The 122501-nt window shown below is 36.2% G+C and overlaps 2 protein-coding genes and 1 long non-coding RNA gene across 12 annotated transcripts; 2 read left to right on the forward strand and 1 right to left on the reverse strand.

Moving 5' to 3' along the window:
- The first annotated feature begins 33388 nt into the window (after window positions 1-33388).
- On the forward strand, window positions 33389-80024 carry LOC106070202 (putative ferric-chelate reductase 1 homolog). 5 transcript variants are annotated; one of them, XM_056008246.1, is made up of 15 exons: window positions 33389-33528; window positions 57128-57248; window positions 59955-60095; window positions 60933-61081; window positions 62816-62910; window positions 64259-64355; window positions 67133-67348; window positions 69990-70085; window positions 70201-70384; window positions 70833-70949; window positions 72040-72155; window positions 73781-73870; window positions 74035-74191; window positions 76160-76294; window positions 76883-80024. In XM_056008246.1, exons 2-15 carry the CDS (start codon window positions 57188-57190, stop codon window positions 77032-77034), a joined length of 1806 nt encoding a protein of 601 aa, XP_055864221.1. In that variant the 5' UTR covers window positions 33389-33528; window positions 57128-57187; the 3' UTR covers window positions 77035-80024. The 5 variants fall into 5 exon arrangements, with proteins under 5 accessions (XP_055864221.1, XP_055864250.1, XP_055864228.1 ...); XM_056008253.1 differs by lacking the exon at window positions 33389-33528 and adding an exon at window positions 33535-33629; XM_013230047.2 differs by lacking the exon at window positions 33389-33528 and adding an exon at window positions 53065-53198.
- A 4440-nt stretch (window positions 80025-84464) lies between these two features.
- LOC106070201 (ferric-chelate reductase 1-like) lies at window positions 84465-121422 on the forward strand. 6 transcript variants are annotated; one of them, XM_056008296.1, is made up of 15 exons: window positions 84465-84933; window positions 102122-102239; window positions 102813-102953; window positions 104502-104638; window positions 105215-105309; window positions 105579-105675; window positions 106663-106881; window positions 111575-111670; window positions 111936-112119; window positions 112658-112774; window positions 114824-114939; window positions 115041-115130; window positions 115869-116025; window positions 116128-116262; window positions 118622-121422. In XM_056008296.1, the coding sequence occupies exons 2-15, from the start codon at window positions 102185-102187 to the stop codon at window positions 118771-118773; spliced, it is 1791 nt and encodes a 596-aa protein (XP_055864271.1). In that variant the 5' UTR covers window positions 84465-84933; window positions 102122-102184; the 3' UTR covers window positions 118774-121422. The 6 variants fall into 6 exon arrangements, with proteins under 6 accessions (XP_055864271.1, XP_055864269.1, XP_055864281.1 ...); XM_056008294.1 differs by lacking the exon at window positions 84465-84933 and adding an exon at window positions 87149-87356; XM_056008306.1 differs by lacking the exon at window positions 84465-84933 and adding an exon at window positions 87605-87863.
- LOC129922397 (uncharacterized) lies at window positions 88698-96870 on the reverse strand. The gene is made up of 2 exons (XR_008774416.1): window positions 94539-96870; window positions 88698-89210 (listed from the first exon to the last, which is right to left on the reverse strand). It is a non-coding gene; the product is annotated as an uncharacterized LOC129922397 (long non-coding RNA).
- Window positions 121423-122501: the final 1079 nt, after the last annotated feature.

Raw genomic sequence — 122501 nt, forward strand, 5'->3', positions numbered from 1 at the left:
CATTACATTTAAAGTATTCATTCATATTAGTCGACCGGCGGCGTAGCATACGCCGCTATTTTGCAGGGCCGGCCTTAGGCGTCTGCAACCTATTCGACCGCAGTGGGCCCCTCACTTTCATAGTACCCGCACTTTCATATCGCCCGCTCTAATTCAAGGTGTAGAAATTATTAAATTAAAGCATTTTATAACTCAAAGAGATTTCCCGCTCCCTCCTGTCGATTTACTAGGAACACTTTCATAGGACCCGCACTTTCATAGAACCCGCGCTTTCATAAGACCCGCACTTTCACAGGACCCGCGCTAATTCAAGCTGCATAAATTAATTAATTAAACCATTTTATAACTCAAAACAGATTTCTCGCACCCTCTGGCGATTTACCAAGAGCTTCTGGAAATCTCCCGAAATCGCAAAATATACGAAAAAGTTCTTAAAAATACGGAAATATATAGGGCCCACACGAAAATTGTCATTTTGGGTGTCCTTCAATATGGAAAACGCCAATCTTACGCGCGACATTATGCATCAGCCGTAATTGTGTAATCTGGTGAAAGAAGCTTCTCGCGCCTCAAACTAATTACTTGAGGTCAACAATTCTCAAAGATAGATTGAAACATTTGTTAATTCTTGCTATTGAGCAGGATCTATGTAGGAAACAGAATTATTATTATATAATGTATGACTTCGCTTGTAAAGTATTTCTGTACGTAGTAAAGAATGAATAAAATGCATAGACGAATTTATTTTCTAATACAAACTCTTAAATTTCACGTATTATCCGCTTCCCTTTCCCAAACTTGGCCCCGCGAAATCCGTTTCGCATAGGATCCTACAATGGTTATATATATAAATAAATAAATAAATAAATATATATATATATATATATATATATATATATATATATATATATATATATATATATATATATATAAGGATTAAAGCCACATTTTTTGTGCATTTTGTCTGTCAGTCTGTCAAGTTAATATCCAAAAAAAAACAAAAAAACAGACGGACATTATGCAAAAAACTAATAACGGCTTTTCCCCTTATGGGGGGCCGCTAAAAATGAAGCAGTGAATGAAACTATTTTGTCAGTCTGCATTTAAAGAGGGTAAAGAGAAGCTATGGGAGTCAATATCTGCACTTGAAAGTAACAGCAGGCCTTTTAAAAAATGTTATTAACCATTTTTTGCCAAACGCTTCTATTATAATATCAATATTATGAATGGGGTTAAGATTTTTTTATAAGTCGCGTGGTGGTGTTTAATTTCTGTTTATAGTGGGAATCTGATTAGCGATTTAGGTGAATATTTAGTGGTTTTAATCAATTCATTTGCGTCAAAAAATAGTTTATTAACTGCAGGAACATCGAGCGCAACCTTTTATAGCTTAAACCTCTTAGATGAAGCCGAAACGTATAATAGATTCTAGTCTCTAGACCACTGGCGGATCCAGAACTTTGGAGTGGGGGGGGGCGATTTTTTTCCAAACTCTAACCTTAACGCCCAGTAAACTCTAACCCTATGCATAAACGTGCGTACAGCATATATATATATATATATATTCGATATATGAGAATAAAATAAAACTGTTTCTCAATCTTCGGCGAAAAAAAACAGCAAAAAAAAACAGTCATGTTGAGGCCTTTCTCTTGCAAGCTTGGGGGTCTGTGAGAGCGCTGTAAGCTTCCTCTGTGGGGTTCGGGGCTTCTTCCCGACACCCAAAAGCGTTTTCTTGCATTTTTCACTGCAGAAACGCATTCTCCTGACATCTACAGCTCATTATCTATCAGTGGGGTTCGGGGCAAAGCCCCGACGCCAAAAGCGTTTTCTCGCACTTTTCACTGCAGAAACGCATTCTCCTGACATCTACAGCTCATTATCTATCAGTGGGGTTCGGGGCAAAGCCCCGACGCCTAAAGCGTTTTCTTGCACTTTTCACGGCTGAAACGCATTCTCCTGACATCTACAGCTCATTACTTATTAGTGGGGTTCGCCAAAAGCGTTTTCTGGCATTCTTCACTGCAGTAACGCATTCTCCTGACCTACAGCTCATTATTCATTCTATTATAAAGGACCTTTTGAATAATGTGGAAAAATATTCTAATATGAATTTGTAGTCCCTTAATACATTGCAAATACAACCGATTTGTTCTTTGAAAAGATAAGATACCCCACATATTTAGAATAAAGCTTTAGGATCGCCGCCGAAAAAAAGAAATTCGATTAATAATATTCAATAAAATTTAAGCATAAATTGTGAGTTATAGTCCTAAATTTATTTAACTAGAAAAATATGAGATAGGGTAAAGGTTGGAAAAAGTCGACTAGGAAAACATTATCTTGCTTTTGAACTCATCTCAACCGTGACTGTTATATTGAAAAATTTCGTTTGAATTATAACTTTTCCAAAGCAAAGTCTTTCTTAAAATAGTTATGATAAATTCATATGAAATTACACAAACTCTGTCTGGAAAGGGGAAGGGCGGTAAAATGAAAACGATTAATCCTCGCTCCTTTTTTATAATTTCTGCTAATGATTGCATTTTGCATTAAAGAATAGGGGTTGGGCGACTCGATATAAGAATTTTCTTTATAGCATATATAAATTATATTAGTGACAGATTTTTTAAATTTTGTAATTTCTTACTATAATACAAAAAGAAAAAGTGTTGGTTTGTCCGATGGGGGGAAGGTGATTGATTGCATGTATCGCACTTCCACCTGTTTATATTATATAGATGTGCGACTAATTTTGTTCACATACTATGATTTCTCCATAAAAGTAGGACCGCCCCCCCCCACACACAAAGGGGTTAGATGGGAAGGGCAGTAGGGGTATTCGCTCCTCCCCTTCCAATCGGTCAACAGGTGAACGACATAATATAAAGACCTGTTAAAATACCAATAACAAGTTTTAATCATATAGATATTTAATTGATTCTGTTAGTAAGCTGTGATTTCTACAAATAATTAGGACCGCCCCCCACACTCGAAAGTTTATGGTGATGGGGGGCGGATTGATGCCATCGCCCCCTCCCGACCCTACCAAATCGGCCAAAATACTAGAGGGGGGGCGAAATAATCTAAAAATAGGTTGAAATATAAATAATAAGTATATATCATTAACATAAGTAACAAATTCGTATACAAATTGTGTGAATTCTATACTAAAATTCGTCCGCCCCCCCCCTTCGGGAGGGGGGGGGGTCGGCCGAGTGGGGGGGGGGCGATCGCCCCTACCGCCTCACCCCCTGGATCCGCCAGTGCTCTAGACTTATTATTGAGATCAAGATCTAGATTGACAGTTAAGCCTATATAGATCTAAAAGCATTAGGATAACCAGCTCTAGAAAAAATAATAGATTCTAGTCTCTAGACTTATTATTGAGATCTAGGTCTAAATTGACTGTTAAGCCTATATTGATCTAAAAGCATTAGGATAACCAGCTCAAGAAAAAAAAAAACACATCTTAATCCACATTGCACCCTCCCTGACCAAAAAGTAAATAGAGCGTGTCCGATTGATTTTAACAACCTGGTCACGTAGACATGGGTACATGTAAGCCTAGTGTACTGTACGTGTGTAGTCGATGATATTACAGGCTAGAATACCCTGCGTTTTTTTTTTTTTTTTGTCATTGCGCGTTATGCAATAGTCTGACAAGAAAATAACACACTGGCATGCCTGGTTAGTCAAGCATGTACGTAGATCTATCTTTACACTAAAATAGTTCCACACCCTCCCTACCCAAAAAGTAAATAGACTGTGGGTCCGATTGATTTTAACAACCTTGTCAGATAGACCTACACATGTAGGCCTATAGTGTACTTTAGTGTGCAGTCCATAATGACAAGACCACCCCCGCGTTTTTTTTTCCTTGTGTGTTTAACGTTAATGTGTTAGTTTAAACCGCTTCCCCCTTCCCCAGTAGGCAATCGCCCCTCCCCTAACCCCACAAGAAGAGTGGGACAACATAATATACACATTGATTATAATATAAATAATAAGTATATATTATTAAGAAAAGTAAATAATGTTGTCCACAAATTGTGTGATTATTCTATAAACATTCGCCCTGTCGATTATGGGGGATGATCGCCCCATACCCCTTTCCCTGAATCTGTCCGTGATGACAGTGAGCCTATACGTTCACAGACCTAAAAGCTATTGTGGCGCTTTGTCTTTGGAAGGGGTCCAGGGGGGGGTGTTTTAATATTTCAAAAGAAGTCCTCTAGTTGTTTAGTGTTAGACATATAGCTCATTACTTTTTAGACAGATGGGCATATTTCTGAATGGATCAACTGAAATTCTGTAAAAAAGTTGCTTTAACATAATGGGCGAGTAAATTACACTAACAAGCGTGTACCAACATGTGCGTTGACTTAAAACGTTTACATCCGTTACTAAGCTCAAGTACCAGGACATCAGTACACCATCATCACTGAAGTGTCAACCCGGTACCTACTTCAAAAATATTAGTAGTATGTAGTCCGTTGTTTATACGGATGTTATTTGAAATGTTACTTTGTTTCGCTATAACTGAAGCTTAAGATTCAAGATTTACTGTATTGGCTTTTTATTATTAGGCTTTCTATTAGCAGCGTAGCAAGGTACCTGTGGTCCTGGATATGATGGTGGCAACCTATGCGACCGCAGTGGAACACTTTTTTATAGGACCCGCGCTAATTCTAGGTGTATAAATGATTTATAAAACCATTTAATAACTTATAACAGATTTCCCGCGGCCTCCTGTCGATTTACTAGCAGCTCCTGGAAAACTCATGAAATTGCAAAATATACGAAAAAGTCCTGGGAATATCCGGAAATTATTAAAATCTTTTAAAAACTCATACAAATCTCCTGAAATATATAGACAAAATTGTCATTTGGGGTGTCATTCAATATGGAAAACGCCAATCCTACGCGCGATAAAAAAAAATCGCATTATGCTATTCCCGTAATTGTGGAATCTAGTGAAAGAAGCTTCTCGCACCTCAAACTAATGAAGAACTACTTGGGTCAAAAGTTCTCTTAGATTGAAACATTTGGTAATTGAGCGTGATCTATGTAGGAAACAGAATTCTTATGATATACTGTATGACTTCGCTACACGCAAGGCTCGTATAGTAATTCTGTGCGTAGTAAAGAATGAATAAAATGCAAAGACGAATAAATTTTCTAATACAAACTCTTAAATTTCACTTATTATCCGTATCCCTACCCAAACTGGGCCCCGCGAACTCCGTTTCGCATTGGGCCGCATAATGGTTAAGTTAGGCCCTGCTTTTTAGTGACGGGTAAATACAGGGTAGATTACTTGTTCTCTTTCCCTGACTTCCTGGTCACAATGGTTAGTCCGGCACTGCTATTCAGTGACGGGTGAATACTACTTGTTCTCCCCCCCTCTTTTTTTTTTTCGCCTTTAAAATTACGTGGGGTAATTCTAGTCCGTACAACTTGCAGAAATAAAAGAGTGATCTTTCCATTATTTGGAGTCCAAACTCTTGAACCATGAAGAGAATTATATATAGAGATGATGGGCTTAAAACCATTATCACTTCCGCGTTAACAGCCTTGCGGAACCATATATCAATACATTTACAAAAGAGACATTCAATTAAAGAATAAATTTCGAAACTCTAAATTAAGTAAATAGAAACTATTAATAACTGGTATAAGATTTATACATTCAAATTCTTAAACCATAGCGTCATCCCTAGAAATAGTTCAAAGGAAAGTCTATGTTCTATCATTTTTTTTAAAAAAATCAAAAGACAACAAACATAAAAAAGAAGGGAAAAAAAAAAGCCCAGCCCAGCACGTGTGCTACAGAAAAAACAACAACAACAGTTCAAAGAACTGGCTTTAATAGAAGAGATTGACGCCACGCTCTAATACTTTAGGCCGACCATAGACTTATATATACTATATCTAGACTGGACATTGAGATTTTTTAACGCTACAAAAAAATGTTCAAAAAAAGTTTTTTTAAAGTTGGATCAAGGCGTTGTTTTGTAAAGTAGATCAAAGAAGTGAAAGTTTTGTTTTTCAACCCTAACCTATGTAACATATAATTTAATTTTTAGATCTAGATATAGTATTTGAACATCAAAAAATACGAGTACTTTCGTCTCATAATTATTATTTTGCAATTTTGAGATACATAATCTAGAAAGATCTAGGTAATCAATCTATTTAAATGTACATAAGATGATTGAAATCAACATGAATTATTTCCATCTAGGATTTTTTAAACATTATCTCAAAGGAAACAAACAGGAAATGGCTGTTTCATATATTTGCGTGAATATCCGAGAAATGATTTTACATTATTTCTAAACTTTGAAAACTAAAGACCATTACTTTTCTAAGACAGAAAAGATTGATTGGGGCGACTCCCCTTAGAGCCTGAAAACAGAGTTTACGTACATAAAAATCTATATATTGTTATGGTTCTTCCGCGGTGTCGAGTCAAATCAATGAAATAAACAGGAGGTAACCTTCAACTAAATCAGGAACACTGGCAAAATGCCAAAACAATCAATATAATTAGTCGACGCTAGTATTAAACAATAATCAATAATAAACACTTTTAGTATTTGTTTCGGAAATAGGGGTAAAGTTTTACTTAGCGACAAGTGACTTGACAGATAGTTAAAAAAGAAGAACGCTCTAAGTTACGCTACAAACAAGACGCTTTGTGTAGAATGGTAGTAACATAGACATAAATAAATATAGACTGGCCGATAATAGAGTTTTATGAAACTAAAATTTGTGACTTGCATTTCTGTGTACTTTATTTATGTCTAGGAGTTTTGTTTAATCTCTAAGACTGAAGATATGCAATTTTTCAATTTTTCAGAATTCGGAAATCCGAATACAATAGATATACATGTTTTCAAGTTACATGAAGTTATTTCCTTTTTCCAGTCTATATTTATCTATGTCTATGGGTAATAATAACAAGTAATCGATATACGGCTTTACTGAAAGACATTTGACGGATCCCTTCTTGAGTATTAAAGCGAAAGAGCCATAACAATATGTATAGGTCTGTGAATCGATCAATCGCGGATAAGAATTTATTTCCGGTTTCCAGTCTAGATATAATATATAAGTCTATGAGGCCGACTTTTTTTTTTTTGGGCTGAAATAAAACAACTATTGTTGAAATACAAAAGAAAAGAAAATAAATCTAAACTACTTTTAAAGCCAAGGAATACATTACTTTGGCAATTAGTGAATATATCAAACTCGTTCAAACTCGTACAAATAACATAATAAAAAGTTTAAAAAAAAATCAATTCCTCCTTTTTAAATATGGTAATGGTCTATTATCTTTCTTTCTATTTACATATGTAATGCTTCATTACTTCAACGGCCAAGAGTCTTAACAGTACACTGGTTTTTCTATTAGCAAAAGACGATGTGTACACATTTTTCACGTACGTCTATTTATAATATATCTTACATTTTCTTATATATTATGTATTCAACTCTTTACTGAATACAAACAAGAAAAACAAAAATTCTTTTTTTTTAAATAAAGCTTACAGTCATGTAATAGATCTAGACCAACAATAACACATCTGTGCGACTACAAATATTTTTAACAATTGTTTTTGTTTAATTTCATGAATTTAGCTTTCTCAATACGCTATGATCCTTATCATTTTTCTGGACCAGTTGGAAAGGGGTGGGAGAGAAAGAATGGGGTATCTGGGTGATCTCTTTTTAAATGCATTTATTTAAAAAAACTTGTACTTCAATTCAAACTCGAGGGATAAAGCCTCATCAGCCTCCTCACGTCAATACACTAAACACTGTATCAGGGAAGTGCCTTTTAAAACTTAAAGGTTTTATAGTTATCTACTGTTATCAAACGTTTCTCTCTACAAAATATAAAGGGGGCTAATTCAACTTATACCACCTTATCAGTTACGTACAATTTCTTTTCCTTGTTTGAGAGACCAAACAAAAAAATTAATTACCAATTGTTAATTACCTAATTGGTCAGTTCTTTTAATTGAATCTTGTTTTGTAGAAGAAATAATTGTGCTAAATTTCAGTTTGATCTAAGATTGGGTTTGGGAGAAATAATGTGCACAAACTTTTGACCAGGAAAGAAATTGTACTTGATTGAAGTGGTGGTATAAGCTAAATTAATCCTCTTTATAGGTCGTCGTCTACGTCTTAGTAAACACAATATGAAAAATAGGACTATTGAAACAATATATAACTATACAATCTTCCATGTTCCTAAGCTCTCCACTAGCAGATTGGGTTACCGTATTGGCTTGAGAAGCCTGAGAAGGCTTGAGCCATCAGTTCGAATGCAGGTCTCCCAAGTCATTGGTTTTCTTGGCTGTCATTCCATGCTCTAATAGCACTAGGGAAGAAGGAGCATTTGTACAAATTAGTCCTAGCATATGGAACGAGGAATCTTTGTGTATTTCTGAGTATTTTATAAGCTTTGTTTTTGTATTTGAAGACTCTGGTTCAGTGTTTTATGTATATTTGCTACTTTACTCTTTTTAAGTCTTCTCTCCCTAAGGCTTTTTTAATTTAGTGATTTAACTAAAACTAATTGATACAACTATGCTTAATATAAAATTTTAAACATTTTCTTGTTTGGTGTTTACATACAAAAGTACAAATGATTTGCTCAAATGTTGGGTATTAGTTTACCACGTTGAGATCTTTACATTGACAGTCAAGAACATCTTTTTTTTTTTTTTGCAAATGTAGAATCACGTGACATAATCTTTTGACAATATATCAGGATATGTATGAAATAAGCAGGATACCTCAGCAGTACACATGATATAACACTATTGTATACATTCATGTCTTATACATAGCTGTGAAAAATTAATAGCACGTATGGTCTAAACAAATTTGAATACTAGTATGAAAAAAATCTTTATTATAGGGTTGAGAACATAGACATAGATGGTTGAGAATAATAGTATGAACGGTAAAAACATTAAGAATTCATTTTTTAAAAAGATAGTATCTCCATAATACAATTTATACACCGATTGTCTTTCTCTTAATAACTGATGAATGTTAGATTTAAAAAGAAAGAATCCTGGTTAAGCGAATGTATAGAACTACTATACTATTTATTATTCAAATGAAAAGCCTTTAGATCTAGACTTAATAGACGATGTGAAATTCAATTTTCCAGAACATTACTTTATTAAACTCTTGAATCAATAAAGCCTTTCATTCGGAAATTCCCGAAAGAGATAGTTCTTTCAAGAACGCGATAATCCTTTAAAAACCGATGTTTGATCTAGATCTAGATCTAGTTTTCTAGCCAAATTTAGGCCTACAATTTTTTATTTTTTACTTTGAAAAATTATAATTGTTAATCTAGAGTTTTCCCCGTGTGGCCAACGAGTTAGTAATCCTATTATCAGAGATAGACATCAACTGTTAAAGTTATAGGAAAAGGCCAGGTTCCAGTCTTCACCCTCCTTCCCCCATGAAGTTCTGAATGAGTAGAGGTATTGTAAAAAGTATATTGTATATAAGGTTGAAGATTATATTGACAAGAAAGAGCATGCCTCTTAAAGGGTGGGATAACAGTATGAACGTGCATGTCTCCAAGAGTACTTTATAAGCAGGTCTGAATGAAAAGACCTGCACCATGAACACTGCAGTGCATCAGAGACAAATACTTTCGGTATGTCAAATGACAAGGACGCGAACAGGATTTAAACAAAATGTATTTAATTATTTTAGTAAAGAACTACTTAAACTGTCACTTAAGTCAAGTGCTTTCAGTCCAAATAGTAAAAAGACTTCACATCTGACTATCTGAGTAAACATGTTTATAAGAGTGAAAACACATTTCAATAGTCAAAGAGACTAAGGGTACAGAAAGGTGATGGCAATCATAAGGGAAAATATAGTAATCATTAGACGTTGACCCGGATATCTCTTTTCTTAAACAGCAAATTACATACCTATAAAAGTTTACGTCATTTGACTTATATATCCTTCTGGTAATCATTTTCGTGATGTTTCAAATATAACATTTAAATGTTAAAAAGGTTATTGATTTTTTTCTGGCTGATACAAGCAACCTCTTCTTCACTCGAATTGCATTATGATAGAAAAGTATCTTAGTTGAGTTTGTCCCAGAAAAAAGAACTGGACATCCTTGACCCATTTTCTCTTGTAGTTATTTATTAATAGTTAATATGATTATTTTTACAAAGCTTATATCAATTCACTCTCTCTGTCTGGTAAAAAGTTTGTACACTTTTTTCTCCCTTATCCAATCTCGGATCAAGATCAAGCTGAAATTGGGAATAATTATTTCTTTTACCTGACAACACAAGGACCAATAAAATGTGTACTTATATTGTATAATGTATTATTATTATTTTTTTTTGGTATTGAACAAGTTAAAATTGTACCGATGTAATGGTATAAGTTGAATGAATGCCCTTCAAAGGTTTCCTTAGGTAGTCGCTTCAAAGTTTAAAGCTAATAATAGAAACTATAAAACCTTCTATTTTCATAAGCGATTCGCTGGCACAGTGGTTATTGTGTTGGCTTGAGAAGGCTTTTGAGTTCGAATTCAGGTCTTTCAAATTGAGTGTGTAGCTGACTGTTCTGAGACGGAGTCGTTACCGTTACGAAGTTCAGTACCAAAAAGAGTTCAGAGAGCGAATAGTACTGCATTTAGGGAAGTCGTTCTATGTGAGAGGAAGACTTCACTCGTGTAGAGAGGAAGACTTTACTCGTGTAGAGAGGAAGACTTCACTGGTGTAGAGAGGAAGACTTCACTCGTGTAGAGAGGAAGACTTCACCGGTTTAGTTGCTGAATAGCATTGTGTGACAACCTTTCTTGAGACAACCCGTGCTAGCTGTAATGGAAGCGGTTTAAGTAAACACAAGTGACAAGAATTGCTAACCAGCAGAGGAATTTAAAAGAAGACGCGCCCTGGACCTGACGACTGTTGTATGTGTGTGTGTGTGTGTGTGTGTGTGACCATCTCGTTTTCATATATATTCCATTGGTTAAATAAACATCCTCATATACCTTGACTCACTTTCGTTGAGTTGCTTGTCTAGTTAAATTTACAACTTTTAAGACATCCGTTTTTTAAATAGTTTTTGGAATTTTTTTATTTTTTTTTAAACTCTGCTATCTTGTGGACTATGGCATGTAGAGAAGAAGGTTACATATTCACTTAGCATTTCCATGTTACAAAACAAATGGTTTAGTGGAGTCTTTGAACACATGATGTTTAATAAATCTCTTCCTGCTCAGAGTTAGTTTAATAATTTGCTTTGTTATTGTCATTATTGTTATTATTATCGTTCTATCTCTCTCTTAATATATAGCCCTATATATATTATGTGTATATATATTATAATATATATATTATTATAAATACACTATTATTATATGGTTGTAATTTTGCATATTGATAGGGTTAATAATCTGCACTCTCACTCTAATAATTTACTAAAATCCTTCTGCTTGCTATAGTTATATGTAAATTTTACTTTTTTGTTACATCGATATGTTACATCCATATAAATACTGTCTAAAAGAATCTTAAAAGTATCGATACCATTAAACAACAATATTTCATAGATTGTCGCTTTGAACGTTTGTAAGAGACGCACTCCAAAGTACTCCTATGATTCGGTGATAATTCGGTCCTAATTGTCACAACCTCTAGATATATGAACTCACGGATTCAAACTCCCATATCTGTCACGTATGTGTTTTTACAAGTATGATCGGTTCCTCATTGCACCACTTACAAATCGCTTATACCCATTACCGCTCCATGAACGTTTTCCGCGCGAATAACACAAAGCTGCGAAACATGTTTAGGAAACTTACTGGCATTTCACAGTACTATTCAGTTACAAATTACTCTCCCATTAAACTCGGCCTCTTTAACCCTTCTGATAATCTATGTTATACTTGTAATACAGGTTCCCAACATTTCTCATTGATGATACGCAGCCTGCTTCGGCCATGGGCCATCAAGATTTAACAAGGCCAACAAAAGATCGTCGAGTCTAATGGAACCAAGTCTCTGCGGCTTCATAACGCAGTGTGAGTTGTCTAGGGAGGGCCATGTCACGTGCCGGATAATGCCCGGATTCCATAGTTCAATGTAACATTTAATTTACTCTATCCATTATTCTAGCCATTCCTAACATTTTTAAGCTATCGAACACAACAAATACTTGTATCTTTTATTTGTATCATAACATACTATATATTTTGTTTGGGTATTGTAAACCAACGCTAGTTTTCAGTTTTATACTCATAAGGTAATTACTTTTATAAGCTTTAAAATAAAGTCAATCTACAATAAAGACAAGTGTTTCTTTACAGCCAACATACTTGGTCTCGGATCTATCTAAATATTTAGACGCCTTATCTCTTATTTGCAGTTCCACAATTCAAGTCAATAATATCTTGACTATGTTATGAAATTGCAGTTCCGTCTGTTTAGGCAATATACAACCCTAAAAGAAAGCACACAAAATACACATTAAACAAGGTTGCAAAGACAGTTTATGTGGAAAAACAAACTCAAAATCGGCCCCCGAAGTGGTCCGCCCAGGCAGGTAAAAAGACAGGTTTCAATATTTCCAGAAAGAATATCAGAAACTGTGAACTACAAACCATCAACAACTACAACCCTATCTCCATCGATACAAAAAGAATAGACGAACGCGTATCGAAAGTTTTGAGGATACTGTTGTATTGTTAGTTCGACCATTGGGGATTTATTACTGTTATTATATCACATTGTTAATATTCATAAGCATTCAATGAATTGATAGCTATGAAGATCAAGTTAAATGTGAACCTGGCCTAACTGATGTTACTGAATGATTATGTAATAGATATTGTTTTGTAAAAGGCCAATCTCTCATGTAAACCCAAACAGAACTTTTTTTTCCCGTTTAATAAGATGAATGGAATTTTGTCGGCTGCGCTGCGTTTCACATGTTTGAAATGAAACACTGCTTATTAAATGTTAAATTATATTCGACTTACATGCATACTAAATAGATTTTTTCTCTTTTAAAACAAAAGCAAACATTATGTTCAAATGTCATAGCTAATATGGCAGAAAATACTTAATTTAGTAATATAATTTAAAATATGCACTTCAGTAGGTTCTTAGGGGCAGTGGCGTAGCAAGGTACCCGTGGGTCCGGGTTCAAGAATTTCTTGGTGGGCCCAGCTTCACAAAGGAAAGACATTTGTGGTAGTGTGTGAGAAACAATTGAGTCATCTGAAAGTAGTGGTACACTTACCAAAAGACATTCCAGTGCAAGTAGTGTACCTTTTAATAAGTAACAATGTTATATCGTTGGATTCAGTCAGGACAACAAGAAATAGTGTCTTCAAAGTCAATGTTTGTACAACTTCTTAACAGAAGTAAACGACTTAAAGTTGTTTGATATTTAGCGGTCCCCGATAGGGGAGAAGACGCTATTAGTTATGTGTGGAATGTCTGTCCGTCCGTCCCGTTTAGATCTCGTAAACTAGAAGAAATAGTGAAAATCCGATATCATAATATTTTAGACAATTCAAAGTTCTGATGCAACGGCTACTTTTGTTCTTTTCTGAAAGCGAAAAATGTAGTTTTTAAAATCACTTTTTCATAAAAATACACCACTTTTATAACTATTTACTATTAATAATAACAAACACAGGAGGCTCTTTAGTAGGGGTGAAGACTACTTCCCATATTTGAAATACTTTTACGCAAATAGTTTTAGATTTTTGTCAATTTTTTTTCTTTACATTTGTATTGCTAGGTTAAGTAAGTTCTGTCATACTAACTACTACATTTACATAAAAAAATTATTACTTTTTTTTTTAATTAAAAAAAATCTATTTAGTATAGTATGCATATAAGTTGAACATAATTTAAAACAACAATTAATAAGTAGGTTTTCATATTATCGCGTGAACTGCAGGGTAATCTCATATCTATAGAACACTTAACTAAAGTTTTGTTTTTTTTTTTACAAAAATTGTTTTTCTTGATGCTTTGAATAAGAGATTGACCCTTTACAAAACAATTAGATCAATTAGATATTCATTCTAAGACATCAGTTAAGCCAGGGTCACATCTAACTTCAGATTCACTTTCACCTATCCTTAGTTCTGCTGGACCATTGGGGCACCACACAAGATCTGTCAACCTTCTTTCTACATTCTTCTCTGACATTTGTCTTTGATAGAATTTCATTCTGATGTTCTTTCTGAAAATATTGAAACCTGCCTTTTTACCTGTCTGGGTGGATAACTTCGAGGGCCGATTTTGAGTTTGTGTTTCCACACAAACTGTCTTTGTAACCTTGTTAATTTTTCCTTAAGTGTCATCCTCAAGCTCTCATGTGCGCCCCAACTGGTCACGAATCATGGGTCCAAGCGCAATGAACCCTTTCGCACCATTGTTGCTACGCCACAGGCTGTGTGCCCCTAATGGTCATGGGCCCGGGTTCATTGAACCCCATCGCGCCATGGATGCTACGCCACTGCTTAGGGGGTCTTGAAATTAATCCTCAGAATTGGACAGTGAAGCAGAAAGTTATTTCATCTCAAGTGTTGAAACGACCAGGTAGGGCTCCTCTCTTTGAAAGTATTACATATCACAACCAGCATAACACATCCTGGTGTTACTTATAAGGATAGCATAGAAAATGTAATTACTTTGTGTTTCTGGAGTACAGTTTCTTTAAATTGTAAATCAAAACTTGGAATGCACATACAATGAAAACTTAATAAAACAAACCATTGCTTGTTTCATGATTCTCAAATGTTCATTTGTATTGGTTTTATTGAACAGTTGGGAAAGGAAGAATTAGACTTATCTCGGCCACTGGGCACAAAGTCAGGTCACTTCTGTTGGATTTTAACTTCAAGGGATATTATTATTTATTATTATTATTATTATTGGACAACTGCTTAGCTAATTTGCTACAATTCTTTAAAAACAACACAAAAAAATCTATGAAAATTGATATTGCCATATTCATATTCATTATCCTTTTTCAAAGAAAACAAACCAATGAAGAACACTGTGGACGTTTCAGTTGAAGAACAAATGTTTATCAACCTATTCAACCATACACAAACCCCTCTATCCTCAATTTTCCGTCACTTTCTAGTTTCTAACTAAACCTAAATAAGTAAAATATAAAACAAACAAACAAAAAAATAAGACAAATCTTGTATTGAGTCAAGGGAGAGCATCCATTATCTTAGTATTGGAAGGCTACCTCCATTTAGCTTAGTGCTTCTATTTAAAACAAAATTAATTTATTACGACTAATTGATGAATTAATTGGTTATATTTTGTATTGTCTATGAAAAACTTTTATATCTCCGATGTATCTGGCACTCCGGGCGCATGGACTAGAATACATGGCCGAAGGCCGAGCACACAGGGAATCCCCGCCATTTTCCTATGTTTGACCAAGCTAACCGTGCTGGACTCGCCATTAGTGTAACGGTCCCTTGAGGAACGCTCAGGGACAGGGACTTGGAAGCTCTCTTTTAACTCCGCACTGTGCAATGGGAAAGCTCTCGCATTCCCTTAGACACTCCCACGGCCAAAGGAGTTTTGTTTTGCTATTCATTTAACGTTTTAGCCTTATCACTTCATCAAGTGATCATTTCCGCGTTGAAGCAGAATAGCGTACCAGTGCGTGAGAGCTCCTGTTCATAGTATGGTACAGAAAATAAGGAGTCACTTCTCAAGGCTTCTCTCCCCTTTGAGAACCGCTGTAGTTTAAGTTATGGCTTTCAAAATTTAAGTTTCTGTAGCCCGCAATCGAAACAAACTGTGAGAATTGTATCAATACGTTTGATAAGCCGCAATCGGTAAAGTAACGAGACCTTTTTTTTTTGAGAAATACCAAAATATTTTAAACAGTTGCAGTAGCAAGACATGTATAACATTATAACATGTTTAACATTAGATAATAAGAACATTATAACATGCATGCTCTATTGGCTACATGTGAATTGTACAATAGTAAGTGTTATATCTGGAGGTGCGGTGGCTGAGCGGTAAAGCGCTAGACTTCCAAACCGAGCTACCGGGTTCGAATCCTGGTGAAGACTGGTATCTTTGGGCGCCTCTGAGTCCACCCAGCTCAAATAGGTACCTGACATCAGTTGGGGAAAAGTAAAGGCGGTTGGTCCTTTGTGCTGGCTACATGACACCCTCGTTAACCGTAGGCCACTGAAACAGATGACCTTTACATTATCTGCCCTTTAGGCCACAAGGCCTGAAAGGGAAACTTATGTGTTTTCTTCACTTGGCTAGTTTTCCCAAGATCTGGGTATTATTTAGTAGGAGTTAAGTAGACCAAAAGTTGTTTAAAATTTCCGATATGTATTTCTAGAAATTCATTTTCTTTTTCTGTACTAAGCTATACACATTTTATAGTTATGTGTACATTACATATACCTAGTGTGGTAGTGTGAATTACATTGACATTTAGATTAGATAAGATAATCTTTATTGGTGCAATCAAATGGAAATTCAGTTTGACTACAAATTGACCACCTCAGCTACTGGTGTCTGGTATGAGCTGGAGAGGATAGACCACAATTCAAACAATAATTAATTCAATATTACGGTTAATTTACTTTTCCAAACGTGTTCCATTGAATATTACTCCTGCGTTAAGTGTCTTGATTTGATAACGATATTCTTAATAATTTGAGATCGTCAAGTACCTCCTCGTTATTACTGTTTTTTGTTTTTTTACTTACGATGCATACTTAGCTAGCGTGTATCAGACCGGGACGACTTTTTACACACCAGGCACCCATAGGCTTACTATCGTGCCCTTTTATTGCAATTACAGAAACCAGGATAAAATCAGTAGACCTAATAATTCAGGAAGATGTTTCTTACACACTTTGCAAAATAAAATAAAAGATTTGCGTGTGTGTGTGTGTGTATTTTTGCCTTGTATTAAAACCTTTAGAAAGAAAGGTAATTTCATTGTTTAATTCTATTGACTTATTATATAACGGAAAACTTACAGAAAAGTTTTAAATCGTATGAAAATATTGATCCAAAGCGACGCAATTAAATCTAGAAAACAAAGACAAAAAATGTGTTGGAGAGTTAAGAAACACCTCTGTAACCAGTGTACGGGTCTAATTACAAGCCTGATGACCAGTTGTTGGTCTGACATTCATGAACACATACATTCACGCACTATACTAGCCAGATTGCACTCTACCCTAGGACGACGGGAAATGGGAGAGGGCAGGGTTTGAACCCGGGACCATCGATAAATCCAAACGACAATCCAGCGCGCAAACCGCACGACCAGGCAGCTATCCATGTTTTGTATTGATTCATATCTAGTCTACGCCAATGAATAATTGTGCAAAGTTTCAGTTTGATCTGAGAATGGGGGTTGGATAAATAACGTGTACACACTTTTTATCAGACAGACAGACAGAGCGAGTTGATATAATCTTTGTAATAAAAAGATTAAAAAGAAGTTCTACAAAGCCCCTAACATTTTTCTCCCTCTGAATCTTTAAATGCCAAAATGTTGTCTGAAATTGGCAAATTCCTTGTTTTGCGTTGAAATGTTTGTTTACTTTGTAGTAGACTAAAAAAGTAATGCAAAAAGTATTTTTATGTTATGCTAAGAAGGCTTCGGTTAGTTTCCCTGCAGTAGATTTTTTAGTAAAATATCTATTTTCGTCAATACACAATATGAGACTAGTTACAACATTATTTAAACTGAGCATTTGAACATTTAAACTGGCAGCGTTAGAACTTCGAGATAGAAAGATAGATAGATAGATAGATATATAGATAGATGGATAGATTTAGATGCTAGTATTCTGTACAAACAATTAAAAAGAGCAATGCTGTGTACAAATAGAAACATAAAGGAAATTTATGACGCCCTAGATTTGTTATTTTATAATTCACCCCTACATTGTTTTAAAGCCGTTTTTAACATCATATTAAAAAAAAAACTTTTTCACCTTTTTTTTTTCTTAGTCGATAAAGAGTTCAAGACATGTTGACTTGTCCTGTAAGCAAACATGAACTAATTTTCTTCCTGTTTTTGTATTTTTTTTCTTTAATCATGTTAATATCTTTACGAAAAAGTAAAAAAAACCCCAAAAACTTTTGAGTTTGAGAGTAAAAAAACTGACAAACATCCTGCAAACATTATTTAAATCACTGGACACATGTAGCTGTCGTTAAGGTGTGTGTATGTGTGTGTGCTATATGTTCAGTGCCATATTTACACTTGAATTGGCCCTAAGCTATTTGAGATCATATTTGAGATATGGAGCCCATTTGGAGCTCTTTATGTCATGGCTAAATATTTATTGGGGGCTCTAAGCTAGAGCTTGTGCTGCTGCCTATTGGTCAATTCGGACTCGTAAAGATCATTTTAGTAGTAGGATGACTGGAGTGTTTGTACACATGTATGTAACATGTTGTACACGTTTCGGATGTTCCTTCAAAGTTAAAGATAATATACTTCCTGGTCCAAACCTCCCGCAGGACGAAGGGGGATGGCAGCGGGCAGGGTATAAAGCCGGGACCACCGAGACGACCGAACCACAGTCAAACGCGCATACCGCACGACCAGCAACTGAGTTTAAGTCTGTCACTGTGACGACAGGTATACATTATCTCACACTCTTAAGTCTCACCCCCGAAAACCCCCCAAAAGTATGTTTGCACGCCCCTTCTCTTCCTTTATCTGGTTAAAGGATGTGCAAGGCGTGGTAGGCGCTGGATGTATGAAGTCTGTAGTTCTAGGAGTTTGAGAACCTAACACCTCTTTGTCACCTCAAGAAAGTTAGGACTGCCGTATGATTGCATATTTCGTTTGCATGATTGTAATATTTTATTATGTGCAACACTGTACAAAAAGCAAACATAATAATAATAATAATTCCTCAATGAAAACTGATAAAGGGACTACAATGAATTTTGTTTCTCTTTAACGAAACTCGAACTGGCAACGCCAGAGAACGAATACTTGTTATTTTCTAAAATATAATAATAATAATAATAATAATAATAATAATAATAATAATTACAAATTCGGTGTCATCAAATGGACAGACATCGACCTACATGACATTGACAGACTCGCGAGGAAATTATTAACCAAATTTCGATGTTTACACCTCAAGTCATCCACCCTAAATCTATACCTGCCCATGAAGGATGGAGGCCGTGGATTGCAGAACATCTTCAAACTGTGTAAGACGCAAGTTTCAAAACTACGATCAAAACTGCACGCCACCAGCAAAAAACTAGCTTACTTCCTACGCAAATATGACTATGATGCGACCCCTCTGAACCTAAACAATGTTGATGTTAATGTCGGTTTGGACGACGTAGGGCATGAGATTCGCCAATGGGAAGGAAAAACACTCCACGGAAAATTCCCAGCTTTATTAGATGGGGACAACACTGGCAAGGTGCTTCCTTAGCATGGCTAAAAGCAGGTCATCTCTACCCTGAAACTGAAGGCAATACAGGACAGAGTAATCAGGACAAAAAATTACGAGAAACATATCCTGAAACTCAATGTTGTCGACAAATGCCGAAAATGTGAAAATGTGGGTGAATCAATTAAACACATAATGGCAGGATGTTCAGCCCTATCAGAATCAGCCCTACCTAGGTCGCCATAACCAAGTTGCAAAGCTAATACACCAGCACATGGCTTTGACACACAATTTGATCGGTAAGGATACTCCTCCATATTACAAATACTCACCACAAGAGGTTCTCGAGTCTACTGATCATCTACTGTACTGGGATAGGCCTATTTTGACCGACAGAACGGTAGATTTTAATCGCCCTGATCTGCTGCTCATCAATAAAAAAAGAAAAAGCCGCTACCATTATTGACATCACCGTACCACTATCTGTGACGAGATGTTTAATTAGTTAATATTTTGCGCGTTTATTTAAGTCTAGGGGTAATTATATTATTTTATCCCGCTCACATATACGATTTTGTACAGGCACACCGCAACTAACAGTAAGAACAGACCAATATTATAAGTTTATAAAGAAATATAATTTAATAAATGAAAGTTTACAAAAGATAAATGATCAAATAAAATTATAATCAAGAAACTAAAAGAAGGTGCTAATATCTAACATAACTATTCATCATGGATTGCTAATTGGTTAGTGATTGGAAGAGAAGGATGTTCCTATGTCTGGCTACTTATATTCTTAGCTGCTAGCACGTGGGTCGTCTTCTGGCGGTCGAAGGACTGACACTCAGAAGGATGAATCATCCGTCTCTGTCTTAGGACGTCGGCTCGGGAAGTTCTCTATGCTGTAGGTAAGCTGGCTCTAGGGTGAGGCCGCTGCCTGTTTATCAGTAGAGAGGGTTGGTGCTGCAGACTAAGTTGTAGTGGAGTGATCTCTCAGCTGTGGTCTCTAGCTCGTAGAGAGCCGTGCTAACTCAACACCAGTTTATCTTCTGTAGCGAAGGTTGCTCTAATCAGTCGGCATTAGGCACTAGCTATTGGGCAGTGGACAGTTTGGGCCGGGTACTGGGCAGATGATACTGGGCAGTATAAGGCACTGTGGACACTGGGCAATATGATAAGGTCAAGGACTGTAGGCAATGCCTTCTTGCTAACAGGTATATTATTGGGGGGGGGTGGTATCTGGTGTGGTCTGCTCCGGTTACAGCTTTCTATGGAGATCTGGTAGTTATAGCAGTCGGATGTAGCAATCGTGTGTAGCAATCGGGGGTAGCAATCAGGGGTATCAATCAGGCTGGGGATAAGACAGACAATTAGGAACCTCCTAAAGGCATTGAGTAGGGATTCCCATATGCCTTGCAATCAATCAGATGTAGGCATTGGTATCAATCCCAATAAGGCATTTAAGACAATTAAGTATAAAATCTTAAAGCATGCGTATAACTCAATAACAAAAGATACGAGTAAGATAACCACAGTAAATGTTTTATCATACAATGTAGGATGATACTAGTCAAGATTCATCCATTAAATTTGATTACAACGATAAGTAATCAGTTATAGTAAAATGGGGAATGAGCATAGTATACTAAACTATAAGATGAAAATAAAATATTAGGGATATGGCTACAGTAATAAGGATTTGATATAGTTAATCAAAATTACATTCATCCCAGGAACTATAAGTTCACAAGGGTGTGAGACATAATAATATGTATGAGGGATATGTAACAGAAATGTGAAATGATTAATTTCATATGGGCTCTGTAAGTTTAGAGCACTGTGATCTAAGTTCTTAGACAGTACTTAGATTCACGAAAGGTTATTGTTTACATCAATCACTAAAATACAGGAATGGATGAAACATAACAAATCAAATATAATAACTATGGTTTCAAATGTAGGCAACCATAGCGGCATTAGTAATACTACATGAAGATATAGCAACAACATAAAATAGTGCAATGTACATACATAATAAAGTCATAATGTAATGACGGGGAACGTGTTTGTGTACTAATGTGTACTCACACATTCCTATAAGATAAAATAAGTATAGTAAAATGTTTACTCTCACCCGTTTGTCCCTAATGAAACCTCACTAATAAACTTCCTAACAGAGGAGACTGTATGAATCCTAGCGGGCCTAACTTTAAATGCTTTGGTCTCTCTCTATATATAGTTGGGGCATTTCATTTAACGGGTGAGGAAGATATCTAGCTGATTTTCTCACATGTATCGATGTACCGGAGATGTCAGGCGTCAGGTCAGATTTATGGTCAATATTCGTTGCCTACCATGAGAGTAAAGTCTTAAGCGAATATGTATCTGTCCAGCCCGAGTGCAATGCTATTCTTAGGGCGGTGTGTATCCGGGGGGGGGGGGGAGGGAGGGAGAAATAGGTGTGAAAAGTTATTAAGCCGCAGCGTGTAGCGCTGGTGCAGCGACTATTGTGTGCTGGTCACCTGTCCAGCAGTCAATAATTAAAAGCTAGCCCTAGAAAGGCTAGTTAATGTTTTAGGTCGAGATTCGTCCCGTGAGAAACAGTGCGAGGGGAGATAAATCCTAAAAGAAATTAGTTGTGGGTGGACAAGAAAATAATTGTTTTAAGTTAAAATAAAAGTTTCCCACGATTTGCTGGGAAAAACTCAAATGAAATTTTGCATGCAAGTTTCGTATCGTCACACTATCTCATAATTAAAAAAAAAACTGAGCTGGAAAAGAACGAAAATATGGGAACCTAGGCTTGGAGATTAAGCGTTTATGGAAATTATCTAAAACAACAATATACCGCACTATTATATCAACCGAGGGGATTATAACAACTGACCTCACAGATACCTTCAAGGCCCTTGGCTTTCCTAGGAACATTTTCGTCGCCTGTCAGAGGGCGGTACTGCTGCAGACCTGCCACATCACCAGAAAATTCCTCCGTGAAAACTGATAAAGGGACTACGATGAATTTTGTTTCTTTTTAACGAAACTCGACCCTGGCAGCGCCACAGAATGTCGCGTTCTGCATAAGGGCTATCGGAACAAGGATTTGAAAGAGAGAGAGAACTGGCTGGTGGGCGGCATTAGGGGACAAAGCGACCTTAAAACTCACTGCCCGCTTCCTTTCACGTGCTCTAAGGGAGTATGGTTCGTTACTAATGAAGTTTCTGATTCGGTGAGGGACCAGTCGTTATAGAAGGTCATGCAACGTCATTACCTGCCAGCAATTTAGACCAATAGCTCGTTGCCACGTCATTACCTGCCAGCAATTTAGACCAATAGCTCGTTGCCACGTCATTACCTGCCGGCAATTTAGACCAATAGCTCGTTGCCACGTCAGAGGTCTGTACTTTAGTATTAATATTATTATTACTTAATTCATTCAGCCATGAAGTAGCCTTAGTCAAGAGAAAGAAAAAGAAAGCTGCCCTATTAGCTAGCCCTAAAACAGATGCTCAAATATGCACGAACTGTGTCACTTTGCTGTTCCAGAATTGGCTTAATTAGCCACTCCAGAAGAAACTAACCAGTGACTCATCTGGGGCATCCATTGTCTTCCGAGACTTGATTCCTTTGCGTTGATATATGTATTTACTCTCTCTCTCCCTTTGTCTTTTTTTTTTCTCTCTCTCTTATTCTCTCGCTCTCTCTCTCTCATACCCGTTTTTTCACTCTTTCTATTTATCTCTATTCCTCGTTCATTCTCTCTCTTTTTCTCTCTTTCTCTATAAGTGTTATGGTGTGTGTGTGTATGTTGATGGTGAGACGAAGTTAGCGATTGGTTGGTGGCTATGCAGTGTGAATGATGCAAGATGAGCGTCATCGTTGTAGGCTGTCTTGGGTAGGCGAGACGACTCCAGAATGCCAGAGTGAAAAGACGTGCTTTGTAGTGAGTTCGATTTTTATTTAAAATACCATTTTATATTATTACTAAAGTCTACCACATTTATTTCATTTCATCTCAAGTAAAATATTTATGTATTGTGAAAAAAGTTCTATTAAGTATCGAAGAAGCTACTCAAATTATTTCAAGTTTTTACAAGTTAAATCTAATACGCCTACAGCGGTTTAGTTGTCTACCAACAGTTTAGTGCCACAAGTCAACGACCGTCAACACCAATAAGTACTAATCATGTAGCACCCTCCTCATCTAAAAAAAAAAGCTTAGGTCAGAGGTTAAAACGGAACATGCAAAATATAATACTTTAAAAAAGGAAAGATTTTTAAGGGAAAGATCTGCACATTTACAGCAGTTTATCTCAAAACTGTAAGATTTATTTTCCTTTTCTAAATGAAATAAAAATTAATTATTTACAACCAAATAATTTATTAACCGATTAATTTTTGATTGATTCGAATTTTATTATAGACAATGAATAATTGTGCAAAGTGTCCACTTGATCAGAGAATTGGAGACGCATATGGATATTGGTATATTTTACCTAGACATAATAATTTATATATTTAACAAATTGTTTTTGTTTAACTTTATCAATCTCAATGCGCTATGATCCTATCACGTGTCTGGACCAGTTGGGAAAGGGAGAGGGACGAAGGAGGTATCTTGGTGAATGTTTACATGATTGTTTTTTTAAAGGCATAAAAAATGTTCACTAGTGGCTCAAGAGTTCTCAAGGGGACTAATTCAACTTATAACACCACGCGTCAAGTACGATTTCTTTCCTCTGTTCGATATACCAAACAAAATAATTAATTACAAATAGTTCATAAACTAATTGGTTAATTTTTTAAATTGATTCTTGTGTTGTACGGTTAAAGAAATAATTGTGAAATTTTCAGTTTAATCCTAGATAAGGTCTGGGAGAAATACCATGTACAAACTTTTTAGTATTCCTACAGACAGGGTGAGTTGAGCTTGTACAAGAAGACATTTAATGCTACTTAAACTTGGTCGATATGCCGGAGAGCTAAAAAAAAACTACACTAAATGTCAGGTCAACATCAAACAACACACACCCACACACATGTAGCATGTACCAAAGACCCACCCACATCAATGTAACTAAACACACATGCACTTGAACGCCATTGACACCCAAGACCTAAGTTTTGTAAACATTTCTCATTTGTGTAGGTGTGTGTGTCTATCATTGAACAAGAGAGTATGTTAGAACATGTCTGTGTGTGTGTGTGTACATGCCTAAAGCAGATTGATTTCTCTTAGCTCTAGCAATGTAAACTAGTGCACAAAGAGAATAGGTTTGTTTTAATGACGTGTTAGTTCCTTCTAAATTTGTAATGTAATGGTTGTAAACTTTTCTTTAGATAACGTTTTCCTGACTACGGAGCTCACAGGACGCCCAAAGGTGAGCTTTCCATGCGGACCCTAAGTCTCCCTGTCTTGTCGAATTGGGAAGAAAATAAACGAATAATTTCTACACGGAGTGACACAGAGAAGAAAAAAAAACGTGAAAAAAAACCCTACCTATAGAGTTTGGGTGGACACGCCTACCTCTCCAGATCATCGAACAAATCTATGTTTTAACATATGATGTCTAGCTAAGTATAGGCTTATGACAAGATATGCAACTTCCCTCTAGTCTAAGATCCACAGCCATACTTTATAAACAAAGATTACGGTAATAACTTTTAAAGTACGACTTCCATGTAGGTCTATCAGTTGGCCAATTATTAGTCTTAGCTTTTAAAAGTTTAAGTGCACATTAGAGTTAAAAACGTCTATTTAGGAGTGACTTGCGAAGAACCAAGTACCCTATACCTTAAGAACCAAATACACTATACCTTAAGAACCAAATACACTATACCATAAGAACCAAGTACCCTATACCTTAAGAACCAAATACACTATACCTTAAGAACCAAATACACTATACCTTAAGAACCAAGTACCCTATACCTTAAGAACCAAGTACCCTATACATTAAGAACCAAATACCCTATACCTTAAGAACCAAGTACCCTAAACCTTAAGAACCAAGTACACTATACCTTAAGAACCAAATACAGTATACCTTTAGAACCTAATACGCGATACCTTAAGAACCAAGTACCCTATACTTTAAGAACCAAGTACCCTATACATTAAGAACCAAATACCCTATACCTTAAGAACTAAGTACCCTAAACCTTAAGAACCAAGTACACTATACCTTAAGAACCAAGTACACTATACCTTAAGAACCAAATACACTATACCTTAAGAACCAAGTACCCTATACATTAAGAACCAAGTACCCTATACCTTAAGAACCAAGTACCCTAAACCTTAAGAACCAAGTACACTATACCTTAAGAACCAAGTACCCTATACCTTAAGAACCAAATACACTATACCATAAGAACCAAATACACTATACCTTAAGAACCAAGTACTTTATACCTTAAGAACCAAGTACCCTATACATTAAGAACCAAATACCCTATACCTTAAGAACCAAGTACCCTAAACCTTAAGAACCAAGTACACTATACCTTAAGAACCAAGTACACTATACCTTAAGAACCAAATACACTATACCTTAAGAACCAAGTACCCTATACATTAAGAACCAAGTACCCTATACCTTAAGAACCAAGTACCCTAAACCTTAAGAACCAAGTACACTATACCTTAAGAACCAAGTACACTATACCTTAAGAACCAAATACACTATACCTTAAGAACCAAGTACCATATACCTTAAGAACCAAATAAACTATACCTTAAGAACCAAGTACCATATACCTTAATAACCAAGTACCTATACCTTAAGAACCAAATACACTATACCTTAACAAACAAATACACAATACCTTAAGAACCAAGTACCCTATGACTTTAGAACCAAACACCCTATACCTTAAGAACCAAATACACTATACCTTAAAAACCAAGTACCTATACCTTAAGAACCAAATACCCTATACCTTAAGAACCAAATACCCTATACCTTAAGAACCAAGTACCTATACCTTAAGAACCAAATACCCTATACCTTATGAACCAAATACGCGATACCTTTAGAACCAAATACAGTATACCTTTAGAACCAAGTACCCTATACCTTAAGAACCAAATACAGTATACCTTTAGAACCAAGTACCCTATACCTTAAGAACCAAATACAGTATACTTTTAGAACCAAGTACCCTATACCTTAAGAACCAAATACACTATACCTTTAGAACCAAGTACCCTATACCTTAAGAACCAAATACAGTATACCTTTTGAACCAAGTACCCTATACCTTAAGAACCAAATACAGTATACCTTTAGAACCAAATACGCGATACCTTTAGAACCAAATACAGTATACCTTTAGAACCAAGTACCCTATACCTTAAGAACCAAATACAGTATACCTTTAGAACCTAATACGCGATACCTTTAGAACCAAATACAGTATACCTTTAGAACCAAGTACCCTATACCTTAAGAACCAAATACACTATACCTTTAGAACCAAGTACCCTATACCTTAAGAACCAAATACACTATACCTTTAGAACCAAGTACCCTATACCTTAAGAACCAAATACACTATACCTTTAGAACCAAGTACCCTATACCTTAAGAACCAAATACACTATACCTTTAGAACCAAGTACCCTATACCTTAAGAACCAAATACAGTATATCTTATGAACCAAGTACCATATACCTTAAGAACCAAATACAGTATACCTTTAGAACCAAGTACCCTATACCTTAAGAACCAAATACAATATACCTTTAGAACCAAGTACCATATACCTTAAGAACCAAATACAGTCTACCTTATGAAACAAGTACCCTAAACCTTAAGAACCAAATACAGTATACCTTATGAACCAAGTACCTATACCTTATGAACCAAGTACCCCATACCTTTGAACCAAGTACCCTAACCCTTTTGAACAAAGTGCCCCATATCTTAAGAACCAACTACCCTATACATTAAGAACCAAGTACCATATACCTTTAGAACCAAGTACACTATACATTAAGAACCAAGTACTCCATACCTTAAGAACCAAGTACCCTATACATTAAGAACCAAGTACCCCATACCTTAGAATCAAGTACTCGATACCTAAAGAACCAAGCACCATATACATTACAAACTAAGAACTCCATACCTTTAGAACCAAGTACCCTAAACCTTAAGAATCAAGTACAGGGGCGGACTGGCTATATGGGCAAACGGGCAAATGCCCGGTGGGCCGGTACCAAATGGGCCGGTCTGGTAGCGACCAAAGGATAAAAAAATTAATGTGTTTTTTTTTTACTTTCTTATTTCAATTAATTTTGTTTGAAATTAAACAAGAATATAGTTTTAAGAATTACACTATACACTGTACGTATTATCATTTGTAAAACGTTAGACCGTATCTTCTGCTATGGATGAGCGGCATGGCCTTCAACACTACTTTGATGTCTTCAAGACTGTGTTTGGCCTGTTCATTTTGCTGGTCGGCATGGGCCTTTGATGGCACTCCTATTTTCGTTTTGCTCCTTCCCTCACCCGTTTTTTGATGGTTCCATGAAAGTTAACGAAAAAGAGGGATGGGAGAGGATAAGTTAGAAAACATTGATATGCGGCAAAAGGGGAGACAATTAGCTCTTACAAAACACATACACACAGCCGCGAAATTGCAAACCACCCAACTTATTCATTGCTCAATATGGGTATAAAGTTCTACTTTCTGCGATTTGAAAAGAAAAAGTAAGTTTCTTGTAGTTATAGATCTAAAAATACTACACTTACAAAAAAAAAGTATTTAATTAAAACATAAATCTAGATCTAAATCAATTTTATACCGTTGTGATTAACGGGAAAACTTATGCTTAGTATGAAGTCATTGATGATGAAAATTATTACAATAATTACAATAATTTATATAGCGCTGTCACATCCGATATTTAGAATCATTTATATTTTAAATAATATATTCATATACAAATCTCGTTTTTGAGAATGTACTACGACGAAGCAAGAGCTTTTCACATTTAGAAGTACCTCTTTAACCGTTCTGCTTTCTCTTATCTTTTAAAGGAATATAGGCCTATATAGTTCGTCCATCGTAGTTCGATTATGACCACTTTGTCATCCAGGGGGCTGAGGGCTTTGCACTGGGGTTTTATGTCTCCTCGTGTGGCTGGTGAGACCTATGTGAGCCCAGAATGTTCGGCCGCACACTAGGCAGGTTATTCCAAATGGAGCTAGTGTCATTGGCCTTGTTATCTTCTTTGGCGTTTTTTCTTCTGCCAGCTTTGTTCTCTTTTTCTCAGCAACCTGTGCGCCGGTTTTCACAGCTCGACGTCATGATGCTCTGTCATGTGCCTCTGTCTCCCAGGTGGTTGGGTCTATGCTGAACGCCTTCAGAGAAGCTTTGAGGGTGTCCCTGAAGCGTTTTCTTTGACCACCTTAAGAGCGCTTTCCTTCGCTTAGTTGGCCATACAAGAGTCGTTTAGGGATGCGGTGGTCTTCTATTCTGCACATGTGTCCTGCCCATCGCAGCTGGGACTGCATCAGGATTGTGTGGATGCTTTGCAGACTCGCTCTTTGAAGGACTTCAGTATCTGGTATTTTGTTTTGCCATTTGACATTCAGTATTTTTCACAGACATGTCATGTGGAAGTGATTCAGTTTCTTTGCATGTTAATTGTACACTATCCATGTTTCTGAGGCATAGAGCAATGTAGAGAAGGATGACGGCTCGATAGACCCCTAGTTTTGTATTTGTGGTGATACCACTTTAAAGGAATGGGTTGTCAGGCAGGAAAACCAATGATTTAGCATATTTTAAGTCACAGATCAACATGCATGACTAGATTGACACGTGAAATGCGTAGAACCTAATTATTTTATTTTTTTGAAGAAACGTCTGTAATCTATAAGTACTACCAACAAGTTTGAAACTCATTAAGGCTGCTATTGTAGTGTTTATAGTTTTCAGACTACATACATGTAGATATAAAAATAGAATACATTATGTAAGCCTACGAAAGCATACATGCAGTTTTCGATGCGTTATCAAACTTTATATATTTTGAATAGAATTAGACTTACACCTATGATAAAACACATGGGCGTAGCCGAGAGGGGAGGAATTCAAGCCATCACTGGCCTCAGATCTCATTGTCTGAAAGGGAAACTTTACTTATTTCCCCAGTGCAGCCAACTTAAGCAAACTACAGTCACCAAATTTCATGAGCGTAGCCAAAAGTGGTTTTGTGGTTCCCCCCCCCCCCCTTTCCAATACAAAAGTAAAGCATTTTACCATTTTCTACCAGTCGATGGACTCCAGTGAATAGAAGATTTAGTTTTTGATTTTTTTAGCGGAAGAGTAGCAGGCTAATTGCACTGTAGATACCTCAAATATGCATTTTTTAAAGCTTAAAATAACGAAAATAATGCTTGGATCCAGGTGGGGGAGCGCTAGACCCCTAGATGTCCCTTGGCGGTGTGTACTACCTTTCACTAATTATAGGAAGAGAGTATTCTAGAGAAGAAAAAAACGTTTAAAAGAATAAAAGATAAGAATGTATGAAGATTAATTACATACACACACACTAATATATATATATATAAATTGCGGAGGGGGTTTACCCCCCCCCCCCCCCCGAAAATATATGACATGCCTTTTGTGGGCCGGTTTATATGGTAGTGCCCGGGCCGATTTTGATACCCAGTCCGCCCCTGATCAAGTACCCTATACCTTAAGAACCAAATACACTATACCTTTAGAACCAAGTACCCTATAACTTTAGAATTTCATTTTTAAGTATCCTATAGCTTAAGAACCAAGTTCAAGTTCACTGATATTAAAAAAAAAACAGCACGCACACAGATTCGAAAAGTTAAAACAGAAAGTATTGAATTAGCACGCTCATGTCACAGGCCATAATACACCCACTCACTGATCGTAATGAACGGCTATGTTTGAACAAGGCCATTAGTAATATCAGTTTCCATGTTCACAGCCTCCTAACTACATTTGCATCCATCAACACGTTTTATAGGGGCCTTATATATATATATATATATAGTGTGTGTGTGTGTGTGTGTGTGTGAGAGAGAGAGAGAGAGAACTATTGACAGAAAGAAACTATCTACACTGAAACCAATACGATGTTTCAATTCATGAACATCTTCCCATAATTTGATTGTGTAAAATACCTCTATTGAATAAATAGTCTAGGCCCTTGCCATTTCCATATATATGTCCATCACTGGAGTATACAAAATTGTTTTTGTTTTAGATTCCTTTGCAAGTCTCAAATGTTTGTAATGAAGATTTTCCCATCAGAGCCCAACTGGAAGTAGGCTGGGTCACGTAGCGCACAATCAGGAGTAAACGAATACGTTTTTCTTTGGTTGGGTCTGCAATCTTTTTTTTTATTTTATTTATCCGATGATGTGTACAACCAGCAACTCTAAAAAATTGTAGAATGGGATAAAGGAATTAAGTTTCTTACTATCGATATATATAGTTTATGTTGGACTAATTTTTTACTTTTTTTAAAAAAGGGAATTAACACAAGATATTTATTTACAAATATATGCCGATGATTCAGTCCCTTGAAATGATTGTAAGTCTTTTCAATTTAATATTGCTTTCTTTTTCCATTTTAAAGATTATGGAAATACTAATAAGCTGTTTAAAATTCAACTTAATCATTATATGTTATAATGTTTTAAATTAGTTGTCGTAACACTCTACACAATCATAATTTGCAAAAAAATATTAAAATATTATTATTTTCTTTCAAATAGCACTTAGTGGGGCACTGGGGCATCCATTACAATATTCGTTTTTACAAAGCTTATATCAACTCACTCTGACTGTCTGTTGGGTCAAAAGTTTGTACACGTTATTTCTCCGACACCCAATCTTGGATCAATGTGATATTTTGCCCAACATAGGAATCAATAAAAAATTTTAACCAATTAGTTTTTATTGAAAATTAATTATTTTGTTCGGTATCTCAAACAAGGGAAAGAAATTGTTCTTGACTGAAGCGATGGTATAAGCTGAAGTAGTCCCCTTTAAAGTAAGTTTAAAAAAACAAAAACAAAACTATACTTAGCTATACAATCTTCGATAGTCATAATTTCGACACTAGCAGAGTGGCTAATAAGTCATGAGTTCGATTTTTTTTTTTTTGTAAATGCTTTTAAAAACAAATTGCAGTAAAATTCACCCAGATCTCCCTTTCTGTCTTCCCCTCTACCCCATTTTCCCAACTAGTCCAGATAAGCAAAAATAGAGATCATAGCGTAGTGAGAATGAAACAGCGCTAAACAAAAAACAGTCGGTCAAAATATTTACTATTGCACAGATTTATCATTATTAGTCTAGCTCTGTTACAAATTGAATGACATGACTGATTCAAACAAATTGAATGACATGACTGATTCAAACAAATTGAATGATATAACTGATTCAAACAAATTGAATGACATGACTGATACAAACTAATTGTATGACATGACTGATACAAACTAATTGAATGACATGACTGATACAAACTAATTGAATGACATGACTGATTCAAACAAATTGAATGACATGACTGATGCAAACTAATTAAATAATATGACTGATTCAAACTAATTGATACAAGTAAACCTAGTTACGTTTTTTTAAAATGTATATTTTTAATGACTAGATCTTATCCACATCCTCTGTTCCTTGGCTTTTGTCGTAAGGGGGCGCTGTGTCTATTATATTCGTGTCTTTCCCATTAACTAGTTTCAAATAAGAAATATATGAGACGAAAGTGTTGCGAGTCCAGTAGAAAGATAAAAATACAATAGAAAGAATGAGTCCAATAGAAAGATAAGAATACAATAGAAAGAATGAGTCCAATAGAAAGATAAGAATACAATAGAAAGAATGAGTCCAGTGGAAAGATAAGAATACAATAGAAAGAATGAGTCCAGTGGAAAGATAAGAATACAATAGAAAGAATGAGTCCAGTGGAAAGATAAGAATACAATAGAAAGAATGAGTCCAGTGGAAAGATAAGAATACAATAGAAAGAATGAGTCCAGTAGAAAGATAAGAATACAATAGAAAGAATGAGTCCAGTAGAAAGATAAAAATACAATAGAAAGAATGAGTCCAGTAGAAAGATAAGAATACAATAGAAAGAATGAGTCCAGTGGAAAGATAAGAATACAATAGAAAGAATGAGTCCAGTAGAAAGATAAGAATACAATAGAAAGAATGAGTCCAGTGGAAAGATAAGAATACAATAGAAAGAATGAGGCCAGTAGAAAGATAAGAATACAATAGAAAGAATGAGTCCAGTGGAAAGATAAGAATACAATAGAAAGAATGAGTCCAGTGGAAAGATAAGAATACAATAGAAAGAATGAGGCCAGTGGAAAGATAAGAATACAATAGAAAGAATGAGGCCAGTAGAAAGATAAGAATACAATAGAAAGAATGAGGCCAGTAGAAAGATAAGAATACAATAGAAAGAATGAGTCCAGTGGAAAAATAGAGTGCAATGGAAAGATTGATTACAGTGGAAAGAGTGATTTCAGTGGAAAGAGTGAGTTTTGAGATTCACTTTTTTTAGGGCAACCCTCATCTAACGATAAATAAAAAAAAAGCTGTATAAACGTCACAATGTACCTCGAGCTGTATAGACGTCACAATGTACTTCGTCCATAAACAATGTAAGGATTTCCCACACTGTAACCTTTAACCCCGTGATATTTTTCTACTCTATTCTTCAACTTACCTATTCTCTGCTCACTGCCGCCTGGAGCCTAAAGTAGAAAAAGTAAGACCAGCAGTAGAAAAGAAATTAAACAAACCTTTCCCCTCCCCTAGTTTGAGTGAGTCCAGTCCTGCGAGACAAATCGCAGAGACGTCAGGCTATATATAAAGTGTTGGAAGCGAGTCTGGGAATCTAAGAGTAGCCTCCCACTCGTCTTATAGACAAGACATTCTTTTTTTTTAGTGTGTGTGTGTGTGTGTGTGGAACTTCTGGTCCTCGTTACATTTCCTAAAGTTATAATAGATGCCGGTGTCGAGGGTAAGTTGTTCTAGTCATTGGTTATTTTACTAAACGTTTGGTAGAAGTTGTTGATGTGTTTTGTTTTAAATTGGATACTTCATCGTTTGAAATGAATGAAGGTGAGTCGTTCAATTGTAAGTGTACTCACAATAAAATGCTCCTTTCGTTATGGTCTAGCATTCCGGATTTTGTTGCTTAGATATAATTATTTAAACTTAGTTTATCAGATTTAAAACACACACACACACATATATATATATAGATCAAGTCTCCAGACCGTGGGAACAAACTCCCTGGCTGTTTAATAGGATAGCTCTATGATATTTGTTTATGTACAAAGAAACGGTTAAGAAACAGTGTTCTTCATTTTATATAGTTCTTTCTCTTTACATATAAAGGTTTTGGGTTAGGCTTTGGTGAATTTAATGTAAGGTTGGAAAAAAAAATTCGCCTCTCCCATTAAACAAGTCTGGATCCGCCCTTAGATCTAGTTAATTCAGATAAATTTGCTTCTTTCTTCCCTTTTGATTTTTTAAAGCTAAAAACATAGTTTACTTGGTGATATAATTATGCGTAAACAAATCTTCAAACAATCGATAGACCTATTTGCAATTAGACTTGAAAGGCCCAAAGCTATTTGAGATATGGGACCTTTTGGAGGCCTTTCACATGTCCAGATATTATATCTCAATACTAAATATCTTTTGGGGGGCCCTAAGCTATAGGATTTGTTACCTATAGGTAAATCCGGCCATGGCTATTACTGAACGCTGTTTCACGTCTGTGTACTTTATAAGACATCAACGATGTAAGTTTATATAGAGTAGTCTATAAATATACATTTAACTCTTTCGCTCCTAATTAGCGATATCATCGTTGATTGTACCTCAATAAATTAAATTAATGTTTGGTTTTATTTGTGTTATATAAAAGAACATGCATTCTCCTATAATTCTATACCTTAAGTAACGTGTTCTGATTAGAAACAAAAATGTTATTGAAGTTTAATCATAACAGGTTAGAATGTACATATCTGAAAAATGAACAACTCTGTCAAAACGTGGAAAAGTTATTACGGAGATAAAGAGTTAAATTGAACTATCTAGAGCAGGGGTGGGCAAATTACGACCCGCGGGCCACATGCGATCCGCCAGAGTGTTTTATGCGGCCCGCCGACACCTACAGAAATTAGGTGTGCCCACAGTATATACATATAAAAATGCAAATATATTAAAAATAAAATCTATATTAATTATTGAAACTGTCTCATAAAAAGTTTCAAACAAACGAGGATTTTTCTTATTGGCTATACATCAGTACACTCAATTCAAAACACAATCTCTGATCAGTATTTATTCAATGCTATGAAGAACTGTGTTAAATGTTGAGTAGGCTTGGAACAAGATGGCAAGTGTAACAACTGACCTTTAATTTTTTTTAGTTTTTTTTTAATATCCCAACCATAAACTCTAAACAGGAAAGTTTGCACAAAGCTGCACAAAATCTCATATATAATATGTAGGATATATTATTGATCTAATTAGAGCTAGCATATATTTCTGTTTTAGGGACAAATAATCCAATGTATCCGCTATCTTGTTAATGAGAACAATATAAAATCTCAAGGAAGAAATTTTTATGTTACTCGAAGGACATGGAGTGTTACTTTGTTACCAATATTTCTAATGAAGAGTGGAAGACAGATTTCATGTGTTTCGCAATAGCTGTTGCAATGAATATCTTGCATATGGAATGCAAATGTATGTTAAATCTTTTCAAACAAGGCTTTCCCATTCCTACAAGCAAGCAAAAGAAAAAAGGTTTTGCCATATTCCTTTACTGAAAGGTGAAACTATTTCTAGTGAAATGATTAAAAATACAACACTTATTTAGATTCCTTAATTGTGCAATTTCTAAAGCAAATTTTAAGAAGTCAAGAACCAGTTTTCAATGCCATCAGCTCACCATTCAGCGCAGAAGCTGATTCAGCTTCAGAGGACATAACTCCAAGCAAAGAGAAGTTCCAGTCAGTACTTCCACGGGTGCCAGAAGCTGTATTTCCACACTTTAAAAAAAATGTGCTGCTGTTCACACTATTTGGGTACACATACATCTGTTCTTCTTCTTCTTCTCATTTTACATGTTGGAGGGTTCAGATCAGTAATCCTATATCTGAGATGAACCTCGCAGTGGTCTCCAGATCAGGCAGTTCTCCGAATAGCTTTGGTTCTATAGGAGGACTTTGGGGCCAGAGTCTTGTTCGGGTCTCTTGATTTAGTATGCACCATTGAAGGACATGGTCAGCATTCTCTGGTGATGCTTCTCAAGGGCAGGTTTCGCTCGTCCCGACATTTAACTTCCAGAACATATATTGTATCATTCAGTAAACAAGCATTTTTTTGTGTGTGTGGAAACTAAACAAGTATAATTACTGGTATTATACTGGTCGATTTTGATTGACTGTAATTTAATAGCATTCAAAAGGGTAACAACTAGTACGATAGTTCCACAGTTACGAACATTATGTACGAATGTAAAAAGTAAAATACTGCACATTAAGTACAACTGTATATTTGTGGAATGTAAAAAGACAACAGACATTTAAAACACTTGTAAAATTATTGCTAAGAAACGTGAATATAATACAATTTAAATATGAATTAAAAGGCATTCTACACAGTTAGCTAGAGTATCTTTTTAAGTTGTATATACATATGCTGCCCGCCATTTCCAAAATTATCAAAATGCGGCCCTCGATACTAAAAGGTTGCCCACCCCTGATCTAGAGGCCTTATCATATTAAATTTTCCGTGGTGGCCGAGGGGTAAAACGCTTGACTTCCGAAGCAAAGTGTCCCGGGTTCAAATCTCAGTGAAGATTGCAATTTTTATGATTTCGGGATTCTAATGAGTACCTGACATTAGTTGGGGAAAGTAAGATGGTTGCTAGTTGTGCTGGCTACATGACATCCTCGTTAACCTTCGGTCATAGAAATAGATGACCTTGACATCATCTACCCGATAGATCACAAGGGGTACGTTTCATGTAGCGAAGTAAGCATTCCCATAACCCTGACTACAATAACATTAGACGGCAACAATAGTCTTCATTGAAGAGCGTCCTATCGCACGTCTTGCTGTCTTCAGTACACAGTTGTCATTTAGTATCGCCTTCATCAAACGGTGAAAGAAGTTTTGATGACCTTGAAATTCTGTTATCAAAGTTTCATATCGATTTTAGTTTCAGAAAATAGAAAGGTTTCGTCAATTTTTTTCATCTCGCCAGTGCATTGGTTCCTTAGTTCACAAACGTGATAGGCTTTTCAATTGTAGTTTTAGTGCTAAAAAACAACAGAGAGATATAAACAGTTAAAAAACAGACTCTATATTTTTAAGATTTATTGTCTGAATACCTAATAATATACAATTAGAATACCTAAAAGTAAATTGTCTGAATACTCAAAAGAATAATGTTTGAATACCTAAAAGCATATTTTCTGAATAACTGAAGTGTATTGTTTGAATATCATAACGCATGGTGTCTGAACACTTTAAAATGCTGTATTAATGCCTTACTTGCTAGTGTTGCTTGAATACCTAAGAATATTTTCTGAATACCTTAAAAATGTCTGAATACCTAAGAATATTTTCTGAATACCTTAAAAATGTCTGAATACCTAAGAATATTTTCTGAATACCTTAAAAATGTCTGAATACCTAAGAATATTTTCTGCATATCTTAAAAATGTCTGAATACCTAAGAATATTTTCTGAATACCTTAAAAATGTCTGAATACCTAAGAATATTTTCTGAATACCTTAAAAATGTCTGAATACCTAAGAATATTTTCTGAATACCTTAAAAATGTCTGAATACCTAAGAATATTTTCTGAATACCTTAAAAATGTCGTCTGAATACCTAAGAATATTTTCTGCATATCTTAAAAATGTTGTCTGACTATCTAATGTATATTGTCTGAATACCTTTGGGTATGCTGTCTGAGAATCTTATTTTACTTAATGCACATTATAAAATATTTTAAGAAATTATGACGTTAATACTTTATAATTCGCCATAATATTCAGATCCGAGCTCTCTCAATCCTCATGGATAATACATGTGTGTTTTGAGTGTGTGAGTGTGTGTGGGTGCTTATAGTTGTGTATGTGTGTTTGTCGCGAGAGTGGGAGTGTGTACATCCTGTCCTGTACGTTGGAGCTCACGTTCCACGCTCACTTCCGTGTCACAAGTTTCCTTCTGGAATGAGCAGAATTCGGTTGATGCAGAATTTTGTTTTCACCCCAGCCCTGGGTCACATGACCTATGCAAAGATAGTGCTCCTGACAGACATGAGAGTTGTGTTTGTTCTTTCATCACTGACTATCTTGCCACACTTAACATAAACCTAACATAAACTGAACATTACCCACTGAGAAAAACTCAAATGTGTGCTCCTTTTTGTTTTGTTGCTGTTCAACGGGCACGTGTGCTTCAGATAAACAAAACGTTGTCGGTGAGGGGGTGGGTGGGGGTGGGTGGAGCTGGTTCTCGCAGTTGATAACATCAGTGAAATAATTTCTGTCGGGGGAAACAACTGTCTTACACCCAACAACAGACTAACTTTGGCTTTAGAATGAAGTACAAGAAAAAAGATATCGCGATTGTTAAGACTATTAAAGTAATCGAGTATTAAAAGTAATCGACTGAATGTTTTCTGATGCAGAGGTTCTCAAACTATTTTCTATATAGTCAAAACTTTCCCACGGACCCCTAGGTGAAAAAAAAGCTACATAAATGCATAGTATATTGTTATAAATGTATTATAAGAATATCGTTACGTAAGGCTATTACACTTTCAATAAAAATTATAACATTTGTTTAAAATAAAATTGGATGAGTATAGGCTGATGATATTTTATGAGTGTATTTATGTTCGCTTCAATGTTTGTAAGTAGCAGCTGCAAATTTAAACGAGCACTAATTTCTAGTCGGTTCTTTGATTTGTGATGCGGCTCATCAAGACAATGAATCCACATTGTACCAAATAAGAAAAAAGGAAAGCAGCCAAGAACTTCTGTATGATGACCCATAATGCAGACTATAAAACTGAAATATGTTTTTGAGACCAGAAATTTGTGGTCTCCTTGTTCAGACATTGGATTAAGTTTCTCGTTTGTGGATATTTTAAATAGCTTCTTCTGTATCAATATGGATTTACACAGTGCTTTTTTTTAGCGGCCCCCGAAAGGGGAAAAGACGCTATTAGTTTTGTGCGAAATGTCTGTCCGTCTGTCCGTCTGCCCGTCTGTCCGTCTGTCCGTCCGTCCCGTTTAGATCTCGTAAACTAGAAGAGATATTGAAAATCCGACTTCACAATATTTTAAAACATTCAAAGTTCTGATGCAACGGCTACTTTTTTTTTCCTGAAAGCGAAAATTCTAATTTTTAAAATCAATTATGCAAGCAGTTTTTTTATAAGAAAAAGCTAATTAGTATGCATTATATGTTAGACCTAATTTAAGACGAATAGTAATCTTATAAACATCATTTTCGTGAACATTTGTTTTTAATGTATAACGGAATTTTTTTTTTTTTAGGATTCGAATATGAGACTGAGCCTTTTCAAAACAATTAACTTATTTAGTTCGAACCGAGGGTCCCGGGTTCGAATCCTGGTGAAGACTGGGATTTTCAACTTCTGAGTCTACCCAGCTCTAATGGCTACCTGACATTAGTTGGGGAAAAGCAAAGACGGTTGGTCGTTGTGCTGGCTACATGACACCCTCGTTAACCGTAGGCCACAAAAACAGATGAACTTTACATCATCTGCCCTATAGACCACAAACTAGTTAGGCCAGGTTCACATCTAACTTTACATTCACTTTCACGTATCCTTTGATCTGCAGCATCATTGGGGCACTACACAAGATCTGTTAACCTTCTTTCTCCATTCTTATCTCTCATTTGTCTTTGATATAATTTCATTCGGATGTTCTTCTGAAAATATTGAAGCCTACCTGGGTGGACCACTGGTCGTGAGGTTTGCGCGCTGGACTGTCGTTTGGATTTATCGACGATCGAAGGTTCAAACCCTGCCTGCTACCATCCCCCGTCGTCCTGCGGGAGGTTTGGACTAGGAAGTAAACTATCTTCAACTCTGAAGGATTATCCGAATTATGTAAAACATTTTACTTCGGGGGCCGATTTTGAGTTTGTGTTTCCACACAAACTGTCTTTTGTAACCTTGTTGTAAATAAATTGGTGCCGGTACTCAGTGATGGATTGACTAACTTTTAACTACAAATAAATTAATAATAAACGTTAAATTACAAGAAAAGTATTACTTTTTTTCCCCACATTGAAAAAAGGTGTCGGTACGCGTACTGGTGCTTACCGTCAAAAAAAAAAAATCACTGGATTTACATATGATTATGATCTGAGTTTGTTCGCGAACTAAAAGATTCAATATCCAGTCGGAAATTTCCAAGTGAAGAATGTCTTTAAATCTTTGGTTTAGGTCGTCATAGAATAGTACGTAACAGACATATTCAACTGTAGTGAAAGGCGTGTTGATTATTATTAAAATTATCCGATTGGATAAGCTGGCCTTTGGCGAAGAAATTATTTTTAATTAATGTATATAATTGTAATCTTTCTGCGGATTCCTGTGTTTGACTTGAGGATTTCGTTTGAGAACAACTGTTCTGATGCAATGTCATGAAAGTATGTGTTGTTCAAAGATAACCTTTTAGACGTCTGCAATTCTTTATCAAATGTTTGAATTAAAGCATTTGCTGAGAATTATATCTTTTTAGCAAAACAATACGCTACTGATATAAATAATACATATCTGGAAGAATGGAAGACCGCCTCATCCCTAAACGACTCCTGTATGGCCAATTAAGGGAAGGAAAGCGCTCGCAAGGCTTACAGAGAAAACGCTTCAGGGACACCCTTAAAGCTTCTCTAAAGGCGTTCAGAATAGACCCAGCCACCTGGGAGACAGAGGCACATGACAGAGCATCGTGGCGTCGCGCTGTGAAAACTGGCGCACAGGTTGCAACGGACAAGAGAACAGTGCTAGCAGAGAAGATAACAAGGCCAATGACACTAGCTCCAGCTGGAATAACCTGCCCGGTGTGCAGCCGAACATTCCGGGCTCACATAGGTCTCACCAGCCACATGAGGAGGCAGAAACCCCAGTTCAAAGCCCTCAGCCCCCTGAATGACAAAAGTGGTCATCATCGAACCACGATAGACGAACTATACATATCTGGTAGCTAATCTACTTACAAAGTAGACTCTGTAATTAAGTATGCTTTCTGGCCTTACCGAATAATTGTACATAGATTGTATCAGCTCTGTCTGTCTGGTACAAATGTTTGTACACACTTTATTTCTCCCACACCCTTGCTCAGATCATCTTGAAACTTTACACAATTATTTGTTGTTTCTAAAAAAAACATGAATCAATCAAAACATTAACCAAATTCGTTAATTAATTATCGGTAATGAATTGAGAGATGTGGCTGTATAAGTGGAGTTATTCCCCCTTTAACGTTTTGCACCTGTCACGTTTTGTCTCCTACTTCCCATTCTCGGATCAAGTACAAATGTTTCCTAATTATTCATAATTGATAACAACATAGGAACCAATTAAAAAATTAACCAATTAAGGCAGCGGTTCTCAACCTTTTATGCTCGGCGACCCCTTTTTACAATCTCCCACTCTGCCGCGGCCCCCCCCCCCCGCACACACACCTATAGAAGAATGGACAAAAACAATCCATTTTTTCGATGGTCTTTGGCGACCCCTGGCAAATCATCAATCGACCCCCAAGGGGGTCGCGACCCACAGGTTGAGAACCCCTGAATTAAGGGGTAATTAATTAATTTTGTTCTATACAGAAAAAGGGAGCTCATTCCTGCAGTATTGATATATATTGCAGTGATTTTGGGTTTCTTTCTCTAGCATAAGCTCCGGTCTTGGAGTTATGGAGTATTGTATATGAATTAATTAATTAATTTTGTTCTATACAGAAAAAGGGAGCTCATTCCTGCAGTATTGATATATATTGCAGTGATTTTGGGTTTCTTTCTCTAGCATAAGCTCCGGTCTTGGAGTTATGGAGTATTGTATATGAATTCAACAGTTAGGGAGTATTGTATATGAATCCAACAGTTATGGAGTATTGTATATGACTCCGGTAGTTATGGAGTATTGTATATGACTCCGGTAGTTATGGAGTATTGTATATGACTCCGGTAGTTATGGAGTATTGTATATGACTCCGGTAGTTATGGAGTATTGTATATGACTCCGGTAGTTATGGAGTATTGTATATGACTCCGGTAGTTATGGAGTATTGTATATGACTCCGGTAGTTATGGAGTATTGTATATGACTCCGGTAGTTATGGAGTATTGTATATGACTCCGGGAGTTATGGAGTATTGTATATGACTCCGGGAGTTATGGAGTATGGTATATGACTCCGGGAGTTATGGAGTATTGTATATGACTCCGGGAGTTATAGAGTATTGTATATGACTCCGGGAGTTAAGGAGTATTGTATATGACTCCGGGAGTTATGGAGTATTGTATATGACTCCGGGAGTTATGCAGTATTGTATATGATTCCGGGAGTTATGGAGTATGACTCAACTATGAGTCACGTATCTGTCTCTTGGCCTTATGAAGTATTGTTTAATGTTGTGTAACTTATTAAGTATTTCGGTGACTCTATATCATTTTGTCAATGACTCTCTGACTGCCTATATCATTTTGTCAATAGCTCTCTGACTGCCCATATCATTTTGTCAATGACTCTCTGACTGCCCATATCATTTTGTCAATGACTTTCTGACTGCCCATATCATTTTGTCAATGACTCTTTGACTACCTATATCATTTTGTCATGACTCTCTGACTGCCCATATCATTTTGTCAATGACTTTTACACTGCCTATATTATTTCGTCAATGACTCTTTGACTATCTATATCATTTCGTCAATGGCTCTTTGACTGTCTATATCATTTTGTCAATGACTCTTTGACTGCCTATATTATTTCGTCAATGACTCTTTGACTGCCTATATCATTTTGTCAATGACTCTCTGACTGCCGATATCATTTTGTCAATGACTCTTTGACTATCTATATCATTTTGTCAATGGCTCTTTGACTATCTATATCATTTCGTCAATGGCTCTTTGACTATCTATATCATTTTGTCAATGATTCTTTGAATGCCTATATAATTTCGTCAATGACTTATTGACTGCCTATATCATTTTGTCAATGACTCTCTGTCTGCCTATATCATTTTGTCAATGACTCTTTGACTATCTATATCATTTCGTCAATGACTCTTTGACTGCCTATATCATTTTGTCAATGACTCTTTGACTATCTATATCATTTCGTCAATGGATCTTTGACTGTCTATATCATTTTGTCAATGGCTCTTTGACTGTCTATATCATTTTGTCAATGACTCTTTGACTGCCTATATTATTTCGTCAATGACTCTTTGACTGCCTATATCATTTTGTCAATGACTCTCTGACTGCCGATATCATTTCGTCAATGACTCTTTGACTATCTATATCATTTTGTCAATGGCTCTTTGACTATCTATATCATTTCGTCAATGGCTCTTTGACTATCTATATCATTTTGTCAATGACTCTTTGACTGTCTATATCATTTTGTCAATGACTCTTTGACTGTCTATATCATTTTGTCAATGACTCTTTGGCTGTCTATATCATTTTGTCAATGACTCTTTGGCTGTCTATATCATTTCGTCAATGGCTCTTTGACTGTCTATATCATTTTGTCAATGACTCTTTGACTATCTATATCATTTCGTCAATGGCTCTTTGACTGTCTATATCATTTTGTCAATGACTCTTTGACTGTCTGTATCATTTTGTCAATGACTCTCTGACTGCCGATATCATTTTGTCAATGACTCTTTGACTATCTATATCATTTCGTCAATGGCTCTTTGACTGTCTATATCATTTTGTCAATGACTCTTTGACTGCCTATATTATTTCGTCAATGACTCTTTGACTGCCTATATCATTTTGTCAATGACTCTCTGACTGCCGATATCATTTTGTCAATGACTCTTTGACTACCTATATCATTTTGTCATGACTCTCTGACTGCCCATATCATTTTGTCAATGACTTTTTCACTGCCTATATTATTTCGTCAATGACTCTTTGACTATCTATATCATTTCGTCAATGGCTCTTTGACTGTCTATATCATTTTGTCAATGACTCTTTGACTGCCTATATTATTTCGTCAATGACTCTTTGACTGCCTATATCATTTTGTCAATGACTCTCTGACTGCCGATATCATTTTGTCAATGACTCTTTGACTATCTATATCATTTTGTCAATGGCTCTTTGACTATCTATATCATTTCGTCAATGGCTCTTTGACTATCTATATAATTTTGTCAATGACTCTTTGACTGTCTATATCATTTTGTCAATGACTCTTTGACTGTCTATATCAGTGATGCCCAACCTTATACGGTCTGCGGGCCATTTTAATTTCCGACAATCGTGTCGCGGGCCACATTAATGAAAAGATGAAAAAAAAAATAGAGAATAAACTATTTTAAATATTTTATTACAAACTCGTAGCTCTAGTCGGTAACGTGGCTTGGAAAAAATTGTCTGCATTGCTCAAAATTTCGCAAGCAGGGGCGTCTGACTTAGTAAGTCAGTAAAAAAAAAACATTTCGAAATCTGCTTCTCTGTTGGAACATGCGTTGTATCATTCAGTTTTGGAGATTTGAACCCATATCTTCTAAGATCTGTCCACTTTTTCTTCAATTTTCTACACTCAGAGTTTACTCGCACTGATACCAAAAGAACATAAACCAAAAGAATGCAGAAATGATGCCCTGTGCTACACACCAAAGATGTCAAGGACATGGCCAGCTCTTGAAAGCAGTGGCATAGTCCAAAAAAAAAAAATATCTGTAAACTTTTTTCGCCAAAAATACACGTTCTGTAAAATATTAATAATATGAATATTATACATTAGATCACAATGAAATCCATTCATCTCTAACGTAGGGAAAATACATTTTTCAACCCTTTTTTTTCCAATTTTTTCCGATGTTCGGCGGGCCGGATGAAACCACGTCGCGGGCCGGATATGGCCCACGGGCCGTAGTTTGGGCATCACTGGTCTATATCATTTCGTCAATGGCTCTTTGACTGTCTATATCATTTTGTCAATGACTCTTTGACTGTCTATATCATTTCGTCAATGGCTCTTTGACTGTCTATATCATTTTGTCAATGACTCTTTGACTATCTATATCATTTCGTCAATGGCTCTTTGACTGTCTATATCATTTTGTCAATGACTCTTTGACTGTCTATATCATTTTGTCAATGGCTCTTTGACTATCTATATCATTTCGTCAATGGCTCTTTGACTATCTATATCATTTTGTCAATGACTCTTTGACTGTCTATATCATTTTGTCAATGACGCTTTGGCTGTCTATATCATTTTGTCAATGACTCTCTGATGTACTTAAATTCTTGTCTTACTTAAACATTCATTTATAATTCAAGAAATCGGCGACATTTTGTAACTGCTCCATTTATTTCAGACGCTCCAAACGGAAGGTGAAAGTAATTACTTCCCCTGGTAGTGATCGGTTAGCCTCCCCTCGTTGGCCTCTTCCAAATCAATAAGTTTGTGAACTAGTCTTACGTTGGGACTACTCCTGTACAGGACTCGCTTGAAGCCTGCTCTAAGAGTACTTCAGTAGCCACTTGACTTGTCAGATGATGCCAGAAAGATGGGTAGAAGAAAAAAGAAGTCTCCGTGCAAAGACGAACTTCAGGTTGACTTGTACTGTAAAATAATACACTTAGCAACTCAATAAGAGATGTTTGATAATAGACTCGAGAACACAACAATTGATATATAATAATACACTATAGATTATAACAGGTGATGTATGATAATATGCTTAATAACTCAATAAGTGTATATATAATAATACAGTTAATCAATAAATGGTGTGTGATAATACATCTTACAACTCAAGTAGTGATGCATGATTATAAACTTAACAACTCTAGAAGTGATTTATGATAATGCGCTTTACAGCTCAATAAGATAATATACCTATCGTCATCAGAGACTGAACAATTGATAAAATAAAAGCATAATATTAGAACAGTTGTGAAGAGAAATTGGTGAATACAATGTGAATTAATGACCAGGGAAAAAACCAGACCTAACAGCATCACAGACACCAGGTTAACTTCATACACGACCATCCAGATCTTACGATTTCTGGTTGGCAGTGTCAATTGTTTCTGCTTTCATCGCTCAATGGTCACGTGGTCAATGCTCCACTAATCGTAGACCTGGATGTTTATGTGAGAAGTTGTCCTAATTGCCATGTTGCTAGGCTGTATTTACCGAACAGGAGGTGCGTGCTTCTTGCTGTACTCCTGGAGGGTCTTTGTGGTGTTCTATTTTCTTGACAATTTTCTTTCGAGACCTAACCGGCCTAACGGGTCAGACAGTGCAAAGAGTGCAGCTTCCCAGTGTCTCACCATCAAACAAACAAAATATAATAAAAGATAAACAAGGTTACAAAGACAGTTTGTGTGGAAACACAAACTTAAAATCGGCCCCCGAAGTGGTCCACCCAGGCAGGCTTCAATATTTTCAGAAAGAACATCCTAATGAAATTATATCAAAGACAAATGAGAGATATGGATGGAGAAAGAAGGTTGACAGATCTTGTGTAGTGCCCCAATGATGCTGCAGATCAAAGGATAGGTGCAAGTGAATGCAAAGTTAGATGTGAACCTGGCCTAATTGGTTCCCGCTTTAGACCTTGTGGTCTATAGGGCAGATGATGTAAAGTTCATCTGTTTTTGTGGCCTACGGTTAACGAGGATGTCATGTAGCCAGCACAACGACCAACCGTCTTTACTTTTCCCCAACTAATGTCAGGTACCCATTAGAAATGGGTAGACTCAGAGGCGCCCAAGGATTCCGAAGTTGAAAATCCCAGTCTTCGAACCCGCGACCCTCGGTTCGGAAGCTAAGCGCATTACCGAGCCTCTCCTGCTCTTAATGTAATTGTTTTGAAAAGCTTAATCTCATATTCGAATGCATCCTCCATTTAAAAAATATTCAAGAAAATGGAGATTATAAGATTACTTTCGTTCTAAATTAGGTCTATTTTAAAATGCATACTAATTAGCTTTTTCTCTTTAAAAAACTACTTGCATAACTGATTTTAAAAATTAGATTTTTCGCTTTCAGGAAAAAAAAAGTAGCCGTTGCATCAGAACTTTGAATGGTCTAAAATATTGTGATGTCGGATTTTCAATATCTTTTCTAGTTTACGAGATCTAAACTGGACAGACGGACAGAAATTTCGCACAAAACTATTAGCGTCTTTTCCCCTTTCGGGGGCCGCTAAAAATATGAATACTAAATGTTTAAACCAGAAAACATAACAAAAATACACATTTTAAAAGACAATACATTCACTTTAGAACTTGGAATGTAGAAAAATATTAGGCTTAACAAGGTATCGAACTCGTCAGCCTCTTGTACGAGCCATTCTACCCACTAGTCCTGCCAACTATACTTAAGAAAACTTTTCTATTGGTACCTTTAATTGAACGCATTGGATTTAGATCTCTTTAACTAATCTAGATATATAATCTAGACGTACTCTAAATAGATTTATGTAAAAATATAAGCAAAACTTAGATAAAAAATCATTAAATTTTAATCGCCATTAAATTGAATAAACTACTCAGTTATTGGTATAATATCACTGACCACGCCATGTTTGTTATACTATAATGTATAGCCAAATTTAAATATTTTGTATATACTTTAAAAAATTATAACTGTCGAACTAGAGTTTCCCCAAGTGGCCAACAGCTGAATTTATAGGAAAATCGTTAGAGACGTTTTTGAGACCAGCGTCCATGCAGGTTCCAGGTTCCATGAATACAAATACTGTAATGTGCCATTTTCCAAGCATTCATCAATTGCATTGACATTCAAGCCTTTAGAAGAGGGTAGGATCCCCACAAACATGTCTCTATAAGGCCCTTCACGTTCTTGAATCGCTTCTCTATGTGACTTGCTTAGTCTAGCATGAAGTTATTTCATAACTAAGCTTTATTCTGTCATAAATGTGGCGCTCCCTTACTGGCCCCTTACGTGCTATTTCTTTTTGTTATATACTTCATCATTTAGATCTCAAATATAATCTTAGTGCTTACTAATGGTGTCTACACCGACCACCAAGTCTTAGATCATTAACCAGGATTACATGTAAAAAAAACATAAATTACTTCTTTTTTAAGACTGAAATTAATAAAATAATAAACCTAGATTTAGTTTAGTTCTTCTGAAAACTGAGACTACCAAAATATATAAGAGTGTTCAGTTCAGATCTTCTGAAAACTGAGACTACCAAAATATATAAGAGTGTCCAGTTCAGATCTTCTGAAAACTGAGACTACCAAAATATATAAGAGTGTTCAGTTCAGATCTTCTTAAAACTGAGACTACCAAAATATATAAGAGTGTCCAGTTCAGATCTTCTGAAAACTGAGACTACCAAAATATATAAGAGTGTCCAGTTCAGATCTTCTGAAAACTGAGACTACCAAAATATATAAGAGTGTCCAGTTCAGATCTTCTTAAAACTGAGACTACCAAAATATATAAGAGTGTCCAGTTCAGATCTTCTGAAAACTGAGACTACCAAAATATATAAGAGTGTCCAGTTCAGATCTTCTGAAAACTGAGACTACCAAAATATATAAGAGTGTCCAGTTCAGATCTTCTGAAAACTGAGACTACCAAAATATATAAGAGTGTCCAGTTCAGATCTTCTTAAAACTGAGACTACCAAAATATATAAGAGTGTCCAGTTCAGATCTTCTGAAAACTGAGACTACCAAAATATATAAGAGTGTCCAGTTCAGATCTTCTTAAAACTGAGACTACCAAAATATATAAGAGTGTCCAGTTCAGATCTTCTTAAAACTGAGACTACCAAAATATATAAGGGTGTCCAGTTCAGATCTTCTGAAAACTGAGACTACCAAAATATATAAGAGTGTCCAGTTCAGATCTTCTTAAAACTGAGACTACCAAAATATATAAGTGTCCAGTTCAGATCTTCTTAAAACTGAGACTACCAAAATATATAAGGGTGTCCAGTTCAGATCTTCTTAAAACTGAGACTACCAAAATATATGAGTGTCCAGTTCAGATCTTCTTAAAACTGAGACTACCAAAATATATAAGAGTGTCCAGTTCAGATCTTCTTAAAACTGAGACTACCAAAATATATAAGAGTGTCCAGTTCAGATCTTCTTAAAACTGAGACTACCAAAATATATAAGAGTGTCCAGTTCAGATCTTCTGAAAACTGAGACTACCAAAATATATAAGAGTGTCCAGTTCAGATCTTCTTAAAACTGAGACTACCAAAATATATAAGTGTCCAGTTCAGATCTTCTTAAAACTGAGACTACCAAAATATATAAGGGTGTCCAGTTCAGATCTTCTTAAAACTGAGACTACCAAAATATATAAGAGTGTCCAGTTCAGATCTTCTTAAAACTGAGACTACCAAAATATATAAGAGTGTCCAGTTCAGATCTTCTTAAAACTGAGACTACCAAAATATATAAGAGTGTCCAGTTCAGTTCTTCTGAAAACTGATTACCAAAAAATACAAGTGCTACATTTGGACATACACTAATGATGTGCTGATAACAGACTCCACAGGGGACAGCAGGATGCCGGCGGTGGAATCAACGCGCTGGCCTTGCTGTGATCTCAGATTGGGCTTACAGATCGATATCTCTCCAATGTGCTCTGTCTGTACAATTTTTATGTCCAGGCGTGAGATTTATATCTTATCTTTGTTACGTTATAAAGTGGGAGATCGTCTGCTGATGAAATAGATCCTTGATAAGTAGTTTGAGATAGAGACCTGTATTGAGCTTGTAGTGGGTCAATGCGCTAATTTCAGATTCAGTGATCAGTCTCATCGATACACGATTTATGTAGCGCAGTATTTTATGGGATATTGAGAGATAAAATTCGCATAAATCATCTTATACAGTAAGCAGATACCCGTGCTACGCTACGGTTGAAAAAACTCCTGAATATAGAGAATGGACAATCACTACTTAGGCCCATCAGTTATTGTTTTTTCTTCCTCTGCCTGCATTATAACGCCCCCCCCCCCAATTAGTTTTCAGTGAAACGCCTCTCCCACAACATCTCACTTTGTGGCCCTTAGATATTCAGTGGAACAATCAGCATGAGATGTTTTAGGAAGCATTATAAATAAGTTATCTTGTTTTGGTCCAGGTTCAAATTAGCACAACAAATTCTTATTATAAGGTAAACTATCTCTATGTGACATTCAAAAGCAAACCAGAAAACATTTGTTTCTTAACAAAACCTTACGTGCATCAGGATTGAACTGGCTGAAAGTTATTTATAGCCCTAAAGATTTCCAGACACCGTTTGTTATTTTGCGTAAGTTTATGGATGACTGCACACACGTGTAACCCTATAGGAGGAAATACCTTTTTTTTGTAGATGGAAACATTCTTGTAATTAGGAAACTCTTTCTACAAAGAAAATGGTTACTTACTACTTAAGAGTAACTTTAGTTGTTTTATGCTAACTGAAGATTTTACTTTTACTTTTTTTATATCTATACATTTATTGACTACTTTTCCCAACCTATTTCATGCTTCAATAGATCTCTAAAACAAGAAAAATATAAAAAATATCCCCTTCTTTCTTCCCCGTTCCTCTTCCAACTTGTCCAGATAAGTGATTGATAAGATCAGAGCGTAGTTGAGAAAGCTAAAAGCATGAAATAGTGATAAACAGAAACAATTGGTAAAAATATTTCTAATTGCACAGATTTGTTATTGATAATTTAGATCTATTATAAATTGAATTATATGAATGATCCAATTGATACAACTACGCTTAATATAAGCTTTAATTATTTTTTTTTCCTGACTGATTCAGGACACTCATTCCACTAGGGAAGAAGAGTATTTCTGCAACTATGTCCTAGCATATTGAATAACAAATGTGCTTTCATCTTTCTGAGTTTTTCAAAGTACTTTTTTGTATTTGTAAATTATGGTTCAGTGTTTTGTGTAGAATTTCTTCTTTACTTTTTAGTCTTCTCTCCCTGAAGTGTCTCTAAATTTAGTGATTTTAATTATGTTGTTACTTTAATTTGAATCTAATATTCATTTGTTATAAATGTCTTGGCTTTATTTTACGTTTGATCTAGTTTTTGTTTTTGTTTTCTTAAGTTGATGTGTTCCAAACGGAGGACGTATATGCTACTACTAGCCTTGACCAATTAGTTTGACACGTAGACATATTGAGTTGTTAGTTGTTTAGTGTATACTTTTTATATTGCTACTTTACTTTTGAGTATTCTGTCTTTACGTGTTTCAAAATTTAGGAATTTTAGAATTTAGAAAATCATTGGCAAAAAACAAACCCCATTTGGGCAGCTGTTTGAGACAAATTTCCATAAAAAAAGCAAAAAAGATTCTAGAAATAAGAAATCACCCTTTGGGTCAGGATTTAGTGATTTTATCATCACAAAAAAGATACAAGACACCGCAAAGACAAACAGTCACAAACACTCTTTTGTTCCCCTGGCAATCAAATAATTAAATAGAAACAATTTGATATGAACTTTTTTCGTATGTAAATTATGTGTGAGTCAGGTAGGAATGTACTTATGTTTTCATAGTTACTATGTTTTGTTTGGTGTAATGCACAAATTGAAAGACAAATTTCCTCATGGACAATAAAGATTATTATTATTATTATTATTATTATTATTAATGTTGATCTCTAGTGTCTCTCCAATAAATGTCATGTACAACAAAATTAGTCATGGAATAAAACACAAAATTACTTTTCGTCACATATTTTATTAGCAAACATTACTTGTTACTTCTCTCTCTTTTAGGAAAACCTAAAGATCAATTTTAGGCCGACAGTTACCTGCAGTAGTCTGTAGCTATCAGGATGGCATCCTTTTTTTGTTTTCCTCTCTCACTCCCTTTGGCGAACTCCTGCTCCCCCCCCCCACCCCACCTCTTCATTTGAGTTGTGTGGCTTCACGTGATTTGGTGTGTGTGTGTTTGTTTGGGGTATAGACAGTCTCAAGTTCATGATTAAAACCCGTTTTTTATTTAATATTGTTCATCAACAACCCTCCATTAGCAGACGATTGTTTGACCTCTCAAACGAATTTGTTATATATCGATTAGGTGTCTACTATCTTGAATAATAAATTGTTAGATTAATATCAAATTATTCACGGATTATTTTGACTGCATCTCTTGCCCTATCATTTGGTGTCGCTGCGTAACAAATCCTTCCAATTTATGGCGTGTAGAGTTGGCACCTGATTATGCATGTCATTGTCTCAGTTGATTTCAAGTTCAATTTCTAGGTCATCTCTGTTTTAAAATGAGGCTCCGACCAGTGATGTCATTATCATAGTCGGAGCTTGCCAGGGGTATTATTATTAGGCCATCATTCATAATGTGCTTCACTATGACATTGTTTTTTTTTTTTAAGAAAAGTAAATATGTCTAGAGAATTTATTTATATTGTAACCAGCTCTCTCTTTATAGAAATTATTACCAGTGTATCCCCTGATAGTAGGCCCAGACGGAGTTATAGCTTGTTCGAGAGTATTGAGAAATTTGGAAACAATTGTACAAATATATAAACACAGACTTTTATTATTGTCATATTTGTGTATACTTCAATAATAAGTCTAGTACGTTTGACACGTTCAGTGTTCTGATTTGAGTTCTCGTAATGATCAGTGAAAGTAAGTTAAAGAGACTGAAAGGACACAATTTAACCTGAAAGCAAGAAACTATAATCATAATCTATTTTTCTTTCTTATTCTTTCTTTCTTTCTGTCTTTCTTTCTTTCTGTCTTTTTTCGTTCTGTCTTTTTTCTTTCTGTCTCTATCTCTGTCCCTCTCTCTCTTTCTGTCTCTCTTTTTCTTACTCTCTCTTGTTTTTATTAAAAGATTATGCTAGTGAAAACCTTTTTACATCTGACTTAGATTAGAGAATAGTCTTCTTCCAATGGACTCCATATACTCTGAAGAAATCAGGGTTGATTGCTCCTTACGTAATCCTAAGCATAGTTTGGGTGTGGGAGCATGAGAATTGCTTTGAGGTGTGACGTTGTCTTCAACAGCAAACAATGGTTGTGTCCAGTTACCAAGACGGCGTAGGGAAACTGTTAGGGCAGGAGACCCGGAAGCTGTTAGGGAATGAGCTCAGGAAGCAGTTTGTCATTTCTTACCACTCTCTGGCCGGGGCTGTTGGTGGGGAACCTTGGGATTCATTTCGACATTGTTTCGGGTTATCATGACCTAGGGAGAAAAAAAACAGAAAGAAGGGATCCACCATTGTGAAGTTTCCCATGACATGAAATTCTAGTTCTATGTTTTGCAAGCCCGACCAGCAATTAACACATTTGATGCTGATGCCAGGCCGCATAAGTTTCCTTCATTTGCGCTTTCCTTTTTAATACTTAGAGTGAAGGTAATATTTTAAATGGCTTTAGTTCAAAACGGATTTACAATCAGTCTGCCGAACATAGGTTTACAGTAGCCTTGCAAAATGTGAGCATTTAATTTAGGAAACATTTCGATGATATAATAGTATCAGTTTTTGTAGAAATTTGAATATGTACAGTAAAACTGTCAATAAACTGGACTGTCCTTTATCGAAATGTTTGTTTCAAACTTTTTACTTTATACTCCTGTAGGTCGGATCATTTCTTTTGTTTAAACTTCAATTCAATGTTTCTTTTTAACATTTTAAAATATTTAAAACATATTCTCTGTCTATAGCTTCTATCTGTCACTCATTCCGTCAAACGCACACATACACACATACAGACTAGGAACTAGGAGAGTGTATATTATTTAAAGTCGTATTGACAAATTGTTACTTGGTGAATTTCCTTAATTCTTAATATATGAAACACTTGCAATGGGCGATGATTTATGGAAGTTTGACGTGACTGATAGACACACTCGACGTGAATGTACTCTGACTGACAGGTTACACTCGACGTGAATGTAATATGACTGACAGGTCACACCCTACGTGAATGTACTCTGACTGACAGGTCACACTCTAGGTGAATGTACTTGACTGACAGGTTACACTCTACGTGAATGTACTCTGAAATGTGACACTGTATGTGAATGTACTCTGACATGTGACACTGTATGTGAATGTACTCTGACTGACAGGTTACACTCGACGTGAATGTACTCTGACTGACAGGTTACACTCGACGTGAATGTAATATGACTGACAGGTCACACCCTACGTGAATGTACTCTGACTGACAGGTCACACTCTAGGTGAATGTACTTGACTGACAGGTTACACTCTACGTGAATGTACTCTGAAATGTGACACTGTATGTGAATGTACTCTGACATGTGACACTGTATGTGAATGTACTCTGACTGACAGGTTACACTCGACGTGAATGTACTCTGACTGACAGGTTACACTCGACGTGAATGTACTCTGACTGACAGGTTACACTCTACGTGAATGTACTTGACTGACAGGTCACGCTCTACGTGAATGTACTTGACTGACAGGTCACGCTCTACGTGAATGTACTCTGACATGTGACACTGTATGTGAATGCACTCTGACATGTGACACTGTACGTGAATGTACTCTGACATGTGACACTGTATGTGAATGTACTCTGACATGTGACACTGTATGTGAATGCACTCTGACATGTGACACTGTACGTGAATGTACTCTGACATGTAACACTGTATGTGAATGCACTCTGACATGTGACACTGTACGTGAATGTACTCTGACATGTGACACTGTATGTGAATGCACTCTGACATGTGACACTGTATGTGAATGTACTCTGACATGTGACACTGTACGTAATTACATTACATTTGCTTTCAGTTTCTCTACACTGAAACTGTTTCGCCTTATTAAATAAGTTTATGAGGCTGTCAGCATTTCTCGTCCCCAGAACTAATCAATAGCAAGACTTGGGATAAAATAGATTTTTTTTTCTGACAATAAACTAGACATTTTCCCCCCTTCCCCAGACAGCTGACTAAAATACTTCAAATCTAGAACTGTAGTAGAAAGTAGAAATGAAACAATAGTTCTTACCAAATTCGATCTAGATGCGGAAGTCATAGAAGTGTTGGACCTTTAGATACATCATACTAAGACTATTTACTGAGTTAGGAGATATAAAGTAAAAAAAAAAGATTTAGGTTGATAATAAAAAAATGCATTTGAAACTTCTCCAATGTTTATCAACTCAATTAAACAGGTTTATTAAGCTAATTCTAATAGTTGAATAGAATATGTAATACAAAAAGTCAACACCAAGGGGTGAATTTAGCCCACTTGAAAGGTAAATAGCTTATCTGGACCTATCAACATAAAGTATAAGGTTATAGGTTTTAAAGTGATTTCAGACACTACAACAACAATTAGTCCAGTGTTTCAAACACAATCATAAAACGTATGACCCTAACTTTGGAATTCACCCCAGGGACGAGTTACCCGAGTTAAGACTAGCGCTTTATAGTGTCTGCTTCATTAGTAGGCTATATTAGGTGAGACCGTATCCCACCGTAGCATTGAGCAAAGTAAACATCTAGATAATTAAAAATTATTGGACATTAACATTAATGTGCCCCCCCCCCACACCCAAAAACCAATAAGAGCACAAACTAATTCGTATTTTCTGTACACTTCATGACACATCCCACGATACCATCCAGAACTATCCAAGATAGACGTACAAGTAAATGTAGAGGAGAAGATGGTATTGTGAGATGGTATTGTGAGATGGTATTGTGAGATAGCCCTTAGTAAAGTGTATTCACATTTCTCAATTTCCACACTTTATTTTCTGCTGAGCGAATGTAAAATTCCAATCAATAAGATAAGGAGCTGAGTATGGCCAAGGGGCTGGTAAGGTTGCTGTGACAACAATTTGATCTTATTTCAAATTTAAACAAAGTTCTACAGTATGTTTTTTTTTATATTACTAGACAGTTGAATTATTTTGTGTTGTCTGCCGACCCCTGATAAGAAACCAGTACTAAACCAGACTAAATAAAAATATATCTCTTGAAATGAATAATTTTAAAAATAATTAAAATGCACAAATATGTATTCAAGGCATGAAACGTTCAATGCAAAGACTTGAAACTGCTTACGAAGCTAAGAAGAAGTCAATTATTGAAAAACTGTTTGTAGGGAAGTACGTCAGTTCAGTTTTTTTTTTTAAAGCAAGATACTTGAAGGCGGCCCTGATAGCACTAATTCAATTAGAGATTTTACACTAAATTTAATCACAGCAATCTGTTCGTTGTTTAGACTTTCATTTTAAAGATCCCGCTAATGTTTTTAAGCAATAAAATACGGTGATAGAACAAAAGAAGGAAAACGCGATATAAGGAAATATGGTGACGATATAATGGACGTTTAAGTAGAACGTAATAAAATACTTAAAAAAAAAAAAGCAAAGAGTATACAAAGTGTAGTTGTAACAATTAGTTTATATCAGTCATGTTACTAAGTTTTTAATAGATCTAGACTCTAAACTCTAAACTCAAGACCAATAATAATAAATCTGTGCGATTACAAATATTTTTACCAAATGTTTTTTGTTTAGCTCTATTTCATGCTTTTAGCTTTCTCAACACGCTATGATACTTATCAGTTGTCTGGACCTGTTGGGAAAATGTGTCGAGGGTGGTGGGGGGGGGGGGACAAAGGAATACCTGGGTGATGGGGGGGGGTGAGTAACAAAGGAATACCTGGGTGATGGGGGGGTGAGTAACAAAGGAATACCTGGGTGATGGGGGGGGGGGACAAAGGAATACCTGGGTGATGAGGGGGTGAGTACCAAAGGAATAGCTGGGTGATGTTACCGCAATCGCTTTTTTAAAAGCATTTATAAAAAAGGGGGAACGACCTGAATTCTTATGTTGTCAGGTAAAAGAATTAATTGTGCAAAATATTTCATCTTCATCAACGCATAATTTCCCCCCCTCAGAAATGGATACAACAGAATAACACAAACAACTAAAATAAACATTTGGCAACAGGTAGAGGAAGCGCACTACAGTAGAAAGCTTACGTTTAGAGACTAAAACGCCAGCACGAAAACCTTCTCCCAGGACCCCCCCCCCCCCTCCCCTCACATGCCCACTAAGGAAATTAGACCATAGCGGACTGAGCATGCTTCAGAATGAAAGAAACGCTAAACAAATGCAATTAAAAAAACAAAGACTGCAATTGAAGCACAGAATTATTGCCCGATGAGTCGCTTTTTGTAAAAAGAAAAAAAAAGATTAAAGAGTCTTAGATGACCTAGATTTAGATCTACGTCTTGTTGTGAAATGACAAAAAAAAAGAAACCTGATTTCCATTTGTATTTTTAGGAGCTGGTGGATGAAGTTTTAAAGTTGGTTTAAACAGCTTGAGATCTCAGTGAGTAAACAATGTGGCCCCGCAGAGTGCTCACTATAGCATGGATTATGCTAAACACCGCCTGCATTAATGGTGAGTCATTTATAAAACCTCTGGATATGTGTCCATACAATTCTTTGGATGTCACTACGTTCGTTGGTCTAAATGTATGCCTAAGCTTACCCCTTTATATGTGTTTCTGTATAAATATATATTTATTTTCTATTTATAATAGACTATATAAGACAACTGTTCTGTCTGTCGGTGTGTTGTAGATCTATCGATGGTTTGTAGCTTCAAACATCTAATACAAGTAAACTGATGTATGCTTTTTAAAGTCATAATAAAATAAACTTGAGCACTTCAAATACACTTTTTTTTTCCGTTTCACGCCTCTTAGTCAATCAACCACCCTTCCTTTTCAACTATCAACCAAGTAACTTATATTTACCTTTATTATGACAGACCAGCTCATGGTTTCGTCAGAAAAACTTCAGCGTACCCACCCAACACCCTCCCTACTTTCCCCATGGTTACCATAGAAACACACACATACACTGCAAAACACAGTGCACCTTGTATAGTGTTCATAAACCGTTGACCATAGAAAGAGATGAGCTTTACATCATCTGCCTCCATAGATTGCAAACTTTAAAAGTCTATCTTCACTCATTTTGTTTTACTCTACTTTTAAGATATTTGGAGGCGCTGTGGTTGAGTTTTTAAGCGCTTGGATTCCAAACTGAAGGTCCCGGGCTCGAATCCTGGTGAAGTCTGTGATTTTTACTTTCGGGATCTTTAGGGCGTCTCTGAGTCAACACAGCTCTAAAGGGTACTTGGCATTAGTTGGGGAAAAGTAAAGGTGGTCGGTCGTTGTGCTGGCCACATGACACCCTCGTAAACCGGGTGCCGCAGAAACAGATGACCATTACATCATCTTCCCCATAGATCACAAGGTCTGAAAGGGGAACTTTACTTTTTTAAAATATATCTATCTGTAAAAGTAGTTTCTGTATCTTTGTTTCTCTAGGGCCTCTATATTAATTTCCTTCTCTCTTCTTTTCTACACAACTTCTGTCTGACTATTTCGTGTGTAACATCTGTCCGACAATTAAAAGTTCTCACTACTCTGGGGTGTCATGTAGAAATCATCTACAGTGCCTGCGCTTTATAATGGGCATCATACTATATACAAAAATACACAACAAATAACGATGTTTTTGGTGAATTCCAGTCTGTTAGAAGTGTTCCCTCTCAACCTCAATAAGCTTCAAATATCCTCTCAAGCAACAGGTTGTCCTCATTGTGCCAGGAAATAGACAGATGGTGAAATTTTAGAAATGCAGAGGCGTACCTTTGAAATCTCAAAGAAAGCTTCCGCCGCAGACAAGCACAGACGGCTAAAACAAAACAAAATAAAAAGCAACTCCTGAGTTAGTAAATAATATAGGTCATAGTTGGGTCTTCTCGTCATGTGAAATGCTAAACTCTTCTTTATCTTTGGACTAGAAAAACAACTCCTGCGTACGTTTTCAATGTCTGACTTCATTCACATTTTTTCTTGGAAAATTTTGATTCCTGGCGGAAGATTGTCAAATATCTAGATGTTTGTGGTGTATCCGGTATACGAATGAAAAGACGTGATGATAAGCTACGTAAAGGTATAGGATCATTTTAAGCACTTTTCAGCACAGCAGAGTTAAATGTGCTAAGCTCTTCTATTTGTAGCACAAAATTATGTTAAAACATCTGGTCAACGAACTTGTCCTAATACGAAGATCAACACATTTGCGATACTGTCCAATTTAAGAGATCAATTTTATTATTTAGTTGACAATATTGAGGTTCAATTTAGCTTCACTGACATTGTTTAGTTTATTGTGAAAATGTCCAATACCTTTTTTGTTTTGGGGGGGGGGGGGGGCGGTAATACTGTTGTGATGGTGATACCGGCTATGAGCATGGTGTTAATTGTCAAGGAACAGCAAATTTTTTTTTCTTTTTTTTTTAACCGTCCTTTAGAAAGTCCTTTAGAAAGTCCTTTGGAAAGTCCTTTAGAAAGTCCTTTGGAAAGTCCTTTGGAAAGTGGTGATCTTCCATAGTTCATACTTTACGTAGATCTTTAGGTCTTCTTGCCAGCTTTATCTGTACAGAGTCTATAGAACCTATAAAGTGTATACTTTAAAGAAATATAATAACAATCTACTAGATTTTCGTAATAAACAATAATGTATGTAAAGATAAAAAAAATAATAATTGTATATTTAGAGTATCAATACTGTAACGGGTGTATATGCGAGTTGTACTTGATGTATTCTACAGTACCTTGATAACAATTCTAGATGCTAGGGTATCTTGTATAGTGTATTACTGATGCGATTTCTATTATTAAGACATACACCGCTACAAAAAGATTACAAAAGGGTCAATGCCCAATAACTAAGTTTACCCGAGAAGAAATAGAATAACGAATACAGAATGGGCCACAGTCGAGTCAGTCACTAAAAGCGATGTTATCCCTTGCAGTAACGTCCTAAAAGTCTACAGCAATAAACTCTAACCTAATGCCCATGTCGTTACTAAAATTTCGCTTTCAAAGTCTGTCTACTGCACTGTGTTTCTAAACTAAACTAAGTGTCTAACAATACATAAGCTAGAAATGTTTCTAAACTAAACTAAGTGTCTAACAATACATAAGCTAGAAATGTTTCTAAACTAAACTAAGTGTCTAACAATACATAAGCTAGAAATGTCATTTTTCCATTTTTTATTTAACTGTGTATAAATTCTTCTCTTTAGTTGAAAGCTACAGTGTCGGAGCACCAAGTGGAACATGTTTCACAAGATACCCAAAACACAAAACAGCAGCCCAGACCTCCACTCCGCCTTACGACATTCAAGTGTCGCCAAATCAATACAAGCCAGGGGACATTATTACTGGTAGGTCTTCTGGTTTATATGACACGATATAAAGTGTAAATTACTATACTTCTCAAAGGCTTGAGACTAGTGAAATAGTATAAGGACACACATCTATGATACGCTAATAATCAATGCCGATATTAACATTTTTTGTTATAACTTATTGTTATCAATAGTCCGGACTAAAAACAGTTTAATATAAGCAAGAAAGGTACAAAGAGAGTTGTCGGTTAATCACATTGTCCCTACCCATAACGTGGTTCTACAGTCTGCGGTTTCCATTTAAATTGAAATTTGACAAAAAAAAATTATTGTAGCTCATATAGCGAAATAAAATACTAAGTAATTGAATTTGATTAAATCCATTTTCATCTCCCAAAAGTGTTTTCTAAATGCTCTCCCACTCCAAACCCTCCTGTATTTCACCCTTTCTTTCAAACTACAATTTTTCTTTAGTTCTCGGCTGTGGAGTGGACGGCTGAGTGAAAATATTCCTCCCCCCATCTTTTTTTCCTTGAAATTAATTTAAAAATGTCTAGAAATATAACTTTACCTGCTTCATGACTTTTAAACTCGCTTCTATGTTTAGGTTTAGGCAATAAATGAGACAACATAGGAGTATTTTAAAACTATCAATATTTAAATACTTTAAATTATAAATTCATTCAATTTCTGTAATTTTTCCACATTAGTATTCATTGTATCTCCCTCTTCCTCCATTTTCAGACTTGGAAGTCGGCGAAAGACTTATTTATTTGAATAGGAAACTTAGAAAATAAACAGAGTACAATTTAAGTATGATCATTGTATAAATAATTTTCAATACTAAGAACAAAAATTGTGTTCGCTTCTCAGTGACTGTTGTCAGTAAAGATGGCGCCACATTTAAGGGACTACAAATGGCTGCGTTTAGGGCCACAGGAAATGACGAAGAGATTCTGGGACAGTTTATTGAATTTCCAGAAGACAAGATCAAGTCTTTCACCTGTGTAGGCTCTTATAAAGTAAGGTCAAGGTGTACGAGTTCGTAGTAGTTTCTGTGTAAGCTGCAAAGCTCTGTGGGTTTCCAAACTCTCATAGTAAAGTGGACTCATTAGTAAACACATCAAACACGGCCTTAGATAATTAGAGGCCCTAGGTGGCCCCAAATAAAATAGAAAAGTAAGAACTAAGCAGCGAAAAAATAAAATTCAGCAATAAATTTAAAACCTAGTTTACCACGACAACAGCATTAGGCACAAGTTTCGCTTTTTCTTCTCTAAAAAATGTTTGGAGTCCCGTGTGGGTTCCCCCCACCCCCAATTGGAGGCCCTAGGTGGGTGCCTAGTTTGCCTATGCCTAAGGCAGGACCTCACATGGGTGTAGCTAGGACTTTTCCACCGTATGGGGGCCCGTGCGGCTTGACCTCTTTGTGGGCCCTTGCATTTTGCGTAATATTTAATTTTTAATGTAAAAAACACTCATTTGGGGGAACCCCTCAAGTGGAGGCCAGGGCGGATTTTCAAATTCTCCCCCACCCTATCTACGCCACTGGGCCCTGAACACATTATTTAGAGAAGCTATTTGTTTACAAAAATTCAGATTTATATATCATAGATTTAATTTGTTATAAATTACTTTTTCTTTGTTCTGCTGGCACTCTCTTCAGGGGTGGGTGGAAGAAAAAAGTTGGTGAAAAAGATGATAGAACGAAGCTTAACGCTAATTACAGGACTTTCGTGGGTTTATACGGGCTCCTTTTTTTCAATGAAGATCCGATTCGGTCTGATCAGATCTAATTTAAACTGATCATATCCCCTCCGATCCGATCCTGTACGATTGTATTTAAACATAAAGTAGGATTTAATTTACAAAAAAAATTTTTTTGATTATTTTTTTAATTATGAGAATATTCATAACAGCAAGAACCTCAATTTTCAACGAGTTTCACTAGGTATAAATAAATGCAGTTTAATTACCGACAACAGATTAGCACATGGCGTACTATTCTGTGTAGTATTTAGATCAGAGGCGTCTTTTGGAAGTGGGGCAGCCGTCCTTTGTTTTCTAGGGTTATCATTATCATTCGGTAGAATGTTGATTCAGTGCTATTATGAACATTATTAAAAAAAAAGGACTAGAAATTAGTTCTAATGGCAATTTTCCGTTGCTACTTACTTTTAGCCCGACACACTCATAAAATCCCATCATCTTCATCCAAGCCAATAATTTTTTAAAATTTTATTTCCAATAAAAGTTATAATTTCAATAATTACTTTTTCAACAATTTATTTTTGAATTTGCAATTTGTATACTACAAATTATTGTAGATTTGGGAACGTAAGTCAAAAAGTTAAGAAATCATGACAATGCCGTGGGTTTATTCAATAAGAATTTGAAAAAAAACACACACACACAAAAAAAACAGGACTTGTTATTTAGTGTTTTAGAATCCTTTCCCAGACTTCTTATTGAAACCTATAGCTTTTTCGTTTAGAGTTAAGCCCAGGTTACATTACCACATGTGTTTAGATATAATCCAGCGTCTGAATTAAACAAATCTTTTTGATGACTTATGACAGGTACAGCCAGAAATATAAGGCATCTTTTTTTTTATGTTCTGGGGAATCGAATCAGTCTGGATCTTGTCTATACTATCAAATTTCAAAATAACTGACCTATACAGCGATTGAGGACAAATATTATGAAAAAAAAAAGTAGTTTAAAGAATTAACTAGAATTTTGATTTTCATTTCCAGAACAATATGATCACTCACAAGAATGAAAAGCCTGCGTGGAATGTAACAGTGAAATGGAGGGCACCAGAGACAAATGTTGGAGATATTTTATTTAAGTAAGTCAGAGTTATACAGTCAGAGATATACAGTCAGAGTTATAAAGTAAGAGTTATACAGTCAGTTATAAAGTCAGAGTTATAAAGTCAGAGTTATACAGTCAGAGTTATACAGTCAGAGTTATACAGTCCGAGTTATACAGTCAGAGTTATACACTTAAACTCAAATGTAAGTAGCAGAGAGAGGTTAGTACACATTTCTTACATTCTTTAAGACTTTGTTTCCTCAGTAGTCACATTTTGTCTTCCTTATTTCGCCTACTTTTTACCTCAACAATTCTATTTCCCTTTGTCTCCTCAAACTATTTAGGCTGTGTTGTATCTGTTTTGTATTTGTTACAAAGCTAATCATAACTCACTCCATCTGTCTGTCTGTCTGTCTGGATGAAATCGTATACAAGTTATTTCTCTCATTTCCTTTTCTCGGAACACGTGGAAGTTTTGCACAACTGCTCATTGTCGATAACAACACACGAATCAAGCAAAACATGAACCAATTAGTGAATCAATTAGTGTACCAATTAGTGAATCAATAAGAATTAAATTTTCTTTATATAGAAAAAGCTAGAAACGTTAGGGCAATCAACCTTATTTGGAGACTTTGGTCATTCGCTCAAACATTTGAACTAACATAAGTCGATATAACATTATCATTTGACATGTACTTGGATTTAGTACGTAGCCCTTTAATCATGGAGGCTCGACACGCTCATTTCAAATTCAGACTCGAGCAACTTTATATATATATATATATATGATTCCCCCCTCTCCACGAAGCTGATGTATCCAAAGGAACGGCAAGTGCTGATACAGTTTGGGGTCAGTAGCGTCGCAGGATCTGTCAGGGTGTAGCACTGGGTGCTGAAAACTGCCTTAGGGTCGCCAGCTCCTGATTTTTTCTCAGGGTTGGGGGTGGGAGACTGATGTGTCAGCGACATCGTTCCGACCACAGCTAATGTCCAAGCATTCATCTCATTTCCATCAGATGATCCATAGCATATAGCCTATATACACACACACACATATATATAGCCTATATACATATATATATATAACGATTTATTATCTTGATTCAGCTTCTCTTATTATGCTTTACCAACTAACAGGCTTTGTCTTTTTAATTAACCAATTTTGCCTAAAATGTTTTATTGGTTTTGTCTCTCCCCCCCTCCCCCTATATTTCCTATAAGCTTCTCTATTTCTTGTATTTCCGTATTTTCTCTTGTTCTCCCCTCTTATAATGTTCTTTGAATTATTTCCCCTCCCCCCCCCCCCCATTACACCTATTTGTCCATTGCCCTTGGTATTGAGTATCTAGTGACATGTTCTTTCTTTCCATGTCTTACAGAACTAGTCTGGTACAAGTGTATGAACTTTTCTGGGTCGACTTAAAGACCGATCTTTTAGCTCTGAATCATTCCAACATTGTCGAATCCAGTTACAAGGTTTGCATTTTGTCTCTTCGCTTGTTATGTTTCAAACAGAATTTGTCTCTATTCCCAATCGTTAGGTCATACATTAGTAATAGGATGGTATGTGTGGATCTTATCCTATACTCTTTAGCCAGCGATTGTTGTATGTATATATACATATAAATTTTATATATATATATATTCCTTTTTTCTTTCAAAAGCGACTGTAACGACATTATTTAAAATTTCAAGGTATCTGAATGTTAATGAGAAAAAAAAATCTAATTGGCCACATCGCGAAAACTCGAGGTCGACCGTTATATCGGTTTGAAAATGTACAAAATAATTCATTGTAATGCTTGTAATACTTTAATAGTCAGTACTTTTTTTCTTATAGTGCAACTGTCATTCTTTTAAGCCTTCACAGAGTTCTCATGGTCCAATCTTTTTAGTGGGAACGTGTCGCAGCGGGTACACCGTATGCCATAGGCCAAGATAAAATATAGCATTCAAGTCGCTTAATATTGAAAAAAAACCATCACACTAACTCAAAATCGGCCCCCAAAGTGGTCCACCCAGGCAGGTAAAAAGGCAGGTATCAATATTTCCAGAAAGAATATCAGAATTAAATTTTATCAAAGACTAATGACAGAGAAGAATGGAGAAAGAAGGTTGACAGATCTTGTGCGGTGCCCCAGCGTTCCAGCAGACCAAATAATAGGTGAAAGTAAATGTTATATTAAATGCGAACATGGCCTAACTGATGTTTTATAATGAATATCTAATTGATCAAATTGTTTTGTAAAGGGTCAATCTCTTATTCAAATCCTCAAAAAAAGAAATAAAAACATTTCCTTAAAAAAAATATATAAAAAATCCATTAGTTCGGTTTTCTTTTGCCATAATGTAGCACTGCAATTCACGTGATAATATTATTAATTGTTGTTTGAAATTATGTCCAACGTATATCCATACTAAATAGATTTTTTTCTCTTAAAAAAAAGAATCTTTTTTCTTGGGTAAATGTAGTAGTTAGTAAGACCCAACTTACATAACGTAGCAATACAAATTTTTAAAAAAGTTTTTTTTAAACAAAAAGTATAAAAACATTTGCATAAATGTGTTAAAAATATGGTAAATGTCTATCCTGCTTACTAAAGAGCCTCACGTGTTTGTTACTATTAATAGTGAAAAGTTGTAAAAGCCGTGTATTTTTTAAGAAAAACTGCTTGCATAAGTGATTAAAAAATTAGCTTTTTTGCTTTTAGAAAAGAAAAAAAGTAGCCGTTGCATCAGAATTTTGAATGGACTAAAATATTGTGATGACGGGTTTTCACTATCATTTCTAGTTTACGAGAGCTAAACGGGACGGACGGACGACAGACGGACAGACATTTCACACAAAACTAATATAGTCTTTTCCCCTATCGGGGGCCGCTAAAAACTATACGTTTAAACACAAGTTATGAATATTTGATGCTTTTAAAATGTACTAATTGGTGACTCGAATCCTTTCACCTTTATGTCCAGTACAGCCGATAAGTATTTAGTTGGACCTCTTGCTAAGACTTATTGTGACCTGTAAACAAATAGATGTCATCTATAAATCTGATAGGTCAAGTTTTCTTTTCAAAGCAAATGAGTAGCTATTCCCAGTTTAGGTAGCTTAGAATAATTAACATAGTCCTATTATGCTGGGCAATATTTTATTTTGCTGGTAAATTATTACAATTCGTTCAATCTTCAAAGTCTACTGTCCCATACCAAAACAATTACATTTAGAATTAACGAACACAAAAGCAACTCTTCATAGTTAGTCTTTACCAGATTGTTCATTTTCGTAATCATAAAAAATATTTCCAAAATGTCTTCGGGTATATATACTTCCTTAAGAAATTATTCAACCGAGCGAGGCTCACCTGGTCACCTGGTACTAAATACTACAATACGTTACAGCAAGGTTCTCCCATTTCAGAGTGATTCGTTTGTAACCAACGGCCTCGGTGTTTTCAGTGCATGGACCAAAGGCTTGGAACTTGCTCTTTACTGAGCTCAAACAACATGGTTCACTACATTCAAGTAGATCATAAAGTCATTTCTTTTCAAAACTTACAAAGATTAGTTTGTCATTTTAGAACGCGTGGTTTTGTCTGTTTTTGTTATCATAACGCCTTAAGCCAACATTATTATATACTGCTAAATCTGCACCATTGATACCTTTATTAATTATCTGTTTTTACCTTTTTATGTGATATAAACTATGAACTACTATTAATTACAAGGAGTTAAGACTTTTTTTTTTTTTACATAATAAACAGTAACTCAACAGAAAGGGGAACCAACCCTGTTTTTATTTAATGAAAATCAATTTTGAATGATCTTATATACATTGTTATAGACTATTCCATTTTTTTTCATTGAAGCTAACAAATTTTAAAATATTTTATAAATTGGTCTAAAAAAATTAAATAAAAATAATTTGATAATTGAACAGAAGAACTTTTTTTCCCCCCAAATTTGAAAAGCTCAAAGTTAACTAAAACATCTTGTATATCTTGATGAATAACACAATTAGTTACATAGTACCAGAATAACAGTACCCTTACGTGATTACACTAACACTCGTAATTCGAGTGCAACATTAATTGGCGTAATCCATTTGAGGTAGCGCTAGGCCTAGGGAGCCCTAGCAGTCAAATGTATCAACACTTTTAATTCTTTTTTTCTTAACTGATGATTATTGATTATTAAACTCTTATTTGTCATACAGTTAAATAACATAATTGCAATGTGTGTACATTTGTGCACAGGCCATTAAAGCAACACAGTTAATATCAGAGATCAATTTCTCCGAATGCGGTGAGACCAAGGGATGTCTTCTGTATCCTGCCACATGCTCTGGGACTGACTGCGTGGCTGCTGTAACCTTCCACTACGACACTGACTCCGGCAACTATCAGTTTGAATTGATGTCTAGCAATCAACAAGATTATGTTTCCTTGGGTTTTTCAGATGACAATCTCATGGTATGGACACAGTGGATTGCATGTTTTGTCGTTATTTTCTCCTAGCCATTTAACAAATTTTTAAAAAGTGCACAATGAAGGAATTTTTTTAAAATCCATACATTCGTACAAGTGGTCCTTCTTCCAAATTGCAATTAGAGGTATCTGGGACACGATGTGTTCCGATTTCCTGTGCTGGGGGTATCTGGGAAATGTTGTGGTCCAATCTTCTTTGTGGACATGTTGTGGTCCAATTTTCTGTGTGGACATATTGTAGTCCCATCTGGGTAAGGGGGTATCTGGGAGATGTTCGTAGGTTACATTATACATTCATAGACTACATTATACAATCGAAGACCATTTTGTACTGAGACCGGGAAATTGAAATTCACAGGACGTGTAAGCATTCAAGTCGTTATGGAGGGCTGCCTGGTCATGTGTGGCCTATATATGAGGGCTGCCTGGTCATGTGGTCATGTGTGGCCTACATATGAGGGCTGCCTGGTCATGTGGTCATGTGTGGCCTATATGTGAGGGCTGCCTGGTCATATGTGGCCTATATATGAGGGCTGCCTGGTCATATGTGGCCTATATATGAGGGCTGCCTGGTCATGTGTGGCCTATATATGAGGGCTGCCTGGTCGTGTGTGACCTATATATGAGGGCTGCCTGGTCGTGTGTGACCTATATATGAGGGCTGCCTGGTCGTGTGTGTCCTATATATGAGGGCTGCCTGGTCGTGTGTGACCTATATATGAGGGCTGCCTGGTCGTGTGTGACCTATATATGAGGGCTGCCTGGTCGTGTGTGGCCTATATATGAGGGCTGCCTGGTCGTGTGTGTCCTATATATGAGGGCTGCCTGGTCGTGTGTGACCTATATATGAGGGCTGTCTGGTCGTGTGTGACCTATATATGAGGGCTGCCTGGTCGTGTGTGGCCTATATATGAGGGCTGCCTGGTCGTGTGTGACCTATATATGAGGGCTGCCAGGTCGTGTGTGACCTATATATGAGGGCTGCCTGGTCGTGTGTGACCTATATATGAGGGCTGCCTGGTCGTGTGTGTCCTATATATGAGTGCTGCCTGGTCGTGTGTGTCCTATATATGAGGGCTGTCTGGTCGTGTGTGTCCTATATATGAGGGCTGCCTGGTCATATGTGGCCTATATATGAGGGCTGCCTGGTCATATGTGGCCTATATATGAGGGCTGCCTGGTCGTGTGTGACCTATATATGAGGGCTGCCTGGTCGTGTGTGTCCTATATATGAGGGCTGCCTGGTCGTGTGTGGCCTATATATGAGGGCTGCCTGGTCGTGTGTGTCCTATATATGAGGGCTGCCTGGTCATGTGTGGCCTATATATGAGGGCTGCCTGGTCGTGTGTGGCCTATATATGAGGGCTGTCTGGTCGTGTGTAGCACAAACCGCATGTATATGAGGGTTGCCCTGGCTGGTTGTGATGGTCATTGTTTATGGGGTGGGATGATGGATCACTGGGAAATGACTCCAAGCCCCAGGTCAATCTTTTGACGACAGGACACCTTAACTTACTTATGGACTACTAATATCATCTCCAAAGACATACGACACACATGTATAGTAACAAATAACTTAATTAAACTATAACTTATTTACTCAAGTAGATCATCAAATAAACTCAAAGAAAATACAACGCCCAACATTGACTATCTAGTATATATCTACCATAGGAAAAAGACTTTCCTACTAAACAACTCTCGACTAACTCAAACTCCAGTTACCAACAGTACTCTACCTTCTCTCTTAGACCTCTACTAACTAAAAATTCCCACATCTCATGTACCCTTACACACAATCAAGTTGACCTGTTGACAACAATCTCACCATCTCGTGTAAGCCATAGTAGAGTGAAACTATAAATATAGTCCAACCATTCTAATACCAAACTCAGTTTGTAACAATTTGGTACGCCCCTGACAGTCCTAACGATAATCCTGCCCGCTCCAGCCCTCAGCCTATCTTCGGGAGGTTTGAACGAGGACGTAATATTAGTCATCCCTGAAGGAACGCCTGATACTTGATAATAAAGTCAACATAAAGGGAAACTGTAAAATAAGGAACGCCTGATACTTGATAATAAAGGAAACCGTAAAATTAGGAACGCCTGATACTTGATAATAAAGTCAACATAAAGGAAACCGTAAAATAAGGAACGCCTGATACTTGATAATAAAGTCAACATAAAGGGAAACCGTAAAATAAGGAACGCCTGATACTTGATAATAAAGTCAACATAAAGGGAACTGTAAAATAAGGAACGCCTGATACTTGATAATAAAGTCAACATAAAGGACAACGTAAAATAAGGAACGCCTGATACTTGATAATAAAGTCAACATAAAGGGAAACCGTAAAATAAGGAACGCCTGATACTTGATAATAAAGTCAACATAAAGGGAAACCGTAAAATAAGGAACGCCTGATACTTGATAATAAAGTCAACATAAAGGGAAACCGTAAAATAAGGAACGCCTGATACTTGATAATAAAGTCAACATAAAGGGAAACCGTAAAATAAAAAAGAAAATATATAAAAAAAAAACAACATAATTTTCAGCTTGTTTAAACTGTCTCTCTTTTATTTTCAAACCTTGACAAGAACTTTTTTTTATCTCTTCTAAGGGTAAAGATGAAGTTGTATTATGTATTAGTAAAAATGGTAACCTTAATATACAGCATGGCTGGAATCCGTCGTATCACTACGAAAGAAAGTTAACTGTAAGTAACAGAGTTCTGATCTCTATTTAGTGGATTATTTCTTGTTTAGAGATGTTACTTAGTTTTCTGTGCAAGGCACTGTAACATTGACAATTATATTTCTGCTTCTTTCCAGCGTTTTTTATCCCAAGCTGAAATACGAGCGTCTGATGGCCGACTCCAGTGTCGTTTTATGTTGCCAAGATTCAGCTCTGTTGTTACAGTCAATCAAGAAGCTGACGTCTTGGAATATTTCAATCAAACATTTGATCATTCAGAAAGGTGGTATCTTCAGATTGCTTGGGGCAAAGTCATACCAGGTCAGTGGAGAATGTGTGGATATTATTATTGTCTAAAAAAATAAAGCTTATCATGATAAAAACATGTCGTTTGCTAGAATAACATCTCATTCGATGAACTTTGTTATAAGTGCATGTTAAAGAAAGTATTCTAAAGTTACAGACATTTATAACAATTAGCATCTTGTATTACGATGTTCTGTATCTTATACTTTAAATTACAAAATTGTTATCGGAAAATATTTTATATGTAAATATTAGGAACTTCAAATAAAAAATAAATTGCAAAACAGGGAGGGAATTCTGTAGTTTCATTTCATTACTTCCGGGCCTTATTTTACGTGTATGTTTCGGACATTAAAAAATAGGATTCCTTTTCAAATATAGATTAAATAAAGCAATCATAATTTAAAGTATATATGTAAAAGAAATGTCTTTATAATATGGGGGCTATTGATCTTTTCTGCAGCATCTGATGTCATCTCGAAGCACGAGGAATCGCCTGCTGTTTCTTATCAGAAAATTGATTTGAAAAAAAACGAAATCTTTACAGGCTCCTCCTATGGGTACCTGGTCCAAGCTCATGGTAAAAATAAAATAAAGTTATCTATTAAGGACAAAACTACATTCATTTGTGCTTTATAAATCGAGGGATATAGTGTTGTTTGTGTAGACTGAACTATAGATCGTATCGAGTGAAATGTTTGTGTAGACTGAACTATAGATAGTTTCGAGTGAAATGTTTGTGTAGACTGAACTATAGATCGTATCGAGTGAAATGTTTGTGTAGACTGAACTATAGATAGTTTCGAGTGAAATGTTTGTGTAGACTGAACTATAGATCGTATCGAGTGAAATGCTTGTGTACACTGAACTATAGATAGTTTCGAGTGAAATGTTTGTGTAGACTGAACTATAGATCGTATAGAGTGAAATGTTTGTGTAGACTGAACTATAGATCGTATCGAGTGAAATGTTTGTGTAGACTGAACAATAGATCGTATCGAGTGAAATGTTTGTGTAGACTGAACTATAGATCGTATCGAGTGAAATGTTTGTGTTGACTGAACAATAGATCGTATCGAGTGAAATGTTTGTGTAGACTGAACTATAGATCGTATCGAGTGAAATGTTTGTGTAGACTGAACTATAGATCGTATCGAGTGAAATGTTTGTGTAGACTGAACAATAGATCGTATCGAGTGAAATGTTTGTGTAGACTGAACAATAGATCGTATCGAGTGAAATGTTTGTGTAGACTGAACTATAGATCGTATCGAGTGAAATGTTTGTGTAGACTGAACTATAGATCGTATCGAGTGAAATGTTTATGTAGACTGAACTATAGATCGTATCGAGTGAAATGTTTGTGTAGACTGAACTATAGATCATATCGAGTGAAATGTTTGTGTACACTGAACTATAGATCGTATCGAGTGAAATGTTTGTGTACACTGAACTATAGATCGTATCGAGTGAAATGTTTGTGTAGACTGAACTATAGATCGTATCGAGTGAAATGTTTGTGTAGACTGAACTATAGATCGTATCGAGTGGAATGTTTGTGTAGACTGAACTATAGATCGTATCGAGTGAAATGTTTGTGTACACTGAACTATAGATCGTATCGAGTGAAATGTTTGTGTAGACTGAACTATAGATCGTATACTTTTCAGCTGCTCTGATGATTGTCGCCTGGATATTTTTGACCGGTATTGTCACAGTGATCTCCAGACATTACAGAGATTGGATGCCCAGAACTCGATGGTTTGGGACGAAAGTTTGGTTTCAGGTAACTAATTCACCTGGGACTGATGTGTGGAGAAAGGCGATTGGGGGGGGGGGGAGGTTAAACCTTCACGTTAAAGTTTGTAACATTGTCCAACCATTTTCTTTTCAATGTAAGCATCTCTGTAAAGCTTTTAAATTTGTTCCACTCTAATGTGTTTTGAATTGTTGTCAACATTACTGTCATTTGTTGGTATTCCTGCTTTTTTATTTGTATTTGATCTAATTAGCTGTGCCACATTCAGCATGACGTATCTTTAAATCACCACAATATGAGTACTTATGTAGAAAGCTATAGACCAGAAAGTTAAACAAAAAAGAGCAATAAATAAAAAAATAAATAAATACATATATATATATATATGGAGTACGCAATAGACATAGCTATAATGTATTCATACATTAAGCCAAATCACATTATCCTAACATAAATGGAAAAATAACATATAGTGTATATAGAATGCCTGGATTATTTGCCGACAACATTCAGACTAGGTATAGGCACACCTTAGATAGCAAAAGTACAGGCTAGGCTAAGAATTTCTATACGTTACCCTCATGGCAGTCGCCATGATATGTATGTCTTACACAGAGCCGGATTTAAGGGAGGGCATGCGAGGCTACAGCCCCGGGTTTCTAGAAAAAGAGAAAAATTTATCGGAATTTCGATGAGTCACAAACTTTTAAGTATTTTTTTTTTCTCATTTTAACGCCAACATTTTAAATCTTACTTCGGGTATCAACAATGTCGTGATTAAGAAGTGTCCGCTTGTAGTTGTAGCTTTCTCGGAATATGTAAATACCGGCAAAGCTCCGGATTTACGGCAGTGAATCTACTAAGGGCCTTTCATTCCTTAACCTCAAACATATACATTATTTAAAACTAAATTTGCATATTTAATGTTTTAAAAAAAGGAAATCAAGATTAAATGTACTACTCTATTTTTTTCTGCTAAAATATAGAATGCTTTTAGATATATAGTACATTTTATTCATGAGTGGATCTTTAGTAAAGATTTTGAAAGAGTGTAGGGGCCCTAAAAAAATTTCACAGGGGCCTCCGCATATCTAATCCGGCCCTGGTCTTACACAGCCACAGTAGGCGCTGTGGCTAGGTGGTAAAGCTGTTGGCTTTCAAACAGAAAGATTCCAGGGTCGAATCCTGGAGAAGACTGGGGTTTTGAATCTCTAGGGCGCCTCTGAGTCCACAGTGAGTACCTGACACGAGTTGGGAAAAAAGTAAAGGCCCTTGGTCGTTGTGCTGGTCACATGACACCCTTGTTAATCGTGGGCTACAGAAACAAATAACTATTACAACATCTGCCGTATAGATCGCGAGGTCTGAAAGGGGAATTTTACTTTTACACAGTCACAAGGGGGGGGGGGGCTGTTGAGTAAAAGTCTCCATTTGACGAGGTATACGACAGTCACAAAGACACTAAATACACTAAACAAGTCAGCTCTAAGGAGGAGAATTAGTTAAATACATTTACAGTCTTGTCAGACATTGAAGGAACTTGAAAGAGATGTTTTACTTTTGGGTAGCATCCTGTGTTTTAGTAAACTGTATTTATATTATGTCTTCTTCTTGTCATGGTCAACTAAACATAACTGTATTTCTTTCATCAGATTCACCGAGCCCTGGCCATTGGAGTCGTTTCTCTCACTGTCATAGCTTTCACTTGTGTTTTCTCTCAGTTTGGACTTGAAATACGAAAGGTTGCCGTTTTCTTAGATATGAACTAAATATCGAGACAAAATACTTAGGACTAAATAGAAATATTACATGCATTATAAACATCGTTAAAGGATAGTGAGCTGTTTAGCAGCCAGGTCAATATTATGCATTATCTATCTACATATAACATCATTTCGTCACCCAGAGTTCAGTGCCCCATTCCTACGTTGGGCTGACCGTTCTAACGCTGGTCATACTCCAACTTATTTTTGGGATGCTACGCCCTGGACCAGACGACAAAGTGAGAGTCTATTTCAACTGGGGTCATCAGATCCTAGGTCAAATAATTCACTTATTAGCAGGTATGTTTAAGTAATATTAAAGCTTGCTCATCGTAACGTTGCATATTGTTTTGTGAGGCGCTTCCACGCTGTGTCCTATGTAGATAAATCAAACGGAGGTAACACTGAAACAACGAAATCAAAGAACACAGACAAAAGGCTAACACTAGAAGATAGTCGACACTGAAAGCGAATGTCGAACAAAAAGTTTAATAATAAGGAAGGGGACCGTTGAATGTCGTCAAGCTAAATCTCTACGTTCCTAAAACCTGCCTCTAAATAGAGCTGTCAAAAGTAGTATGTTTACATTTCGCTATTCTTCCTAAAATCCTCGTCTCCTTTTTTAATTTGTCGTGTCATTGTCTCTAATTGAAAACTTCCCCCCCCCCCCAAATTCCTCATCGTGCCATAACTGCCATAACACTTTCTTGTTTTGTTATTTAAACATCCCAGATGCTCCCTCACAATTGAAGATTATTACATCCTAGAGCAAACTACGTCCAATATAGCTGAGCTGGGGGATGGCGGCAAGCAGGGTTCGAACCATAGAATGACAGTCCAGAGCTCGTACTACACGACCAGTCAGCCATATATTGTTGCCATTTCTTTAACAGTGTTATTTCGTTACTTATGAAAAATTTCCGATAACCAGAAAACTACCTTTTAAAAATATTAATTCATAAGTTCTCTCCCTTTGGTTAATTTAAAAATAATAATAGGAAGAAGAAGAAGACTATGTATGATCCAAACAGTTCTAAGCAGTGGAATGAAGTTTGACAAATCGATGCAGATTGAACTGTATCCAGTGACCTGGCTTAACTAAGCTTTTCCTTTTGGTGGTTGGTTCAACAAAGTACGAGACAATATAACGTCTTTATATTCATTATCTCATTTCTGCCCGTGGTCCCGTCTGGGGCAAAGGCCACCAACCAGCTTCCTCCAGGCGTCTCGGTTCTGGGCGAGTCTCACAAACTGTCCCCACGTCTTGACTGTCTGCTTGGCATCTGCTTAGAGATGGTGGTCTTCGGCCTGCCGGCTTCCAGATGATTCTGGCTTTCACCGACATGCGTCTTAAACCTTTCAGCTGGAGGTCCATCATCTCCCAGGTCCGTGACTTCCGTAGATTTGCTGTTTGTATTACATTGTACTGAAACGTTTTGACGGGTCACTTTGACCCTAAGTGTATCACCTTAGCTTGAGGCATGGTGTCTGAGACTACTGACCCTCTTGTACCTAGGTTCTTTTGTTTAAATGTTAAGTAGCCAGAACAATATATAAATAGAGAAAAAAATCCACTTTCAGACCTTGTGGTCTATAGGGCAGATGATGTAAAGGTCATCTGATTCTGTGGCCTACGGTTAACGAGGGTGTCATGTAGCCAGCACAACGACCAACCTCCTTTACTTTTCCCCAACTAATGTCAGATACCCATTAGAACTGGGTGGACTCAGAGGTACCCAGGGATCCCAAAATTAAAAATCCCAGTCTCCACCAGGAACCCGTGCCCAGCGGTTCGGAAGCCAAGCCACAGCCACCGCGCCTCCTATTCTAGGAATCTAGAAACAATATGCTGCTGCTGTAAACTTCATGCTGAAACCATTCAGTCTAAGATGATGTTCATTCGTTTTTTTTTTAATCAGGTGTAATTAGAGAGTTACGGTCGTCCTAAGAGTGTCGGTACAGGTCAAAGTAAAGTAGTAACACTTTCAAACCTTGAGATCTAAGGGGCCGATGATGTGAAGGTCAGTTGTTTTTCTGGCCGACGATTATCGAGCACAATGACCAACCATCTTTACTTTTCCTGACTAATGCTAGGTACCCATCATATTGGGTGGTTTCAGGGGCGTATTCTAAAAATCCCAAAATTCAAACTCCCAGTTTTCTCCCAGTTTCTCTCAGCTATTTCCTGACCTTCCAAGAACTTGGTCAATCTTCAATCAAGTCTTTTTGGTTTTTAATTCAGTTGTTTTGTTTGTATTTCTTCCACAGCCGTGACAATGTTTTTAGGTTTCAATATGAAACAGACAGTGTACAACGTCAAGTCATTTGGCACAACTGTCTTATGTGTCTGGTTAGTGGGTCAACTGGCCTGGCACATCATTTTTGAAATTATCAAGTGTAAAGGTGCGTTTAGTGGTAGATAGTTATTTAAAGAAAAGATTACTTACAATCATGAGTTTAAAAAAGGCAAGAAAAAAATACAATTAAAAATCAAAGATGATTTATCGGATAGATTGAATAGCTAAGATGAATTATCAGTAACTCTGCTATAATTAGAATTATGTATTTACTTTTCAATACAAATCCTCTTAAATGCCTTTGACGCAGTGCTGTCTGGGTCCAATACATTATTGTTAACAGTGCATGAGGGAGCAGTTCATTTTCATTGTAATCTAGGATTTTTTTTGTTTGCTTTGATTGTGAACAGTGACACGCAAGTCGATTATTTAACCCTTAAAGTGCTGAACTGTTTTATAATGAGTGCATACACATTCTGATGTTTAGAGGCTAAACTACCACACGCGCTTTTAGGGTTAAGTGCCCCCCCCCCAAACAAGTCGACATGAATATGATTCCCTTGCCGAAAATGGTTAATCCCCATTGACTTAATGTCACAATTGTTTGTATTTAATAACATTGGCTGTCTTTCATTTCTAAGCTGTATCAAAACAATACTTTGAACAAGTCTGCATTTTGTTTGTATTCTTGAAGGTAAACGCCAAGAGAGCAGTAGCATCAATGGAGAAGTGGAGAAAGACAAAAAAGACAAAACATCCAAAAGTTTGACTCTAGTTCTTCTTTTATACGCTCTGTTTTTGCTCATTGTGACAATAGCGGCAATGTCAGCTGTCTTCATCTATTAAGTTCAAGTCTGTATTCAAGACAAATCATTCAGTTGTATACGATTTTAAATAGTAGTAAGGAACATTTGAAATAATTCTTACTATTTGAGAAATATGTTTTAACAAATATGTATGTGTGTTGTTGTATACAATTTGTGTTTGCTTTTCAAGTTTCGGATGTTCCTTCAACTTCCTAGAGCAAACTTTTCAAGTTTCGGATGTTCCTTCAACTTCCTAGAGCAAACTTTTCAAGTTTCGGATGTTCCTTCAACTTCCTAGAGCAAACTTTTCAAGTTTCGGATGTTCCTTCAACTTCCTAGAGCAAACTTTTCAAGTTTCGGATGTTCCTTCAACTTAGTAGAGCAAACTTTTCAAGTTTCGGATGTTCCTTCAACTTCCTAGAGCAAACTGATGACGGGGGATGGCAACGGGTTAGGGTTTGAACCCGTCACTATCAAGACGACCGAACGACAGCCAAGCGCGCATACCGCAGCCATCATGGTATCCACTTTGTATTTCTCAAGTGGAGAAGTGGATTGGTTAATGATATTTGACTACTATGGGACTAATCTCTGAATATGCATGACTTGAAGTCTCACATCTCAGAACTCTGACATATAAGCACAAACGCAGCTTGTATTGATATAACGAAGACGAATAGAAAGCATACCTTCTGCATTGAAGAGTTACATTCAACTAAAAAAAAGTGTATTTTTAGAAATATAATTTTGTAGTAATCAATTTTATTTCCTTGTATTTATCATCTTATTTCTTGAATACACTTCGATAGATCTACAGAGAGTCTAATTGCTAGTTATTACTCTGTTAAAATGGTTGAGGTTTAAAATATTTTGTTTGGTTTCTACTCTAGTATAAACAAGTTGTCAGTCTAAATAAGACTATAGTTATTAGTTACATTTTACTGTTCCCTCAACAATGATAACTTTCAACGACCGTTATTCGACATTCCCTTGGTAAAGGTTTGTTTAACCCAAAAGTAGAACATTTCCATTATAACGAAGTAAAGCAAGCTTCATTGTTAAGATGTTTGTTCATTTAAAAAAATCAAAATTATCAGTGATTATTTATAGATCTAGGGGGAAAAGTAGCTTCAAAAACTTTCATGTGGTGCTAAATAAAATAGAAAATATATTTTTTTTAAATCTAAAGTAGGCCTATATTTACGAAATTCTAGTCATTAAAATCTTGTGCTGAAAAATCTGACTTACTGAATAACATTGATACATTGGCAAATCTTTCCAATATTGAGTTATAATTAATGAACATTGTGGAAATTATTAGTTCAACACGGCACACATTGTTTGGAATCAATGGAAAAAAAATGTGTTCATGATTTGTGAAGAATAGAAATAATGTGCTACTTATAAAGGTCATCCTAACTCTAGGTTTTCAGTTTCCAGATCGTCTCAGATGCCCCCATACTTTGACTTTGTGCTGACACCAAATGTGTGTCTCTTATAAAGATTTGGTCTTTTTGCCCGTTCACTTCATTGTTTGTACATGTCATTGCCACTGTTGCCCCATTTCAAATAAATGGTGATGTTTTCCATGTCATTCGTCTAGTTGCCCCTTAGAAGAAATATTCCAGTTTTCTAATTGACCATTCACTAATCCAGTCGTCCTATACAAATCATTGTTTCTCTACCCTCCTTTTGTTTTCCTGTTGTTGATGCTCGTTGACTTATATAACACCTATCTGCTGGTAGACAACTAAACCAATGTATTCGTATACTAGTTTAACTTAAACAACTTGAAATAATTTGAATTACTTCTTTGTGAATGAAACTAAATATAACCTTTGTTACAATATAGACAAATTCAACTTGAAGTGAAATTAAATCAACGGATATTGAAACAAATCTAACTCACTATCAAACCCCGTCCTTACACTCTGGAGTCGTCTGCTGCCCTACTTAACACAGCTTACGACGGGGCCGCCTATTTTGCATCATTCTACAAGACCAGCATGAAGTTAATGCTCTCTCTACAAATTACAATAAATACTCCCTTTCTATATAACCTAGTAAACACACACACTCCACAACACCCCCCACCCCTCATAGAGTTTGCTCCTGTCACCAATTTTTCTATTCATCGGTTGCTGTTTTTTTAACGTTAGACTTGCTGTCATCTTTTTTTTTTTTGTTTGCAATGAGATTCTTTTTACAATACCTCTAGGCCTACTCAAGTCAGATTTTCATGCCACCTGGAGGGTGGAACCTGGACACGGAGTTTCAAAAACGGCTCTGGCGATTTTCCTAGAAATGCAACATTTGATTTGCTAGCTCGTTGGACACACAGGGAAAACTCTTATTGGACCGTTTTAATTTTTAAAGTAAAAAAAAAAAAGACAAAAGTAAATTTAAATTTGGACAGAAAACTAGATCTAGATGTAGACCCAACATCGGTTCTTGAGAGGACTATCGCGTTCGGGAATTACCGAATATAGAACATTATTGATTCAACAGTTTAGTAAATTAATGTTCAGTACAAAAAATGTGCACCGTCTTCTAAGTCTAGATCTAAAGCTTATCATTGGACTATTATAAAGTGTAGTAGATCTGGGGAACAACAATCGCTCTCTAAGTTTGTATAAAGGAGGTATTATCTTTTTTTTTTAAAAGTATTTTTAATGTTTTTACTTGTTTAAACATCTTTTTCAAATGTTTGTATGCTTCTGTAATGTTTGTATGCTTCTGTAATGTTTGTATGCTTCTGTAATGTTTGTATGCTTCTGTAATAATTGTATACTTCTGCTATGCATAAGTGCCTTATAGACATTCTTTATAAATGACTTAATAGAACTAAAATGAACAAGACGGAAGTGGACATATTTAGACACATGTTGTTTTGTAACATAGTTGTGAACATTTTAAATGAACTTTTTTTTCCTTTTTATTATGTTCTTCCGTTTGTTGCATTGTTTGATTTCCGTGACAACAATTTGAAACTAATTCTACACTCTACTCATTAAACTCTAAAATTGTAAACATGTCTCGTTGTCTTTTGTTAGCGAACATGGACGCACAAACACACAAGGTTATAAATACAAACACAAACTAGAAAGTCAGATTTTTAAAATCATAACCAAGTGTTTGTATGCAGAAAGGTTTGTATATATGGGCATTAACCACAAAATAAAGATATGAAACAGAAACACGTTATGATTTTAACAACAAGTCTGAGTTGAACAAGATGGGCTAGCGGGACTTTCTACAAGATGGGCTAGCGGGACTTTCTACAAGATGGGCTAGCGGGACTTTCTACAAGATGGGCTAGCGGGACTTTCTACAAGATGGGCTAGCGGGACTTTCTAAAAGATGGGCTAGCGGGACTTTCTACAAGATGGGCTAGCGGGACTTTCTACAAGATGGGCGAACAAGTATTTTAGTAAGAAGGGCTATCGAGAGTTTTTAACAAGAAAGGGCAGGTGAGATTTTTTACTGTCGTTGCAAGTACGCAAGATAAACATTCTTTAGTTTGTCATCCATACGACTTATTTAGTTTGAATATTTTGTTTTTTAATTTTGAAAGAATAGAATTGAAATTTGAAAGCAAACCTTAATTTAAGGTGTTTCCTTTCAAAGAGCTTTGTTCAATCTTAAATATTTCTAGATATATAAAGATTTTGTAACTTACTATCCAACAGAAAAAAAAAATTCGGTCCCCTGTTTCAAATATTGGAGGAAATAATCAACTATAGAAAAGTTTTTATATTCATTTTATTCTATTTACTTTTAAAGTGATAATAACTCATTGACGCCAAAACGACTTTAGTATGATACGTATACCTTTGTCTACAATTTTGTTTTACAACTTCAAATAAGTTTTCCATATATATAATAATATATATATATATATCTAGAGGGAGGGAGAGAGAGGGGGGGAGAGAGAGAGAGGGGGGGGGGGGAGAGATAATTAGGGTAAACAGGCCTCAAATAGTAATGCCCCTGTTTAAATTTCTGGATCCGCCAATGTCAAATGACCCTCACCTTCCTTTTTTTTGCCAATCCTGCTATTTCTGTTTAATGAATCATGCCTTATCAAGCCTCGTCCAAATAACGGCGCGTCGATTGAAATCAAATCACGTATTTGAAGTATATTTCTGTTGCATGTTTCTGCACTACATGCCCGACTGCTGCTAAACTAATCAGCAGTGGCCTAGCACGAGGGGGAGACCCCAAATGTTATCGCCATTCAAAATGAAAAAAAAAAGTTTTGAGATAAGTCTTCAGCAAGTAAATACCAGCGACCAACTATTTGCGCACATATTTGAATGATTACTAAAATGATTGCTTAAATTAAAATGGTAGAAAATGATAAGGTCTGAAGTGTCAATGTCACACGGTCTCATTGCTAGACAAAGGTCTGTGAACCATGGGCTAGAACTGCAGAAGCTGATAACAAGATATTCAGTGTAACCACGCAGGCTGCGCTGTGACTTCTTGACGTCTCTTACCACTAGCTACGCAGACTATCCCTAAAATTGTAACCAAGAAAAAAAAATTCTGCTGGCGGCAATCAGGAACAAACGAACAACAGAAGTAGAACAAGAAGAAAGGAGTGTGTGTATGTGTGTCTGCCTAATCGTGTCCTCAGCGACAAACCCAAAAGTGATCAGCAACATACACAAAATATTTGTGAAGAAGACAATTCATCTGTGGAAGAAGCTGATGACATTTTTTATAAAAAAAAGGAAAATTGTTTACCGCTTAGGAATTGATCCTATTAAATGAACAATAAAGGTGGGAGAATGGGACGTACGTTTGTAGCGAAATTCGGGAAAATACTTTGTTTATAATCCATTGCTATTTACAGTGTCACCTTAACCGAAAACAAAAGTGTTTAAAGAGGATCAAGAAATTATTTAATCATGTGTTCAAATACAAATAGGGTAGTGAAAGAAGTGGGCGTTCTAATTCGAAGCCAGTCTTTGCACCCAGTGAACCGAATTATCTACATCTTTTATTTATTGTATTATTAATGTGATGTATTCAAAAGAAGATCTCCACAGTCAGAACAAGATAATTTTTGAGACAACTAGAATTATGTTTCTATTATTGTAAATTCGATTTGTTTTTTTTTTCAGTGCATATTTACAAGTAAAATGGATGCATAGCAAAGCCCATTCTCTTCTTGTTTTTTTTTTAATAATGTACAATATTTGTGCAATGTGATGCAACAGTGGTGACACACACACACAGGAGAAGCTGCAGCCACTAATGTTCAGTTTTTCCCAGGCCTGTAAAGTTTATGTGCTGACAATCAGCATAAAGAAGACCAATGTGATGGAACCGAGCCTGCGCCACCTACCATATCTCTAGATGAATCTCTGCTAGATATTGTGCACTAATTCGGCTACTTGGGCTCAACAATTCTAGACGCTTCTGTCCTTAGACGAAAGGATCAAAATGGTCATTGGTAAGGCTTCATTAACTTTCGATAGACTGTAATCGCGCGTCTGGGAAAACAATTTACTTAGACTAAGATCTTCCCCGCCGTTTGGCGCATTGGGCGGCAGGCTGTCTCCACAAAGATCTGTTACTGGCAATATCTTGAAGACCCTTCCCACCTGGTGTCCACTGCTCTGAGGTCCTCCATGAAAGTGTTGTGCCTAGTTAAACTAGGACGTCTCTATTTGCGCTTTCCACGTATTGGCCTCCATGTCGTCGCAACTTTTGGTATGCGTAATTCATTCTGTCGGAGAACATGTCCCGTAAACCTCATGCGACGCTCTGTCACAATCTCATTAAGTGGTCGACTCCCCGTTCGGCATATGATTTCTTTGCTTGAGACCTGATCCCTGTAACTGACTCCTAACCTGGGAAAACAAACAAATAAAAAAAAATCATATCGAAAACAAAGCTCCAAGTCTACAACACAAGTGTTCTGAGTACCATACTGTACGCGTATACGGTAGCATACACCACATATGCAAAATAAGAGCGCAAACTAAACGCGTTCCTCGTGCGTTGTCTCCGCCGTATCTTAAAAATTACAGAACAAGCGAAGCTGAGATACTAACCTGCTCAGGTCTTCACAGTATTTCAGCCACAGGCAACACATCCCTAAAGTCATCCTCTACGGTACGGGCAACTTGCGACTGGCTCAAGAAAACCTGGTCACCCAAACTCCGTTATGTGGATGTAATCAAACTAGACCTCCAAGAAATGGTCATCGATGCTGACTTCTGGGAAAACATAGCCTTCGACGGTAGACCGCATTATGTTGAGAGAGGAAAAAGCAATGACCTCTGAGATGGAAGAGAAGCCTGCCAAACATGAACTTGCTGGTTTATTTACCACCAAAGCAAACGTCACCTGGACCTGAACAAGTGTTCTACGAGATAAACTATATTTTTTCTACGACTGAAGAAGGCCAACGAATTATGCAAATTGTATAGAAATAAGAAAACAGTTCTCAAACATGTAAAAATGGTAGATTGTCTTTTGTCAATACTTTAATGTGGACACCGGCCATTCAAATTGAAACACAATTATAGTACAAATCACAACTATCATTAATTTTCTTTGAAGTTTGTTTCTGGTAATAACTGACAACTTTTTAGTATGACGTGTCAGTGGACATTCTGTGTTCTACGTTTTCTTCTTTAGTTTTGCTCTCTTTGAGACAACACCTTGAGACACCTTGAGACAACACAATATCTTGAGACAACACAACACCTTGAGACAACACAACACCTTGAGACAACACCTTGAGACAACACCTTTAGACACCTTGAGACAACACCTTGTGACATCCCCTTCAGATACCTTGAGACAACACCATGAGACAACACCTTGAGACAACACCTTGAGACAACACCATGAGACAACACCTTGTGACATCCCCTTCAGATACCTTGAGACAACAACATGTGACAACACCTTGAGACAACACCTTGAGACAACACCATGAGACAACACCTTGAGACAATACCTTGAGACAACACCTTGAGACAACACAACACCTTGAGACAACACAACACCTTGAGACAACACAACACCTTGAGACAACACAACACCTTGAGACAACACAACACCTTGAGACAACACAGCATCGAGACAACACCTTGAGACAACACCTTAAAACAACACCTTGAGACAACACCTTGAGACAACACCTTGAGACAACACCATGAGACAACACCTTGTGACATCCCCTTCAGATACCTTGAGACAACACCATGAGACAACACCATGAGACAACACCATGAGACAACACCTTGAGACAACACCTTGAGATATTAAAACACCTTGAGACAACACAACACCTTGAGACAACACAACACCTTGAGATATTAAAACACCTTGAGACAACACAGCATCGAGACAACACCTTGAGACAACACCTTGAGACAACACCTTGAGACAAAACCTTGAGACAACACCTTGAGACAACACCTTGAGATATTAAAACACCTTGAGACAACACAACACCTTGAGACAACACCTTGAGACAACACCTTGAGACAAAACCTTGAGACAACACCTTGATACACCTTGAGAAACACCTTGAGAAACACCTTGAGACAACACCTTGAGACAACACCTTGAGACAACACCTTGAGACACCTTGAGAAACACCTTGAGACAACACCTGCGTGTTCCATGTTTGGTAGTGTTTCAAACACAAACTATAAAAAAATATGATTGCACTTTTATGTATTTTTAGTAATTGTAAAAATTAGAGCCAAACCTTAACTACACACTCCGAAACCATAACATTGTTATCAGTGGTAACACGAGACTGCAATCTTTGGTCCAATACATTCTCGGATAGATCCAGCTGTATGATCAGGAACTCGAGACTTAACCGAACTAAGCCTTTAAAACTTTCATATCACAAACTACGCAGCCCAAACCTCGATCCTGGACATACACCGTGACCTTAATACAGGTACGTTTTCGCTATATACTTTAAAAAAAAATAATTTTTGAGATAATATGCATCATCACATATAGTAGAAGAAAGATGATTAACTCTGAATGAAATTATTCTGAGTATTAAATCCAGACATATGTCTACTCTCCCTCCCCAAACGATTGGACCAACCTCCACATTGTCCTAACCTCTTCCATTCATTCCAGGCGTAGATCTACATCTGTTAGATTGAGAGCAGATAATTGGTTTAACTTAGTTGACCCCATAGCACGAGACTTAGGATTGGAGGTCAATTAATCAGTAACATTGACATTATCATTTAACACCCCCCACCAAGCCAGCTTCACATACATACACAGACTAGCACAGCCACACCCACCCACATACACACATAAAAGTAAGCCTGCCCCTCTTTCTCACCTTCCTACTCTCGAAAACTATCTATCTATCTATCTATCTATCTATCTATATCTCTCTCTCTATATATATATATATGCGATGTAAACACGATGGAATTAGTTTCGGTTCAAAAACATCTCGATGTACACAATTGGACAGCTTTTTAACAAAAATTATTGATGTCTAGAACAAGGGGGGAGGGGTATTTTTTTTTCTGCTTCCTATCGTACCATTGGAATGACTTTGGTTGGTCCATGTGACTAATTTCTTACTTTCACGACCTTCTTAGTCCTGTACATTGGACCTAGAACTGCATGCCCATTTCTATTACAGTTTTGTTTTTAATAACTTTCACTAAAATTACTTCAACTTTTATGTTTTTGATAAAAAAAATATTTTTCTAACCTGTTTGAAACAATCATGTCGTCGCCGGTAGGGTTTTCTATTGCGTACACACGTTTACCAACTTATAATTACTGTACATTTGTTCTTGTACACAAACGTAGACTTGCTAATTTTTTTTTATAAATCGTCACATGAATTCACCTACAGAAGCTGATATATAGATGACATTACATATTTTTGAACCAATTCGAAATTTTAGAAAATTCATATTAAAACTAAAATTGCATTTGACAAATGAAGGTCCTTACTTTGTAGCCTTGGGACAGCACGACACGACAGCTGGGAGCTTGTAGTGTTACAGTTATGACGTAATCGTTACAGTTAATGAACATGACCAATACTGTTGACATTTTCTAAGGACTGAAAGTAATGTTTGATAATTCATTTCTTGTCAAAATGAGATTTTTTCTTATTACGAAACAATTAAGTTACTTTTATTAGGTATCCACAGGGTTTTAGTACTGACACAATTTTTAGTATAAGAGTAACAATTGAGATGAGTTCTGAACCCAAATAGTATTTTCCTAGTCATCTTTTTCAACCTTTACTCACATTGATATTTTTCTATTGTATAAATACATTTAGGACTATAACTCACAATATATTCTCGAATTCTAAGAATGAAAAAAAAATTACAGTAGAATCTAATTAATCCATTAGATTTCTCTTCCCACTTCCGAAATTTTTGTTTAGAGCTTTGAATTACAGTAACAAAACAAAGTTACAAACATGCTTATTGAACAAAATGTATCACTTACAAATGAGCGTGTTTAAAAAGTATTATTTTTCGAATATATTTTTTTTCGGCGGCGATCTACACTAGGTGATTTGAGTTTTAGGAGTCTTGATTAAGAAACTACACATACTGTCAAGGTTGTTATTCTGTATTTATCCTATTGCTTATAATACGTGATCTGTATGATGGTGAAAGTTAGGTAGATCAGATGTTTTAGAGTAGGTGTAAGTAGTTCTATTGTGACTTCATTAAATGTGTAAGCTGTACGTCTGCCTGTCTGTCTGTCTATCTATCTGTTGCATAAAATAAATGTAATAACTCTAATATTTATTATTTATTTCACTTCAAGTCTCTTGTGTCAGTTTAAGCACATGCTAACATTTGTTTGCTCATGTTGTGAACATTCTTTTTTTCTCAACAGTTTAAAAGCTTGATCAACTCTATCCATCGGGCTCATTATAATAACCAACAGTCATTCATAAAGTTAGTACCCGTCAACACTCAACAATTAGCAGCCCCCCCCCCAAAAAAAAAAAAATCCCCTTCTCCTCCTCGATCTAAAAAATAAAATGACGTCTTTGTCTCTAACCATGAGCCCTCCCCCTCAAATTGAAACCAAGGCCAAGTACCTCGATAGTCTAAGTTCAACATTCGCTGATAAGTTGTGACTCTAATCTTTAGAGTTCAGATCCCCAGAGCTCTATCCCAGAATATTTGGGTGTGTCTGTTAACCAGGTAGACCTTATATACGTTCAATGATTCAAAGCTAGTTATTTCAATAGGTCCACTTCTTTAAACAACGCAGTCAACACCTTTCACAGGGCAAAAGGTCATAAACATTTGTGTTTCTACTAAACATATTTACAAAAAAGCTTTTGGAGTCCAAACATTTCGAGATGTAAGTAGCGTTCAATTAAATTTTACGACCTGAACATTCTTAACTTTCACTTAGACAATGTATTATTATTATCGACCTCTTTAATCTGTTTAACTGATAGCTGAGTGGGCCTAGACTCAATATGTCTCTACTTGAAAATCATTTCAGAAAATATAATTTCACATTGAAGTGTTGGGGAACTATTTATATACAAAAACATCTACGACCAAAGGTTAATTCAATTTTATGCGTAAAATAATATCTTATAAATTGGCAGTTCAATTCTACAATTTGTCTCAAACTCTTCCATTGGCTGTTTTCTCCTTCTACACCCAACTCAACTCAGCAATCGAACTGTGTACCTCGAGCACAGCATCACGTGGACGGGAAAAGTACAGCAACGCTAGTGTATCACATTTCATGATTTTTTTTTAATTCAAGACATTGGATCTTTGTTTTAAGTTACAGTCAGCGGTGTGTGACGTTAGACTATTGTGGCTTATTAGTGATTGTATTCCGGCCGACAAGGTAGTTTCAACTTTTAGCTTTTGATGTAGGGCTTACAACACACAGACTTCTTGAACAGTGTCTGCATCACCTGGTATACGTACATAACATACTTTTATTACAAAGCTTATATCAACTCAGTCAGTCTGTCTGTTTGTTTGGTAAAACGTTTTAACTCATTATTTCTAACACACCTATTCTCGGATCAAGTTGAAACTTTGCACAACTATTTTCTTTTGATTATGTTTTTTTTTAAATAAATATTTTTTGTATATTTTGCTTATATCTACTCTACTAGTACTTTAAATGTACTGTATAAGTTGACTTCTCTGCATATAACAATCTGCAATGTTGGATTCCGAACCTTCAGATCCAGACGGAAAAGGAAATTGTGCACAATTACTTCTACCTGTTATAAGAATTTATTTTCACTCTTATATATTCTTTGAAATCTATAGTTATGGCTATTGTTATAGTATCTGTCTGTTAGAACTTTAAAAACATTATTTCATTTATTCATCTACTAAATAAACGAACTTAATTAATAAAGTAACAAATGTCTAACTATTAAGGACCTTTCCTTCAAGATGACTCCCACCAGGATCACTGTAACTTCTCTCAAATTTCTTTTAACGTAACACATTCCTGTGCTATCGGAAATTTAAGGAAAACTATTTTAAGATCTAAAGCGTGACTATTGTGATGTTGCTAGTTCAGGCTGTCTTGAAGTCAACCAATTACTCTGCAATCGTTTGGGTGTAATTGTTCGGGTGTATTACGTGTAGTTGACCAACAACACAAACAAGAACTGGCACATCAATTGTAACAGGTGAAGAGATGTAGTCAACGATGATGAACAAGTTAATATATATTTATTATGATAAAAGGCCACAGTAGAAGTCTCTGTCACTAAACACGTCGTTACCCTGGAGTGTTCTAACGCTAACTGATTTTCCGGTCTCTAACCCAACATATCCCAAACGTCACTAGTCCCGTTCAATATGCGTCTACTATGGTGCGTCGCTAAATAACTAAAATAACTAACCTATATAAATAAGGTGTCTAACAGATTCCTCCCCCCCTTGAAAAAAAAATATGTCAATATTTTTCCACTACTGTCAAGTCTTACAAGGGCATTTTCAATTTAAGGGGAAGACAACAAACATAAAATCTTGACATCTTCATCTTGACTTCTTCATCTTGACATTTTCATCTTGACTTGACAGTTCTTCATATTCAATGTCAATGTTCATAACAGTTCATAACATTCCAGAATCATCCTCCTTAGTACACAGTTCATCATAGAGGAAAATGTGGCATCCTATGGGCATGTCCTACACATCTCAAATGTTCTTCACTGGCAGTAATCTGATAAAATACAATATTTCAAAAAACAATTACAAACTTTATTTACACATTCAATACATTTTTTCTTACCACCCTTTTATACGCTTTTGTCCATTTTTCTTTTATACTCACCCTTTTCCATAGAACTAACTTTCGTCAATGATATATGAAATGATTCACACAAAAAAAAATATCCATACTTACTTTTAAATGCTTAACATCAAATTTACTTATCTCCCTTTTCCATAACATATAAATGGTGTCAATATATTAATATATATTACATACTCAATATAATCATAGTTTATTTACAAAATTGTTTCACTTCAATGTCATTCTAGACAATAAATCAGCTACAATATTCACAGATCCACTAATAGCTTTCACTTCAAATTTATACTCCTGTAGTGCTAAGAACCATCTATAAACACGACTGTTTTTCATGCTCTTTTGCTGTATATATTGAATAGGTTTATGATCAGTTAATAATATGAATTTCCTTCCTATTAGATAACTCTCTAGCTTAGTAATTACCCATATTACAGCTAAGGCTTCTCTTTCAATGACACTATATTTTTTCTCTGCCTCTGACAATTTTCTACTTACATATAATATAGGATGTAAGTTATCATAGTTCTGCATTAAACAACCACCAATAGCATTACCAGATGCATCAGTTGTGACATAAAATATTTTGTCTTTATCAGGTAGTCTTAATATTAGTTCATGACTAAAAACATCTTTAATTCTGTCAATAGCTTTCACACATTCCTCATTACAAACTACTTTTTGAGGTTTTCCTTTTTTAAGTAAGTCATTTAGTGGATTCACTATTTCTGCTAAGTTCTTTATAAACTTTCTGTAATACTTTACTATTCCTAATATGCTTTTAATTTGTCTTTTTGTTGTAGGTATTTCAATATTAAGTACTTTCTTTATGTTATCTTCAATAGGGCTAATCATGTTGTTATTTACTTTATGTCCTAAGAAAATTATTTCCTCCAATCCTATTTCTACTTTTTCTGCTTGAATTGTAAGTCCACTTTCTTTTATTATTTTGAATACTTCTTTTACATCTACCAAATGTTCCTCCCAACTATTATTAAAAATACATATGTCATCCAAATAGCAAATAACATTTTCTTTGTTTCCAATTATCATGTTCATCATTCTATTAAATGTGGCAGGTGCATTTACTAATCCAAAACTCATATAATTCCATTGAAAAATACCATATGGTGTTACAAATGCTGTGTAAGGTTTTGCATTTTCTGTTAAAGGTATTTGCCAATAACCTTTAGTTAAATCTAATTTAGTAAAAAATTTTGCTCCATTTAATTTATGTAAAATATCCTCTATATTTGGCATTGGATATGGGTCAAATTCTGTGATGTTGTTAAGTTTCCTATAATCAATACATAACCTTATATCTCCATTCTTCTTTTTGGCTATCACAATTGGTGAAGCATAAGGAGATGTTGATGGCTCAATTATACCTGATTCTAGTAAATTGTCTATTTCTTTCTTTACTTTGTCTTGTAAATGTAGCGGTATTCTATATGGCTTAAGCTTGATAGGTTTTGTGTCTGTTACTTTAATGTCATGTTTAATAATATTAGTTTTTCCTGGTATGCTGGAAAAAATTTCTTTGTATTCCTGTATTATTTTAGTTATATCTTTTGACTTTTCCTTAGTTAAATTATTAAGATTAATCTTTTGCCAAGTTTGATTCTCTTTTGTTTCTATTACAGGTATTTCCTTAATATCATTTTCATTGTGATTTTCATTTGTTATTATCATCAAGCATTCTTCTCTTTCTGAAAATTTATTTTCTATTTCCTCCTGAATGTTTTGTATCAACTCATCTTCTCTATCATGATACAGTTTCAAATTATTTATGTGATATGTTTTAATTTTCCCATTTATTTCAATTTGATAATTCACATCACTAATTTGTTTTATCACCTTAAATGGACCTTTCCATTGTTTACCAATTTTATTTTTCAGGTCATTTATCAATATTAATACATTGTTTCCTACTTCTAGTGTTATCAATTGTCTTTTCTTATTTATATTCTCATGAGCACTTTGTTTGTACTTCTTATTGTTGTTATATGCTTGAGTCCATATTTCTTTCAATTCTGTTGTGATTGTTGTTTCACTGTCATTATTTAATTTATTCTCATTGCCTATTAGATTTTCTTTAAAAACATCTAATTCATCTCTGGGTTTTCTTCCATGTATTATTTCATATGGTGAAAATTGTGTTGCTTCATGGATGTTGTTTCTATGAGCAAATAGTACATAGTTAATGTAATGATCCCACTTGTTCTGATTATTCTGAATTATTTTTGTTAGTGATCTTTTTAATGATCCACCATATCGTTCACATAAACCGTTACTCTCCGGGTGGTAAACCGAAGAGTATATGTGTTGTATATTGTATTGTTTAGTCCATTTCTTAAATTGTTCTGACTTAAACTGAGATCCCTGATCACTCAATATAATTTTAGGTATACCATGTCTTGTAATTACTTTTTGAGTTATGGCATTAATGATATTTTCTGCACTTGTATTTGATAATGGGATTGCCTCTGGGTATCTACTAAACATGTCTATTACTGTTAAAATGTATTTGTTATTATTTTCAGTTTGAATTAAAGGACCTATTAAATCAATAGATACTTTCTGAAATGGTGCTGTAGGTTCATCCATTTCTTGAATAGGTGCTTTATTCACTAGGCTTTTGTTAGATCTCTTTTGACATATGTCACATGAGTTTATGTATTTGTTGATTGTTGCTTTCATTTTGGGCCAAAATACTTGTTTTGACAAATTCCTATAACATTTCTTTACTCCCCTATGTGCTGCTAAATTATTATCATGTGTCATGATTAAAACATCTTTCCAATATTTCTGTGGTAAGACAAGTTGTTTTATTTTCTTGTTATCCTTACTTGTTTGTCTAAATAATATTTTATTCTCTATACAAAATTTCTCCATTGGATTATTATTGTTTTTATCTAATATTCTTGAATAAATTTTCCCAATAATATTGTCATTCATTTGTTCTAATGCAAATGTGGGTGTTGTTTCTTTTTCACTTTGAGATATTTGTGTTTCAAGACTATTTTGTGTTTCATTTTCTATCTCTCTTTCCTTAACATCTGTATTTTCTATTTGTATTACATTACTGGTTTCTTCTTCTTTATCATTACTTATTACATTTATTGTATTTTCCTGTTTCTCATCTTGTTTATTCATTGATCTTGTTATTACCATACTTGTTATATTTTGTGTTTCTATGTTTTCATGATTTTGTCTTATGTTTTTGTATTTGTTTTGCCAGTCTTCTAATTCTTTTCTTGAACATTCTTTAACTCCTTTTATGTTTCCTACTAACATATCATATCTCATTTCTGGTATTGCAATGCCATCACAATAACCAGTGAAAAATGGAGTTTCAATGTATACCCTTATAGCTTTAAATTCCCTTACAGTGCCATCTGCTAATTCTACTTTCTTAGTAAACCCTTTATACCAATGAGGTTTGACAAATTTAGTTTTTACTGCCAAAGTGTTACAACCTGAATCTCTGATTAATTCCACTGGAATTCTATCTACAAACCCTGGGTACACTGCAAAATTGTTCCTATTTCCTTCCATGAAATATACCCTATCTGTACCTTTATTTTTGTATTCCCTACTGTAACTCCTATTTCTGTAATTTTCCCTGTCATTCCTATCTCTACTCCTATATCTACTGTTATTTTGTTCATTGTATCTATTTCTACTTCCAGACCTACTATTCCCTCTTCTACAGTTAGCTGCTATATGACCTTTTCCTTGACATTTAAAACAGGTTATTTCACTATATTTTCTATTTCCACTATTTGATCTGTTTCTATTTCTACTTCTATCAACATTTTCTTTGGTGTATCCTATTAAATCTACTTTGCTCTTATCCCTATCAGAAAATGGTTTATTTGGATAGGCATTTTTGTATACTCTCATTATTTCTGTTATTTCATCTATAGTTTTTGGGTTTCTTTCTCTAATAAAAGATTGTAACTGAGGATCACATTTATTTACAAAGTTGTCCACTAGAATAAAATTTTTTAATCCTTCATAAGAGTTATTCACTTTTTCTAATTTTACCCACTTATTGAAAAAATCCTTTTCCATATTAATGGTAGTTTGGGGTTCTATTCCTAATGATGGTATATTGTCAAAGTATTTCTTTCTAAAAGTTGTAGCATTATGACCATATGCATTTAATAACTCTCTTTTTAAAACCTGATAGCTATCATCAATATGATGGTCATGATTTTGGCATATTGTTAGAGCTTGACCATGAACAAAGTCTATCAGTATTTCAGACCATTCCTCTTCAGGCATATTAAATGTAGACATTTTTGCCTCATATCTTTTCAGGAAATCACCAATGTCATCCTTCTGTTCATCAAAACTTTGTATTTTTCTCTTTAGCCATGTCTGTGAATTAGGGTTGTCTCTTTGAGTGGTATAATTATTTGAGTTATTTGTGTTATTTCTTTGTTCAGTTTGGGCTCTGGCTTGTGCTGCGTCCAATCTCATCTTCTCCATTTTAGCTTCATGCTCTCTCTGCCTTTCTTGGTCTTCTTTTTGCTTTTCATATTCTTCCTTTCTGATCCTTTCTTGCCTCTCTATCTCTTGTCTTTGATGTTCTTCTTGTCTTTCTATCTCTTCTTTTTCCCTTCTTATTTTATCTTGACGTTCCATTTCTTCCCTCACAACTTGCTGTACATAAGCGGCTAAGTCTTTTCCTTTTAACTCCATGGCCTTTCCATCCTGCATAGCTGTTTCCTTAACCTCCTTAAGGTCCACATATGATGATGTAGCCATTGTGTTTTATATTTTATATATATTTTTACTTAGCCTATATTGGTTATGGCTATACTTTAAAAGTTTTTACACACTTTTATACCAGTTTTAAGTGTTATGTCTCTATCTATAGATTTAGTAAATGTGTAAATCTAGTCTGAGTTATTATGGTTATATTCAAATCTGTATATTAGGTCCAGTATTACACACAAATTTAAATCTAGTATATTATAGTATGTATAATAATACTATTTAGATCTATAGTTATCAAGAGCACTATGACTTTTAGATCTAGTATGAATAACTATGATCAATTTTAAAATCTGGTATGACTGAAGTCACAGTGAAGTGTTTAGAGTAAATTCAAAGACTGTCTAGAGTCCAGATCTAGATTAGATTATGGTTCTATTTAACCATACGAAACAAATATGTGTATACAATGTCAAATATATCTTCAACAAGATACATATATCTAGAATGTACTACCTTCATTCATTTTTCAATTAATAATATTTCAAATTAGAGTCTAGATGATTAAATTGTACCAAAGAGATGTACAACAATTTGTAGATCTAAATTTAGCCAGACGACAGTGTTTGACTACATAGCCAGTTTCGGCATTATTCTCATGGCAAAATCATATTTGATTTTAACCGCTCAAACTAAAATTATTTTAGTCTGATTCACAGTAAAAGAATCCTACCCGCACTTTCTATCATTAAGTGAAAAAAATTACAGATCTAATTAAATTAATAAAAATAAATAATTTAAAATAATATAAACAAATGAAATAATTAAATGAGACTATCACTATGGGTTGGGATGTGACAATATGGCACACAATGATAACGTCACGAAGTAACCAGGCAACAACGGATATGACGTTTACACAAACAAAACAAATTACAATCCTAAACGTATAATATAGCTTTTCATCTAAATTACGTCTTCTACCCCGACGGGTTTTAAGGCGCACCACCTGATTTTACTCAGGCTAACGTACCAAATTTAGACAAAATCTATTTCTAAGGGCAATCTAAACATATACTAATAAGAAAAATGGCACTTAGCTTTTGATAAGAAAGATCCCTTTGTTCGGACTCCCGAATATGTTAGATCACAACAAATTCCACTGCCTCTCTTCCAGTTCTGACTCTGTTCTCCGGTGCTACCAGTATCCCACGTAATGCCACAGATGTCCTGATATGCCACAGCAAAATGTTCCAGTTTCTTCGACGACTGTTGATGACCGTATGTGTAGTTCCGACGACTTTGTGTACACAGTTACTGACGAATAGGTTAACGGTTCTTCTGGCGATGACTTGACTTGTGTAGATGACTACTGACAAATAACAGTCTCTTGACGGCAACTTGATCTGGACGACTGACGAATAACGAATTTCTTGACGATGACTTGATCTGGGCTGACGAATAACGGCTTTCTTGACGATGACTTGATCTGGGCTGACGAATAACGACTTTCTCGACGATGACTTGATCTGGGCTGACGAATAACGGTTCTCTAAAATAGTTCACTGCTTCTGCTGCTACTCTGGTAGTACGACGAAGTTTGCTGTTGTACTCTGCTTCACTAGACCAAACTGTCCAATGTAGACTAGGTGAGACCAAGGTCACCTCCGACGACGTTCCGTTATACGACTAACGGTTTTCAACGAAATTAAGTGGATGTAGCTGTTTCCACAACTTCACTGCTAACAAGTCTAGGTATGGTCTAGACCGACGAATACTAGATAGATCAATGTTCAGTACTGATAAAGATTACTTCACTAACCTTCCAAAGGTTAAACACAGTGACCGTTATAAACGTGGCAAGCAACCGGTTCAATGAGCAAACTGCTCCACAAGAATCTCTCCAAGGGTAAGACGACAGAGCGATTTCGATTTAGTTAGCTACCAAACTTGTAGTACTCACAATACTTCTGACAGCGGGCAAACTGTCCTTCTCGAAACTGACGAGGTAAAACTTGATACTCAATGTGGCTCCTATGACGAAGAAAAAATATGTCCAACAGGTTCACTAACGATCTCTCACCCGTTATGAATGAACGGTTTCTCTGGTTGTAGGTCGGTTCAGCATATGAAGATCAGGCGTTGCGATGATTACGGTCCTGACGAAGGTCACCCTGAGTTAACGGCTCGTTGAACGTGCGATCAAACAGGCGACGACTGTATGTAGATCCAGAACAAAGTCACTCTGCGATGCTGCTGTGTTCAGCCGTACTCCGATGAAATCTTATAACTTCGAGTGCACGACCCTCACCTGAGTAAACGTTCTGCTTCGAGGTCCGGTTCGATGTTCGTCGGGCTTCGAGGTTCGGGGTCGCCACTGTGATGTTGCTAGTTCAGGCTGTCTTGAAGTCAACCAATTACTCTGCAATCGTTTGGGTGTAATTGTTCGGGTGTATTACGTGTAGTTGACCAACAACACAAACAAGAACTGGCACATCAATTGTAACAGGTGAAGAGATGTAGTCAACGATGATGAACAAGTTAATATATATTTATTATGATAAAAGGCCACAGTAGAAGTCTCTGTCACTAAACACGTCGTTACCCTGGAGTGTTCTAACGCTAACTGATTTTCCGGTCTCTAACCCAACATATCCCAAACGTCACTAGTCCCGTTCAATATGCGTCTACTATGGTGCGTCGCTAAATAACTAAAATAACTAACCTATATAAATAAGGTGTCTAACACTATATCCATATATTAAGTTTAACCCTTGCGAATAGTCCACTGCAGCTTAGAGCTTCAAACTGTCACAGTGAAACACATTTTTTTTCAGGTAAGAACATTTTCACCTTTTTATTTCGTCACTAATCTTCCCCTAATCTCTCCCCCCTCCCCTTAACCCCGTGTTCCCATGATACACATTTGGGACAATAATCAATAATTCATCTTCGACATTGTGAGTCTTGTGAAGGAATTAAATTTTATTTACATTTTGGTAAGTAATATCTAGGCGACATAAGTACTCTCTTTTCCTATTTATTTATTTGTGTAGAAACCTTTTATCTTATCTCTACGCTGTATTTAGTTCAGGTAAAAGTGAGGGCTGAAATCGATTTTATATAATCTTCTCTTTCTTGCAAACCAATATAAAGATTTGTTATAGGACTTTTGATATGGTTCGGAAATATGATGAGAAATATTCCACTTGTACTTTTCACACACCGTACTGAAACTGCAGATTATAATTTCTTAGCAAAAACCTCTCACAAGACGGCAAGGAATGTCCACGTGAAGAGTTTCTTGTCAGAAGCATTGTGGCGACAGCTTGAAGCGTATAAGACTGTTCAGGCAGCTATCAAGCCAGGAAGATCCCTGGAGTCCAGCTTTAAATATAGATTGATAATCACCTGTTTAAATAATAATAAGATAGTTCTGTATTCATGGCTGTATTCACATCTACATACAAATTGTAGCCCGATAAAGTGATGTCGTAATCTAGACAAAGTGATGTCGTAATCTAGACAAAGTGATGTCGTAATCTAGACAAAGTGATGTCGTAGTCTAGACAAAGTGATGTCGTAGTCTAGACAAAGTGATGTCGTAATCTAGACAAAGTGATGTCGTAATCTAGACAAAGTGATGTCGTAATCTAGACAAAGTGATGTCGTAATCTAGACAAAGTGATGTCGTAGTCTAGACAAAGTGATGTCGTAATCTAGACAAAGTGATGTCGTAATCTAGACAAAGTGATGTCGTAATCTAGACAAAGTGATGTCGTAATCTAAACAAAGTGATGTCGTAATCTAGATAAAGTGATGTCGTAATCTAGACAAAGTGATGTCGTAATCTAGACAAAGTGATGTCGTAATCTAGACAAAGTGATGTCGTAATCTAGACAAAGTGATGTCGTAATCTAGACAAAGTGATGTCGTAATCTAGACAAAGTGATGTCGTAATCTAGACAAAGTGATGTCGTAGTCTAGACAAAGTGATGTCGTAATCTAGACAAAGTGATGTCGTAGTCTAGACAAAGTGATGTCGTAATCTAGACAAAGTGATGTCGTAGTCTAGACAAAGTGATGTCGTAATCTAGACAAAGTGATGTCGTAATCTAGACAAAGTGATGTCGTAATCTAGACAAAGTGATGTCGTAGTCTAGACAAAGTGATGTCGTAATCACAATCATCTAAAATGTTTCATTACATTTCTTCTTTTCTTGCTTCTGACATTGGTCAGCTTGACCTAACTGATAGAGGCAGGACCGAACATATTTGCGTATGGGGTAGGTAATGATTACCGACAAGAATATAAAATGCTTTCAAATGACACTTTCTTTTCATTTCTAATGAAACTTTTAGTACTACCTAGCGGGTATTTTTAATTTTTATGTTCACATAACATGATTTATTACAACCATGATGATTTCAATGTTGACATGCTCAGAACTGTCGATGGCTCACAATATCATTCTTCATCATACGATATCTATTGTGTCTTTGGGGCCCCACTTCTAGTTATTTCGATCCACGGTTATTTTTTTCTACTTCTTATTGTCCACCAAAAACATTGGAATAAAATATGTTAAAATAGTTTTGAGAAACAGTTTTCCAATGCACTAATAGCCGGATGAACTAAAATTGTGCTCGCAATCCCAGGCCTGTCTCTGCGTGCTGAAAGAGACCAAATATTTAAACGATTTGCTGAAACACTTAGACGAAAAACCTTGGTTAGTGACCTGGGAGTATGTTAGCCCAGATCCGGAATTTGGAAAGTGTTGATGGGCGATGCTGGTCCTATTATTACGAAGGGTATACACGATCTGATTGGACCACGCTCAGTGATATCGCTGTGAGTGCCTACCAACAATTTTATCAGCATACATGCAGAACTCACATCAGCATACATGCAGTACTCACATCAGCATACATGCAGCAATCAGTAAAGAGGAAGAGAATCATCATCATCATCGTCAATGCCAGAGCCTTATAAAGAAAATAACAAAATATGTCTAGACCCCTTCAACGTAGAGAGGATCTGTGCGGTCCAACAGTTAGCATACCCCATAAGCAGTGGCTTAGCTACGAATTTGGGGTCCCTGGGAGCTTGATGTCTTTATGGGACCCTGCATTTTGACATTTGACATCATGAAATGAGATAATGGCGTATCTATGATATAAAAACAAATTTTGAACACTCATTTGGGGTCAGAGATTTTCAAATTTCGACCCGCCTCCCCCCCCCCCCCCACCTTAGCTACGCCACTGCCCATAAGTACGGACAATATAGGGACTACTCCACCATTACATTTCACCCACCATTATGACTTCTCCACCTTTACTTGTGGCGAAAAAAAATCAAATTTTCACACAAATATATTTATAATTCTCTTCATGGCTCAAGAGTTTGGACAAGAGTTTTCAAAAGATTTTAATAATTTCCGGAGACTTCCAGTTTTTGTTTTTGTTTATTTTGCAATTTCAGGAGATTTCCAGGAGTTCCTGGTAAATCGTCAGGAGGCCGTGGAAAATCTGTTATAAGTTATAAAATGGTTTAATTTAATAATTTCTTATACACATAGAATTAGCGCGGGTCTTATGACAGTGCGGGGCCCACTGTGTTCGCATAGCGCGGGTCTTATGACAGTGCGGGGCCCACTGTGTTCGCATAGCGGCGTATGACAGTGCGGGCCCACTGTGTTCGCATAGCGGCGTATGACAGTGCGGGCCCACTGTGTTCGCATAGCGGCGTATGACAGTGCGGGCCCACTGTGTTCGCATAGCGGCGTATGACAGTGCGGGCCCACTGTGTTCGCATAGCGCGGGTCTTATGACAGTGCGGGGCCCACTGTGTTCGCATAGCGCGGGTCTTATGACAGTGCGGGCCCACTGTGTTCGCATAGCGCGGGTCTTATGACAGTGCGGGCCCACTGTGTTCGCATAGCGGCGTATGACAGTGCGGGCCCACTGTGTTCGCATAGCGGCGTATGACAGTGCGGGCCCACTGTGTTCGCATAGCGCGGGTCTTATGACAGTGCGGGCCCACTGTGTTCGCATAGCGCGGGTCTTATGACAGTGCGGGGCCCACTGTGTTCGCATAGCGCGGGTCTTATGACAGTGCGGGCCCACTGTGTTCGCATAGCGCGGGTCTTATGACAATGCGGGCCCACTGTGTTCGTATAGCGCGGGTCTTATGACAGTGCGGGCCCACTGTGTTCGTATAGCGCGGGTCTTATGACAGTGCGGGCCCACTGTGTTCGTATAGCGCGGGTCTTATGACAGTGCGGGCCCACTGTGTTCGTATAGCGCGGGTCTTATGACAGTGCGGGCCCACTGTGTTCGCATAGCGCGGGTCTTATGACAATGCGGGCCCACTGTGTTCGTATAGCGGCGTATGACAGTGCGGGGCCCACTGTGCTCGTATAGCGCGGGTCTTATGACAGTGCGGGCCCACTGTGTTCGTATAGCGCGGGTCTTATGACAGTGCGGGGCCCACTGTGTTCGTATAGCGCGGGTCTTATGACAGTGCGGGGCCCACTGTGTTCGTATAGCGCGGGTCTTATGACAGTGCGGGCCCACTGTGTTCGCATAGCGCGGGTCTTATGACAATGCGGGCCCACTGTGTTCGTATAGCGGCGTATGACAGTGCGGGGCCCACTGTGTTCGTATAGCGCGGGTCTTATGACAGTGCGGGCCCACTGTGTTCGTATAGCGCGGGTCTTATGACAGTGCGGGGCCCACTGTGTTCGTATAGCGCGGGTCTTATGACAGTGCGGGGCCCACTGTGTTCGTATAGCGCGGGTCTTATGACAGTGCGGGCCCACTGTGTTCGCATAGCGCGGGTCTTATGACAATGCGGGCCCACTGTGTTCGTATAGCGGCGTATGACAGTGCGGGGCCCACTGTGTTCGTATAGCGGCGTATGACAGTGCGGGCCCACTGTGTTCGTATAGCGCGGGTCTTATGACAGTGCGGGGCCCACTGTGTTCGTATAGCGCGGGTCTTATGACAGTGCGGGGCCCACTGTGTTCGTATAGCGCGGGTCTTATGACAGTGCGGGCCCACTGTGTTCGCATAGCGCGGGTCTTATGACAATGCGGGCCCACTGTGTTCGTATAGCGGCGTATGACAGTGCGGGGCCCACTGTGTTCGTATAGCGCGGGTCTTATGACAATGCGGGCCCACTGTGTTCGTATAGCGGCGTATGACAGTGCGGGGCCCACTGTGTTCGTATAGCGGCGTATGACAGTGCGGGCCCACTGTGTTCGTATAGCGCGGGTCTTATGACAGTGCGGGGCCCACTGTGTTCGTATAGCGCGGGTCTTATGACAGTGCGGGGCCCACTGTGTTCGTATAGCGCGGGTCTTATGACAGTGCGGGCCCACTGTGTTCGCATAGCGCGGGTCTTATGACAATGCGGGCCCACTGTGTTCGTATAGCGGCGTATGACAGTGCGGGGCCCACTGTGTTCGTATAGCGGCGTATGACAGTGCGGGCCCACTGTGTTCGTATAGCGCGGGTCTTATGACAGTGCGGGGCCCACTGTGTTCGTATAGCGCGGGTCTTATGACAGTGCGGGGCCCACTGTGTTCGTATAGCGCGGGTCTTATGACAGTGCGGGCCCACTGTGTTCGCATAGCGCGGGTCTTATGACAATGCGGGCCCACTGTGTTCGTATAGCGGCGTATGACAGTGCGGGGCCCACTGTGTTCGTATAGCGCGGGTCTTATGACAGTGCGGGCCCACTGTGTTCGCATAGCGCGGGTCTTATGACAATGCGGGCCCACTGTGTTCGTATAGCGGCGTATGACAATGCGGGCCCACTGTGTTCGTATAGCGGCGTATGACAGTGCGGGGCCCACTGTGTTCGTATAGCGGCGTATGCCGTCGGTCGACTACTTACCTTTAGTGTTGCTGTTTTTTTTTTAACAAAGACTAAGAACAAAAACCTAATGTCGAAAAAAAGAGGGACAACTTTTTGTTCTTCCCACTGTAAGTTACTTTTACCATTTTGAAATGCAGATCAACTGCTGGGCTACTGGTCATTCATTTATTAAGGTCACGTGTTCATTTGTTTCTCTTTTTTTCTTTCAAACTAGCACACACGATTTACACCTGTCAATCATTATAGTACGCAGTAGCCAACAAGTGTACAACTAACCATGATTACCAGTCGATGGGCTACTAGCGTACTTCTCTGTATCCAGATATATCTAGGTAAGTGCTGTAGATGTATGTTAACACAATCCAAAGTTTCTAATGTAAGGCGACTTGTAACGTGATCTATTATGGCAGCCACTGCCAGCCAGTATATTTTATTACCTTCTAATGTATTACATTATAATGAGTCATGTGTTGGATCAGGGAATTTGATTTTAGTCTTTTGCTCTCCTGTCCGCCAGTTCAACACTTCGGCAGCACATTGTTCAATAAAGACCGTAGGTGTGCACTAAACACTTTTTGCATTTATTTTTGTGTCTATTCAAACACCTTCTACATTTTGTAACAATCACTTTTTTTTATATTTAACACTTTCTCGTTTGCATATGACACTTTTTTCAAATAAAGTTTCTTTTTACATTTAATAAATTCTGACATACAACAAGTTGTTTACATTTAACTCATTTAAAATAAGGATTTTGTAAACAATCATTTAATTATTTCATGAAGTATTCAAGCATGCTTTTTATTTAGTTACAATTACCATACTATTTTGCTCTAAATGTTGTGTTTAAAGTGAAATTTACGATTATGTTAACTAACTATTGGTTGATCTTCTGTCATCTCTAGTCGCAGGTTACGAGGATGGCGCCCCAACCAGCACATGTTTGACGAGGTACCCAAAGCATGGAGCCTCTGCGCAGACGACATCATCGCCTTACACTATCAAGTTTGATAAACAAAGTTACAATCCTAGTGATCAAATAAAAGGTGACATTGACCTACTTATAGATTGACTTCTAGATCTAGTTTCTAACAAAACTTATAGTAACTTTAAATATTTTTATATTAATGATAAGTAAGTACTCAACTCTTCAAAAACAATCATTACATTCTTAACGCTTCAATAGCCGTATCACGAAGGAAGAGATTAGAGACAGGGCTACTACAGCGATGGACCCCACGATGACCTGCTAACTAGCTACTACAGCGATGGACCCCACGATGACCTACTAACTAGCTACTACAGCGATGGACCCCACGATGACCTGCTAACTAGCTACTACAGCGATGGACCCCACGATGACCTGCTAATTAGTGTAAAAAAAAAACGGAAACTAAATCCATATTACAAGGTTACAAAGGCTTTCCTTCAGGGAACAGTACCAGGAAAAAGAAGTGGTGCCCCAACGGTCCAATAGACTTAGGGATAGGTGAAGATGCTGAAAGTAAAGCCTTTTTTTTAGTTGTATTCATGAGCAGATTAAGATAACATAATGCCAAAGAAAATTCATGAAAAAACACATTTTTAAAATTTGTTCTTAATGAGATGAAACAAGTAAAATGCCTTGCATAAAGTTATCAAGGTGGCCGGTGACCTGTTTTCTGATAGCCCTCGGAGAACTTGCAATAATTGGCTACTATTACCACTTAGCATAAAGTCTTTGTAAGGAATGGAAGATCACTATTCCACGTTAAAAAGCTTCTTTTTCTTTAGTGTCTGCTTGTAAATGAAGTATCTGCTAGTGACTTTAAAGCTTTCAAATCAAAGACATTCATTTGTTTTCAATTACCAGTGATTTTTTTTCCATTCTATCTTTTCAACACACCAAGGATTTGATGTCAACAAGGTCCCAGTATAGGTTGTTAATAAAACAAATTGCGACATTGGCAAAATATGAAGATGAAAAAAAATTGTTAAGAGATTAACTTACCAGCAACTCTACAACGTCAAGAAACGGTGCCGGCCTTGACCTACACCTTAGCTTGTTTAGAATAAAGTTAGATCCAGACTCTAGAATTTTATTAGCGGCCCCCGAAAGGGGGAAAGACGCTATTAGTTTTGTGTGGCTTGTCTGTCAGTCCGTCCATCCGTCCGTCTGTCCGTCTGTCCCGTTTAGATCTCAGAAACTAGAAGAGAAAATGAAAATCGGACATCATGATATTTTAGATCATTCAAAGTCTTTTCCAAACTAGATTATAAACTGCAAGGATAAAAGATTTTATAACCTTAACTTCTTATCTTATAAAATTACAGACGTCACTTCAAAATGCCATTTTAGTTTTGTTTTGGAGTTTTAGATTTTTTATTTTATTTTATTATCATTTTTATTATATATTGTTTGATTTCGCTTAAAACTATTTTGAAGTTACATCAATCTATTTTCATTATTTTTTCAATATCATTATGTTGCACATCTAAGACTTATGAGTTTAGCGAACTAACTTAGAATGAAAAGAAGTAACCACTAATGGATAAAACTAGAAAGTATACATCTCTCCAGTATTAAACATTTTCTTTTAAAATGTAAAATCCAGTAACTGTCAGTGGAACCAAAATCAAAGGAATTCAAATGGCAGCATTTCGAGCAGACGATCTAAGTGAAGAAGTTCTAGGACAATTTTCTAACATGGACGCCAAATTGAAGGCATTTACTTGTTTCGGAGAAATGCCGGTACGTTGGATTTTTTAAAATAATGTATTTGTTACTAATTTGATTCGTATATTCCTGTTGTAAGTAATTCTTTGATTAGTCTAGGTTAAAATAAATTAAGAAATATTATTCATAATTTAAACGTATTTAATCCTGTCTTGTTTGTTTATCCATATACCCAACCAACTGACCATGCATCCTATTTATGTATCCACCTGACTAACCACTATTCAATTTTTTATGTGATTTTGTTTTATGTTGAGAACATAATGAAAAGTAGATTATGGATAATATAATTCTATCATCTATTGAGATCTTTAAGATAAACTAATTCTAATATGTTTGAAGTTCTTAATTTATAAAAACTCTGAAAGATAAAAAGATTTTTGAACAGAATTTTATATATTTATAACAAATTATTATATATCAAAAGGATTGTCAGTAAATCGTAATTTAATACTCTTAACTACTTTTCTAGAACTTTATAAATCCACGATTTTGCATTTGTATGTGTTCTAAACAAATATTTGTTTGTACATTGTTCATGGTACATAGTCGTTTCCCTGTTCCCCTACATTTTTGTATGTAAACCAACAGGACAACATGATTACACACAGCCATGACCACAGTGTCCAGTCTGTGACCGTTACTTGGACAGCACCGAGTGCCAATGTAGGACACATTGTGTTTAAGTAAGTCCTCGTGTAGACAAAAGTAACTCATCACATCTTGTATAGAAAAGTAACTCGTCACATCTTGTATAGAAAAGTAAATCATCACTTCTTGTATAGAAAAGTAGCTCATCACATCTTGTATAGAAAAGTAAATCATCACTTGTATAGAAAAGTAACTCATCACATCTTGTATAGAAAAGTAAATCATCACTTCTTGTATAGAAAAGTAACTCATCATTTCAATTATTGTGTCTATAGTAGTTTTGATTTGTTAATTTTTCTTCCAGAACCACCATTGTTAGAGACTATTCTGAGTTTTGGGTAGATATTAAAACGCAGTTAAACTCTTCCAATCCAGCGTCTGCAGTTGGTGTGAAATATCCGGTGAGTTGTAGATCTTATAGTCTACCATGTGTTCAAGCATAATTGATATACTTTCGATAATCTGCTTCGACAGCCACATCTGCCACAACAACCACACCTGTCACAACAACCACAAAAGCCACATCTGCCACACCTGCCAGATATGCAACACCTGCAACATCTGCCAGAACAGCTACAACAGCCACACCTGTTACAACAACCACAACAGCACAGCCACATCTGCCACAACAACCACACATGTCACAACAACCACAAAAGCCACTTTTGCCACAACAACAACAATAGCCACATGTGCCACAAAAACCACAACAGCCACACCTGCCAACATCTTCCACAATAGCCACACCTGCTACAACAGCCACATCTACCACACCTGCGACATTGAAAAGAACGTAATTTAGAGTAAGGCTTAGCTAATAAATTCAGTAGAAAGAATAGATTGTAAACCTTGATAGCGTTGACATAGCGTTAACATCTTTATAGAGATAGATTCTTAGCTGGATGTCACGTTGTACATTATATGTATGAAAATATAATTGCGCTTACATTTAAAGCTTTATTTCCTAAAATGTTTACTCAGTAGCTTGCAAGTAATAATTAACTGCACTGTAATTCGCTGGTACAACTTGACTCAGACATAGTAAAGTATTCACTGCATCAAACAGTAATCATACACCAACCGCATACTACAAAAAACGTTCAAGAGAAAACTCTAGAAGTTAAAACGGGGGAGTGTTCACATCACACTAAATACACTATAATTCTTAATTTTTGAAGCAGCTTCTTAATGTTCATTAGCTATACTGTAATTATATTGTGATCCAAAACAGTCCATCGAGTCTCTGTTAAATTCTTTATTTAATATTTGCGCGATTTTTAAATTTTAAACATGAATGAATGAATGAAAGTGAGTAGAATCTATTGCCACCTACAGTAAAGCGATGTCTTACAAATTGAATGTCTTTATATCTGTACCTCCCATCACAGAAAATCAGCACCACGAGTTTGGTACAAGACATTGACTTCTCAGGATGTGGCAACACCAAAGGCTGTTTCCTGTATCCGTCTAGCTGCTCGGGGGACGACTGCATTGCTGCTGCAACGTTTGAGCACCTCCAATCAGCTGACGAATATTCCATCGAGTTAACTACAAAATATGACAGTGTAGACTATGTTGCTCTGGGACTATCGGATGACCGTCACATGGTAATTAATGCATATAATGAATATCAGGATTCTTGGCCTAGGTATTAGTCAAACTATTAGGACTGACAGAGAACAGACGTCATTAAATCTCAAATACCGGACACAGGAAACATGAAGAGAAGAAGACGGTTAAAATATATCATTAAAAAAAATTAAATAAATATTTTATAAATATCTTTTTTTAAACGCCCTCCATCACTCATCGCTAATTCTCCCACTTGCCGTGGACGAAAAAAAAAATACGAAAATGTCACCTGTTATCACTTACCTTCGGTCTACGATGAGAAATATATTTTTATAATCGAAACCACCACCGTTTAAGTTACAAAAAGATTTTGTATTGATATGTTGGTTTTTTGGAAGCCGACACGAAAGTAGAACATTTTTTAACATTTAGTGTGCTTATCTTTATTGTTGTTTTGTTTTTTTGTTACCATATCTTTTTGCTTATTCAATTATACAACCACTGACCATGCATCTGAATATCTACTGTTTAACCGTCTCTAAATTTATCAAGTGATTTTCTACTTTGAGCACCACATTCGAAAATAGATTAACGATAATCTAACTCTACTTACTATTTAGTTCTTTACTTACGATAATCTACAATATAAAATTCTTGGTCCTGAGACTATTCACTCATAATAATAATGATCATTTAGAGCCGGATTTACGAGAGGGCAGGTGGGGTTACTAGCCAGGAGTTACAACCCAGGAGCTACTACCCAGGGGCTACTACCCATGGGCTACTACCCAGGGGTTACTACCCAGGGGTTACTTACCCAGGGGCTTCTACCTAGGGGACTCGACAGGAAAAGAGCCTCCACAAAATAGATTTTTTTTTTAAGTTTAAAATGTCAACGTACATTTATTTATACGAGCATATTTATCGCACTTTTACCAATAATACTCAAAGCCTTACAGTTGACAACACTGTGGTGGGTTAAGAAATGTCCGCTTCCAGAGTTCTCATAATATAATTATGTGGCTCCGGACTTGAGGCACAGCGTTAGCCAAAGGCTAGATACTCAAATATATATATAAAAAAAATGTACTAAAATAAGCATATTAAATATTTTGTATAAAGAGCAAAATGATATCAAACTTAGTACTGCATTTCTTTCTACTAAAATAAAGCCTGCATTTAGATATAAGTATTTTTACAAGTAGGGACCTCCACATAAATCTTGCACGGGGCTTTTACTTACTCCCAGAGGCGGACTGGCTATATGGGCAAACGGGCAAATGCCCGGTGGGCCGGTACCAAATGGGCTGGTCTGGTCGCCACCAAAGAACAAAAAATTCAATGCAGACAACTTAAAAAATAAGTGACAGCAGCAAGACACAAAGGCCCAAACACGTTTTCTTTTCTTTTTTTTAAATTCTTATTACAATTAATTTTGTTTGAAATTCAACAAGAATATAAAAAAAAAAAAACAAAAAAAACACTATATACTGTATGTATTATCATTTGCAAAACGTTAGACCGTACTTTCTGCTATACACGAGCGGCATGGACTGCTTAGATGTCTTCGAGGTTGTGTTTGGCCTATTCATTTTGCTGGTCGCATGGGCCTTTGATGGCACTACCATTTTTTTTTTGGCTCCTTTCCCCCCCCCCCCCCCCCCCCCCCCCCCCCCCCCCCCCCCCGTCTTTTAATGGTCCATTGAAATTTAACCAAAAAAGAGGGATGATTAAGTTAGAAAACATTGATATAACGCAGCAAAAAAAAAACAAGATAGGCGAGACAATTAGCTCTTTAATAATACTTAATAGCAATAACTTTAACACATACACACAGCCGCGAAATTGCAAGCCACCCAACTTATTCACAGCTCAATATGGGTATAAAGTTCTACTTTCTGCGATTTGAAAAGAAAAAGTAAGTTTCTTGTTGTTTATTTGTAATTACACTTAAGGCTTACAAAAAAAATTATGTAATTAAAACATAAATCTAGATCTAAATAAATTTTTATACTATTACTAGACATATGTTACCCGCGACCCGCGAGTCTTTATTTGCGCATTACTGTCGATATAGTCACTGAGAGTGTTTTGTAAACAATTAAACGAAATAATAATGTAATAAGTAAAGCGAATGTGTCAATATAAAAATAGTGTGAATGAAGCTATCAAATCAAAATAGCTAATAGGCTTAAATCCATTTTTTCAAATTAAAACATTTGCTTGTAGGCTTACATATATTTGATTAAAATTTGAGATGAATAGACTTAATTTTGTATGTTCATGTGTTAAAGTATAAAGTAGATCTTGAGGTAGACATAGATCTAAATCTACACTAATCTAGAGTTAAAAATTGGCTTTTATAGAGTTCATTCTGTGCTGAACATGCGTGACCTTTTATTCATGAATGAATATAGGCCTATCTCAACACGGCTACGCAGCTTTAGCGAACAGCGAACGAATGTATTTAAAATGCTTTAGAAATTTGAATTTGCGAAAAGAAGTTTTATCATCTTAGAGTTCAATAAGAGTTTTAGACCTAGGCCTATGAATAGACTCAGTAGAGAGATGTGTTAATGTGTAACCATTTGGTAATGTCTAATGAAAGAATGTTCGCCAGGAAATCTGTAGTCACAGATATCAGGAACTAATTTATGTAAAAAAATGCTTATGAAACACAAAATTGAAGGTTAATTATATTATATAATGAAATCAATGGATCTTCTTTTGTATTTTCATGTGTCAAAGTAAAAATAAAGTAAAAAACTATCTGCGCAAAGTGTATTTCTTAAAATTAGATCTAGGTCTAAATCCTTTCGATCTTTTCTCATGTCAACATTGTTAACCATGGCCTAGATCCATAAATACTATAGCTTTAATAGAGTCGGACAACTTTTTTTTTTTTGAGGGTCTTAAGTTTGTTTTAGGGCTACAATACATACACTACGGTCTAAGTTAGTACCCATGGAACATTCCTGCCTAGTTTTATCAAGATTGGTCAAGCGGTTTTGATGTCTAAAAGTAACATACGTGCATACATACAAACATACATACACCTCACATTTTACTTTATAATATAGATTAATGGCAAACTTATGCTTAGTATGAAGTCATTAACGATGAAAATAATTACAAAAATTTAAATAGCGCTGTCACATCCGATATTTAATGAAAGGAGATTTATATTTTAAATAATGGGTCATGGTATATTTATATACAAATCGAATTTTTGAGAATGTACTAGGAGGAAGCAAGAGCTTTTCACATTAAGTAAGTGCCTCTCTAACCGTTCTGCTTTTTCTTATCTTTTAATGGAATGGGTTGCCTGAGTCAGCCAGGAAAACCAATGATTTAGCATATTTTAAGTCACAGATCAACATGCATGACTAGATTAATACATGAAATGCGTAAGACGTAACAATCTTATTTTTTGAAGAATCTGTAATCTATAAGTAATACCAAAAAGCTTCAAACTCATTAGGCTGCTATTGTATTGTTTATAGTTTTCAGACTACATACATGTATAAATAGAATATATTATGTAATCCTACGAATGCATACATCCAGTTTTCGATGCATTATCAAACGTTATATATTTTGTAGAGAATTAGGCGTACACCTATAATATAACACATGGGCGTAGCCGGGAGGGGAGGGTCTTCAAACCATCACTTGCCTCAAACCTCATTGTCTGAAAGGGAAACTTTACTTACTGCCCCAGTGCAGCCAACGTAAGCAAACTACAGTTTCCAAATTTCATGAGCGTAGCCAAAAGGGTTTTTGTGGTTTCCCTTCCCCCTCCAATTAAAAAACTAAAGCATTTTACCATTTTCTATCAGTCGTTGGACTCTACTGAATAGCAGATTTGGTTTTTAATTTTTTTAAGCGGAAGAGTAGCAGGCTAATTGCACTGTAGATACCTCAGAATATGCATTTTTAAAGCTTAAAATAACGAAAATAATGCTTGTTTCCGGGGCTTCCGGACCCCACTGGATGGAGCTCACAGCGCTCCTCCGGACTTCCTAGCTGCCCTTTGGCGCTGCGTACTGTCTTTCCACTAATTATAGGAAGAGAGTATTCTAGGGTAGAAAAAATGTTTGAAAGAATGAAAGATCAGAATGTAATGAAGATTAATTACATACACACACACACACTAATATATATATATAAATTGCGGAGTGGGGTAAAAATCCCCCCCCACACCGAAAATATATGACATGCCATTTGTGGGCCAGTTTATTTGGTAATGCCCGGGCCGATTTTGATACCCAGTCCGCCCATGCTTACTCCGGCCATGTGATGACTAATTCTCCTACTTGTTGTGGTCGATAGAGTACGAGACATAATTAAGAGATGATATGGCTATAAATAAATAAATAAACAAATAAATATATAAAACAAATAAATATATAAAACATACACATACTCTTCAACTCAAAACTATTTTAAAAAACATGTTTAATTTATTGAAAGAAGAACTAGACCAACATGAACATATGCGTTGCATTGAAAAGATTAAATACTTTCTAAAATTAATTTCTGGTCACCTAAAGAGATACCGCAGGCATACTTTAAAACCGTATTTAGATCATAATGAACTTATTTCTCTAAATGGTTAGCATTTCTAATATATGAACATGTATAATATAACGTGCTTTTTCTTTTTTTAAATATTAGTCTGGACTTTTTAAAAAACAATGATCGAAACATTTTACTTCCATTGTACAGGGTGACGATGAGACCATCACTTGTGTTGTCCAAGGCACCAAACTAAATGTACAGCACAGCTACAACCCTGGTTACTTCAATGACAGGAAATTAACAGTAAGTGAAGATCTTCCATATCCAATGTTTTTATCTATTCACACAATTTGATGTTCAATTTAACAGTAATGAGAAATGTACTATTTCTATTCCCACAATTTGAAGTCAAAATTAACACCCAAAAGAAATCCTTTAGGGGGTTTCTTTGTTTTCATAAAACACATCTAACACAATTCCTAGACTGGCTTCTATACTTTTATGATCAATAATGAACACCATGTTGGCAACAATAATTTCTTTAAAACTATTTTTTTTTTTATTTCAGACTTCCTTATCCAACGTGCAAGTGAAAAACGCTGACGGACGTATTCAGTGCCGTTTCACGCTGCCCAAGATCACTGACATATATTTGATCACTCAAGGAGCCAAATCATTTCAATATACCAATACCTCTTTTGACCACGGCAAAACCTACTACCTACAGATTGCTTGGGGCAGCGTCATGACAGGTATAGTACAGATATAAAATACTCGTACTAATTGGAATGAGCATTTGATAGATTACACGAGCTAGCCGGATAACGTAAAAAGAATGGACCAACCTCTCTCTCTCTCTCTCTTGGTATCCTGCTAAGAACAGTTGCTGACCGGGAAAAAGTGGAGGGGTTTGGATTCGCGAGGCTGTCATGCACTACTAAAGTCAATATATAAAGTAGTATATATACATAGTAATACACACACATGTAGACATTATTATTGTTGCTATTATTAATTATTATTGCTTTTGAATAGCGTTTCATTAATGGTCCTATAGTATTATCAGTGCGCTATTGCCCAATCCTTTTTGGAGTATATTTGGTGAAGGGGTATCTAGGAGAAAGTTCCCATGCTGCCACTGAGCTCGCTGAAGTCTCAATAAAAAACTCATACTCAAGCTCCTTTGTTTGGTAGCCTCAAGCAACTCCCCCCCCCCTCTTCTCACATATTATATATCTGTATCTGTATCTATATATAGATATATATTTTTTCTCTTTTCTCTTATTTCAGGTTCGGATGTCATCGCTCAACACGAAATCATGCCACCAGTTACTTTCGACAAATTAAGTCTCAGTGATAAGAGCATCTTCAGGGGTTCCGCCTATGGCATTCTTGTACACGCCCACGGTAGGACAATGTGATTAGCTATTCAAGGGCTATGGTCAGACTTATTCAAAGAATCAGATTTGAACCCAAAATCAGTACTAAGAAATTTCAATTATAACCTTTGACCCAAACGTTGTTCAGGTTGTTTGATTCATAGACATAGTTTAATCATGTATCACTTCTATTCATAAACATAGTTTAATCATGTATCACTTCTATTCATAGACATAGTTTAATCATGTATCACTTCTATTCATAGACATAGTTTAATCATGTATCACTTCTATTCATAAACATAGTTTAATCATGTATCACTTCTATTCATAAACATAGTTTAATCATGTATCACTTCTATTCATAAACATAGTTTAATCATGTATCACTTCTATTCATAAACATAGTTTAATCATGTATCACTTCTATTCATAAACATAGTTTAATCATGTATCACTTCTATTCATAAACATAGTTTAATCATGTATCACTTCTATTCATAGATAGCAACTACTCATATATCAATTAAATATTTCACTTTAAAAGCTTTTAAAAAAAATAGCACTCATTAAGGTGCAGTGCCAGTAGGACTGGCGACTGGGATTTAGCTTTATGTGTCAGGTTTTCTATAATGATGATACTAAGGCTTGTCTTCGAGTCCGAAGATTAGTGGGGAATGCAATATTTCCCGAGGCTGCACGGCGCCTTCGACATACACGGAGGTCACGGGCTGCACAGCCCCAGCTGTAACCTACATATTTTGCCACACACAGGGCAAGCATAACCCTTGTCCGCAGGTGGTCGATTTAGATTTACTTTTCGCCGTCTGCGTCTGTCCTAGGCGGCGGATTTTCTTTTGGTCTTAAATGTGTATCCCGCCTCGACCTTTGCCAGCTGTATCGTTCTGAAGCCGCCTGCAACCAGGTTCTTTCTTCTATGTCAGTTAAAGCAAGTTGGTGCCCAAGCTAATCTTTAAAGCGTTTCCGTGGGGAACCTCTGTTACGTCGACCACCTTTCAGCTCACCAAGAAGACTGCTTTTGGCATACGTTCGTCCCCCACACGGTATTCAATAATCAAGAACCAAAGTACATGGACTTATGTTTACACAGACATTGATCACGACAATTTGAAAGTAGAGAATGAAGGAAGTAAATGAAGAGATTGATGACATATTTCCACTGTACAAAGTAAACCAGTTTTTTTTTATAAAGGACGCTTTGAAGAATTATTTCTGGTTTTTGTCAAGCGACAGTTGAGACTAGTTCTTGAATACTGTTCTCAACATGACACACCAAAATACAAACATAGATTAGCAACACACACACACACACACACTAGCCACTAGGGCCGGCCTTAGGTATTAGGAGGCCCTAGTCAAAGCGAATAGGGAGACCCAAGACGAAGCGAATAGGGTGGCTCCAAATGAAATAGTAAAACAAAATAAAAGACCGAAAAATATGCAAAGATTTATAAAGAGTCTTGTATTTATATCTAAATCCAGAAGTAAATTAAACTCGTATAGCGCCGATGGCACTAATGTACTTCGTGGATGATTCATGATCAGCAGACTAGAAATGAGGTTTCAACATTTCACCAAAAGGAAGAAACAAGGGTCTTCTACCAGATGTAGTCTAACAAGTAACTCTAAACATTTGCGAATACAACTTGAATCATATTAATTAAAGACTAACAGCTAAGCTAGTAGACGCAGAGCCATAGAATTCTGAAATGTTTCAGATTTGATCATTGTTTTCAATTTTTCTTAAAGAAAATGTCTTTGAGTCATGTGCGAGGCCACCACCAATCTTAGGGCTTAGGCGGCCTCCTAGTTTGCCTATGCCTAACGCCGGCCCTGCATACACGTATACACATATATGATTTGTGACACAGACGCACACACATGTATGATTTGTGGCACAGACGCACACACATGTATGATTTGTGACACAGACGCACACACATGTATGATTTGTGACACAGACGCACACACATGTATGATTTGTGATAACTTAGACATGATGATTAAAATTGAGTTTTTTTTTTAAATTAATTTTTCTTTTTGTTTTTCCCTGAAGTTTCTTTGATGCTTGTGGCCTGGCTGTTTATCACTGGGGTCACAACAGTCAGTTCAAGACATTACAAGAACTGGTTGCCGGAAAAGAAGATTCTCGGTACCAAAGTTTGGTTCCAGGTTTGTGTTCAACCAATGTAAAATAGACCTGGGCAATTTAAAAACTGCTTTTAAAACTAATTGTTAAAAAGTTCAGATTAACATTTGTCTTTTGTGTACAGGTGCATCGTGGGCTTGCCTTCTTGGTCATTCTTCTAACTGCCCTAGGACTTGTCATGGTGTTTACGGAGTACGGGGCAGAAATAAGGGAGGTAATCTATATTTTATTATTGCTTCATTGTTGTGAACTTTTCTATCGGATTGTGGTTACTGAATAGTACTCTTTGATCCTACGTATCTTGTATTACTTTATAATTCGTGTCTGCAAGATAGTATTTTCTTGCTACTTCTAGATTTAGTTATATATATCCTCTCATCTTTAACTGGAGCTATATAATTCTGACTCAGCTCATTCCACCTCATAGCAGGGCAATAATTGTACATAGCGATTTTATCAAAAGTCACTCATTTATTTGATTACCATTACTTCCACTGAACTAAGTCAGTAAAACTGATGGTGTTATATGCATTCTGGACCGTCATCTTGATTATCCTTTGTCCGACACCATCCCTCTCCGTCCTGCGGGAGGTTTGGACTAGGATTTAACAAGCTTCAATTCCGAAGGAACATTTGAATAATAAAGTTAACATTTTGACATTAATTAATAATAAAATATTTTCTTGCAATTCATTACTTATTTGTTTTGGTGGTATGGGTGTACTGTTAGAAACAATGCTGTTTATCTAAACTGAGTGCTTTAATATTTAAAATAGGTCAATAGGTAGCAGCATAATACATAATTTGTTGAAGGGGTATACCACAAATGATTTATGTACAATTTATACAAGTATCCAACTCTCATACACAACTAAACTCGTAGCTTTATATACTAAGTAATTTAGTTTGCTCAAGTTCGCATTTTATTTTGTGGATTTTTTTTTAATTCCAGGGCTCGATTCCTCATTCAATTCTGGGACTGATAGTCACTGGTTTCATTGGCCTTCAAATCATAATGGGCATGTTAAGGCCTGGTCCTGATCACAAACGAAGAATCATCTTTAACTGGGGTCACAGAGTTCTAGGTCAGCTCACTCACATCACAGCAGGTACTAGAGTTTATAGCCCATTTGATTAAAACTCCTCATTTCTCATCCACTACTGTGCACGCTGAACACAGGGAATAATTTGACATTGGTCATTCTTTACAGCTGTCACCATGTTCCTTGGGTTTGGGATGGACCAGACTGTCCAGGATATGAAAACGTTCGGTCTGGCTGTTGTTGCTGTATGGCTAGTTGGTCAAATTGTGTGGCATGTCATTTTTGAAGTCTTAAGTCGACCAGGTATGTTTTTGTTTTTTTACATAGCTTATATCACCTCACTCTGTCTGTCTGTCTGTCTCTCTGGTCAAAAGTTTCTCCCACACCCAATCCCGGATCAAGCTGAAATTTCGCACAATTATTTTTTACCTGAAAAACAGAAAGGATCAATAATTAAAATTAACCAATTAGTTAATTAACTACTGGTAATTAATTATTTTGTGTGGTATCGAACAAGAGAAAGAAATTGTACTTGACTTGATGTGGTGGTATAAGTTGAATTAGTCCCATGTATACTTTGCCTTAAAGTTTGAACCTAACAATAGATAAAACCTTCTATTTTCATAAGCACTTCTCTGGTACAGTGGTTAGTATACTAGCTTGAGGAAGCTAGAGCCCTCGAGTTCAAATCCAACTTTTAAATTAAACAAAAATGCATTTAAAACGCGATCACGGATCACGATTCAGCCGGATACTCCCTTCTTTCTTCCCAGCCTTTCCCAACTGTCCAGACACGTGTTAGTATCATACTATATTGAGAAATCTAAAAGCACGAGATTGCGCTAAACCAGGGGTGGGCAACCTTTTTGGATCGAGGGCCGCATTTCTTTAAATTTGGGAATGGCGGGCCGCATATGTATATACAACTTAGAAAGATACTCTAGCTAATTTTTTATTCATAGTTACACTGTATTATATTCATGTTTCTTTTTTTTCCACACTTACGTTAAGGAATTGCAAAAAAAAGTTAGCAATTTTTTAAATCAATTAATTTTTTTTTAATTGCTGTTGTCTTTTTATATTACAAAGACCCATTAATATACAGTTGTACTTAATGTGCTGTATTTTACTTTTTACACTCGTGCATAATGTTCCGGAACTGTGGAACTAGCTTACTAGTTGTTACCCTTGTGACTGCTGTCAAATTACAGTCAGTCAATATCAACCAGTAATTATAATTGTTTAGTCCCCCCCCCCCCCAAAAAAAAAAAAAAAAAAAAGATAATGCTTGTTCACTGAATGAGACAATATATGTTCCCGAAGCTAAATGTCGGGACGAGCAAAGCTTGCCCGTTTGGAGCATCACCAGAGAATGCTGACCATGTCCTTCAATGTTGCATACTAAATCAGAGACCCGAACAGGACTCTGGCTAATATAGAACCAAAGCTATTCGGTGAACTGCCTGATCTGGAAAACATTGCGCGGTTCATCTTAGATACTGTTCTGAACCCTCCAACATGTAAAATGGGAACAAAGAAGAAGAAGAACAGATAAATGTGTACACAAATAGTGTGAACAGTAGCACATTTTTTAAAAGTGTTGACATACAGCTTCTGGCACTCCTGTGGAAGTACTGACTGGAACTTTTCTTTGCTCAGAGTTATGTCCTCTGGAGCTGATTCAGCTTCTGTGCTAAATGGTGAGCTTATTGTATTGAAAACTGGTTCTTGACGTCTTAAAATTGGCTTTTATAAATTGCAAAATTAAAGAATCTTAATAAGTGTTGTTTTTTTAATCATTTCACTAAAAATAATTTCACCTTTCAGCAAAGGAAAATGACATAACCTGTTTTCTTTTGCTTGCTTGTAGAAATGGGAAGGCCTTGTTTGAAAAGGTTTAACATCCATTTGCATTTCATATGCAAGGGGCTCATTGGACTTATGAAACATGAAATCTGTCTTCCACTCTTCATTAGAAATATTGGTAACAAAGTCACAGTCAATGTCCTTCAAGTAACAGAACAATTTCTTCCTTCAGATTTTATGGTGTTCTCGTTTAACTTGCCCATGTTAAGATAAAGGAAATATTCGGTTATTTTGTTCATAGTCGAAACTAACTGTGGTTGATACCCCTAGCTCTAATAAGTTTTATTATGGTTGTATGTAGGCGGCAGACTTCTGAATTTGAAATTTTATGCAGCTTTGTGCAAACTTTCCTGTTTAAAGTTTATGGTTGGGGTAATAAAAAAACAACAACCATTTTACTCAGTCAAAGATCGAGCTCCACCAGTTGTCCCCCTTGCCATCTTGTTCCACACAGTTCTTCATAGCACTGAATAAATACTGATCAGAGATTGTGTCTTGAATTGAGTGTATTGATGTATAGCCAATAAGCATAGTCTTCGTTTGCTTGAAACTTTTTATAATGACAGTTTCAATAATTTATATTTATATTATTTTTAATATATTTGCATTTTAAAAAGTATATACTGTGGGCACACCCGACTTCTGTAGGTGTCGGCGGGCCGCATAAAACACTCCGGCGGGCCGCATGTGGCCCGCAGGCCATAATTTGCCCACCCCTGCGCTAAACCATTGGTAAAAATATTTCTAAACGCACATTCTATGTATCTAACGCATTTTTAAAATGTGTTTCTTTCAGGTTGGCCCCTCAATGTCACAGATGACCAAGGTGACACCGAGAAAAGTAAAAAGAAGAAATCTTCCAAACTGTTGACCATTCTGCTCGTGATCTACACACTATTTCTGGTGGCTCTCTGCGTGGCAGCCATGGCAGCATTTCTCATTTATTAAAAACCAGCTACATTTTGATAGAAGTTTAAGATTGAAGGACTTGTTGAATTAAGTGTTACCGGCTATTTTTGAATAGGCCTATATGAGAGGTTGACAAAGATGATTTTAAAAAATGTTAAGTTGTTTGCTATTTTCTCAAATCTTTGTGATTTGTACTTTTATTAGTCTTTGAAAATAAATTCACATATATACTGTACATTTAATAGTTAAAAGTTATAACAGTAGAACAGTATTATATCATTGGAACATTTTATAGTTCACGTCCAGAACTAAATTATTTATTCGCTCTATAGGAGAGTTTCATACTTGGCAGAAAAACTAGACATAGCTATCTTGTTGGTGTATCGGGTGTACAAAATTAAGGAAGTGTTAATAGCTCTGTTTTTTTTTAAAGCTTTATAATATTTTGTGCGTTTTTTTTAAATCAAATTTTCTAAGCTCTTACAAAATAGTTTCAATATAGTTTCAATATACAGGAAGTAGTAGACTTTCACTTTACGACTTTTCAAAACAAACGAGGACTACATAGAAGTCCTAAAAAAGAGTTGACACAAAGATAAACACATTGAGATTGAGTGTTACAATTAGTGCTCGTCTTTTTTTATTATCTAGTTGGCAACTGTGACGTTTCATTGAGCGTCACTGACCCTAATGAGTTGATCTCCAACAATATCTATACGTTGTATAGTAAACATAGTAAACGTCTGTTATTACTTAAGTGACCAAACATTCGACCAGATTTCTAGACATTTTGAGTGAAGATTAAAGTAACGTTTGATTTGGATGGTTTTGTTTGTGTTACTGGAGTCTGTGATGAGCCTGCTTTTACATTGTACATGTATTCATGAATCTCTGACACTAGTACATCGGCGATATTAGTCCAAGTCTAAGAATCACTGATTTTGGTGGCACTAACTAGGAACTACATCTAAATGTTAGCTTTTAAGGCCATTTCATTTTGGTTTTCAATTCCATGATTTTTTTGATATTGTCATTTGCTAGTTTACTTTCTCACCGATTCTGGTATATCGATTAATTATTAATTCATAGATTGAAGATATGTATGCGAGCTGAATAGATCTATTTATGTATATCTGTGTGAGTGTTTCTACTCGTTTCCAGAGCACATCATCGTTGAAAAAATATGTATATCATTTTAAAATTATTTTTTCATATAAATGTAAATGAATTTCGTTTGTTCATTAATGATAGATGAATCTTTTATATTTTTATTACAAACATCAGAAGTTTTAAAAGTTCTGCAATTTTTTAACTTCAATTTAAATAATAAACAAATTTATTTGCTCTTTTTTTATAATAAAGAATTATTCTTTTATCTATTATTTAGATGTAGATTTGTTAAATACCAAACACAATGCTGGACTACTGTCCACATGACTTATAATTTGTAGATTCTATTCCTAATACATTAACACTTAAGTCTGCAAGATATGATTGCATTTAGCCTTTTTTTTATTGACTGTTATTGCGTCTATTATATTTTTTTGTTTACATTTTCTATCTCGACCTCGTTCTAGTTCCTACTGTTCTCATGAAATGAAGTCCATGATTTGTGAAGAGCTCATTTTGAACAATTGTTTTTTTGTTTGCAAACTTTATAGAACAAATCATTTTGATTCTTTTTTATGATCATTTTTTTAAAAATATTTTGTATGCTTTTCTTTTAAAATAAATAAGTGTAACTAGTGCACTTGTAATACAATTGTAGTGATGCCCATACTGCATCTGCTGGGGATTTGAATGCTATTTTCTACTTGTATTTAAACATATCTGCAGGATACGAGAATATTGTCATCAACACCATGACCAGGGCCGGTCTTAGGCCACTGCAACCTATGCGGCCGCAGTAGGCCCCGCGCTTTCATAGGCCCCACGTGATGCGAATTCTAGGTTTAAATTATTAAATTAAACCAATTTAACTAATTATGAAAGGGTTCCAGGAATTCTCCTGAAATTATAAAATATAAGAAAAAGTCATGAAAATGTCATGAGATTATTATAATCTTCTGAAAACTGATGCAAATCTTAAAACAGACAAAATAGTCATTTCGATGTGTCATTCAATATGGAAAATGCAAATCATACTCGCGATAAAAAAAAAGGCATTGTCAGCTTTCATTTAATAAAAATGTGATAATAAGCTGAATTCTAACCAAATCACGATCTTCAAATACTTAATTTACTTCAATAGTCACTGGCATACAAATATAGATCTAAATCTATCTCAAACTCTTATATAAAAGAACAAAAACAAAAGCGATATTTTGCGAATCGATAGTAAATCTAAAAGGCAGATCTGAATGTTTATCGGTTTTTTGTTGAAAAACTACTTTCTATTGTAGATGGCTCGTAAAGTTAATTTGACAATGATTTTGCAATTAGTAAAGTATGAATAAAATGCAAAGACAAATTTATTTCCTAATACAAAATCTTAATTTTCACTTATTATCCTTATCACAACCCAAATTAGGCCCCGCACCATCCGTTTCGCATAGGGCCCAGCAACTTGTAGGACCGGCCCTGACCATGACGGTTGTACATTGAAAGTGTTGTGCTTTTATGTCTTTATAAATTACGTGTATATTAAAAGAACGTGCCAAATTTTAATAAATAAATGTAAGAAATATTTCAGTTCTATTCGAATATAATATTTGAATAAGTTTCGTTTCGTTTTTACTTTCCAATTTCGGACTATATTTATTTCGAATGCTTTTGATATTGTATTTTTTTGGCATAATACATTTATAATATAAGAAATTTAATAAGAATTGAAAAAGATGAAAGTCTCTGAAATTCTGAAGGGAACTGAACCATACACATTCTTTTTCTTTCTTTTTTTTTTTTTTTTTTTTAAAGAAATATGAAATTAATAAAGTAAGGTTTACAACAAATTTTTTTTGGTCTCCCTCCAACCCCCCTCCCCCCCTATCTCTCTCTCTCTCGCTAACTTTCTTTGTTTATCTCTTTTTCTAAACTCCCCTTAATCTCTTTGACTGTGTCATCTCAATATTTCTGTCTTGAGTTTTGAGGATAACTCATTAACTCTCTCGTTCTCTCTCTTGTTCTCACTCTCTCTTGACCTCTCTATTTCCTCACTGGTTATCTCTCGGCTCTCTTTCGATCTTACTTTCTAATTCTACTTCTTGCTCTCTCTCTCTCTCTCTCTCGCTCTACCTCTCTCTCTCTCGCTCTAGCTCTCTCTCTCGCTCTACCTCTCTCTCTCGCTCTCTCGCTTTACCTCTCTCTCTCTCGCTCTACCTCTCTCTCTCGCTCTCTCGCTTTACCTCTCTCTCTCTCTCTCTCCTAGTTTTCTGTCTCACTTGAACCAGTGTATCTCTTGAACCAAAGTGTCGCCCCAGTTCAATCTTGAAGAAAACAAAAATGGCTGAGGAGTACATACGATTTCCAACCTTGTCATTCTTGGGCTCGGATCAATGTCTCAATAGGCAATGAAAGGCCAATTTGACCACGCAGTCCGAGTCCTTGGTCACCATCCATCATTACCCCAGGCCAGTCATCCTCTCACTCCCCTCTCTCTCTCTCTCTCTCTCTCTCTCTCAGTCTGACACTCTAGTTAGGTAAACGATAATTACATCAAGATTGTGGGGGGAGAGGGGTGGGGGTCCGTTTTCTTTCTCCCTTTCTGCTTCTCCTTGTCTGCTTCTTTGTCTGTTAGTTCGTCTGGAATTAAAACAGAAGGCGTCAGT

This window comes from Biomphalaria glabrata, chromosome 1 (genome assembly GCF_947242115.1).
Source record: "Biomphalaria glabrata chromosome 1, xgBioGlab47.1, whole genome shotgun sequence".
In the NCBI taxonomy this organism is placed as follows: domain Eukaryota; kingdom Metazoa; phylum Mollusca; class Gastropoda; family Planorbidae; genus Biomphalaria; species Biomphalaria glabrata.

What these genes read in the sequence shown, in the direction of transcription:
- LOC106070202 (XM_056008246.1), top strand. Translation starts at nt 57,188, where the DNA reads ATGTGGCCCCGCAGAGTGCTCACTATAGCATGGATTATGCTAAACACC. An exon ending in TTTCAGATGACAATCTCATG is followed by an intron (nt 67,349 to 69,989) that starts GTATGGACACAG and finishes ATCTCTTCTAAG; the next exon opens with GGTAAAGATGAAGTTGTATT. An exon ending in TTGGACTTGAAATACGAAAG is followed by an intron (nt 73,871 to 74,034) that starts GTTGCCGTTTTC and finishes TTCGTCACCCAG; the next exon opens with AGTTCAGTGCCCCATTCCTA.
- LOC106070201 (XM_056008278.1), top strand. Translation starts at nt 102,311, where the DNA reads ATGGCAGCCACTGCCAGCCAGTATATTTTATTACCTTCTAATGTATTA. An exon ending in CATTCTTGTACACGCCCACG is followed by an intron (nt 112,775 to 114,823) that starts GTAGGACAATGT and finishes TTTTCCCTGAAG; the next exon opens with TTTCTTTGATGCTTGTGGCC. An exon ending in TGAAGTCTTAAGTCGACCAG is followed by an intron (nt 116,263 to 118,621) that starts GTATGTTTTTGT and finishes TGTTTCTTTCAG; the next exon opens with GTTGGCCCCTCAATGTCACA.